General features: G+C 44.6%; 1 protein-coding gene across 8 annotated transcripts; it reads left to right on the top strand.

The window, feature by feature from the left end:
- Window positions 1–10,121: 10,121 nt before the first annotated feature.
- MFHAS1 (multifunctional ROCO family signaling regulator 1) lies at window positions 10,122–110,819 on the top strand. 8 transcript variants are annotated; one of them, XM_047090576.1, is made up of 5 exons: window positions 10,122–13,119; window positions 97,664–97,790; window positions 100,626–100,635; window positions 103,679–103,789; window positions 108,016–110,819. In XM_047090576.1, the coding sequence occupies exons 1-3, from the start codon at window positions 10,122–10,124 to the stop codon at window positions 100,630–100,632; spliced, it is 3,132 nt and encodes a 1,043-aa protein (XP_046946532.1). In that variant the 3' UTR covers window positions 100,633–100,635; window positions 103,679–103,789; window positions 108,016–110,819. The 8 variants fall into 8 exon arrangements, with proteins under 8 accessions (XP_046946532.1, XP_046946533.1, XP_046946528.1 ...); XM_047090577.1 differs by lacking the exon at window positions 103,679–103,789; XM_047090572.1 differs by lacking the exon at window positions 100,626–100,635.
- Window positions 110,820–144,179: the final 33,360 nt, after the last annotated feature.

The raw sequence follows: 144,179 nt of genomic DNA on the forward strand, positions 1-144,179 counted from the left end.
TTCTTGCTCTCTTTGCACTTTCTTCAAAGGCTGCAAGAACCGAACACACTTTCACATAGTCTCCTTTGTTTCCAGGACCATTCACTTCTCACCCCATCTGCTTTGACATAACCATTTTCTTTAATGGTCTGTAACTTGCAAACTCACTCTCAGACACAAATTTCTATGCTAAGATTCTGCTGTTTCAAAAAGAAGCCAATTCAAGGTGCTCTGGCAAAAGCAGGGGATTTATGGTAAGTCTTTAGGGCAGGGAATGTAGCCAAGACTCATGAATCCCAGGCAAGAAATCAAAATGTTGTTGGAAATTCAAGATATTATGCTCTCTCTCTTATATCTGCTGTCATTTCATGTCTGCCTTTTCCTTTCATGGTGGACTGGCTTTCCTCTCCTCCCACGTCCCTCTGATAGTCCAGAGACAGCTGCTCATGGTTTCCAGCTTAACATCTGGATCCAAGAAAGACTAACTTGCTCAGTCCTCAAGGGTAGCAGAATGTGCTGCCCCAGAATATGTCACTTGAGCAGAAGGATTATTATGAGCTGAAGGCGACTGAGAAGCAGATACAAGAAAAGCTTGTATCTCGCCTCAAAGTAGGACAGACATTTACAAGGGTATCCCTCTCTACCAGGCAGGGCAAAGGTTAATCCCTGGGGACAACTGTAGACCCTCACCAATGGGGAAAGCACTGATTTAAATGCGCATGTCAATCCCACTGCCCCTTGCTGGTCCTCCCACATCTTTCTTCTGTCTTCAGCTAAAGATGCTATATAAGCCATAGTAGTCAGCCACAGCTTTGAATTACTCCCTCTCCTCTGAGTATCTCCTGTTTATACACGAAGTATACATGTTCATAACTTCTGTTTGTTTTTCTCTTGTCAGTCTATCCTTTATTATTACAGAGGCCTCGGCCAAGAACTCGGGAGGAAACAGGGAAAATTCTTTTTCCTCCCTCACAAACTTAAACTCCTAGGAGAAAGCTCCTATAATTTTTTCCAGTTAATCTTGGGGCAAATTTTTATTTCATTTGTATACATCACGTTAAACCTGTTTTAAACGGCTTATTTTATTTTATTTTATTTTATTTTTTTAAATTTTTTTTTCAACGTTTATTTATTTTTGGGACAGAGAGAGACAGAGCATGAACGGGGAAGGGGCAGAGAGAGAGGGAGACACAGAATTGGAAACAGGCTCCAGGCTCTGAGCCATCAGCCCAGAGCCCGACGCGGGGCTCGAACTCACGGACCGCGAGATCGTGACCTGGCTGAAGTCGGACGTTTAACCGACTGCGCTACCCAGGCGCCCCTTAAACGGCTTATTTTAAAAAGCCAATGTTAAAAAAAAAAAGATGAAGAAGAATCAATTTAATATTCTGTGCTAGAAAAAAACCCAAATTCCTAATGCATAAACCTTGTCCTCTTAGTTTTGAAAATGTAAATTAAATGTCAATATGATTGTAGTCCAGAACCACAAAGACCATCAAACAGTATTATATCTTACAGAGGAAGGGAAAAGCTTCCTCAAATTGTTCTTTAACATCTGAAGAGCCACTGTCCTTTGGGAACAAAGGAACAAAACTTAGGATTCTGCTAGACTTCCTCAAATCTGCTCTGAGAATTCTGAAAAGGACAGTAGCTTCTGAAGACTGTCTTAACCAACTTAGACAAGACTGTATTTTTCCACCTAGATGAAGACAACATAGACAGAAGCTCTCTTCAGTTATCTTGTATTCAGGTACGCTGCACTGAGCCTTATGGAAATATTTATTGGATGAATAATGAAGCCATGACCGACTGTGATGCTTATATTTCGACACACCGTAGTTTCTTATATTTACATGGCATTATTCCAAGACATTTCACCATTTCATAGGATGAAGAAGTTTAGGTAGGGAATCAGGTTTTATTGTTCTGCATTACAGAAGAGGAAACAGAAACTCCTTTTGGCTACAGGAGTAATAAAACATCAGGAAGAACATAAATGGTAACTTTGGCTTTCCTGTCTTTTAATAAGTACATGGCTTTATTTAAAAAAATTTTTTTTAATCTTTATTTATTTTTGAGAGAGAGAGAGAGAGAGAGACAGACTGCAAGTGGGGGAGAAACAGAGAGAAAGGGAGACACAGAATCCGGAGCAGGCTCCAGGCTCTGAGCTGTCAGCAAAGAGCCCAACGTGGGGCTCAAACTCGCGAACCTTGAGATCATGACCTGAGCTGATGTTGGACGCGTAGCCAACTGAGCCACCCAGGTGCCCCTAAATACATGGCTTTATTATAATAATAATAAAAACTGTAGTTCTTTGGGAAGACTTCTTATTTTTTTAATGTTAATTTTTTTGAGAGAGAGAGAGAGAGAGAGACCATGCACATGAGCAGGGGAGAGGGGCAGAGAGAGAGGGAGAAAGAGAATCCCAAGCACGTTCTGCACAGTTATCGTGGAAATCAAGAGTCAGCTCCTGAACAGACTGAGCCACCTGGGCACCACAAGACTTTGTATGATCTACTTTGGTGCCATGCTGGGCTTCATGATGTGTGTTTTGTGTCACTGTAGACGTCCCCCTGGACTGTTTTCATTTTAGAAATACAATGTTTCACAAGGAGGAGGCAATATGCCTGTGCCATTTATTTGAAACTAGCAGTTAACTAAATTTGAAAATGAAATTAAATGAAAATATTTAAAAATGAATACTATTTTTTGGAGGGGCCCCTGGGCGGCTCAGTGGGTTAAGCATCTGACTCTTGATTTTCGTTCAGTTCGTGATGTCCAGGTTCACGATATCACGCCCCGAGGGGGGCTCTGTGCTGACAGCGCGGAGCCTGCTTGGGGTTCTCCAACTGCCCCCCCCCTCCCCTGCTCTCTCTCTCTCTCTCTCTCTCTCTCTCTCAAAGTAAATTTTAAAAAATGAAAAATATTTTTCAAAACTATGCAGACAGAAGCAAAGTCTTAAACCATCTGTCTCCCTGTCACCAAATCCCATGAACAAACTTACTACATTTCAGGCTAGGAACTGAAACTACTCCCAGACCTGCATAGGCTGGACACACACCATCCTCGGAGAGGGCACAGAACCTGAAACCACTCGATTGTCGCTCGGGTCTGCTGGAGCGCTGCCTCGTTCTCTCTTTCGCAAAGGGTGTACCATAGAGTGGCTCCCTGTTCCTGGCTCACCTTCAGCATTAGGTGCGAAAGGGGTGGGAGGGGGCATCCTCTCTGCTCTTCATCCTCCCTCTTCCCTCCTCCCAGTGCCAAGTGTTCTACAGTCAGCTCCATTTGCTGTAACTATTTCACAGATGTTTTTCATTTGTCTCTCTCTGGAATGATTTGCCTTCTTTTTTTCCAAAAGAGGATGTCTGCAACAGGACTTGGGCTGAGAACGAAGAGGGGTGGGGTGGGGGTTCAGGGACACCACTACTTACAGACCCCCCAGGGCAAGTGCTAGAATTCTAGGTGGCATTGTGGCCAGGCCTTTGGCCCTCAGTGAAATAGTCTAGATCCTGCAGAATATCTTCAGCTGAAAGTACTTCCAACGGATGCTAAAAATACATTGCAGTTTATTTTCCTCAGTAGGGAGCATATGTGTTCCTGTTTGACCTGGAAACACAAAGAGATCCAATGTTAAATTGAATGCCGCCCGTTCCAAGATAAATTTGTTTTCTGTAGAGCCGGGGAAAGAAAAAACAACGGACATATTGGTACAATTTTGCCTTTGCTCTCTGGGGGAGTCAGTGTCTTGAACACATTTTTTTTTTCTTTTTTTTTTTATGCTCTGTTGGTAGTTAAGTGACCACTCAGACTTCTTAGCCAATGCTGATATATGCTGGCTTGCATTCAAATCAGACGGTGAGTCCAAAGAGGGGTAAGAAAAGTTTAAGTTTTTTTTCCCCCTAAACAAAAGATGACAGATTCTTCGTACTTAATCTTAGCTTGATAATTTAGTTTTCTACCTTCTTCATTTTTTCCCCCTTATTGCTCTTCCCAAAAGACAGAATCTGAAATGCCTTCCATAGTATTATGGACACTTGTATTAAATCCTTTCTCTCCAAATAGACAAACAAGTCAAACACAGCTTATCTACAAATGGCAGACAAATTCTGTTTCCTGCTGTAACATTTAAGAACAGATGTTAAACCCATTTCTTGTAGTTTGGAGATAGTGTTTGTTTAGAGATTTCACTTGTCCAATATGGCATTCTTCAATGCTGTAAGAGCAAAGTTCAATTTCTCCAGCTGGTACCACTTCTCTATAGCTTAAAATACACAGTCGGCTGACAGTGAACAAGACCCATTCCTCTCCCCAAGAAATAGCACAGTGATTAAAACATAAGTTTTGGACTCCGCCTTCTGTGGAGTCTGGATTCCACCACCTTCATTTTCCTCCATCTGTAAAATGAGGAGAAAAGTGGACGAGGCTTTGGTGAAGATTACGTGAAGCCTTGCATGAAACGCTTACAGCACAGTGTCTGAGCACATAGACAACCTTTCATACACGTTAGTTACTATTACGAGTGATTACTCTTTGATATCTTGGTTAGTCGTGCCCAGTACCTTCCAAGATCCCCTGTGGCTAAACTGTCCTATGTCGATTCTTAAGCCGTGCTTTCTTCCTGTTTTAAAAAGATTTTATTTTTAAATAATCTCTACACCCAACACGGGGCTTGAACCTACAACCCCAAGATCAAGAGTCACGTGCTCCATCAATTGAGCCAGCGGGGCGTCCCCTTAAGGCTTTATTTCTAATCCTCTTCTGCATGACAAGCCTAAAACCTTCTTTGCCTCTTTCCTCCGGTTTTCCCTTGATATCCCCTGCTTCTATCTCCAGCAAAACCAAACCAAGAAGGGTATGGCTTGACTAAAATCACGGAGGTGAGATTTTCTCTTATTTGCCTGTAGCCAGGTCCAAAGGAGCATTTTTGTTGCTATTGTTTTTCCAAACAAAATACTAGCTGGACGTAAAATTAGAAGAAAGGAGAACGTGGGAAGACCTTCCCTCTTGTCATGATAAAGGCAGCATATACTTGGCCTCTCCAGACTTCGAGGAGAGAAGTAAATTTTCTCATGCAATGCTGTAACTCTAGGTTACCTAGATAGCCAGTTTCCATTCTCCAAAGCCAGTTCAAACCTCAAGCCCACGAATGTCCTGAAATCAGAACTGTTTTGAAAGTCTAAAGCCACTGAAGCAAGTAAAGTGATACGTTTCCGGGAAGCTGAGGGTTCTGAACTCCTGAAAGGTAAGGAGAAAGCAAGAAAAAGGGGTCTTTTGGAAGACCAAGTGTGTTAGCTAACTGTGCTAGTTTCCTAGAAATGGCCTGATTTTAGGTGCAGGATGTCTCCTATCCTGGAAAACCCCTCCGTCTTGGGCACACCGGGACATGTGGTTATCTTAGAATAAAGACTTGATTAAGCTGTGGTGGATAACATTAAAATTCAGTGGAAACGGGTACTCACATGATTTTCCAAATGTAAGCATTTTTTTAAAGATTTTTTTTTTATTATTAAGTAATCTATGCAGAAAGTGGGGCTCTAACTCATGACCCTGACATCAAGATGCACGTGCCCCTCTAACTGAGCCAGGCAGGTGCCCCCAAATCAAGGATTAAAAAAATTTTTTTTGATGTTTATTCATTTTTGAGAGAGAGAGAGAGAGAGAGAGAGAGAGAGCATGAGCGGGGGAGAGGCAGAGAAAGAAGGAGACACAGAATCCGAAGCAGGCTCCAGGCTCTGAGCTGTCAGCACAGAGCCTGACACGCGGCTCGAACCCATGAACTGTGAGATCATGACCCGAGCCGAAGTTGGACACTCCGCTGACTGAGCCACCCAGGCGCCCCAGCATTTTTAATATAACTAGAGAAACATAAACAGGAAGAACGTAATGACTAAATATTTTCATAAGAAGCTACCCATAATCGAGGCAAGTCCTAGCCGGTTTGTCCATGTGGTTGTAGCAGTGGTTCCTTTCACAGCCTTATTCTACTGGCAAACCCGATTCCTACAAGGAAATAGTCGGCCTTTGTAAGGCTCTTTTTGAAAACCCAAGACTTAACGTGACACCAAATATCCCACGGGCCAAGGAGGGAGCAAGTTTCCAAATGGAGTTGCCTAACACTATTCACAACGGGAAGCCACGGAAGAAGGGTGAGGTCACCTTTAGGGAGCGATGCTGCTGGCCCGGTGGGGATGGAAGCCAGATTACCAGGCCCAAGGAGGGAACCAGTGGAGAGGAGCCTGACCACTGGCCCCAGACCACTTATGTAAGTCATGCGACAGGGAGAAGAAGTAAAGCATTGAGATAACAGCTAGCGGGTCAGCAAGGTCAAGAGGAAAATCTGGCAAGACGGAAGAAAGTGGAGTATGTTGAAGACAGAGCAGAAGATATCAGAGACGAAGGCTTATTTGGAACTTGTTGCTGGTCTTAGTGAGGAGGGTAAGAGGAGAGTACCCCGGCCACCGGGGCCCTTTACACCATGACTGACAGCCACATCTTTCAAGGCCTCGCTTAACACGCAGCCTCCTCAAGCGTGACCTCCCTTTCCCTGGAAGCAACAACGGGTGCCCTAGGAGAGGCTACACTTTGGAAGGAAGCCCTATGCGTAGAATGCCATTGCCATCACATGGCAGCGGTTAAAATGAAATGCTTTTAGGAAAACCCTAACATGCAGGACCACCCCTAACTTTTGCAGCGCCTGGGGCAAAACAATAAACAGAGGTCCATATTCTATATGCCTAAATATCTAAATGTGCTACATTTCGCTGACAAATGTGGCATATCCACGCGCCACTCCCCCCCCATCCTAACGTGGGCTCCATCCAACACAGGGAGGGGACTGGGACTGGCACACACAGACGGCCATCCACACCCTGGAGGCGAGGGATATACACAGCAGCAACTCCTGAATGACCAGGCAGGACTGTGTCCACCTTCCCCAGCTGTTTGCACCAGGAATTTAGCGTTCTTCATACCAAAAGTGTTCTAGAAGGTTGAAGGGGCATGTCCATATTCCTCACTGGCCCATCAGAAACTTTTCCACAAGGGGTGTGTGTGGCTAGAGGAGGACCAGATGTGCCAAGGTTGGGTGCCCAACCTTGCGTGGATTTAAGAGCCATACTGGACACAATTTATTTTCCCAGAGTTTTATTTTATCATTACATTCTCCTGATTTGACTTTTTAGTTATTAGCATAATGACTCTCAAAGAGCTCTTGAAAGCAGACATTACAAGGCTTCCTACATGACTGACCGCAACAACACAGAGTAGGTGGAGGGGCTCAGAAAGGTGTATTCCTGCTGAGATTTCACACCAGGCTTTAGCGTTGCAGGGAGGGCTGAGAGGTCCCAAACAGGGCACTCTCTAGCCCTCTCAGCTCTAGTTATCAGATACAGAAAATCACAGGTTATCTCCTGACAAAGGAGAGCACGGTCTTCAAAGACATGGAAGTCTTTTTAAAATGTAAGTATAATTTTCTGATGGCTTCTAAAGGGGAACAGCTTAGGGGCCCCTGGGTGGCTCAGTCGCTTAAGCGGCTGACTACGGCTCAAGTATGATCTTAGGGTTCATGAGTTTGAGCCCTGCGTCGGGCTCTCTGTTGACAGCTCAGAGCCTGGAGTCTGCTTTGAATTTTGTGTCTCCCTCTGTCTCGGTCCCTCCACTGATCATACTCACTCTCTCTTTCTCTTTCTCTCAAAAATAAACATTAAAAAAAATGTAAAGGGGAACAGTTCAGTACAGGTCATTTAGATCTACTCCAAACCACTTTAGGACTTCAGGTTAGCCACTGAAAGTGGGGTAGGGAACTCATGCCTTCTCCAGTCTCCTTCCTGAGCCCGAGCTTCACATATGGGTTGGAAGGAGCTAAAGGTGGAGAATTTAGGGTCTGAAGAACACCGTGAAGATGATGCACCAGGGGAATCACCCACATGGGGGGTTAGCAAACCCGGCTCTGCCCTTTACCTAGCTGGCTGATTGAAAAGTTGCTTATTTGGGGCCTGTTTACTCTGCTGGAAAAAAAAAAAAAAGGTCAGTGTAGGTCATCTAGAGTGTTTCTTGGGCTGAGAGGCTGGAGGAATCCTTGGGCAATTTGATCTCCTAGGAAGTTTCTTCAGAACACAGCTCAGTTCTCCCTTCTGACTACCTACATTTCACCTGTGGTGTGGGAGAGGCCTGGCCCCAGAAGCATCTGCCAGTTACAAGATGTAGGACCAAGGCTTGATAACCATCCCTGGGGCAGATTTCCAGACTAAGATGTTCAACAGCCCTCTTTGAAGAGACAAACTATTACTACCTAGATAACTGCACCAAAGATGGGTCCGCAAATGAGAGCAACGACATGTGAAGGGAGAACAATTGGTGCGCTAAGTGGTGCATTTAAACCATGGTGCATTTAACCAATCACATTTAGTCTTGCATCTGAAAACTATTTGCTTCATTATTAACCAATTCAGAGGCCATGATGGAAGTGATATCAGATACCTAATGGGTTTTGAGGTTTTGGTAATTTTTTTTTAATGTTTATTCATTTTTTTGAGAGACAGAGACAGACCCCAGTGGGGGAGGGGGACACAGAATCCCAAGAAAGCGGGCTCCAGACTCAGGGCCATCCGCTCAAAGCCCCACGCTCCGCTCGAACCCACAAGCTGTGAAATCATAACCTGAGTCCAAGTCGGAGGCTTAACCGACTGAGCCACGGAGGCGCCCCGAGGTTTGGGTAAATTCTGAAGATATTACTTACTTACTGTAGATGTGATCTCAAGGAAACCTCCTAACAGAGGAAAAATAAACCTTAAAAACGAGCACTGGGCTGTGCATTTTGCCTGGAAACGGCTGCCATTTTCTTGAACTAACAGTAAAAGTACTGTACGATGGGGATATGGGATTTGTTTCACGGGGTCGTTGTGGGGATAAATGGGATACCCTACATGAAAAGCCCTTGCATTGCGTACCCCAGCCCCCCAGCCCCTCCCCGACTCCCCAACTCCGGCCAGGAGCCTGCTCCAAGTCTTCCCCAGGAGAGCTGAGAACGTCTGTCTCAGTCAGTCTGGCACAAAATAGGGCCTCAATAAATATTTACCAAATGAACGAACGGTTGCCTGCTTTAGTCCTTTTGTTTAGTCACACTCTCGTTCTAAGCTCTTACAACGCAACCCAGGCCCCCGAATCCCGCCAGTTCCATCACAGTGTGGATGCAGGGTCAGGGGAAGGGGAAGGGCGGTAAAGAAATGAGCAAGGGCGGCCCCCGGCCCCGACCCAGGAGGGGAGAAAAAGGAATCCTTAGAGGCGCGGGGCCAACAAAGAGCCAGACGCAGGCCAGCCCCACCGGGAAAACCCCGAAGCCCGGATCCGTAGCCAGGGCCGGCTCCCCGCGCGCGCCCGGCCGAGCGCGGTCCCCGTCCCGGGCCCGCACCCGCGGGCGCCTCCGGCCCCGCAGCCGCCGCTCGCCCAGCGGCTCCCGCCCCCGGGGCGGTGCCGGGAACACGCGGCGCCTCCGCCGGTCACGTGGGGGCCGCTCCGCCGGGCGGCGCTGCCGCTTCCCGATCGCGCCCTCCCAGCGCCGGGGACGCGGCGCTCGCGCTCCCGCCCGAGCCCGGGGAAAGCGGAGACAAGGAGGCGCCGCCGCCCCCTCCTCCCGGCTGCGCCCCGGCCCTGCGCCCGCAACATGCCGGCCGCGGAGCCGAGCGCCGCCCTCCTCCTGGAGCTCGCGGAGGCGACGACGCTGCCGGCCGCGGGGCCGCGGCTGCGAGGGTAGCGGGGCCGGAGTCGGCACCGAGGCGCCGCGAGGCGGGCAGAGCGGGAGGAGGAGCAGCAGGCATCTTCCGCGGCGCGGCGGGCGGCGGCCCTGCTGCCCCGGCGCGCCCATGGCCGGGGCGCGAGGAGAATGCGAGCTGCGCTGCCCGCCGGCCGCCGCCGCCTCCCCCCGCGCCGCGCGCTCGGCGCCCCCCGGAGCTGCTCGCGTCGCCGCCGCCGCCCCCCAGCTGCGGGCGCCCCGCCGCTGGCTGCGCTAGGACCCTCAGCCGCCGGTCGCCGAGGGCTGGTGGGAAGGGAGGGGCGAGAGGGCCCGGGAGACTGGCGCCCGCCCGGGCGCAGCGCGGCATGTAGCTGCGGGCGCCGGCGCGAGGGTGTCGGCCCGGGGCCCCGCCATGGCTGGGAAGGACAGTGGGAACCTGAAGACGGTGAGGCTGTGGCGGGACGCCGCCCTGCGCGCCAGGAAGCTGCGGAGCAACCTGCGCCAGCTCACCCTCAGCGCGGCCGGGGGCTGCCCGGGGGCCGGCGCCGAGCAGCTCGACTCCCCCGACGCCCCGCAGCTCGTGCTGCCGGCCAACATCGGGGACATTGAGGTGCTGAACCTGGGGAACAACGGCCTGGAGGAGGTGCCCGACGGGCTGGGCTCGGCGCTGGGCAGCCTGCGCGTCCTGGTCCTGCGCAGGAACCGCTTCGCCCGGCTGCCCCCGGCCGTGGCTGAGTTGGGCCACCACCTCACCGAGCTGGACGTGAGCCACAACCGCCTGACCGCCCTGGGCGCGGAGGTGGTGAGTGCCCTGCGGGAGCTGCGCAAGCTCAACCTCAGCCACAACCAGCTGCCCGCCCTGCCGGCCCAGCTGGGGGCCCTTGCCCACCTGGAGGAGCTGGACGTCAGCTTTAACCGACTGGCGCACCTGCCCGACTCCCTCTCCTGCCTCTTCCGCCTGCGCACCCTCGACGTGGACCACAACCAGCTCACCGCTTTCCCGCGGCAGCTGCTGCAGCTGGCGGCCCTGGAGGAGCTGGACGTGTCCAGCAACCGGCTGCGGGGCCTACCTGAGGATATCAGTGCCCTGCGTGCCCTCAAGATCCTCTGGCTGAGCGGGGCCGAGCTTGGCACCCTGCCCAGCGGCTTCTGCGAGCTGGCCAGCCTGGAGAGCCTCATGCTGGACAACAACGGGCTGCAGGCTCTGCCCGCCCAGTTCAGCCGCCTGCAGCGACTCAAAATGCTCAACCTCTCCTCCAACCTCTTCGAGGAGTTCCCTGCCGCGTTGCTGCCCCTGGCTGGGCTGGAGGAGCTCTACCTTAGCCGCAACCAGCTCACCTCCGTGCCATCCCTCATCTCGGGCCTGGGCCGGCTGCTCACCCTCTGGCTGGATAACAACCGGATCCGCTACCTGCCCGACTCCATTGTGGAGCTGACCGGCCTGGAGGAGCTGGTGCTGCAAGGGAACCAGATCGCAGTGCTGCCGGACAACTTTGGCCAGCTCTCGAGGGTGGGCCTGTGGAAGATCAAGGACAACCCGCTGATCCAGCCCCCCTACGAGGTCTGTATGAAGGGGATCCCCTACATCGCAGCCTACCAGAAGGAGCTGGCTCATTCACAGCCGGCCGTGCAGCCCCGCCTCAAGCTGCTTCTGATGGGCCACAAGGCTGCGGGGAAGACCCTTCTCCGCCACTGCCTCACGGAGGAGAGAGTGGACGGAAACCAAGGAGGAGGGGACAAGGAAAAGAGCTACCCGCCTGCGGCTCCTTCTGTGAGCAAAGGCATCGAGGTGACCAGCTGGACGGCCGACGCTTCGCGGGGGCTGCGGTTCATTGTGTACGACTTGGCCGGGGATGAAAGTTACGAGGTGATCCAGCCCTTCTTCCTCTCCCCAGGAGCCCTTTATGTGCTGGTGGTGAACCTGGCCACCTACGAGCCGCCCCGCTTTCCCACCACCGTGGGCTCCTTCTTGCACCGGGTGGGGGCCCGCGTGCCTCACGCCGTGGTGTGCATCGTGGGCACGCACGCAGACTTGTGTGGGGAGCGGGAGCTGGAGGAGAAGTGCCTGGACATTCACCGCCAGATCGCCCTGCAGGAGAAGCACGACGCCGAGGGGCTGAGCCGGTTGGCTCGGGTGGTGGACGAGGCCCTGGCCCGGGACTTCGAGCTGCGCTCCGCCAGCCCCCACGCAGCCTACTACGGGGTTTCCGACAAGAACCTTCGGCGGCGCAAGGCCCACTTTCAGTACCTGCTCAACCACCGGCTGCAGATCCTCTCCCCGGTGTTGCCCGTTAGCTGCAGGGACCCTCGCCAGTTACAGCGCCTTCGGGACAAACTGCTCTCGGTCGCCGAGCACAGGGAAATCTTCCCCAATTTACACAGAGTGCTGCCTCGGTCCTGGCAGGTGCTGGAGGAACTGCATTTCCAGCCGCCCCAGGCGCAACGACTGTGGCTGAGCTGGTGGGACTCCGCTCGCCTGGGCCTGCAGGCGGGGCTGACCGAGGACCGGCTGCAGAGCGCCCTTTCCTACCTGCACGAGAGCGGCAAGCTGCTCTACTTTGAGGACAGCCCAGCTCTCAAGGAGCACGTCTTCCACAACCTCACCCGCCTCATCGACATCCTCAATGTCTTCTTCCAGCGGGATCCTTCCTTGCTGCTGCACAAGCTGCTTCTGGGGACCAGCGGCGAGGGTGAGGGTGAGGGGGAAAGTTCCCCACCGGCGGCGGCGCCCACCCCGGGCCAGGAACTGCTCCGGACCACCCAGCTCCATCACTATGTGGAGGGCTTTCTGCTTCATGGGCTCCTGCCAGCCCATGTCATTCGGTTGCTGCTGAAGCCTCATGTCCAGGCCCAGCAGGACTTTCAGCTGCTGCTGGAGCTGCTGGAGAAGATGGGACTCTGTTACTGCCTCAATAAACCCAAGGGCAAGCCTTTGAATGGGTCCACGGCCTGGTACAAGTTCCCATGCTATGTGCAGAATGATGTGCCCCACGCAGAGGCCTGGATCAACGGGACCAACCTGGCCGGACAGTCTTTTGTGGCCGAGCAGCTGCAGATTGAATACAGTTTTCCCTTTACCTTCCCGCCCGGGTTGTTTGCACGCTACAGCGTCCAGATCAACAGCCACGTGGTACACAGATCGGATGGTAAACTTCAGATCTTTGCATATAGAGGGAAGGTTCCTGTGGTGGTCAGTTACAGACCTGCCAAGGGGGTCTTGCAGCCAGACACTCTGTCCATTGCCAGCCATGCCTCGTTACCAAATATATGGACGGCGTGGCAAGCCATAACCCCCTTGGTAGAGGAACTGAATGTCCTACTTCAGGAATGGCCTGGACTGCACTACACCGTGCACATTCTCTGTTCTAAGTGCCTTAAGAGAGGGTCGCCCAATCCACACGCTTTCCCAGGTAAGTGGAGAGAAAGACGTGGCTCTTCTGTGGGTAAGTGGAGAGAGGGACGTGGCTCTTCTGTGGTAATGTTTTAAGGTGCATTTTTTGAAGATGCCGGTGTTTCATTTGATCGACTGTTTGCTTAACCTCACAGGCTCTCAGGGAAAGTTTTTCAATGTGAATGCAGGGGGGTTTAGGGACGAGCAAAAGAGAAATACAGTCGCCAGTGTCATACTCTCCTAATAAAAAGACCCAGACCTCAGAAGCGGGTTCCAGGCCCACTGTTGGATTTTGGATCTCCTTTTCCCTTTTCCCAATTCAGCCTGCCTTCCATGGAAGGAATTTCAGGTGGTTGAACAGAAGATGGATAGCTTCATGCTGAGCCCTGGCTTATTGTGCATATTAGACACATCTCTACGGGGTGCTCGTGGCTTGAGATGTCATTGTCATCATCTTTGGTTTAAATTCAGCGTAATCATAAAGTAAAAATTATCGCTCACTTTTCTTGGGAAATTCTAGAGAAGAATGTTTTGTAAATGGGGTGAATGATGGTTTAGTAAAGACAAAAATTTCAGTCTGTAATGCATGACTAAGTAGTCCTGGGATCACTGTTGCCCAGCACACTCTAAGGCATGGAAGATAGATTACTGAAATCTCTGAGGGGAGTTTCCTCGGGTATTTCCTGCCAGTTTTGTGCTTTAGAGATGTCTAAAGGTTTGGTTTTTGCTAAGCGTTGGAGCTTTTTGGAAATACTTTGTGAGAGATGGAAGGGACAAAAGGCTGACAAGAGTTTTATGGGTTTTTTTTTTTCCTTTTTCTCTTTTGGGGACTGTTTTGCAATAGATGTTTTTCTGTTTTACTTTTTTAAAGCATTGTAGGTGAGTGGGAGAATTCCAGAACTGGTGGTGTGGGATTTTTTGAGCCTGGTTAATTGATACCCTGAGTCTTTAGCTGGGAATGTGTCCATTTTTCACACTGGAGCATTCTTTAAACAACTCCGGCTTTTGGGGAGCAGGTATGGTTAACAGCATTCCGGGCGTCGTAGGGACAAGCCCAGTGACAGCATCATGGCCAGTTTCCCCCCCCCCTCAGTCTCCACCCCCAGGGTACATTGAGCTGTGATGAAATGGAAGACCGCATGCCATTCTGATCTTTGTCCTAGTCTGAATGTAGCTCGTAATAGTGTCAGGAAGCAATCGGATACCAATATTTCCAAAGGTAACCTCTTCCTGCTGCCCTAGATCTAGGCTGAGTTTAATTCTTCAGCCTGAAAAAAGCCACCGTATTCAGTTACCACCAGTCAATTGAGCTGTCCATTCGGAATGATTATCTGGTGTCATGTCATTGTCTGTGACTCTTCAGTTTGTTTTATATTTGCCTTGGTGCCTTCCTCATGAAAGCAAACACTTCTTTATTGTGTTACTGGATTGAAGAAAGTGGTTACGAGTTACATAGTCACAGAGTAGCTCATTGAAGGAGCTGCCCAAAGCTGATTCATAATCCAAAGATGAAGCGTTAATAAATCTGTTCCTATCAACAAAGGGGAAGACACAGGTTATTGGACAAGCAAAGCTCCGGGCAGGGGAGTTCCAGGAAATTTGAGGAGTAAACCATGAGGCCAGAATTTTTTCTTTTTTTTCTAACCTCAGATCTCCATTTTTTATTTTTAACAGTCATAAATTCCACAAGCAAAGCACGTACCGTGTGCCAGGCTACAGAAACCGAGAGCCCATTCTTTTGCTATTGTTTTGCCTGTGCGTCTTTCAAAGGAGGCACACCTGGCTTGCGATGTAGGCCATAAGGAGAAGATGATTTTCTCAACGTAGAAAACAAATAAATGGTTAAAAATCATCGAATTGTATTATATATCGAGTAAGAGTAAATCATGAGTTGGTTTTGTGCTAGAGATTACGCATGTCTGGCTTATACATGGTCTGAGAACTAAGTTAATCTTTTTCGCTTCATTTAGGATTGTATTTCTTTGAAAAGTAGCAAAGGGCACAGAGTAGTGGAAAAAAAAATGATTATGGGTACATTCATGACATTAAGAAGACAGAGAAGTAACCGTATGGTGACAGATGTTAACTAGACTTACTGCGGCGATCATTTTGCAAGGCACGCAAACACTGAATTGTTACGTTGTTTACCTAAAACTAATACTGTGCGTTAAATACACCTCTAAGTAAATAAATGAATAAGTAAATAAAAGAAGATGGGAAGAAACCCATTTTCCTCTTTCAGATTCTTCCGTGACAGCACTCATTTGATACTATTTGTTAACAATTCTGAAAGACTTGGGAAGAGCTGAGATAATAAATAACTAGAAGGCAATGTAGGAACAGAATTATAATGTTGGGTGCTCAGTTAGGGGGCATACGGTTAAAAATATGTTTGAGCCCCTAGGTTTTATTAAAATATATTTTAACTCAGCAGTTTAATCTTTAATTAAACTTTCTTTAATCTACTGGCAGCCCCTCGAGTCTCCTTAAGAAGTCGTTTTGCATTTTAGAGAAGTTAAAACAATTTGTTACTTAGTTTTACATTCAGTTAAAGTGTCAAACTCCCCTGTAAAGTCTTAACAATTTTAGATAGGATGGTGTGAAATTGAAGGAGAATGTTTTGTGGACCGTTTGCTTGTACGTGTACGTGTGTGAGGCAATTTTAAGTGGTTAGTTTTTAAAATCAGTACTTTTTAATACAAATGACTTGATCAAAAATCTGTCAGAGGAATTTGAGACCCATCAGAATGAAGTTTAGTGGGGAAAAAAATTCATTTATTGTTTTCAGTGGTGAAAGACTGGATTTTTAATTTTTTCAACTTTAGGACATTAAGTAGTAAATTACTGTCTCCCTTGATTTAATACAGAAGAAATGTAAAGTTGCACTACGATCTCTTAAAGTTTATTTTGGCGGGGAGGGGGAGGGGGGGAGTCTGTTTTGGCCCTGTTCGTTGTCAGTAGGGCATTGCATTTTCTGGCCTGAACTGCACCAATGTCATTGACCTAGAGAGACATAATGCTGGGTTTCTCTTTTCTGATTTTAGTTTACAAAAGAAATGTGATGTTTTGGAAAATCCTCAGCCAACAACCACTTGGCTTTAAAAGTTCTAGTGAAAAAAAGATCCACTTATGTTGTTAGAGAGATTACCTATGTATCTTATTTAAGATGAAAGCATTGGGGCACCTGGGTGGCTCAGTTGAGCGTCTGACTTCACAACAGGTCACTATCTCATGGCTCCTGAGTTCGAGCCCCGCGTCGGGCTCTGTGCTGACAGCTCAGGGCCTAGAGTCTGCTTCTGATTCTGTGTCTCCCTTTCTCTATGCCCCTCTCCTGCATACGCTCTCTTTCTCTCCCTCAAAAATAAATAAACATTAAAAAAAAATTTTTTTTTAGGGGCACCTGGGTGGCGCAGTCGGTTAAGCATCCGACTTCAGCCAGGTCACGATCTCGCGGTCCGTGAGTTCGAGCCCCACGTCAGGCTCTGGGCTGATGGCTCAGAGCCTGGAGCCTGTTTCTGATTCTGTGTCTCCCTCTCTCTCTTCCCCTCCCCCGTTCATGCTCTATCTCTCTCTGTCCCAAAAATAAATAAACGTTGAAAAAAAATTTTTTTTAAATAAAAAAAAAAAATTTTTTTAATTAAAAAAGACAAAAGTGTTGAGTGACAAGAGATGCTTTTGGAAACTCGGAAGAGGTTAGATAGATCCTAAGTGTATGGTCACGTGTTTGCCCGCTCTCACCAGGTACTGATCTGCCAGAATCGGACAGCCAGGTTTCCTCCTCGTGACTTGGTGGGATGTTCTTGTCCTGGAGTGAAGTCTCTTCTTGTGGAATATTTATTCATGCTTTTGTTCTTTTCTACCAGCATGCTATCCAAGCCAGAAGCACTGACTACTCCTTCGGTTGGATGATGCATGGCACATTGAGTAAGATGTGGAAGCCAGGATATAGGTCTGAGCAAGACCCTAGTCCCTTGAGAGTCCGTGCAAGTGGTTGAGTGAACGAGGTGCATTTTTAAATTGGAAGAGTGGGCCTTCGTGAGTTGAACTTGGTGTGAATGTAGTTTTTCACTAAATATCCTGTTCTCCAAATCATTAAAGGTCCTGTGTAGGAATAATTAGGAAGCAACCCAGGGCAGGAGACAGACGTCCCACCTGGTCGTCTTTATATTTGGTCTGTCTCATTCAGGCAGTGACCTGATGCCTTTCTCCGTCTCCTGAGTGCTTTGTGCCCCTGTTCTGTTTCTTGCACACTGTATACCTCTGAGGCATCCAGCGTATTCTGCCTTGCTCTGCTGGTGTTTCTGTATGTCACAAGATCTCTTTGATTAGGTTGTCCACTTGCTTCCTCTGAGCAGGAGACCCGCCTGAGGCTTGGTGGCTTTTTGTAAGAGCCTCTCAGATGTTTGCTGAATGATTGTTTGGTCTTTTGTGAGAAATACCTTTTTTTTTCTTTGTTATTCACGTACTCTGTCAAATTCCCAGGTGGCCCCCGTAGTAGTGATCATCTTGCTTTGTCCTGTGTCCCAACTTCCCTCCTCTGCCCCACAAACGTCCCTCTGGTGTTTCCATTGTGTCTGTATTACTGGTCTTTCCCTTGAATGGGCCCTTCATTGTGACCACTGAAGCAAAGGAGAATTCTTGCCTTATTATAGCTCAGTTTTAGAGTTACTGGAATCTGAGCATGACCTAGTTGTTTGGATTGAATTAGTCATTGTTTTTAATTTCACAAAGGTTATTAAATATCTTTTTAGTTTAGCTTTATTAACATTGATGCCTCTTGGCTTTTATTTTGTGAACAGTCTTCTTTGAACTCTGGAGGGCTTTGTTTCATATAAAAATCAAAACCTTAATCATGCAGTGGGAGAAAGAAATACCATGAAAAATAGAATTCAAAGACTTGAGAGGCCTTGGGAGTATTCAGATTATTTGAAGTATTAGGTGCTTGTTCTTTAAGCCCTAGAACAGAATCTCAGGCCCATCTCTGCACAAGTAGTTTAGAATTTCCCTAGAGAAAGTATTTTTTATTCGTGAGCAGATGTTTTATGTCCTATTCCGCTGTCTGCTCATCTTACTCCCCAGTAAACCTCTTCTTTTTGTTCTTAGTCATTTACTTCATTTTAACACGCAAAAGGTCATCTTGGGGATTAGGTGAGAGAATGCGCTGAGGAAAACAGTTGTTTTCCTGTGTCTGTGGAGAAGCGAGGGAGGGGGCTTCTGTTCTATAATACAGGACAGGAGGGGTGCAGGCTGATATCGGGGTGAACATTTCTGGTTGCTTTCTCCATTCACCCATTAAGTTGCTTCTCTCCATGGAAACCTGTTTTGATTAAGGACCTGGTCATCCATCGAGTAGGATGCTGTTTTTAAAAAGCCAGGGCAGGTGCTGGCCTCCTCCCTCGCCCTCTCTTGGCTCCTGAGGCTTTGCAGTCCTGTGGCCCGGGGTGGAAAGGAGAGTGGCTCTGTGCTTCTGGGCTCTGTGGAGAGCACCCTAGTAGGGTCTGCTTGGGGCAGGCCCGGGCATCTTGTTGCTCTCCCTGGTTCAGCCGCTCTGATTGCAAAACCAGTTCCCGGTGGTTGTCAGGTTGACGTTTCTCTGGGGACTGGCTACCTTCACTGTAATGCGTTGGAATGGGGAAGCCCCATTTTGGCCTGCATTCCCTAGTTATGCTCTAGCCTCGAAGAAGCTGTCCTCTGATCCGTACTTGGCTTCTCACATCCGGGCAGCCGGTAGAACCCAGAGCAATCCGCAGGCGCTTCGGACAACCCCAGAACACGTATGATGACGTGTTTTCCGTAAAGACTCTTCCTCCCATGTAAGGTATGGCGGTACATACCATGTAAGGTATGACAGAACCATATGGCTATGGTTCTGTCCCTTCCTCTGAGCTCTGACGTTTCCTGTGATGGCACAGCACTCCCGGACAGGGCCAGGCGCAAGGCTGAGACGGTTGAAGGTGTTCAATAGAGATTGATTACTTTTCAAGAACTCCAGAAACTCTAGTGTTCCATAATCAATTCCTTGGCGAGGTGCTTTTTTGGGTTGTTTATGATGTTCTGGGTCTTAAAGTGTGTATTTTAAGGTAAACGTATACCATTTTCCTGTGTGATGTTTCCGGCACCTGTATTCCTGCCTCCTAGCTCCTACAGGAATGGGGGAGGGGTGGGCAGAGGAGCAGCTTACCGGGAGGTCAAGGTGAACAAGTGCAGGAGCCAGCTTCCGAAAGCTCTCTTCCACCCGATCTCACGTTTGCTCCCGTCGAGTCAGGGAGCCCTGCCCGCCCCCCCAAGCGGACTGTTCCCTAACTCGCTCCTTCTGACTCACCCCAGCCCCCCCTTGACATTGTCCTCTAGACAAAGTGTAGAAGGTGAGGAGAGTGCAGGTGTGGTGCTGGTCCAGGAAGGAAGATGTTTTCCGTGGTTCGTACCAGCCGTTTGCCTTCTTCCACCGGCTGTTGCCTTTTCCATTCTGGGTTAGGGGTGCGGGTTTGAGTTCCTGGAAGGCGGAAGAGCTGCTGGCTGTGACGAAGGCAGATACGTTTCCGCGTGGACTGTGCTGTGGATAAGAACTCCCAGACCCCGCTGCCCGCACGCCGGCGTGTTTGTGGAGAGGGAGGAGGAAACGTCTTTAGTTATTTTCAGTTTGGGCACGGAATGCTTGAAAACATTTTCTCGTCTTTCCTTTCTCAACATACTCTCTTAGCTGAACATTCTGATACTTCGTTTCTTAAAGAGTAAATTGGTGAAAAACCATCAGCATCCTTTTTTTCTTTAGCCTTGTATTTCCAGAAGGCAAAGAATACAAAAGGAGAAGAAGGTTCCTGAGTTTGAGCCCCGTGTGGGGCTGTCTGCAGTCAGTGCAGAGCCCGCCCTCTGTCTCCCTCTGTCTCACCCTCCCCTGCTTGTGCTTCGTGTCTCTCAAAAATAAATATTAAGAAAAAAATCCACATAACAGGAAATTAACTCCTGTTAAGTGAACAGTCCATGGCATTTAGTGCCTTCACGTTGTCGTGGCCCCCACATGGGAGGTCAAGTGCTTCCTGAGGCAAGGAGCAGGTGAGGTTGCTGGCTTCCTGGGCGAATGGACTGGAAATTCTCTTGCCAGGTTCTTTGTAGCAACTATGCTTTTAAGGCACGAATTGAGGAGAGTAGGGCCTTTTAGGCCAGGCTCTGAGATGCCACGTTGATGAACATCTAACATGGTTGCATCCGGAATCCTCTTACTTGGCGTCAGTGAGAGGAAGAAAGTAGTTCCTGGGCCTTCCGGTCTGTTCTGTGGCATTTGTGATCTCATGGGGTCTGACGATAAAGAACGCATAGAAGAGGAGCGCCCCTAAGTACCGTACAATCACGGTCTTCTGTGCAGTGCTGTTTCTCTACAGAAATTTTGAGTAGCGCTCTGGAACAATTTGCAGAACCATAGGCAGATATGAGTTAAGGAGATGGAGTAGCATGGAGACAAAAATTAGGTTATTAGCAGATTAGACGGCCAAGTGTACTGTAAGTTTATTAGCCGGATTCTGTCATTAATCACTTGAAGACCTGCTGTGTACAGAAGTCTGTACCGAAATAGGAGTTGGAGGAGAATAAAATAAGTATGTGGCCTAGGCCATGGGGAACTGAGGTGGGATTTGGGGCTTATTTATTTATTTTGAGAGAGAGAGAGTGGGGGAGGGACAGAGAGAGGGAGAGAGTGAATCCCAAGCAGGCTCCACACTGTCAGCGCAGAGCCCAACGCGGGGCTCAAACTCACAAACCGTGAGATCATGATCGGAGCCAAAACCAAGAGTCGGATGCTTAACCGACTGAGCCACCTTGGCACCCCGGTTGATACAGTTTTTGATTCTCCTGTATATGGAATCGGACTACATATGGAGAAATTCATTTGCTGGTTTGAATCATTACTGAGAAGAAGAACCTGGCTTTTGATTTTTTCCAGAAGAAAAATGTGATTGTACTGAGGAAAAAATGTCCTCATACTTTGAATTTGCTTGGCAGAGAGGAGTAGGTGGAGAGTAATGCCTGAGCCATTCTCTTCAGTTGACTTCCAGTTTGGATCACTCATTTGCAAGAAATTGCAGGCAGATCTGGAGAGGATGCTGAAAAAAGACAATGCATGGTACCCGAGGCTTTCTAAAAACTTTGAAAACAAATCTGCTTTTTTGAGGAGGAATGATGGCTCCTCATCAGGGACCTTCACATCTCTGAGTCGTTTATGGATTTGCTTCCTTTTGAGAGAGATCAAAGTGATCAGTCATTTCTGACACCAAAGATTTATGAACACCGACTCTGAAGACGGTGCAAATTAAATGGGATGCTGCTATAGTAAAAATATATGGCTGCTGCTTATAGGTTTCTTTGTTGGAGGATGCTTTGTTGAGGCGGTTTTCTGTTGTCAGCATGTTAAATGTTGAGAGAATTAAAGAGTTAATTTTCTTAGATCCTCTCCACCTTTAAAATGAAGGACTTATATTAGTACCGTGTTACAGGGGTAGCGAATTTAGGGGGAGTAGAGCAAACCTCTTTCTTTACTTTTCTTCTTCTTTTTTTTTAGGGAGAGTTTTAAAAAATAGTAATGGAGAGAGAAAATAAAATCAGAAAAATGATATTTCTTTTTTTATATAAAATTTTTTCAATGTTTATTTTTGAGAGAGAGAGAGAGAGAATGAGAGAACAAGCAGGGGAGGGGCAGAGAGAGAGGGAGACACAGAATCTGAAGCAGGCTTCAGGCTCTGAGCTGTCAGCACAGAGCCCGATGCAGGGCTCGAACCCACAAACCCTGAAATCATGACCTGAGCTGACATCGGTCGCTTAACTGACTGAGCCACCCAGGTGCCCCAGAAAAATTCTGTTTCTCCCAGGGTCTGTTGTTTGATTTAGCAACTTTTTTTGTTGTTTCAGTAAGATTTTTATTTTTCATGCCATAAAGGCTATCATTGTATTAATCATCACGCCAGACTTTCTAAGGGGACAAGGTCGGAAGCCCGTGAGATGCAGGCCCTCTCTTGAGTTCCCACCTGTTCTAGAGAGAGTGCTAAGTGCTTCTAATGGGTGATCTCATTTAATCCTCCCAGCAACCCTGGGGGGTAGGTGTTATCACTGTCCTCATGTGCTGGTGGAGAAACTGAGGCTTAGAAAGTTAGTGACTACCCCAGAGTGAGAGTGCTCTGGGGTTTCAGCCCTGACCTTCTGCTCCTACCCTCTGTCCTGCTCTGGTCCTAGGGTTAGGCTGCCGACTGCCTTCCAGTATGCACGGACCCCCCTCTTCTCCCCTCTTTCCTGGATGCCCCATCCTGTAGCACTGAGTGCTGGGCCTGTGGGGTCTGCTAATGCATGGGACCTGCCCTTGCGAAAATCAGCAGAGGTCACAGTCAGGTGCTGGGGAGAGGTGGGGTCTCAGAGAGGGGTTCCCAAAAGGACCACAGTGCAGGTGAGCGTTTAAAGGGTGATTTCCAGTTAACCACGTGAAGGAGTGGGGGAGGGTATTTCAAATTAGAATGGGATTTAAAAAGTTGGGGGTGGAGGGTGATACAGAGTTCAGCGTGCCATGCCTGGGGATGGGCATGTGTGCACGAAAGCACTTAGCCGTCTTATTAAGGAAGAGGCTTCTTTATTTAAGTCACACATATGAACTGATAAGTTTGCTGGTGACCATGGCTGGTCCAAATGTTAGAGTTTTGGAAGCATCGTTCCTATTCCATCAGGAAGGGCTGTGTTCAGAGTATGGAAGAGCTTTATGGCTGGAGAATGGCAGGGTCATTTCAAATGACTTGCTCAGACTTATAATCAAGTTGTTGCTGGGCCGACAGAACACCTGTCCTGGGGATCCACGTCTGAGCGTGCCACTGGTTACTTTCTCCAGGTCTGAGAACCGGCAGGAAAAGAGAGTTGGTTATTCTAACAACCAGATGGCCTCATGCCTCCATAATCCCTGGAAATGTATCCGAGAACACCGATTTTCCTTCCTCTTAGTCTTAACCATAACAGATTCTGCAGTAGAGGCAAATTGGGTCTGTAACACAATTAGCATTTGATTGTGGACTGAATTTCAGTATCTTACCTTTGTGTTTTTTTGGGACATCACAGGCTGAAAATACAGTTTTTATGAATTTTGCAGTAATGGAATACTGTATTCCGTGCATTTCATTTGTTTAGACACCACTCCCCACACTCTGACAGTATTTTCTCCCATGTTACATTGTAATCCTTCAACTTTCCTTGCCTCTTAATTGATCGGAATATACTCAGTTACATTTTAATTGGAATCCTAGGAAGTGCAAGATACTTTAAATGTTTGATTTATATTTTGTTCATATTTACTTTATATTTTGACTTGAAATACCTGAATTTCCTGTGGCATTAAAAATTTTTTTTTTAACATTTTATTTATTTTTGAGACAGGGAGAGACAAAGCATGAACAGAGGAGGGTCAGAGAGAGGGAGAGACACAGAATCTGAAACAGGCTCCAGGCTCTGAGCTGTCAGCACAGAGCCCGACGTGGGGCTCGAACTCACAGACCCTGAGATCATGACCTGAGCCGAAGTCGGACGCTTAACCGACTGAGCCACCTAGGCACCCCTCCTGTGGCATTTTAAAATGGAAGCCTTGCAATACAGTGGTTAGATGCAAGGGCCCTTGAGTAGATGTCTGCTTTGGAATCCCTGTTCCCCCACCAGTTAGCTGTGTGATTTGGGGCATCATTATAGTCTCTGTGTCACAGGGTGGTTCTGAGATTGGGTTAGTACATGTAAAATGCCTAAAACAATGCTTGACGTATGGCAAGAAGTCAATAGATGTTAGCTGCTGCTACTGTTTCTGCACTTATTCTAGAAAGCACAAGTCTAAACATATATTTGGAAATCTCATTAGCTGTGGATGAAATTCCCCTTTTTGGGGGGAAGGAGTGTAAGTATAGCACAATCCCTGTTCATAAACACTGTATGCTCTTTTGAACCTGCTTTTTTCCCCTTTATTAAAACATACAGATTTGAGGGGTAAAGGGGAAAAAATTCGATATTGTGACTGATATCTAATATAATTATTTAACACAAGTTACTCTCTTTTTAGTCCCCCTTCCTTTTTTTTAAGTTGATGTATTTATTTTAAGAGAGAGGGCGCATGTGCACAGGCATGCATGAGAGCTGGGTAGGGGCAGAGAGAGAGAGACAGAGGGAGAGAGAGAATCCCAAGCAGGCTCCTTACTGTCAGTGCAGAGCTCAATTCAGGCCAGTCTCACCAACCATGAGATCATGACCTGAGCCGAAACCAAGAGTCGGACGCTTAACCAACTGAGCCACCCAGGTGTCCCAGTTTTTCCCCCTTAATTTTAAATTTATTAAAATATGTAGCTGTAATCACACTGTATAAATAATTTAAATATTGTTTTTTTAACCTAAGTAAGCGGTCGTGAATATGGTTTCATATTATTGGTATCTACATGATAATTACAAATGCTTGCATAACAATACATCAAGGGGATTTTTACCTTTGTTAATTTCACCACTGGACTCTTAAGTTGTTTCAAGTTTTTGTTGTTACGAGTAATTCTCCGATGACTACATTTCGAGTAATTCTCTGATGACTGTATTTCTTTATAAAAGCTCTTTCTTATTCAGGCAGTAATCCCCAGAGTGGAATCATTGAGTCAAAGGCGAGCAATGTCTAAGGTCCAGTACATGTCACACTGCTTCCCACAAGGGGCCACAGTTCATTCTCATACCTGCTGAGGACACCAGATTGATCTCACTGTACATCCTCAGTATTGGGTATCGTCTTAAAAATGCACTAACATTTGATGGAAGACAATGTCTCACTGATGGTCAAAACTTTATTTCATGAATATGAATGTTTTCCTCTCTGAATGTTGCCTAATTGTGTTGCTTCTTTTGTGAATTGTTTAATAATATCTTTCAGCATCAGCTTAGTGGTATTTTTATTTTTCTGATTTTAATCACAGTGATTTCTTATTTCTTATAATTACAAGCTTCAATTTATATGAACTCTTTATAAACGTTAAATATAATAACCTTTTGCCATCACACATAAGGTATTTATTTTCCAGCATGTTTGCCCTTTCGAGTTTAAAAAATTTCTGATGTTTTAAATTTTATTCAGCACATGTCTTGATCACTTCCTCGTGATCAAATATAATACCATTATCATTTTTCTAAGTACAGGGAAGTAACAACAGAAGGATTCACACGGGGAACCGTAATATCTCCACCTGTATAACCTCTACTGACAATCAAAAACTAATACCTGTATATGGATGTTATGTTTAGGAGCAGAATCCCATCTCTCATAACCCTAACCCTGAGTTCTCTTGGGGTTTTCTTGGAAAATCTTCCATTTTCTTGGAAAATGTTTCTTGTGAATTCTTCCAAGAAAAAGAAAGCATATGCTTGCATATGTATATGTGTGTGTGTGTGTATAACATATATATGACATATATATGTTACATATATTTTGTATGTTCTTTTTTTAAAAATGTTTATTTTTGAGAGAGAGAGAGAGTGTGTGCAAGTGGGGGAAGGGCAGAGAAAGAGGGGGACGAAGGATCTGAAGTGATCTCTGTGCTGACGGCAGAGAGCCCAGTGAGGGGCTCCAACTCACAAACGTGAGAGCATGACCTCAGCCAAAGTTGCCATTTAACCGACTGAGCCCCTCAGGTGCCCCTGCATATATTTTGACCTGAAAAAGATAATGCTACACTCATTGTTTTGCACCTTGCATTTGGCCACCTAAAATTGTATTTTGGAAATGCTCTCATATGAGTAGTTTTAGACCTGTTGTATGTTTGTATATCAGTCATATTCTACCAATGGATGTCCTATATTGAAAAACCTTGGATTCTTTCAAGCTTGTTTTATAAATTTTATGCTAAGAAAATGCTTCAGTTTCCAGCATCTTGAGAAATACTCCTTTTTATTTCCTTCAGGGTTGGTAATCCAGCTCTGTGCTCAGAACACTGTTGAGATACAACTAGAAGACGACAAAACTCTGAGTCAGAATGGTGGGCCTCCAAAGGGGGCTTGGAAAAAAAAATAAAAAGGGCCTTGGGAGTTATAAAAGTTTAACTTTGTGATCTAAAATAAGGGCAGTCTTTTTAATGGACTGTTGTGATGCCTATTGGAATACCATTGTTTTCAGCACTATTATGCATTTCTCAGCATCACTCGTCCATTTTATTATTTTTTTTTTAAGATTTTATTTTTTAAGTTCTCTCTACATGCAACATGGGGCTCGAACTTACAACTCTGAAATCAAGAGTCTCATGCTCTGTGGGCTGGGCCAGCCAGGCAGCCCTAATTCATCCATTTTAATGTGATGGCGTGTTTAGATATAGCAATACTGACAAACCTTGCATCTCTACAAATAAATTTTCCACTGGTCAAAATAAGATAGTGGTGGCAAGAATAATGCTGTGTCCATGTGAGAAATGAATACAAACATGATTGATAATGAACTGTATTTCATTGACCCAAAACATTAGTTCTCCTTTCTTTTTTCTTTTTTTAAAGTTTATTTATTTTCGAGAGAAAGAGAGTGCAAAAGCATGTGTGAACAGGAGAGGGGCAGAGAGAGAGAGAGGGAGAGAGAGAATCCCAAGTAGGCTCCGTGCTGTCAGCGCAGAGCCTGATGCAGGGCTCAAACTCACGAACTGTGAGATCATGACCTGAGCCTAGGTCAAGAGTCCAGTGCTTAACCAACTAAGCCACCCTGGTGCCTCAAAAAACATTGCTTCTCCTGTCTACCTCCACTGTCACCTAAAGAAAAATCTGCCTGTGCCAGTGGGACAGTTTTCATTTCTGTCCTATAACTAGTCCTAGAGTTCCAGAACATTGTATTTTCTAGACCTCAGCTTGGTTGTTATGCATAGCAAGTGTACCCTGGATGTTTTATCCTGGTACAAGTAGGGGTTCAAACTTTCTTTTTCTTTTTTATTTTTTCGTTTATTTATTTTTGAGAGACAGAGCACAAGCGGGCGAGGGGCAGAGATAGGAGGAGACACAGAATCCGAAGCAGGCTCCAGGCTCTGAGCTGTCAGCACAGAGCCTGATGCGGGGCTTGAACTCGTGAGCCGTGAGATCATGACCTGAGCCGAAGTCGGATGCTTAACCGACTAAGCCACCCTGGCGCCCTGGGGTTCAAACTTTTAAGAGATGATCTGAACTGTTCACTCTTCTGTGTGTGTAATGAGTAAAGAATGGTTGGGGTCACTGGGTAGCTCAGTTGGTTGAGCATCTGACTCTGGATTTTGGCACAGGATCCCAGGGTCATGGGATCAAGCCCTGCGTCAGGCTTCCCGCTCAGTATGTAGCCTGCTTAAGATTCTCTCCCTCTCTCTCTCTCACTCTCTCTCCTCCTCCTCTGTCCCTCTCCCCCTGGTCACACACACACACACACACACACACACACACACACACACACACTCTCTGTCTCAAAAAAAAAAAAAAATGGATAACCCCAGCACAATAAAATGTGTTTAAACTGTAAAAACAGTAAAGAATTCAATCCTGTTAGGGTTGCTTTTGCATTTAAAAGATACTTAGTTGTCTGTTTTGCTTCAAGCTAACAAAACTGGCAATCATTTTCTTAGAGACAGAAAATTTTTAACAGGGCTCATTGAAGGGTTTGGTCTTTAAAATTCTCCATCTCATACTAACTGTCCCAATCCATGCAGACGGTGTGGAGAAGAGTATGCCTACCACATTTTTCTGAGCATCTTGTTAAAAAATATGTATTTGCTGGGATGCTCTTGACCTACCTTGACTGCACATTGGCCTGGCATTGCTGTGGGCTTGTTGCTCATGAATTGCATGGGGAAGAATGGAAAAGAGAGATACGAATTTTCCAGAAGACCACTGTAATGCCCAAACAGCTCAGCGGTCTGCTGAGAGCTGGGCCATTCTGTGCCCAGGGCACAGTAACACAAAAATGGGATGCAAAGCCCCCTTAGGATGCATCTGTCCCTGTCGCTAAGATTGCTCACCCCCAGATGGCTGATGAGTGGCCCAACCCTCTCTAGATAGGGGCAGGTGTTCTTTTGAGTTTATTTCTTTTATTAAAGCCTCTGTGACTACGTATGCCTTTTCCCTTCCCCAAGAAAAACATATGCGTGCCCTCTGGTTACCATGTAATATAATGTGCATTCTCCCTGATTACTACATTGTTTCCACCTTTTTTTTTTTCCTTTGGCACAGAGAAAAGGAAAATTCACTTATTTTCTGTTTGGTCCTTGTAGGAATTTGCCTTGGAGGCTGTCGGGCTAGGCTTTACTGCAGGCAGACAGTTGATCAGATCTGTGTTAGCCTCTCAGCTACTTTTTGAAAACCGTTCATGTTTCCAAGCCTTGTCTGTGTGACAATGGTGCAGCATTTAAAGCTTACCCCAATGGCAGGGGTGACTGCGTCTTGTTGATTACCAGGGCTGTTAAAAGTCTCTCGCCGAGACAAGTAAACAAAAACCAAAACAACAACCGAGTGACCGTTTCCGGACCTGCTAGGCTGCCGTGTACCTGGCCCCAGGTGTTCCCCCCCTTGCAGGCCATCCCTATGCGCAGTCCGCGAATCTTCTGATTTATTGTGCCCTTTGTGATCTGAGACACATTCGTTCATGGGGGGATTTCCCTTGAACGCAGAGCCCGCTGTAGACCAGGAGGAAGAATCAGGAATTAGAATGGGGCACATTGTTCTTTGTTAGAAAAGCATCCTGGTTCTTCATTTGTAGACAAATATTTGCTTTCGAAGAATCTGGTGCACGTCGGTGGCTTTGTTCACATCCACGCGTAAACACACGCTCCGTCGCCTCCCAAGGATGCAGACACACGCGTCACCCGGATAATACAATGCTTGGAATCTGGGTGTGCGCTACTTAAAGTACGAATAGCCTCCCACCTCTGTCTCCTCCCCCCACCCCCCTTAGCTCGTTTCTGTAACGGGACAGATCTTCACCCCAAGGAGCCTACATAGCATCCTGTGGAGGGTGACGTAGGACAAGTGTCCCATTAGCTATAGCTAGAGATGAATCCTGCCAGGCAGCTTTCTTGCATTATGCCACGGCAGCATCAGAGAGAGGGGACTTGCATCTTTCATCTTTCAAAGCCAGCAGATTAGGGAGTAAAGAAGCCTGCACCCCTGGGGAGCTGCCCTGAGCCTCAGTTTGTTCGTGGGTACACGAGGAGAAATCATCCTCACCTTCCCTTAGCATTTGTTCCTCCTCTCACAGCCTCCTTAGATGTTGTGAGGGTTGAATGGATTCATGGACACCAAGTGTCCAGGGTACTTTTGCCAGACAGTCAGTGCTTGATAAATGTTAGCCCATGATCCCCGTTCACGGTGAGGAGCACCGAGGCGGAGGGCAGCCGAGTGACTTAGCCAGACGTACACAGTATGTGTCAGGGCCCAGGCTCTCCTCCTCCAGAAAATATGCCATTTGTCACCACCCTGTACTGCCTTTCAGGAAAATGCTAGCTTTCCACCTGCCAAAAATGGGTGGTTGGTTGAATGACCAATGGAATAACGTGCAAAACGCGTGAGCGTTCAATTCCATAGTGCTGGACGACGAACATCACCTGATGCTTTGTAATGATGCGGCGTTGGGCAGGTGATGGGGAGTCAGAGGTGATGGAGGCCCTGATCCCAGGCATCTGCAGTCTGGGCAAAGCAGACAAGCAGTATACATATGACGAACAGGCCCCAGGAGCCAGAGGAGGGCTGAGGTGGGGAGCTCCCTGGAGCCAGGTGGGCGGGGCTGGATGCATGAGGACAGGTCTCCAGCAGGGCAGAGGTGGTGCTAGGGGACTTTCCGACAACCACCAAGGCCACTGGAGTGTCATAGAATAGGGGTGGGGGGAAGAAGGTCGGACAAATTATTGGAGTCTGCTCTTTTACTTAAGAGTGCACATGACATGTAAATATTTTTTTAATCTTTTTTTTTTTTTTTTTTAGAGGGAGAGACAGGGCGCAAGTGAGTGAAGGGCAGAGGGGAGGGGGGACAAGCAGGGCTCACTGGAAGCAGGGCTCAAGCTCACCCAATTGGGACTCTGACTCACAAACTGTGAGATCATGACCTGAGCCGAAGTCAGATGCTTAACTGCCTGAGCCACCCAGGCGCCTGCCATGTAAATATTTTTTAGCCTGTATACCCGATTAGCTAAAATTCGTGACAGAATTCTGGGCAGCTCAATATAAAGCTATTTTTATTTGATTTGATGATTTTTCCCCTCCCTGGGGGGAGAGGGAAATGTTCAAGGGCTAAACGGGGGTGTGTCAGGTTCACCTTTTGTAAGACCACTCAGGGCAGCATGGAAGATGGGCTTGAATGGAGTAAGAAAGGAGTTGGGGGGGGCACTCTGAGGTAAATCTAATAACAGGAAGTGATGTAGGCCCTTGGGAAGGAAGGGAACAGTCCAGGATGTTAATGAGGAGGTCTTGGGCCTCTCTGCCTGGCCCTGAGATCTTGAGATACGCCAAGTAACCTTCCTGGGCTTCTGTTTCCTGTGTGTCAGGTGGAAAGCGTATCTCCATGATTTGGATGAATGGGATGGAATAAATTTGAACCACACTGGGGCATTTGTTCTTAAAACAGAAAGCAGAAGTGATTTGATAAGATTAATTTCAACAGGACTGTTACGTGTTGCTTGCTTACTTAATTGGTTTATTAGGGTTGTTTAGCCACCCTCCTGTGACGGATACCGAGTGAATCCTAGAAGATTTATGGTCTTTGGATCATGAGTAATGTCATTTGCAGAAAACTAAAGTTCCCCATTTGTTCTTGAACTTGGACGGGTTGTGTAGGAATAAGAGACTTTATAAATATCTGGGAACCTTTTGCCACCTTAAAATATTGAAAGGATAAATGGGGCTGATGGCAGCTTGCTTCGCATCATGAATTATGTATGCAGCGTGCCCCAGGGTTCTTTATGGCCGTGCATAACGAATCACCTTTTGTTCTAGCTTATTTTTAGTGGTGGTGCTTGTCAAAGAAGAGGTCAAAGCAAACATATTACCAAGATCTGTTTGGTCCGGGATGATCGTTTTTTGCCATCCTCTTCTGTTACTGCTTTTGTCGGTGCTTTGTTTACTCTTTATCGAATAGGTCTGCAGTAGGGTGGGGTCTGGGGAGAGTGGGAGGAGAAGGCCCCGGTATTGACAGCTGAGGGTCGGGCTAATGGCAGAGCACAGAGCAGGCACACCCCTTCTGGGTTCGCTGCACTTCTAACGTGGCTCTCTTCTTGCCCCCTTCTTCCTCCTCGCCGTGCCCTCTTTTATTCAGTTTTTATTTTTTTAATAAAGAAAATATGGTATATTTATTTTGAGAGAGAGAGAGAAAGAGAACGAGCTAGTGAGTGCACATGGGAGGGGTGGAGAGAGAATCCCGAGCAGGGTCCGCACTGTCCGTGCAGAGCCCCATGCGAGGCTCGAACCCACAAACTGGGAGACTGTGACCTGACCCGAAATCAAGAGTCAGATGCTTAACCAACCGAGCCACTCAGGCGCCCCTCTCTGTGCCCTCTTTTAAATTCATCAGGGCACTGGGCCGCACCAAGATCTTAATGCTCTGTGTAAAGCAGGTTGGGCCTTAACTGCTTTTTAACCTAATAATAAATACAATAAAATGGAATAAATTATTAACACGCCCATGGTCTGTTCTCCCACTAATTTTCTCTCGACTGTAGATGCCATTAGAGAGGATGAAAAACCATGAAACACAGCAGAGAGTTAGTTAGACTGTGCTTTTTCTCCCCTTCCCCCTCTCCCCCCGCCCCCCCAGCAAAGATTTCTTTAGGAACTGAGAAGGTATCCAAGGTACTGTTTAAGTTTCACTCATGAAGTAATGATGACTAAAAGTGGAAGCCAGTTGTAACATTGTTTATTTTAGTCATTTATCACCTCTTTCTGGAGCGAAAGTGGCTCTCTACTTCATGAGGGCGGAACCTCCCAGAAACAGGTGTCATGCCTGGCCCACCTGGAATTATTTAGAAAGGGCCTACCTGTGTATTTCATTGAGGGTTGAGGAGCTATCTCCTCTCCCCTAAGAAGATCACTTGTGGGGACGATCCGAAGCAAACATCTGAATGGTTGGGAGCAGCTCCGCATTGAGGCAAAGCCCGAGGCCTCTGGTCACCCCTTGAAGTTCACATCTACGGAGGGCTGGTTCCGATGTATCAGTCAGTTCCATTTCATGGTCAGTTGAAAAATGTTGGGGCTGGTCTTCCCAGTGGTTAATTATGGTTTTAGCTTATACTAAGTTAAAAAAACAAATCCTTGCCAGAGAAATGATGGAGCTCTATTTGTCTATGTTATTAACTAAAAGATACAACCCAGCGCTCATGCAATATAGAGATGAGATAACACGTAGGGAGACGTTTGTCAGGATATTTGTTCGTTCGCTGAATCCTGTATTCACTCAGCAGAAATTCACGGTGTCCTTCCAGCAATGTAAGGGCACCAGGAAAATCCAGCAGGACGTCCTAAGAGACGTCCTTTAGGACCTTGGTCTGGAAAGGAAGATGAGGCTTATGTCCAATGGCAATAGATCTAAAGCGAATCTAGACAAAGAGCCATGGGAGTTCCGAGGAGAAAGAGAGTCCAGCTGAGCGGGTCATGGAGAAATCCACTTAGTGGTGAGAAAGGCGTGTTGGGAATACAGGAAGTTGCAAATGGTCTTTTTTCTTCTAGAGAGATCATCAGAGTCCTGGCCTTTAAACCTATTAACTAAAAAAGTACAGTAACTCATAATTTTTGAATTACTATTAGCTCATTCTCATGTAATAATTGTTTGCATGGCTTTTAAAATCCTGGGGTTAGGGGTGCCTGGGTGGCTCAGTCGGTTAAGCATCTGATTTCACTTCAGGTCTTGATCCCATGGTTTGTGAGTTCAGGCCCCACATCGGGCTCTCTACTGACAGTGTGGAGCCTGCCTGGGGTTCTCTCTCTCTCCCTCTTTCTCTGACCCTCCCACACTTATACACGTGCTTGTATGCACTCTAAGTCAATAAACTTTTTAAAAAATTTTAAAAATAAAATCCTGGGGTTAAATTAGTAATAAAAGAGGAGAGACATTAGTTATTTAAATTTTTTTTTTCTATGTGATATGTGTAAAGTACATATAGACCTCCTTTTATTTTTACGCCATTTTAGGAACCTCTGTGTTTTTTGTTGTTTTCGTTTTTGCTTGTTTTTTTTTTTTTTTTTTTTTTTTGCTCTCTTAGGAACAGCTAAAGGCATACTTTCAGCAGCGTGAGATTAATTTTTAATTTGTGCCATAAAAATGTGGGTTTTTTCTGTTGGTTTTTTTTTTAATGTTTATTTTTGAGAGAGAGAGAAAGAGCATGTGTGTATACAGGGGATGGTGGAGGGGGGAGGGGGAGGTGAGGGAGGGGCAAAGAGGAAGGGAGACAGAGGATGCTAAAAGGGCTCTGCACTGAGATCGGAGAGCCCGCTTCAGGGCTGAAACTCAGGAACCATGAGCTTATGACCTGAGCCAAAGTTGGACGCCCAACCGATTGAGCCACGCAGGTGCCCCACCTGTGCCATAAAAATGTAACAGAAAGTTTATACGGTGAAGATTTTAGGTGTCTACCTGCACTATTAGCCATTGTGATTTTAATAAAACCATAGTCTTTGTTTAATTGCATTCTCTGTTATCACAGACTTCAAGAGCTCAATTCATCTGCTTTATTACCTCGTTTCCTTCAATCTGAAGTCCTGTGTTGTTTCCCCTTCTCTGTTATATTAGCGCATGTTAGCAATATGGGAAATAGTGTGACTGTGTTATGTATAGCTGAACCGGATGCTAAAAATAGATCATACCAAGTCACCTCTCTCTCTTTGGGCTTGGTGTCACCTTCTAAATTTTTAGTTGTTTGCAAATGATGGGATTATACCTTAAAAAGGGTCTTGTGTCAGGTCTCTACCTCCCCATTCACTTCAGAAGGCTAATGATGCAAGTAAACTCATATCCAATATCATATCATGATTTTATTTTAGGATTCCTCGAGGCAGTTGCCTAGTGGGATAGTTCACAAGGCCAGAGAGATCCAAGTAGTAACATGAACATTTTCCATCACATTTATGCAGTTCTGTCTTCTGCAGAAGATACAGGAAGCAGTCAGTGTGTGTGACGAGACCGTGTAGGAGATTGGAGAAAGAGGAGGACTAGTGGCCCCTTTGTATCACTGATCCTTCTTACCGGCTCTTGAGAGTCAATCTTACTCGGTAACTGTACATTGATTCCTCTCGTAAGTCCCCGTTTATTTTTTTTTATTTTATTATTTTTTTTTTTTAAAGTTTTTTTTTTTCAACGTTTATTTATTTTTGGGACAGAGAGAGACAGAGCATGAACGGGCGAGGGGCAGAGAGAGAGGGAGACACAGAATCGGAAACAGGCTCCAGGCTCTGAGCCATCAGCCCAGAGCCCGACGCGGGGCTCGAACTCACAGACCGCGAGATCGTGACCTGGCTGAAGTCGGACGCTTAACCGACTGCGCCACCCAGGCGCCCCTCGTAAGTCCCCGTTTAAACGCCAGAGTTGTATCTTCCGCAAAAGCAGTGGTCAGTTAGGGAGAACACTTGGGGCAGGTGAAGTGGCAAGGGAAGTTTAGGTAGAGAGGCGGGGACTCCGTGGCTAAGCTTTCCCGAAATTGCCCGGCCGAGTCCGGAGAGCCCCAGCATTTGAACATCCTTGTCATCGCCCCCTTTTGAGACTGGACGGTTTGGTACTCCTGTGTGCCTGCAAGAGTGAGCAGTGGTGCGGAAGGAGGACCCCGTTCTGTAGCAGGAATAATCCCTGTCCTGATTGTTCTGTCTTCCCCAGTGAAATCATAGGGCACTGTTTTAGATGGACCAGGCTTCTGAGTCCATTCTTCTGAGCTCCTGAATTAAATTCTTCTGAGATCCTGAATGTCAAATTTGGGAACACAAAGTAGTGGGGCCAAGGGGCTGAATGGCTTATATCGGTAACTCAGTTTTTACAATACTAGCAACTTCGTAGAAGTTGTAGCCACTCACCTTGAGTAGCCTAAGAGTGGACAGTGAATGATATAAAACTGTACTCCTCAGCCACTTTCTGAAATGAAGAGAAGTCATCCAGAGAGGAGTGAATGTCATGTGTCATGTGCTGCTTTTCAGCGTGACTCTCCTCCTATAGGACTTTCTGGGCTGCGTCTGGTGAGTTAGGATAACTCCTAATCTCCCTCTCCACCTCCCTTCCCCTTTGTTAACCATTGTATCCGGGAATTTCCAGTTTTTGCCCTTTAAACTTGTTTCTTAAACTAAGTGGAGATAGGTTTTTATGAGGAAACAGTTTTCCTAATTTTCTCATTTGGAGGATGAAACTTTTTTTTATTTTAAACCTTGGTGGACCCCTAATTGATTAGTTTGGAGACTAGTAGCTAAACTGTGATTTTTTTTTAGTAGCTAAACTGTGATTCATACATAAGCCAAAGGAAATCTCAAGTAATCTTTGGGATGAGAAAATGTCAGTGCTATGTATATAACTTTATTTATTTATTATTTTTTTAATTTATATATTTATTTATAATGTTTATTTTTGAGAGAGAGAGTGTGTGTGCACGCATGGAGAAGGGGCAGAGAGAGAAGGGGACAGAGAGGATCTGAAGCAGGTTCTGCGCTGACAGCAGAGAGCTCGATGAGGGGGCTCGAACTCCCAAACTGTGAGATCATGACCAGAGTGGAAGTTGGTTGCTTAATGGACTGAGCCACCCAGGTGCCCCTGTTACATAATTTATATCTCACTTCCTACTTCTTTTCCTTTTTTCCTTCATTCTGTCTGTCTTTCTGACTGTCTTTCTTTTTTAAAAGCTAGAGACCATGGGTGAATTTAAAGGGAAAATGACTGTCAAGTGACTCCAGGTCCTAAGGCTTTTATTCTGGGATGTAGCCAGGAAAATTCATTTTATGTCATAGAGAAAATAAATTTCAAAACCATCTAGTAGAGAACTGGTACAAATTACAGGAAGGGAATAGCTAATTTCATGCATAATATGATTCTTATAAGATGATATAAATATGTTTATTTTAAGAAAAATAAATTTGAAAATGATTTACAAAACCAGTTATTTGAACTCTTCTGTACTTTGACCTGCCCGAAACACATCAAAGTTAACATGAGAGTATTTAGGGTATGCATTTGGCCCGAGGAACATTAAATATATTTTTACTTAGCAATTGTTAATAAGAAGACATTGTATCTACCAACGTGTGAGTGGGGATGGGGAGCAGAGGTGGAGAAGTGGGGTCAGGGCCATTTGTTGCACAGTTCCATTGTGTCAGTGGAAAATGTGCTCCTGGAGTTGGGCAGTGGACAGCCCTCAGGGCCGTTAGCAGCAGGCCTGTTGGGAATACAAGTGGAAGTACTTTGTTCATTGATTTATTCTTCTGCGCTTCTGGCTGGGTAGGGGTAAAGTCCAAATTGAGAGTGAACCAGCACTCAGGGAAATTAGTCTCTGAGACAAGCCAAAGGTATAGGAATCAGATGATCCAAAGAGAGGTTAGGTACTTTTTGGTAAGGTGGTCTGGAACAATCTAAGGAGTAGAGACCAGAGTCCAGGAGGTGTTAGTGGTAACAGTATAGGTGAGAGCCCGATCTCGGTAAGGTCAACTGGGTAGGAATTCTTTATGCCCCATCTAAGCAGGGAGGAGATGAAGGGCTGTGATGCCTCACTGCTACAAATGGAAGGAGCCACTGTTAGTTCAAAACAAAACAAAACAAAACAAACACAGGGGTGGTGGTGATGCAGAAGGCAATGGCATCAGCTAGAGGTCTTACGATAGGTCCATTGGGAGTGAACTATCCCATGGGGAATCATTCACAAGTTTTTAAATTATTGACAAATAGGCATTCTAAGTTGAAGGAGTTTTACTACCTGTTATCAAGGTAATCAGGACAGTATATAATCAAGACAGTATGGTATCAGTGTAGAGATGGACAAAGCACTGGAACACAGTAGACTGATATATATGGTTAATTGATGTTTGCTTGACAAAAGTACAAAAGTAATTCAGGAGGGAAAAATAATATATTCAACAGATGGTGCTGAGATAATTTCATATTCATAAAAATGAACCTCGACCCATACCTCACGCCATATACACAAATCAACTTGAAATAAATCATAAATCTAAATGTAAGGGCTAAAACTGTAAAATCTTCTGAGGAAAACATAGGAGAAACTCTTTGTAACCTTTGAATAGGCAAAGGTTTTCTTTGGTTTGGTTTGGTTTGATTTTTAGCACAAAAACTATATAAGAAAAAATTTGATGTATCGGACTTAAAATGAAAAACTTTAGGTCTTCAGAAGAACTAGTAAGAAAATGAACAGGTGATCCATAGTTCAGGAGAGAACATTTGCAAAACATATATCTGATACAAAAAGAAAAGCCTCTTACAACCCAATGCTAGTAATAAAATCCAATTAAAAACTGGGTAAGGGCACCTAGGTGGCTTGGTCAGGTTGAGCATCCAATTCTTGATTTTGGCTTAGGTCATGAACCCAGAGTGTTGGGAACGAACCCGGTGTCAGGCTCCATGCTGGGCACAGAGTCTGCTTAAGATTCTCTCTCTCTCCCTCTGCCTCTCTCCCTTGCTCATGCTCTTTCGCTAAAATTAAAAAAACAAACTGGGCAATAGATTTGAATAGACACTCTCCAAAATAGGATGTATGAATGGCCAATATGCATATTAAGAGATAGCAAAATCATTAATCATTAGGGAAAGGAAAATTAAAACCACTGGGAAATACTGCTACATACCCCCTGGAATGGCTAATATTTAAAAGACTGACTATACCGAGTGTTGGTAAGGATGTGTAACAGCTCAGGCCCTCCCCTGTGGCTGATGGGAAGGCAAAATGGCATAATCACTGTATGAAACTGTGGTTGTGTCTTAAAAAGCTAAACATCCATTTACCATATAACGCAGCAACTTCATAACTGAGTATTCACTCAAGGGAAATGAAAATATTTAAAGAAAGATTTATGTGCAAAAAGATTTAAAAAGAAAAAAAGATTTACAGCTTTTTTTCATTATGGTCAGATACTGGAAACAGCTTGTTTGGTGAACGAGTAAACAAATTCTGGGGTATTACTTAGCAATAAAAAGAAATGAACTATTAATAAAACAATCTAGGTGAATCTCAAAGCCATTGTGCTAAGTGAAGGGAGCCAAACACAAAAGAGTATATACTGTATGAGTCCATTTGTAGGAAACAGTAGAAAAGGCAGAAGGCTGCAGTGACAGAGAGCTAGTGGTGGGGGAGGGGATGTGCTCCCAGGGACCTTTTTTGGGTGATAGAAATATTCCACACCATGATTGTGGTGGAGATAACAAAAATGGATACATTTGCCAAAAACCATCAAATTCTACACTTAAAATTAATGAGTTTTATTGTATGTAAATTATACATCATTAAAACTAATTAAAAAAATAAGTTCTGATTAAAATGATCTCCTTAGATACCCAGAAACATACCTTTTGTTTTTCACGTGAACATGGTATACGCCTCGTGATCACATCCTTTGTACGTGAGTGTTTTGGTAAGTGAAACGTGTTACTGAAGGTATATCCAGATTTTCCACCTTCGCTTGTGGGATTAATTATATTAAGTTGAACCACAGGAAATTGTTGATATCTAGTAATTTTTGACCTTCAAAAGCAGCAATTTCATATCGTTCAACTAAAGAAGACATTTTGTTTGCTTTCTGATATGCTGGAAAGATTTGTGGCAGTGGTTACAGTTCAAGGCTACGTGCAGTGGTTATATTCCAAGGGTTTTCTAAGACAAGGAGCCTCAATTTTTCGTTCTGAGTTATGCATTTTATTTTATCTCGTGCTTCAATTCAGTTCAGTAGATGCTTTATGTATCTCTACCGCTTTCAGGTCCCTTTACTTGGAATTAGTAAGGGATGGCTATAAAGATGAATTTGTTGCTCCGGCCCAAAGGAATTTAGGTGATGAAATTAAAAGACAAGTGTAGACTTTGTCATAATCACAGATAAGAGACTGAAATACAGCTCTTGGTTGTCCATGTCTCCATTGTAGTAAGCAGAAGAAGGTATTTGGGTTTCCTTACTGAAGAAATAAGGGGTTGTAGATTTGAATATGTACACACACACACACACACACATATATATATATATATACGTATATATGTATATACGTACATATGCATATCATATATATATATGTATATGAACCTGAAGAAAAAAATGGAAACAAGGCCAACCATTCAGTCTGTGTGAAAACTAGAGCATTCTGCCAAGAGCAAGCCTCTCTTCACCTTTCTCAAGAGGAGTCGGTAAGGTTTGCCATTACTTAGTGGAATACCTCATGCTGACTCTTTAGTTCTTGGTTGAATGTACGGAGTCATCGTCTCACCTCAGATAATGAATGCTTAAGGAGGCATGTTTCTGGGTGTCTTTGTGGTCTTTCGTTTGGAGTGCAGATGTTGGGCAAGTGGCTGTCACTTCATCCTAAGACTAAACTTCATTGTTGACTAAGGTGGCGACAGGGGCCCCACTCAGCATCCAAGAACAACCCTGGGACATATTCTAGTGAATTCGATATAGCAGTGTGTCCAGTCTGGTAAGCTTAATACCCTGTTTTCTTAGGTTTCTAAGTGGAGACCCGTCCAAGCAAAATGGAAAAGAAGGAGCAGAACGTATGCTTTGTGTTTCCTAATTATGGTGTACTTTCTTCTCCTTCTAATAATCAAGTATTATTAGGGGGACTCAAGGGGACTGAGAGGGCAGGTGGTTATTCTTTTCATGTGGAATGGAGTTGTCCTAAACAGTTAGAGATGAGGTTGTTGACACATAGCACATAGGCTGTTGTTTTTGGACATCTGCCCCAGAAGGGAGTGTACCCACCAAATGATGTTATGTAAGTGGGATGGGTTTCCATGCTTTGTTCTGCACTCTCTTTATGGAGTCTCAGGTCTGTGTGTGTGTGTTCCTCTGAAAATAGCCTTTGCTTTTGATCAAGGATTTGCAGCTTGGAGAAGGAGTAGGCAAACCCAAACGAAGTACTTCAGTGGGTTGTTGTTTTTTTTGGTGGTATTGGGGAATAGTAGAAGAGAGGACAGGCTTTGGAGTCAGCCAAATGTGGTTTCAAATCCTACAGCCTCCTTGTAAGGTGTTACAATCCTGGGCAAATTATTTAATTCCAAGCTGCCATTTTCCTTACCTGGAAAATGGGATTAATACCAGGTGTCCCTTAAACATTGTTGAAAAATAGACACTAAGTTACTGCTAATATTCTTTTTTACTCTTTGTAAAATTATCATACAGTGAAATTGACCCTTCTAGGAATACAGTTCCATGAACTTTAACTCGTAGATAGATTTGTATAATCACCACCACAATCAGAATACAGAAAAATTCTATTATGCTCTAGTAAACTTCCCCTGCTTCCCCTTTATAATCATGCCCTCCCTCTGTCACAAAAGCTTCTTTTTGAAAAGGGTCTTGGGGTACAAATTATGCTTAGTTTACATTTGAGATCACCCCAAATTTAGGAAAATCTTCAGTTTATGATAAAAAAAAATACATATTATGTTAGGAATTACTTTTCTGGGTTGTGGCAGCAGTGTGTATGTGGGGCAATATGTCATTTTTTCCCTTTTTTTCTTCTCCCTTTCTTCCTTTCTCTGGAAATACTTATAATCCTGCACATTGGAAACGCTAAGCTGCAGAAAATCTAATTCCCAAACTACTGCATCTGCTTTGAGATTCTTTCTAATGCAGTCATACGCTGACATGAAATTTAACAAAACTGTGTTTTGTACCACATTTAACATCAGTCCTCACCAAAGTTGTAAAATATGTACTTTGTCTGTCAAATCCCTCCATCTTTTGAGGCAGTCAGAGTTCTTTGAAAGCAGGTATCTGCCCTTAGGTTCCCTGCCTTCTAGTTGAAGAGACTAAACTAAGACAAGCCTGGCTGTCTGTTATGGCTTAAGTTGTGCCCCTTCTCCCCAAGATATGTTGGCGTTAACCCCCAGTACCTCAGAATGGGACCTTATTTGGAGAGAGGGTCGTCGCAGAGGGGAACAAGTCAAAATGGGAACATTATGGTGGGTCTTTGTCCAGTATGACTAGTGTCCTGATGAAAAGGGGGAATTTGGACAAGACAGTCATCACCCGGGGAGAACGCCACGTGGAGGTGAAGGCAGAGACCAGGGAGTCGCAGGAGAAGCCAAGGCAGACCAAGGATTGCCAGCAACCGCAGAAGCTCAGCGAGGCCTGGGTCAGATTCTCTGTCATGGCCCTCAGGGTTGTAACCACCCTACCTGCACCTAGATCTCGACTTCCAGTCCCCAGAACTCTGAGGCAATCCATTTGTGGTGTTTAAGCCACCCAGTTTGTGGTATTTTATATGGCAGCCTTAGGAAGCTGACGGGCTGTCTTTAATAAAAATTATTTTTTTTTAATTTATTTATTTTGAGAGAGAGTGAGAGAATACAAGCGGGAGGAGGAACAGAGAGAAAGGGAGAGAGAGAATCCCAAGCGGGGTCTGCATCGTCAGCGGGGAGCCTGATGTGGGACTCGAACTCCCGAACCGTGAGGTCGTGGCCTGAGCCGACATTAGGAATAGGACAATTAACCGACTGAGCCACCGAGGCACCCCTAATAAAAATGACTTTTTTAAATGACAGTTTGTGTGTTGGAAGAATGGGCAAGTGGTGTTTGAGGAATTTGGAGCCCTGGTGTTGGTGGTTGCTGGTCTGTGGCTTGTGGACGTTGAGTTTCCTGCTGTTGCCGCCACTGTGTGCAGAAGCCAGCACTTATTTCACTCTTTTTTTGTTTAGACTGATTTGAACCACTACTGTCTCCTCCCCTCCTTCTTTCTCACCCCGTCTTACTCTCTTCCTCCTCCAGATTCTTCTTTTTCTCCCATGGGTGCCTAATCTGCTTCCTCCCCAGAGCCTGCTTCCTTCCTCCCACTTGGCTTGGCTCACCTGTCTTATCACTCGTGGTTGCACAGAGAAGAAGTAAAGCGAGTGATATTGTACCTTCATGGAGTCCTGTCCCCGGACAGGAGGAAATTATTGATTGGTAGGTGCTTTGGGGTGACTGCTTCCTAAGTTTTTGTTTTTATTTTCCTAGAAAATCCCCTTGATTTTCTTGAATTCTAGACAAGTCTCTACTTTGGGTTTAAAAAAAAATTTTTTTAATGTTGTATTTATTTTTGAGGCAGAGAGAGCGCATAAGCAAGGGAGGGGCAGAGAGAGAGGGAGACACAGAATCCGAAGCAGGCTCCAGGCTCCGAGCTGTCAGCACAGAGCCCGATGTGGGGCTCGAACTTTCGAACTGCAAGATCATGACCTGAGCCGAAGTCAGAGGCTCAACCGACTGAGCCACCCAGGTGCCCCACTACTTTGGGTTTTTTAAATCGCACTATTTGAAGACCTAAACTGATGGGGTACATTTGGTTAATTATTTACAGAATCCACTAAAAATTCTTTGGTCCCCCTGGGACTTCCAGAGGGTGTGGACCTTACCACCTGTACCCTGTCTTTCTCTTCCTCACCCCACTTAGACTGCGTGGACCATTACCACACGTTCACCTCCGTTGGCTCAGCCCCGCCTCCCTGCCACATGATCCTTCTAGTGTGAAGTGTTTGAACGTAGCTGAAGACGGACAACCACGCTGCATGGTTTCCCCTTAGATGTACGACATCACGTCGCTCAAGTGTCCCCCGAGGATGTCCTGCTACACCGCCCTCGTTTACCTTCTTACGCTCCGGCGGCCTGACATTTCTTACTTTCTCCTCTCCGTTAGTGTTCAGCGACCTTTGTCGCCCTGTCAGCTAACGTCTTCGTTTCTGATTTTACTGAGAAACAAGGAGTAGGACGAGAACGTCCCCATTGTCCTGACACCACATTTGCCAGCATACTTGTATCCGTGCCCATGTGGTGTCTTCGCCTTGGCTGTCCCGTGGACGAGCCACCCCTGTCCTAGCCACTTGTACTCCTGTCTCTTCCGAAGCGCTGCGTTCTTACGGTGAGTGCTCCCCGCGCTCTCGTGGTTCACTTCCCCCCCTACCTGTGTGTTCCTGGCAGCGTGTCATTAGCCCGTAACATCTCCTTCCTTAAAACAAACAACCGAAGCCTGGTTTTTTCCTGATGGTCTTCTCTTGCTGCCGTCTCCCCCCCTGGTTGAGAGTGAAGTTCCTCAGAAACGTTGTTCATCCTCTGTATTGACTTCTTTGCTTCTCGTTCTTTCCCGAAGCTCTTTCAGTCAGACTTAGTCCAGAGCTGCTCTTGTCTTGGTCTTCAGTGGTGACCGTGTGGTCAGTGGCCCGGTCCTCCTCCCACCGGACCCCACTGTTGTCCCCGCCATCTTTCTGGGGCCACTGCCTTCCCCTGGCCTCCTGTTTCTTTGCTGCTTTGAGGAACATCATGCACCCAGCTGTCTTGCCTCACCGGATGCTCTGCTCAGTCCCCTTTGCCGGACGGGCTTTCTCATCCCAGTGTCCCAGGCCGCTAGGGACATGCCTCTCCTGACACGTCTCTTCTCTCTCTGGGAAATCTGGGCCTTGTGGGCCGTACAGTCTGGCACAGCTACTCAAACCCAGATGCTGTAGCACAAAAGTAGCCATTGGCGGGGTGCCCGCGTGGCTCAGTCTGTTGAGCGTCCGACTTCGGCTCTGGTCATGATCTCGCGATTCGTGAGTTCGAGCCCGTGTCTGGCTCTGAGCTGTCAGCACAGCTTCAGATTCCGCGTCTCCCTCTCTCTCTGCCCCTCCCCTGCTTGTGCACTCTTTCTCCCTCCCTCCCTCCCTCCCTCCCTCCCTCTGTCTGTCTCTCTCTCAAAAATAATAAACATTAAAAAAAAAAAAAAGCAGCCATTATCATCGCCTACATTTGAGCCAGTGTAGCTGTGTTCCAAGAAAACTATTTTGGACTCTACTGTTTTAATTTCATGCGGTTTTTACGTGTTGAAATAGTTTTAATTTTTCTAGCCATTTCAAAAACGTGAAAACCATTCTTAACTCACATATCATACAAGAGAGGCTGTGTCCTGTTTGGCCACATTGCTGACAAGCACCCTGTATCATGAAGCAATGTCATCTGTTCCTTGGTGTTAGTATACCACACATATGCAGGTGAATGAAAAACTTGTATCTCCAGCACCAACTACCCACCTTGAGTTTCAGGCTCACACATTTAGCGAGCCTGTACCTCCACACTTGGATATCTAATAGGCATCTCATGTCTAAAATAGAGCTCTTGATTTTTTTCCCTCTCAGGACTACTTCTTTGGCTGCTGAGTGGACTAAACCTCAGTAAAAGTAGAAGGATAATGCAGCCATTCCAGATTTAGAACCACCGTGTGATGGAGAGGTCGGATGAGGACTCGGGGGCCAGACTTGGATTCAGATCCCAACTTTCGGCTCCTTGCTAACTATGTGACCTTGGGAAAGTTACCTGACCCACCCGCCCCCTCTCTTTAAATATGAAAAACACTAACTTTAAAGGGATGTGAGGATGATGAATAAATGTGCCTGACATAGGATGGGCTCAGCAGGTCATTAACAGAAACCATAGTAAAAAGCTACCTATGCATAGATTGTCAGATGAAGGAAACATTTTTTATAATCAATCTATTTGTATAACAGAATAAAGATAGCTTACCAAACTGGAGTATAAATTAGAGCAGCAGAGAATTCAGAAGGATATTCAGATAGGTAGCAAAATCTGTCAGGTTACAACTTCCATAGGTAGGGTAAGTCTGTCAACTGGACGTCTTACAAATCTCTTGCCAGTTTAGCACTATGTTGAAAAGTGTTACGGATTGAATTTTGTCCCCCTCAGAGTCCTATGTTGAAGTCCTAAGTTCTGGTACCTCAGAATGTGACCTTATTTGGAGATAGCCTTTAAAGAGGTGCTCAAGTTCAAATGAATTCATTAGATAGACTCTAATCCAACATGGCTGCTGTCCTCTTACAAAGTGGGAACTTGGAGACAGACAAGCACACGTGGAGAACACAGCCACCTATAAGCCAAGGGGAGAGGCTTGGGACAGGTTTGCCCTGACAGCCCTCAGGGGGAACCAACCTTGCAGACGCCTTGATTTTGGACTTCTGGCTTTCAGAACTGGGGGATGGTACATTCCTGTTTAAATTTATGGTCCTTTGGTACAGCAGCCCTGGTATAGGGCTCATGTAGAAGGGATCAGGAGGATTTCTGCAGCAGGACCTGACTCAGGGATCTCTGCTCACACCCCGCCGTGTTCTCTAATGCCTCTGAGTCGTGCCCACTTCCCCCTGTCACTGGGAAGGAAGAGGGGGTTCATGAATGAGAGCCACAGTTACACCTGGGGCCTCCTTCTGAGAACCCTGGCCTCCCTGGTCTCTAAGCGATCAGCTGATCCAGAGCCCGTGAGCCTGTGAATTAGAGCAGCATTACCCACAGTGTGTTGTGCGGATTAGCGATCCCAGGAGACCCTCTGGGAAAGGGTTTCTGGTCAAATTCGTTTCAGAAAATTGTGTTTTTATAGAGCTGTTTTTGAAAAGCACCAAGTATCAGAGAAAGCCTCTGAGAAGTTCTCAGAGCCTTGTTTAATGAAGCAGTTCTCAAACTTAGGTGACCGCAGAACCTGTATGCGCATGTAGTGTGTGTGCAAAACATTTGTTAACATCCCTGAGAGCTGGTGTTATGTGGGATATACTCTGAGAAATGCTGATAGATAAATCTTGGTTATATTCGTCATATAGCTTTTTTGACTCAGAATACTTTATCAGTTACGGATATTTTCACTTTTCTTATACCTATTTGGGTCTCATCCATGGCATAAACTTTTTCTCAGTTTTATTGAAGTGCAACTGACATACAATAAACTGCATATATTTCAAGTGTACAATTTGGTAAGTTTTGATGTACGTGTATATCTATGAGGTCATCACCACAATCAAGGTAATGTATGTATCACCCCAAAAGGCATAATCATTTTTAATATAGTGATCATGGTATCACATAATCTTTAAAAAAATTTTTGTTAACATTTACTCATTTTTGAGAGATGGAGAGAGAGAGAGCACAAGCAGGGGAGGGGTGGAGAGAGGGGGAGACACAGAATCCGAAGCAGGCTCCAGGCTCTGAGTTGTCAGCGTAGAGCCCAATGCGGGCTCGACCCTACAAACCACGAGATCATGACCTGGGCCAAAGTTGGACACTTAACCGACCGAGCCACCCAGGTGCCCCTCACATGATCATTTTAAGTAGCATAGACCTAGTCTGTAGCTCTAAGTCCCAATAAAATAAACAGTTTAATATTGAACCCTCTTAGCCTCCAAAACTGGTTGGCCATTTGGAATTGTCCTATATAGCAAAGGGTAATAAAAAGAGATATGAAGAAGAATACTTTGATTTGTTTACATTTAAATGACTTGGGACCATCTGTGTCTGTTTCCTTCACTATAAAAAAGCTGTATCTCTTTCATAGAGCTATTGCAAAGAGTAAATAAGATAACATGCATGAAAATGCACAACAATGCCTAGCACATTGTTGGCACCAACTAAACAATTTTCTTCCTTCCCTTCCTGGTTTCTTAGCCACCACCTTACCCCCTTCCAGTTTGCATCCAGGTGTCAGACAGATGGCTGTTGCTCTGGTTTGGATCCAAGGTTATTGGGCGTGGAGACAGAGAAATGACCCAGAGTAGTGTACGTTGGTCGTTGTGTTAGAGCATTTTTGCTTGGTGAAGCTCAGGTATTTGAATCATCTTTTTCTAGGTCTGTTTAAAAAATGTTTTACCAAGGGGCACCTGGGTGTCTCAGTCGGTTGGGCATCCGACTCTTGATTTTGGCTCAGGTCATGATCTCATGGTTTGTGAGTTTGAGCTCAGCTAAGGGCTCCGTGCTGACAATGCAGAGCCTGCTTGGGATTCTCCCTCTCCCTCTCTGCCCCTCCCCTGCAAGTGTGCACATGCCCCCCCCCCCTCAAATAAATGAATTAAAAAAAAGGTTTTACTAAAAGTTGGTGTTGGTAGATTGTTGGGTAGCAACGTGTACATATCAGTAAGTGGGGTAGGTGAGCAGAGGGAACTGGCTAGCTGTAGAGGAAAACTTGCTTTATGTTTTAGGCAATTTTTAAAATTCGTTTGTAAATGTCACCTTTTGTTATGTTAACAGAGAGTTAAAAGTCATATATGTTTATTGAATTCACAAAACAGAAGACTGATTAAATTCGAACTCATTTTTGTGAAGATTTTATTTTTGACTAATCTCTATACCTAGTGTGGGACTTGAACCCACGACCCTGACATTGAGAATCCCATGCTCCACTGACTGAGCCAGCCAGGTGTCCCTGAACTGATTTTTAATTAAAATTATTCTTAGAGTTAATTTCATTAATTTATTTAACTTGGCAGTTATTTTTACTCACTTTTGTTTGTAATTTTGTATGCATATTACTTATATGTATATATATGCTACTTATGTATATATATTATATATAAACATATATGTTTATATTTATACATTACTTATTAAATGTGGTTGGGATGACTAGACTATTTGTGTCTGAATAAGAGGAAGAAGAAAGCACCTAAGCCCGGAAAGTTCATGTGTTTACTTCAAGGCAGAAAAAGTTGGCATATTTTGGCTTGCCATGTATCTCATTATGGAGGCAGCGATCTTGAAAGGGATATTAAATTAGAAGCAAACCTGTCCTGTTTGGTTTCATTGGTTAAGCAATGAAAGTTAGATTGACTGTTTAATAGTTAAGTACTGGGGCCACATCTGGAATTAAATCTTTCACAAACTTTGTTTAAACCTTTGTTGCCTTGAATTGGTACAGTTTTCCCCCCATTTGTTCAGTGGCCTAAATTTGTTTTTGGCTTTTTACAATTCTTTTTTCTTTTCTTTCTTCTTTCTTTCTTTCTTTTCTTTTTTTTTTTTTAGAATTTGGCAGTGCTTTCCAAAATGTTTCCTTCTGCACTGCCTCCAAAACAAAATTATAAACAGGTTGACTTTTTTTTTTTTAATGCATTATGAAATAGTGTTTTTACTTTTCTGACTTGGGAAAGTGTCTGGGTTTGAGTAAGTTCTAATGCTGGGCCTTGAAAGATGAGAACATGAATATACTTTTATCGCTTCATCAGCTAGAGAATGATGTTGGCAGTTGGAAAAATGTATAAATAGAACTATGTAGCTGCGGAGTGTCCTGTGTGCACTAATAGACCCAGGAGCACCCATGGTAGGGAACCTGGCTCATAGGGTTGAAACTCATGGGCCCCATCCATTAACTCGGCAGTTTATCAAACATCATGGCGTATGTGCTGTGTGTCGTGATAGTTCGTAAGTGCTGAGGACACACAGATGAGTGGGGTGGGAACAAAAGGCCAATTTTATTTTTTGAAGTGTTGGTATTTTTAACGCTGAGACATGAGACCTTGTAAGGAAAATAATATGAAGCTAATTACCCAGTTTTAAGGTTTTGAACTATGGTCTTTGATGTGAGATATGATCTGGGTTTTCCACCAACGGACCCCAAACCTTACCTAATGCATTCAGCAGTCGTCATGGCCTCTTTTCCAAGGTCTAAGGCAATTCCAGCAGGAAATAAGTACATACCACCTATTTCTTAGCATTTTCTGCTTCTTTTTCTTTCTACCTTTCTTTTGCTTTTTCTCCTTTGATCTGGAAATCAAGGGGAAGTGAAGTAGCCCTTCAAAGAAGGTTCAGATAACTTTTAGGCTTGGGGCATTTCTGTGCCAGGCTTGCAGATGACGCCTGCCAGATCATCATAAAGGGAGAATCATGTGGGACTGAGGCAGGTCACTCCGGTACTGTCCTTGCTGGACCCGACCTGACCTGTCCACTCTGTGCTTTCCCCAACTCCCTTGGCTGCTAGGAGCCAAAAAAAAAAAAAAAAAAAAAAAAAAAGAGCTCAAGATATGAAAGGAGAGTTAGTTTTCCAAATATGGGCCCCAAATCTTACTTTCAGAGCTGTGTACATGAGTAGCATGTGGAGAATCCCTCGTTTCAACAGAGATGGTGAAGACCGTCCTCTAAATTGTATCTGAAACAGGCAAACTCTCAAACCATGCTAGCTCTCAAAGCACACAAAGTCATGAAGATTATTTGACGTTGTAAACAGCTCAGTTTGTTTTCTCATCTGTCTTTTCAAATCTGTTTTATGGACAGTATTCTTGAACTCCTATTAGATTACCTCGACATTGGCTTGCTTCAGATGCAAGTAACAGCAGTAAGCATACTGAATGTTCTTCACAGTTGTTGAGGTTCGGGGTTTACACAAGAACATGGCTTGGCGTTGGTCAAGTTCAGTTTCCTTATCCAGATGACTCTTACTGAGCACCTCCTGCGTGCAAGCCGCATCACTCTGATTTTATGTGGTTTCCTTGGATGTTATCAACACAGCCCTCTGAGTTGAGCAATTCCTAGAAGTTTCAAAAACTTCAGCCAGCTTGGGTATTGCGTCTTACGCTGTCGATAATACTCCTAAGGGGGGAATGGTGGGTGATGTCCAGGTAGGGAAGAACACTTGGAACACTTAGCAAGTTCACGAATCAGTAGTATAGAATCTGTAGAATATGGAACATTCTAGAATAAAAAAGTCCATAATACTTCTTTTTATTATGAAGGGTAGAGAATTTATGGGTGTGCTAAATTAGGATTGAATGGCTCCTTTGCCTGTGTTTCTCAAATAACCTGGTAAGCCCCTCTCATCCTCCCTCCATTGTAGCCTGGGTGGTTCTTGTTCAGATCTGGTTCTCACCAGACGGTGCAGTCCTCGGGGTCAGATGCCATGTCTCACCCATCTTTGTTCTCCCAGGATCTAGTGCAATGTTAGGGTTGCCAGATAGAGCACAGAGTGCTCAGTTAGATTTGAATTTCAGGTAAATAACAACCAATTTTTATTTTAAGTATGTCCCATGTATGCATGTATTAGTAAATTTGAATTTTATGTAAGCAACAAATCATTTTATAGTATAAATATGTCCCATGCCATATCAGATTTAATTGGTAATCCTATATTTTTATTTGCTCAATCTGGCAACCCTATATAATGTCCATTACTTAGAAACTATTTTTGGGGGGGGGGGCGCCTGGGTGGGTCAGTCAGTTAAGCGTCCAGCTTCGGCTCAGGTCATGATCTCACGGTCCGTGAGTTCGAGCCCCGCATCGGGCTCTGTGCTGACAGCTCAGAGCCTGGAGCCTGCTTCGGATTCTGTGTCTCTGCCCCTCCCCCGCTCACATTCTGTCTCTCTCTCTCTCTCTCTCAAAAATAAACATTAAAAAAAAAGAAAGAAACTATTTTTTTGAACCAGAACAGGTATAATTCTACCGTGTGACCACAACGTAGTATTCCTTCACAAGTAGTATTAGTGAGGATGGACCATTTCACCACCAACAACCAGGTAGCATTGATTATAGCAATATGTAGCGAGGACCTGAATTAATGGGTTTGCCAGTGCCTCTTGCCTTCTGTGAGCCAGGCACTCCTAATCCAAGTTTTTTATGTCCATAAGCAGCCATTCGGGGAGGTCATGCCTGTTGCCAAATGAAAGAGTTGTCTGGGATTATGGAACCCCTTCTCCCTCTCTGCTTTTGTGTTCCTCTCGTTGCAGCTCGCCAGTGCCCTGCTTCCTTCCTAAGAGGTGAGCGGGGACAGGCAGGACCAGAGATTGTCATCTGTTCAGCTAGAGGGCATCAGAGCAGGTTATGACAACCTCGGGTATTTTAAGCCTCCAGATTTTTGCAGGGTGTGTGAGTATGTATGTGTGGGTCGGTGTATATACACGTATAACTAAGCATGAGCGAATGGTGATCTCTCCGTTTTTATGGTAGGAGGAAGTGGAGCATGTAGGGATGAAGTCAGGGGCTGCAGAGCAGAGACACAGGCTGATTTAGGTAGTGGTTGCTACTGGGAATAGAATGAGGGGCTCCTGCTTCCTTTGGGTAGTATCGTTTTTTTTTAGGCCGTCCTCCCATCCACAAAGTACGACTCTGAAGTAGGTCTGCGTATAACTGTTTTTTGTGGAAATGTAAATAGTTCTGACCTTAAGTATTTGGAAGTGAGGACTCATGCCCTTCTCCCAGAATATAAATTTGACTCGGTAGGGCTAAAAACAATTACAGCCTAATGTAAGAAACTGTTCAGCAGACTTTGTTCAGATGTCAGCCAAATTAGAGCTTTGCGTGGTGGGGCACGCTCTGTTGGCTGTGCTCTATTAGGGAAAGCAAAAATAGAAAGCTTTTTCTCTAGACTTGAGAACGCAATCAATGTATGCTCATTAAGAGCATCGGTGGCACATGGCCACGGAAGTTGGAATCGCAGCTTTACCGAGGGGTGCTGGTGTCCCAAGAACACAGAATTTGCAAGGAAACGGAGTGCTCCCGTTGGTCCTGAAGCCATCGAAACAGCAGACGCTAGACCTAAAGCCTCGTGTGGTGATTTGTAAGTGGCCATGCTAACAACATGTGCAATGTGCCGGGCACTCCTGCAACCCTGACTCTGGAGAAAAGGGTGTCTGGTGGGGGGGGGCTCGCTTGGTGCTTGCCTTGAGAGGACTCTGGCGTCCCACCCCCACTTTCCGCGCCCCTGAAACTGGGCTCTGCGGAAGTGTTTTTGAGGAGCGTTCAGTCCTTCCCGGGGATGTACTTGGTGACTGGGAGTTTACACTTCAGCTTCAACTGTGCCCGGAGAAGAATAGTTTTTCTCTGTCACTAAGGCCTTACGGAGAACAGAGGACTAGGTGATTGTTCTTGAAGGCTCAAATGCCAGAAAACCTTGTTTTATGGGAGGCATTGAAGCTTCCTATTTTCCATTCACCTTAGTTTAACATTACTGCTAGTGTTATGCTCAGGTTAACGTCCTGTATTTGTTTTTATTTGCAGTGCATTCTTTAGTTAAAGTGTTACTTCGTGAATGGAAAGAGAAAAAATAAAAGCCAGGGGCAGGGGTATAACGTGGAAGAATAGGGTTTTGTTTCCAGTCCTGTTTTGCAACAGTAGATTAAGCACTTTAAACTTGCTCTTCCCTGGTTGGTGAACAAGACGCTGAAACTCCATGTCATGCCACTACATGGTGTAATGCATTTGGTTAAACTGCCAGGCAGATCCGTCATCTTGTCTACACCGCAGTTCCACTCGCAGAGTTGGAGAGGCTGTTTTGGGGCATCCAGACCTCACTTTTCAGAGCGGTCTGCACTGATCCGTGTCTTAAGCAGTTGTGTTCATATATGTCCGAAGCCCGGTGTCCTTCCCACTTGCCAGTGTACTTATTTAAATGGCAGAAACGTTGCAAATATTAAGGACCTGAAGGATACTAACCCTCAGTGTTTGGGATCAGACAACAAAATCTAATTCCTATTCATCAGACACCCAAGTCTAAGTCGTAGCACAAATGAAAAGGGCAGCTTCTTTTTGAGAGAGTTGGGAATCCTAAAAATAAGCAAAGCTTAATAAAAAGGGAAGGAAAAACGTTCTTGTCATTTTTGTAATTCATCTGGCTCTGGAATTTTCTCCCAAGCCCTTGAGGCAAATTTCCATTCATGGCCCTAGGTAAGATTCTGGATCATGAAGCCAAGAAGGTTATTCTAAAGAAAAGCTGATGGGCTGTAGGCGATTCATTGCCAGAGCGGTAAAACCATCCATGGACTTGTTGGAGTATATTTGGGACTTGCTAGAAGGGGTGGCTGGTTTGGAGAAGGAGCAAGGGCAAGTTCTGTTGACCTTACACCGGTGCTGAAGGGTTAGGTGGGTGGTTGTACGGTGTGGTGGCCTGGGAATTCAGAGTCCTCAGATATCATTTCTGTGTGTAAGCTCTGTGTCTTTGGACATTTCAGCTCTCTGGTCCTGCCATCTCGTCTTTAAAATGAGGTGCTGGATTAAGTGACCTTTAAAGTCTCTTCCAGTTTAAAAATTCTGTTATCATTTGGAAATACACTGTCAGGAAAACATCAGTGCCAAAGCCTGCCTCTCTAATAAGGGAAGTATTTTCAGGTTCTGTATCCTTGACTGTTACTTTTGCGTTTAACGTTTTATAAAAAGTGGGAAATTATTACCGTGTGTTATCACACCCATGTTGTTTGTGTTTCAGTTAATGAAAGAGAACTTTAAGTGACATTTACCAAGGGGCGTAGTTGAGAGTTTGTAAGTGCACACTAGTGTAATTGCCCCTGGGTTGAAAAGTTTACAATTTGGTTTTTCATTTTTGTAGCCTCAAACCTAGTCAAAAGTGGATGGTTCATATAAAATTATTTTCCTTAGAACAGGCACAGTATTAGCCATCACTGTTGGTCAGGGTAAAGATTTCAAGGTGTTAGGTTCAAGTATTTGACTTTCCTTTGATTTTCTAAAAGTTTCTACCTAATCCTGAGAAAGTCTACTGGCTTCATCCAAGACCTGACTGCTTTCTGTCTCAGAGTATTTAAGGAAAGTACATTTTCTCAAAATGGAATTTTCCCTGGGTCATACCAGGCAACTAGGCTTTGAGCCATAAATTATCTCCCAGGGTTTGGTTCCCTTTGAGAGAAAGGAAAAGGAGATAACTTTTGCTCTTGCTAGAAAGTAAAGCTTATCTACTCCTACCTGTTTGCAGTTTAAAGAAAGGAGTAATTCATTTATGCAAAAGCATAGGTCCCTTGACCACAATAAAGCAGCCACTTAGGCTGCACGTTTTGTGTCCGAGAGACACAGAATGTATTTTCAGGCTACAGGAGGCTCTTTTGGTGCCAGATTCAGACTGAGTTCTAAGGGAAGGTAGAAATGTGTGACTGAGTAAATACCTTTATATTAATGGTACATTCTTCTCACTAACATGAGTAAGTATATGTATATGTATGCACACACACATATATATATACTGTATACACACACACACACACGTGTGTGTGTGTGTGTATATATATATTGCTGATATATAACAATATATAGTGTAACCATTATATATATGTTATATATATGTTACTATATATTATATCGCTATATAGTAATATATCTTACTATTTTTATATTACTTGGTCATTATAGTTATAGATGTATAGTATATATATGTATATATACTTTGTCATATATAGTTAATATATGTTATTATATGTTATATTGCTATATATCTTACGATTTTTATATCACTTGGTCATTATAGTTCTATATATTACGGATATAGAAGATATACACACAGATGTGTGTATATATACACCTACACATGTACATACATGGCTGCGTGAGTGAAGGCTTGAAAGTCAGTGACCTGTTAACTCTGTCGCTGCAGTACTACTATCCTTTACTGTGTACCTTTACCCTTGATATGTGGGGGGAAATGGTGAGTGTACTCAGTCAGCAATTTAGAGGGAAGTAAGTTTAATGGATGTTTGGAATCGTGGGTAAATCGCCTTCCCACTTTCAGGAAAAACAAAAAAAAGTTGTTGTATTTAACCACTCTTTTCCAAGCCACTTTTGTGTGTGGAAGCCGACATCACCCTGTGTTGGACAAAAGTAGTTCTGTGGACATTTAATTCTTTGTGGTAAGTGGCCTGTGGGCTGGTGGCTTGCTATAGTACTCTCTGTTTTTCTATTGTTTAGTGTTTTTCTTTTTTTTTTATTGAAAGTACTCCTAACGTAAGGACAAAAGGCTTTTTCAGTTTTGTCTGGGATGTTTTACTTACTGTTTTAAAAATGACTGTCCAGCTCTGTTACTGGTCAGAGGGCTCGCCTTGATCTCCTCCAGTATTTTAATATTTCAGTTCCGAGTTTAATGATGAGGGGGTTTCGAGTTCCCCGTGGGTTCTGTTTGCCGATATACTCGTGTCTCTTTATGTTAACGGCTTTCCCTTTTATCCTTTGCTTGAGCTAGAGAAGGAAATGAAACTGGATGACTTACTTTTAAGCCTGACTGGCTCTTGAGAAAATGGAGAGGAGAGTCACTCCCTCAAAACGGCTAACAGGTTGAGCTGCGTGTAAATTGGCGTCATCATCCTCTCTTTGAAGAACAGGAAGGATGCTGTTACGATAAATGTGCTGGAAATCATTAAGGATGAGAGGACGGTAGGACACAAGTGGCCACTCCAAGCCGTTTGCTGTCAGGTGGGACACCGGGTGGGCCCAGGTGAAAGACAGACAAGTGAAGGGATTAGCCACGGCCACCTGGGCCTCCCTTCTGCGAAACAGCAGACCCAGGGGGTGTTTCCGAGTGGTCCAGGTATACAGGCGTCTTCTCTCCCCTTTTATAAGCGGGACGGAGGAAAACACGCCAACCTAGGGGGGGTATTTGTGTATCTGTTTGTGCCTGCTTACGTCATACCAAACATGCTCCCCTCTCGGTGTCTTGGAGATTCTTTTCTTAAGCATGAATGTGGCAGGAAATCGAGGCCATTCAGCCCTATGGGTGACACCACGTATTGACTATACTGAGCAGAATAATTTGACTTTAGATGGCTGCTATTTGAAGTGGTTGAGAATGAAAACATCCCATTCGCCATTTACGATAAGGCAGAATTTTAGTCGATCCATGTACTCTGAAGGTCTAGAATGTGCAGGGAATTTGCCGTAAAATTGTTTCATACGCATGCAGTGGGGCGTCTTCATTCAGGGAGTTAGTTCACGACAATTGCAAATATGGATTGTTTTCATTCCTTAGTATATAACCATTAGCTTTCTTACCAACAATGAATTTATATTCTATTTCTACCTTTTTCCTATTTCTACCTTTTAAGAACATCCTTTCTACTTCTGAGAATCTTTATCTCTCAACACATTGCTAACCAGTTTATTGGAAACAGAAACCCCCAACCCTGTGTCTGTCCCTTCCAGGGACAATAAAATACGTTTATTGTCAATGCATGAAAGTGAAACAAGATACCAATCACTTGTAATCTCACCAACTCTGTGAGAGTTGAAAGGCCAGTGGTAGGTTTTGAGCCAAGGAAATTTTAAATGAAATATTTTTAAAAGACCCCGGACGGTGTATGGGGATAGGTTAGGGTGGGTGCAGGGAGATGACTTAGGACCCTTGCAGGAGTCCAGGCAAGAAACGATGGTACCTTAGACTGGGTACTGGCAGAGGCACTGGAGACATACAGTCACATTCTGGCTCTGTTTGGAAGACAGACCAAAAGGGTTTGCTGATGGGTTGGCTTTGGGTTATGAGAGAAAGAAGTATAGAGAGACCAAGGTTTGGGGCCTGAACAACCAGGATGATGGAGTTGCCATTCATCAAGGTGGGAAAGACGGGGAGAAGGGGAAATCCTGAGGGGAAAAAATAGAAAGTTAAGTATGGAACCTATTTTTTATTTTTACTATGATCGTTATGAAAAGCTGTTATTGTCTCATTGAATCTTCCCAAAGCCTTTCCATAGCCATAACTGTGCTTTTATTAATAAGTCTTGGGGCAACACTAAGCTTAAGCTATGGAAACATTAAGTCAAGGAATATGGCACCTGGGTGGCTCAGTTGTTAAGTGTCCGACTTTGGCTCAGGTCATGGTCTCACGGTTTATGGGTTCGGGCCCCGCATTGGGCTCTGTGCTGATGGTTCAGCGCCTGGAGCCTGCTTTTCAGATTCTGTATCTCCCTCTGTCTCTGCCCCTCCCCTGCTTGTGTGCACGGTCTCTCTCTCTCTCTCAAAAATAAATAAACACTAAAAAAATTTTTTTAATGAAAAAAAAAAAGGAAAGAAAAATTGGGGGTAAAGATCAGAAAAGGCCAGTTAGGAGAAAGCATCCCCAGGAGCGTGACATGAACACCAGCAAGAGGGTCTTATAAAAGGCAATTTAATGAAACTATAGGCTTCTAATTGAGAACCTTTTCCCAGACAGCCTCACAGATGATATTTATGATCTTTGGTTCCTGCATCTGGCTCTAACTGCATGTGCGCCAGGTTTGGACTTTGCCACTGATATGCTGTGTGATGGAGCTGATACTCCTAAAGAGGAATATGGATTTTCTGATACGTCATAGATAGGTCAATTGCAGTCTTGTCAGTGTTGATTGATATTGATTTTCACTGTGAAAGTGGCTCTGCTCTTTCCTTCCATCCCTCTGTCCTTCTCCTTCCTTCCTTCTCATTCCTTTCTTCCTTCCTTCCTTCCATCCTTCCTTCTTTCCTTTCTTCCTTCCTTCCTTCCATCCTTCCTTCTTTCCTTTCTTCCTTCCTTCCTTCCATCCTTCCTTCTTTCCTTCCTTCCTTCCTTCCTTCCTCCTTCCTTCCTTCCTTCCTTCCTTCCTTTCTTCCTTCCTGCCTGCCTTCCTTCCTTCCTTCCTTCCTCCTTCCTACCTTCCTTCCTCCTTCCTTCCTTCCCCTTCCTTTCTTCCCCTCCCTCGCTTCCTTCCTTCCTCCCTTCCTTCCTTCCTTCCCAAACTGTTTCCAACTTTTATGCAGACTAGCGTAGAAACTTCCATTATTTGTTCAGCTGATTGCATCTGCACAGTTTTGAAGCAGAGTGTAAAAAAAAAATCCAGGAACACCAGGGAGGTTCAGTCGGTTAAGCATCTAACTCTTGATTTCAGCGTAGGTCATGATCTCCCAGGCCTGGGAACCTAGTCCTGTGTGGGGCTTTGTGCTGGGAATGGAACCTGCTTGGGACTCTCTCTCCTTCTCCCCCTTTCCTTCCCCTGTGCTCACTCTCTCTTGCTGTCTCTCAAAAAATAAATGAATAAAAAATAAGAAGTAAAGAAAAAAGAAAACATCCATTTTATTGTCTTTGCATGCAGATAAAAGCCGGCCAGTTTAAATCTCTATCCGTAGCTTTAAGGGAAAAAGAACATATCCGCATCCAACACACGGAAGGAGGTTAGACCTTAGTCCATTTTTAATGCCCTCTTATTCCTCCTCTTTTAACTGAAATGGGTTCTCATTTCCTTCCTTTTTCATCTTTTGTTCATAACTTCATCCAAGAGTTGCTTTGTTCTACTGATAATATTTGGGCCTTCTTTTAAAAATAAAGCAACGACCTAAGTGGCCAGTATTAGAACTTAAATTTGTTAATTTCGCAACGTTTATGGAGCACTCCTATGTGCCAGGCACTGTTTGAAGGGCTGGGGACGCAGCAGTGACCGTCAATATCCCTGCAGCCTGGGAGTTGAAAATCTAGTTGGGAGTGTGTGTGTAGGGGGCAGTAGTCCAGGTTGCAAATATATGACTTTGTTTTGACTACGTAGAGAGCCACGGCATAGAGAGTGATGGCAGTGCATGGGATTATCCAAGAAGGGGCCTCTGCAACCAAGACCTGACCTCGCGTAGCCCCTGGCTTATGGCCAGATGGTGGACAGAAACCAGCCCTGCCTCTGCAAAATGCAAGCATCTTAATTGTATAGTTTTAGATCTTTTCAGATAAGAAACTGGTGTAAGAGTCATGCTAATTTTAAACAATGACAGGAGTGATGTATATGCCCATGCATATTTTATTTGTATTTTTGTAAAGAAACCTGGTTAAGCGTGAATAGAGTCACATTTTGAAGAAGGCTTAACTGTTTCCCAAAGTGAACAAATAACACATTTGAAGTCTGCATCTGGTAAGCACATCTGTGGGTTATTGTTTCCATTTTTACAAAAAGTAGGAACGTTGGGACTGTGATTAGATGACTTAGAATCTTATCAGTTTTAGGGCTGAAATGGAGGCACTTTCGGGGCCTGTCTAGTTTGATTTCTCTCATTTCCCTGAATGACTACCCTGATGGCAGACCGACGCTCTGCCCGACTCTCTCCCCTTCGATCGTGGAAGGGCCGACACTGTAATCAGGATCCTCCTCCCATCTCTCACACTCTTCTTTTAAAAAAAAATTTTTTTTTTAAAGTTTATTTTTGAGAGAGAGAGAGAGAGAGAGAGAGAGACAGAGCATGAGCAGGGGAGGGGTAGAAAGAGAGCGAGGGAGACACAGAGCCTGAAACAGGCTCCAGGCTCTGAGATGTCAGCATAGAGCCCAATGCAGGGCTCGAACTCGGGAATGGCGAGATCATGACCTGAGCCGAAGTCAGATGCTCAACTGACTGAGCCACCCAGACGCCCCTCTCTCATGCTCTTCTAAATGATGAGAATCTGTGACTCCATGTCTTTCAGCGTGACACCCATACGGTCAGAGTCTCAGAGAAGAGTCGATGTTTAATTCTATTAAATTGACCCCGCCGTTGTTTATAAAATATGTTTCTGCTATTTATATGTTGTCTTTTTAAGCAAATAACTCCACCCCCAGAAAATGATAAAAAAGATAATTCTCCAGTTTCCGTCTTTCCGTTTTTGGTTTGTTATCACTGACATTAGTGTAAAAGCTAAATTTAAGATTAGTGCCAGTCTTTTGTCTTCCAGCCTGTAGGATGTGGCTGAATTTCCTAGTGTTTGTGGGGACGGGGGCACAGGGTGAAGTGTGGGGGAGAAGTGACTGTGCTGTGCCCTCCCCTCCCCCCTCTTCCTGTTCCTGGCCTTGGGCATCCACCTCTCTCTCTCTCTCTCTCTCTCTCTCTCTCTCTCTCTCTCACGGACCCCTCTCTTTCTCACTTTCTTGCATGTACACCAGATGCCTGCTTCCTTGTTTTCATATTGGTTAAAGCCATACCAGTCTGTGAGTGAAGGTTGCCAGAACACAAGAGAGAAAACTGAGAGACAATATGGAATGTCATGTGCATCCTTGTGTCTCGAAGTGCCAGTTGGGAAGAGATTCGAGGCAGCATCACGGGATTTCTCTGAGACAGTGCAGGTGGTGACCAGGAGTCAGGCGGTGCCCCTCCGCCTTGAACATGATACACGTCAGGTGGGCATCGCGTTCAAATGCATGATGCTGATCCAGGAGGTCTGGGGCGAGGCCCGAGGCGCCGCATTCCCCCCCAGCCCCCGGCTACTCCAGGTACCGCTGGTCCAGACCACACTTGTGGGCGTGCTATATGGTAAGGGTTTGTCCGATCTTCGCAAGTCGTTTTAAAGGTGAATTACATACTGTGTCATGAGGTAGTGTAGTGTCTAAATCAGTTCTCTGAAATTCCAGTCTCTCCACACAGTACGGAGGGCTGGTTCTTCCCGGGGCTTCCCTTTAAAACCTCCGGTCGATGGGGCGGGCGCCTGGGCGACTTCGGCTCAGGTCACCATCTCGTGGTTCCTGAGTTCGAGCCCCGCGTCGGGCTCTGTGCTGACGGCTCAGAGCCTGGAACCTGCTTCCGATTCTGTGTCTCCCTCTCGCTCTGCCCCTCCTGCGCTCATGCTTTGTCTGTCAAAAATGAATAAACGTTAAAAAAAATTTTTAAAAAGATAACCAACCTCCAGTCCATTACTTGGATCAGGTTATTAAAAAGGGAAAGCCTGTTTACACCCAACCTCTCACGTTGCTTTCTTTCACCGTAGAATCAGGCCCTGATTATTTTTAACTGCCTGCCTTGCTGAGACTGAGGAGGCATTTTTATTTCTAGTACCAAGACGGAACACATACCCCCCTTTCTTTAAACTCAGGAAATCTTACATAAAGTTGCCAAAATGGGATGGCGTATTTCCCAAAATTATGCAGCAACATAAGGGGTGACATATTCTGGGATTCGAGTAGTAAGATCAGAGCCTTTTTTTTTTTTTTTTTTTTTTTTTTTTTGGTATGTTCAACACATAGCAAATACAGGGTGGTGTGGTATAATTGAGGTCAGGGAGACTTTGTGGCGCAACGAAGAACAGGGAATAGGGGGCTTCGTATTCTTGTTCAGTCTCTGTAGCTTAGAGTGAGGTCCTCAAACGGTTTGGGCCTTAGTATTGTCATTTCTAAAATCAGGGTCCTCTGGTTGACTGTTGACGAGGTCTCCTCCAGCTCACCTTGCTTCTGGCATTAAGTGTACCTCCCTGTGGGAAGGGAGCTGGGGTTTTTTGTTTTATTTTTTAAGTTTACTTATTTTGAGAGAGTGCGCACAAGTGGGGAAGGGGCAGAGGGAGAGGGAGAGAGAATCCCAAGCAGGCTCCGCACTGTCAGTGCTGAGCCCGATGTGGGGCTTGGTTTCAGGAATGGTGAGATCATTACCTGAGCTGAAGTCAGATGCTTAACCAACTGAGCCACCCAGGCGCCCCAGGGGAGGTAGTGTTTTATATGTGCTGGTTTCATTCCCATAAAACAACAGAAAGAAATTTATTCATATGGTCTCCCATCAGTATTTTTAGCAAGTATCCTTAAGGAGATTGCATACAGGGCCCCTGGGTGGCTCAGTGGGTTGAGCGGCCGACTTTGGCACAGGTCACGATCTCACAGCTCACGAGTTCGAGCCCCACGTCAGGCTCTGTGCTGACAGCTCGGAGCCTAGAGCCTGTTTCGGATTCTGTGTCTCCCTCTCTCTCTGCTCCTAACCCACTTGCATTCTGTCTCTGTCCCTCTCAAAAATAAATAAACATTAAAAAAAATTGTAAAAAAAAGAGATATTGCATATATAGTTCGATGTTTATTAGGGAGCTTTGCTTTGTAATTGTCCTTCATTTTATTATTATTTTTTTAGTTATTTAGGATTAAATGAAGATATTTAAAATATTACATATAATTAAGCTGTTAACGTCTAGGTTACACACAATGTAACCTTGACTAAAACCAACCCAATGGGAGAATATACTTTTGTGTAAGAAGTGGATTATTTTATACAAAGAAAAAACTGAGGGTTACTGGAGGAGGGGGGATGTGTTAAATGGGTGATGGGCTTTGAGGAGGGCACTTTTCAAGATGAGCACTGGGTGTCATATGTAAGAGATGAATCATTGGGTTCTATTCCTGAAGCCAAAATTACACTGTATGATAACTAACTTGAATTAAAAAAAAAAAAAGGATTATTTCACAAAAGGATTTATAACAGGATATGTATAAACAATAAGTTCCTTTAGGAATTTTTTAAGTGTTACCTTTTATACCATCTTTTTAGGAACACACTTGTAACACAAAGGAAGGCGTATCACTAAAGTAGACTTCCGGGCAGATAGAATTATGGTAGAAAGGCAGCGATGTGGGATTTCGGAAGCAGGGGTTCTAAGAACCAGTAGCATCCAACTCATGGAATTGTCCCTTGAGGAGAAATGATCATCCAATCAAAAAGATTATGCCTTAAAGCAGCTGGAGGACACTGCTCTCGTGTGGAGTGTGATATGTCCAGTGGTGGTATTGTGACCGGTGATTTCGTGGCTGCCTAGTCCTTGAGATTTGGACAGGGTAGTGCAGATGGTAATAAGCCATCTTGTTACATCCCTGGAGTTTCCCTGATAACAGGGGCATTGGGACAGTTTTGACGGATAACAATCTTTTGCAAACATTGAGTTACGGTGTCCAAATTTGTAAGTTCTCTTTTCCGTGTACTAGAACGAATCATATACTAGAATGCATCCAGACGCTGATGGGTCTCTGCCAAACCTTTTCCCCCCTCCAATTATTATGCTCATTTTGAGTCAATATCAAAACTCTGGAAATACTCATCTGGGACAGATCAGGTCAAGACATTGAAGATCCTGGATCTTCTACTGTCATTTATTTCTTAGAAACAGTTGGATTCAACGAGGTGATAGTTATTCTGTGGGCTCATGTTACAAGTGTATCTTGAGACTATTCCATCAATATGTGTAATCAATAATGTGTTAAATTGTCTGAACCAAACTGATAAGAAAAAATAATATTACCTCAGATTGAGAAAGTCTCAATGGTCTTAAGAGTTTGTTCACATGCAGTCATCAGATTTGCAGAGCAAGCTTGTCACATGAGGAGGGCATAGATTGGGTCAGCATAAGGAAAGTGAGGCTCAACGCAAGGGAATACTTGCCCAAGGTCCCTTAGCTCATAATCTGGAGAGGTGGGACCAGAACTAGGATATGTGATTTCTAGTTCAGTGTTCTCTCTGATACCATGTGTGACGGCTAATTTTATGTGTCTACTTGACTGGGCCAAGGGATGTCCAGATATCAGATTAAACATAACCTCTGGGTGTGTTCTTGAGGGGGTTTCTAGAAGAGATTAGCATTTGACTTGGTGAACTGAGTAAAGCAGGTGGCCCTCCCTAATGTGGGTAGACATAACCCCTTCCATCCACATCCTGCATAGAACAAAAAGGTGGAGAAAGTGGGTATTTGCTCTCTGCCTGACTGTTGAGCTCTAGGACATCAGTCTTCTCCTGCCCTGGGTGATCCTCATCCTCAGACCTTCAGAGGTGGATTAGAACCCATACCATTGGCTCTCAGCTCTCAGGCCTTTGAGCTGCACCACCAGCTTTCCTGGGGTCTCCATCTTGCAGACAGCAGATCATGAGAATTCTCAGCCTCCATAATTAAAATCTCATTTTTTATATATAACCTCCTCTTCCCCGTCCCCATTATTGGGCCTGTTTCTCTGGAGAACCCTGACTACCACACCATATTAAAAGGGACAGTCTGAGGGCACCTGGGTGGCTCAGTCAGTTAAGTGTCCGACTCTTGGTTTCAGCTCAGGTCATGATCTCACGGTTTCGTGAATTCGAGCCCCACGTTGGGCTCCACACTGGCAGTGTGGAGCCTGCTTGGGATTTTCTCTCTCTTCCTCTCTCTTTGCCCCTCCCCCACTCATGCTCCCTTCCTCTCTCTCTCAGAAGAAATAAATAGACTTTAAAAAATCAAAAACAAAGGGTCAGCTGGGTGGCTCAGTCTGTTAAACATCTGACTTTGGCTCAGGTCATGATCTCACAGTTCGTGGGTTCAAGCCCCCCTTTCGGGCTCTGTGCTGACAGCTCAGAGCCCGGAGTCTGCTTTGGATTCTGTGTCTCCCTCTCTGTCTCTTCCTCCTCTGCTCATGCTCTGTCTCTGTCTGTCTCTCAAAAATAAATAAACGTTAAAAAAATTTTTTTAATAAAATTTTTTTAAAAAAGGGACAGTCTCGCTCTTTATGATAATAGCTTTTAAATGTACAGCACTTTACAGTTTGACAGGGCTTTTACATAGATACCACCTTTTCTTCACAAGCTGAACAATAATGTTATCTTTAAATTACTCATGTTGAATGAGGCATGAGAAGAAATAATTGTATTTACTTTTCTCTTTCTCGGTTAATTTTTGCATCACATCTTCTAAACTTAAAATCCTTATTTCATTTTATTTTCTCTTTCTCCAGGCTTGATTTTCTTGAAAAGAAAAACTGGAACAGTAATTACTGTCCAGAACAAGTAGCTCCTGTAGGAAATGAGTTTATTGATCTCATAAAATTCCATGCTTTACTTTGTCAATATTATTCTCATTTCTTAGTAGCATTTATCTTTTAAAGTAGCAGCGTGTAACTGAGTTAACGTCTCTCTTTAACATGCATGCAGTTAAGCCTCAAACAAGTCCTGTGTGTATCATAATGTATTTCTTTGCTTAATTTTTATTGTGTTGAACCACAGAAAGAGAAGATCCCTAAAATGATGAAATGATGGATACTCAGGAAGGGAAAAGAGAACGTTGAGGATATTATACGGAATTTTGTGTGTGAGGTTTGTCAGAAAGAGTAGGGTATGGAGGGAATAAAGACAGACTTTCTGCTTTGCTTTGTTTTTTGTTTTGCTTTGGTTTTTAAATTTATTTTTATTTGAAAGCCCAATAAGATAACTAAACAAACAATTTCTTTATGTGTAACTTACATAAAATAAAATGCATCATTTTAAATTTACTGTTCGCGGGGCACCTGGGTGGCTCTGTCAGTTAAGCGTCCGACTTTGGCTCAAGTCATGATCTCACGGTTCGTGAGGTTGAACCCTGGCGTCGGGCTCTGTGCTGACAGCTCAGAGCCTGGAGCCTGCTTCAGATTCTGTGTCTCCCTCTCTCTGGCCCTCCCCCGCTCACGCTCTCTCTCTCTCTCTCTCTCAAAAATAAGTAACCATTAAAATCTATTAATTAATTAACTTACTGTTCGATGAATTGTGGCAAATGCATACACATGTATCATCACTGCTACACGCAAGATTACACAGACTCCTGAACATTCCTTTCTGCCCCTTTCCAGTCAGTTCTTTCTTGTTAGTCTCACCTACCACCAGTGTGCTCTCTGTTACTTATACAGTAGGTTTGCATTTTCTAAAGTTTCATATAAATGGAATCACAAAGGATTGTCTTTTACCTGGCCTTTTTACTCAGTGTAATGTTTCTGAGCTTCATCCATGTTGTGGCATATGTCAGCAGTTTGTCCTTTCAGTGCTGAGTGCATTCCATTTAGGACTCTACTACGGTGAGTTTATTCAGTCACCTGCTGATAGACATTGACGTTGTTCTCACGTTTGGGTTATTATGAGTAAAGCTGTTGTGAGCATTCATATACAAGTCTGTGTGCTGTGGACGTGTTTTGTTTTTGTTTTTTTAACATTTATTTATTAGCGAGAGACAGAGAGAGACAGAGCATGAGCATGGGAGGGGCAGAGAGAGGCAGAGACACAGAATCCGAGGCAGGCTCCAGGCTCTGAGTTGTCAGCACAGAGCCCGACAGGGGGCTCGAACTCACAGACCTTGAGATCATGACCTGAGCTGAAGCCAGAGGCTCAACCAGCTGAGCCACCCAGGCACCCTGGACATAGGTTTTCATTTCTGTTGGGTAAGCACCTAGGAGTGGAATCGCTAGGTCACATAGTATGTGTTTACCTTATTATAAGAAATTGTCAAACTTGTTTCCAAAGTGCTTGCACAATTTTATTTCCCTACAAGTAATATATGAGCGTGCCAGCTACATTGGGGTATTATCTTTATTTTTATCCATTCTAGTGGACATGTGATTTTAATTTGCATTTTCCTGATGACTAGTGTTGAGCATCTTTTTATATTATTGGCTATTCACATGTCTTCTCTTGTGAAGTATCCACTAAAATCTTTTGCATTTTTTGGGGGGCACCTGGGTAGCTCAGTCGGTTGAGCGTCCAACTTCAGCTCAGGTCATGATCTCACGGTCCGTGAGTTCGAGCCCCCCGTCGGGCTCTGTGCTGACAACTCAGAGCCTGGAGCCTGCTTCAGATTCTGTGTCTCCCTCTCTCTCTCTGCCCCTCTCCCCTCATGATCTGTCTCTCTCTCTCTCTCTCTCTCTCTCTCTCTCTCTCTCTCTCTCTGTCAAAAATAAATAAACATTAAAAAAAAAACCTTTGCATATTTTCTATTGTTGTGTGTGTTCTTATTGAATTCTAAGGGTTCTTTATATATTATGGAGGCAAGTCCATTCCCGCATTAGTTTTTTCCCCATTTTTTGTTGTGGTAAAATACACATAACATAATATTTATAAACTTAGCCATTTTTAAATGCACATTCATATTATGGTACAGCCATCACTACCATGCATCTGCGGAACTTCATCTTGCAAAACTGTACCCGTTAAATAACAACTCCCTATTCTCCCTGCTCTCCAGCCCCCAGGCAACCACCATTCAACTCCCTGTCTGTATGAATTTGATTTCTCTAGGTACCTCATATAAAGGGAATCATACAATATTTACCCGGCAAATTTATTTCATTTCGTATAACGTCCTCGAGGTTCATGCCTGTTGCAGCATGTATCAGATTTTCCTTTCTCTGTAAGACTGCGTAGTATTCCAGTGTATGTGAACACCTCATTTTGCTTATCGTTACTCTCGGTGGATGCTTGAGTTGCTTCTCTGTTATAGCTATTGTGAATAATGCTGCTATGACTGTGGGTATAGAAATATCACTTGGAGACCCTGCTTTCAATTATTTTGGGTATTTGGGGTATATTGCCAGACCATCTCTTAATTCTGTGTTTCATTATTAAAGGAACCGCCGTACCATTTTCCATAGCAGCTATACTATACTTACATTCCCATCAACAGTGTATATCCTCCTTAACACTTATTATTTTCTGGGGGGTTTTTTGATAGTAGCCATCACAATGGGTACGAGGTGGTATCTCAATGTGGTTTTTTGATTTGCGTTTCTCTAATGATTAGTGATGTTGAGCATCTTTTCATGTGCTTATTGGCTATTTATATATCTTCTTTGGAGAAAATCAAGCATTGCCTCATTGCTTTTAAAAACCTTTTGTCCTAAAAGCCTAGTAGGATAATGTATTTGGCCGTCTGTTTCAAGAAGAGCTTGTCCACCTTGGCAGAACATTTATATCATCATTTAAAAACTACACTGACATGAACATCTAGTTGCTGATTACATATGACCATAGTTCATATTGCTAAATGAGTATTTGTAGACATGGAACTTAGTTATGTTTTGTCACAGTCACAGGATCACTATTTCCCCATTACTTTCCCTAACACAGTTAAACATTTACAAAAATACCTAAAATGTTTTTCCATAGAACTATGTTTTGGTTTCTGTATTAAGAGAGAAAGTGAGGTTCACACACATGTAAAGAGCCAGTTTAAAATTAACAATGAGATGACTATTACTGTGGACAGAAAAGAGAAAAGAAGAAAGGTTGGTTCACTTACAGAAAAATGATGAAATTCAGAGAGGAAGAAGGAATAAGATTTTTCAGACCCATGTAAGGCAGAGGGGGGGCAAAAGAGAGCTATCTCCACTTCATTGCTGTCTCCTAAATTAATAGGTTTTTTTGTTTGTTTTTATGATACCTTGCCAGTGATTGGTAATGAATAATGTCCCCAGGACAGAGTTGTTACCCACAACAAAAATAAAGAGTATCTAAAGAATCAAAATGAAATATACTAAGTATTTCATCAGATCACACTAAATAATTCAGAATACAGTCATCAATATGCTTCAATATCCTGTTGTTCGACTTGACATTTTCCAGGATTGTACTTAATGGAAATGCCAACCCACTAGACCTCTGTTTGAATTCAAGACACTGTGTGTGACTGAATTTTCTGGATTAACTAACTGTAAATGGCTATTTTTGTGTAATAAAATAAAAAACACTGAAAAATGTTAAATATTAAAAAAAAAAGGCCCTTAAGACCTCAAGTTCATGGATATATGGATCCATCACCCAGAAAGTGCTTAAAATGGAGAGCTAGGTACTTTTTCTAAAAAGTGTAGAGCCTGAAATTTGCATTTAAAATAGGAAACTTGTCTCCTCAATCACCGCCTGCATGTCATTGCTTGGTTGTGTTTACAAAGAAATCTTTGCTTTCCGTGTTTGGTTTTCTCCTGTCTTGCCTAGTATATGATGTTTTAGGTCAGATACATCCTAGATCAGGGTTCAGCAAACTTTTATGTAAAGGGTAAGTTGAATGTTTTTAGCTTTGTAAGCCATACAGTCTCTGGCAACTACCCAACTCTGCTCTTGTAGCGGTCGGAAAGCAGTTTACCATCTTGGAAAGAAGCCATGGATAATATGTAAAGGACTGGCGATAAAACTTTATTTATAAGAGCAGGCAGCGGGCCCTCTTCTGCTGATACCTGTTCTCTCAGGGGGCCATGCAAAGTTTAATCTGAACACGTGGTTAATGAGAGCCGTCTCCACATGTTGACCCTCTATATGATATTACTGGGGCCCCAGGAATTCTTAGAGATTTTAATTTTAATTTGAAGCCTTACTCAGTGACTAGAATCCAGAGGGAGTAAGAGAGAAAAGCTTTATAAATATTTATAAATGCTAAAAATTAAATTGCTGAAATAAAAATTGATTCTCATAAAAAGATAATTGCACAGCAAGTTCCAGTTTCGGTTTGATTTCCTTGTGGAAACATCTTCATTGTGAGGAAAATCAAGAGATTAATGAACAAATGTTTCCCAAGCGTGAGGTGGTGCTTGGCCAGGTTCTGAGGGTGACTGGCTGCCAGGGTGACGTCACAGCCCCTGCGCTGAGCACTTACCATCCTGGGAAGGCAATCAAGGCCCCTGAGAGAGGTTATTTTTGTGAATGTGTGTTTTTAACTTTTTGAGGGCATTTTATTTTAAAATGAACTTTTTTGCAGTATAATTTGCATACAGTAAAAACATACCTCTTTTAAGTACATGACAAATTCCATGAGTTTTGATATGCAAGCATCGTCTCCATCAAGATAGGGAACATTTCCACCTCCCCAAAAGGTGCCTCAACCCTCTCCCTCACCACACCCCAGACAACCATTGATCTGCTTTCTGTCCCTGTATTAGGATTGCCTGTTCTAGAATTCCTATAAATGGAATGTACTCTCTTGTGTGTGGCTCAGAGATTACTAGACTTTCTTGGTTCATAAGACCCTTTGAGGGTAATTTTTTTCATGGTGAGCCAAAAGGAGTAACTGACAGTTCAATTAAGTCGAGAGAACTCAGTAGGATGGAACTGCATGGTGTTCAGTTGTTGCACTGCTTCTGTCATAAATTTGAAACATCCAGTGGCCAACTGTGAGTTCGCTATGGTGCCCTGGGTTGACTTAGCACACCGTTTGAGAACCACAGATCTAGCTTCTTTTACTCAGTTTTTGGGATTTATTCGTGTTGTTAGATGTGTTAGTAGTTTGTCCCTTCTTTATTTTATCTTTCTGAGTGCTGTTCCACTTTAGGAACTACCACAGTATATCCATTCACTTGATGGGGCGGGGCGGGGGGGCATTTGGGTTTTTCCATTTTTTGGCTGTTATGACAAGGACATATAAGCATTCAAGTGTAAGTCCTTGTGTAGGCCATATGCTCTCATCTTTCTAAGATTAGAAGTATTGGGTCACATAATAACCCATGTCTGACTTTATCAGAAACTGTCAAACTTTTCCAAAGTGATCTTACCATTATACTCCTACTAACAGTGCATGAAAAGTACATTTGCTTCCGTTCTCATCAATACTTGGTATTGTGAATTTTTTAAATTTTAGCCATTCTACTACCGGCTATGTTGTGTATCTTAGTATGACTTCAACTTGCATTTCGCTGATGACTAATGGTGCATATCTTTGCATATGCTTATTTGCAGGTGTGTGTGTGTGTGTGTGTGTGTGTGAAGGATCTGTTCACATCTTTGCCTATGTTTTAATGGGGTTGCTTGTCTTATTATTGAGTGACAAGAGTTCTAATATAGTGTGGAGGCAAGTCTTTTGCCACAGTTGGTGGCTTGCCTTTTCATTTCCTTACCCTAGTGTCCTTTGAAGAGCAATATTTTAAAATTTCACCTTATCAATTTTTTTTTTCTGATGAGTAATTTTTTTTTTCGTTTTGCTTGCTTAGGATTAAGAAAATTTTCACCTAAATTTTCCTCTAGAAAGAAATAAAATATTTTAATGTCATAGCGTTGACTTTCACATGTGAGTGTATGTTCCATTTCAGGTTATGTTTCTTGCATGCCATGAGATCGGGGTTGAGGTTTTTTTCCATACAGATACCCAGTTGTTTCAGTATAATTTGTTGGAAAAACTGTGCTTTCCCTTTTGAATTAACTAGACTCTTTGTCAAAAATCGGTTGACTATGAATGTTTGTCTGTTTCTGAACTCTTGTTCTGTCCCATTGGTATATCTGTTCACATTATCTTGACCATTGTAGCTTTATGATAAATTTTGAAATCAGGCACTGTGATGGAGAAGGTTGTGTTTTTAAGTTCAATTTCTTTTATCCAACCATTTTTTTTCAAATGTATTTTCAGTAACTACTAAAAACTGAATATTTGGGTATTAGGCTGACTTTTTTTTTTTTTTTTAGTGTCTTATTTATTTTTGAGAGAGAGAGCATGAATTGGGGAGGGGCAGACGGAGAGGGACAGAGGATCCAAAGTGGGCTCTGTGCTGATAGCAGCGAGCCCAATGCAGGGCTCAAACTCATAAACCGTGAGATCATGACCAGAGCTGAGGTCAAATGCCTAACAGACTGAGCCGCCCAGGTGCCCCCTAGGCTGACTTTCAAAACAAAGAAAGTATACTTTGTATCAGAAAGTACTGATCATAAAGGACAAGTGATCTTGTTTCAGTGCCAGCTTTGATGACCTTGGGACTCAGTTTCCTTGCCTGTCAAATGATAAGATTGGTGAGGATAGTCCTCACCAATGTCCTGTTGGAATCTAATAACCTATAATTTTACACGGATCATAAGCCATTTTCTCTTTAACTTGTACACTGTGCTGGGATTCAAGTTTTAAAATAGCCCAGCAGAAGTAATACTGAAAACCAAAGGGCTTAATGAAAACAGTACCTGACACTTAATAATACCTTTGTGCCCTTTTCGTGGAAATGCATCGGGAAAATCTTGATGCACAACTGGACTCTATTTTAGGAGCTTTTATGATTTTTCCCTGCTTCGGCCTAAATTTTAGCTTGGTGTTTCAACCATGTAACTATAAGTTTTTAACTTAGTTAATGGCTCCACGGGCCAGAGGCTGTGGGTCTGCCTCTCATATCAGAGTCCATGAACACATCTCAGGATTGGAGAGAAATAGAGGTCACATAGCTCCCTGTTCTTCAGAGCATGGTCCTTGGACCAGCAGCTTTGGTCACCTGGGAACTCATTGGAAATGCAGAATCTCAGGCCGTATCCCAAACCTACTGAATCCGGCATGCACAAATGTGTGTACTAAAAGTCGAGGAGCTCTGCTCAAGTTGGACAGTAAGAATCTTCTCCATGGCCTTGCCACCAGACCATCTGGCCTCTAGACACCTGTGAGGGTAACCTCACAGAGGCAATCTGTTCCCTTTGTGGATAATTCTGTTCCAGTTTCTATATCTATATATTTGGCTGTTATGAAAAGGCCATATAAGCATTCAAGTGTAAGTCCTTGTGTAGGCCATATGTTCTCATCTTATATATATCTCATCAATATATAATATATATATATATATTATATATTGATCTGAAATCTGTCTTCTTATACCTCCTGGTGTACCTCGAAGTCATCCGTAGGTACTGCCGATGTGCCAGGCACTGCAAATACAGAGATAAAAAGACACGGTCTCCTTTTTCGAAGAGCTCCCTTCTACTGTAGAAATGGTAATGTCCATGAATGGCCAGTAGTCCAGTGTGATAGACTCAGTGAAGATCATGGATACGGTGCTGAAGTCGCACAAAGGAGGGAGTGGTTGATTCTGTCAGGATCAGGGTGTCGGGCAAGGACTCGGGGTGAAGGTGCAGCCAGTTGTGTGGGTTGAGTTGGAGTGAGCTAAACATGGGGAAGGGGTTCTGGAGGGACAGAGGTGCGATATTTTAGCCAGAGAGAGGAGCTTTGCAGAGGCCATGGAAAAGAAATGCTAGCTGAAAAATGGGAGAACCCATTGACATGGGGGCAGGGAACACTCTCAACCTGTCTTTGACAGTCCAAAGGAAAGATGAGGAAGGACTGAACTAGGGGCAAGCAGCTAGGTCTTGGCCCCTGGGGCCATGATGGATCTGCCTCAGAAAGCCAAAGAACAAATTCTTTCCCCTACATTCTTCGCTTTTGTTCAACAGCTGGTTATTACAGGCCAATTATTTCTAGAGACTTTGCTCAGCTTTGAGGGTACAGATAAAGAAGGTATGGGCCTTGCCTCCCAGCCCCGAGTTTCACGGTTTAGTGGGCAGTGGACATCTTAAGTAGTTCCTTCTTCATGTGATACTGTTTTAAATGTCTTTCTTTACTGTTTGCTTTCTTCCTCATAGAAATGATCTAGTCAATATTCTCCTGGAAGGGTAGTGTCCAGAACAGAATTAAGTGTTTCAATTAATGTAGAATACCTGAGCAATATAGAATGGGGCCTAGGCCATTACCTTCTTTCTATTAAGATGGCCTAAGATACAGACCTGCTTCTTTGAAGGTCACCTGCAATCACTTTAATTTTTTAACAACCATGAATCAAAGCTACTCAAAAAATTCCAAAGGGGACTCGACGTGTCTTTGCTTCCGTGTTTGCTTCCCATTCTGTATTTGATGCTTTTAATTTCATGCATCTAATTATAGGCTCTAACTATATTCCTAATAGCCCTTATCTTACTATACGTATCCTGTTGGTCTAGCCTTTTGAGTTTGTTTTTTTTAATCTCTGGTTTCATCCTGTTGATTCATTCTTTTGGTTATTAGCTAACTGAATGATGTATGCACTCCCTGGTAGTATATTTTCACGAGCATTATTGAGAGGCCCATGAGGGCAGGACCTGTGTCTGAGTCCTATCAGCCGTCGCCTGCTTTGCACTGTGCCTCTAGGTGTGAGCAAGGTGGCATTTCTGATCAGTGGGGGAAGCAAACTATCACTGCATGGTGTTAAGGACAGCTGGATACCTATTGGAAAAAGAGAAAGCTGGAGTCCTGCCTCATTCTTTAGATAAGACATGTAAACATACGTTACAGATAGCTCAAAGATTTACACTTTAGTAACAAAGTCATAAAGGCTATTAGAAGGAACATGAGGGGCGCCTGGGTGGCTCAATTGGTTAAACGTCCAACTTCAGCTCAGGTCGTGATCTCATGGTTTGGGAGTTTGAGCCCCATGTCAGGCTCTGGGCTGACAGTGCAGAGCCTGCTTGGAATTCTGTCTCCCTCTTCCTGCCCCTCCCCTGCTTGCTCTCTCTTTCTCTCTCAAAATAAATAAACATTAAAAAAAAAAGGAGCAAAAACAGTACATATTCAATATATCTTGGAGTAGAGACTGAAGACTTTTCCCCCCACTAAGCAGGTCACAGAACACAGAAGCTATAAAGGAAAAGACCGACTTTCCAAAAAGGAAAATTTCATGTGAATGTTAAAAGGTTCTGTTTGGCAAGAATTCCATAAATGAAGTCAAATGACAAATAATGTCCTTGGGAAAATAACTGGCATGTATGTCAGAGAGCTAATTCTTTTCACATGGAAAGAATTCTTAAAAATCAATAACGAAAAGATGGACAATGAGGAGGTTGAACTGAAATTGACAGAAGTAAGCATATTAAAACATACTAATCCTTACTCTGTTTAGAAGCTCAGTTTAAAATCACAAGATCTCATGTTTCTACCTATCAGATGCCCATGAGGAAGTTTAGTAATACTCATTATAGCGATGATACAGGGAAACAGGCAGACATATCGTTGATGAGTATTTTTAAAGATCATTTGTACAATACCTGTCAGAATTTAAAAGGTCATTATCCTTAGACTCAGGAATTCTGCTTCTGACCCTGTAAATATTTTCCAGTGAGTGTGCAGAAATAGCTACATAGATATTTGTTGTAACAGTGTGTGGAATAGGAAAAAAAGGAAAGCAAATTGTGTGTCCGTCAGGAGGCATGCAGTGGAGTGCTATGCAGTGATTAAAAATGTTGCACCGCTCAATGTCTTGATTGTGAAAGAGTCCAGATATTAAGTGAAAAAAAAAATCAGTGTGTACAGTCTGATATCATAAATGCTTTCTAGAAAAGATGTATGTCGGTCAGGAAGGTATTAGCTACAAATAATAAAAAGCCCCAGTGGGCATGTTTCTCTCGCACAACAAGAAGCCTGCAAAAGTCGGCAGTTGTACAGGGTCCCAACTACACCACCCGTGCCTTAGGCATGCTCTGTCATTCTTCGCTGTGTTCCTAATTGTGTGGGCCTCTGTCCTCATATTTTCCTTCCCCTTAGTCCTAGCAAGATGGCTGTGCCCTACCAAGCCTCACATCTGGATTTCCAGGTAGGAAAAAGGCATCGGGAGAAAAGTAGGAGGAAGGGATAGCCCCTGTTAAAAGCCAGAGTGTTTCCAGAAATACTCAGCAGACTTCTGCTTACGTTTCGCTGGTTAGAAGTGTCCCCTGGCTCCCTAGACCTTTAAAGGAATCTGTGAAGGCAAGAATTTTAGCGGGGTGCACGTTTTCTCCTCCCGTGTAATGCAGGATTCTGTGAATATGGAAGAAGAAGGGAAGGAATATCAGGTAGATAGCTGGAAGGCACTTGAGAAGTGGATAACAGTGCAGCCTTCCTCGACTTACAGTGGGGTTATGTCCTGACAGACCCATCGTATGTCCCGATAAACCATATCATAAGCTGAAAATGCATTTAATACGTTAACCTACCGAACATGACAGCTTAAACGTGCTCAGAACACTTACATTAGCCTCCCGTGGGACAGAATCATCTAACCCAATGCCTGTTTTATAATCAGGTGCTGGATACCTCGTGCAGTTGACTACTAAAAGCGAAAAACAGTGGATGTGTGGGTACAGAATGGTTGTTCAAGCGTATCGGTTGTTTACTCTGATCGCGCGGCTGACTGGGAGCTGCCGCTCACTGCCATGGCCCAGCGTCCCCAGAAAGGGTCACACTGCATGCCACCAGTCTGGGGAAAGTTCCAAATTCAAACTTCCAAGTATGGTCTCCAACCAGATGCATATCACTTTCACACCACTGGAAGTGTGGGGTCGTCTGCACTTACCTCTGTGGAACCGACCGGCAATCGGGAGGAAGAGGGACATTTATTTTTCACTTTATATTGTTATTTCCCACTGGGGATTTTTTTTTGAGGGGGGCGGGTCTCCTTGAATGTATTCTGTACCCAACAGTAGGATGAAACGGTTCCCATAAATAAGGGGCATAAGCCCTTCTTCATGAGCCTGGTCTATAATAGGGGGGAGGACAGAGGGGGCCTGAATAGGCATCCTTTCAAGAGACCATGGGCAGGGGACTTGGATCCATGGGCACCAGAGTGTGAGCAGGAGGCTGCCCAGGGCTGGTGGCCGATGATGCTGGGCCGGGCGGGCTGGGGAGGGGTCAGGAGCTGGCCTGGATCCTCTCCATATAGCTGTGCAGCTCTTGGGGTCCTTCAGTCCCATGTCCTCACTTACCCAGTGGATGTCGTCCTCGCCTGCCACCAGGATGGACCGCATGGCAGGGGCTCTCAGGGCCTCTTCAGACAGCTGGGCTCGGGGGGCGGGGGGGAACTGGCACAAACGTCACAAACTCCATGCGCTCCCGCCGCCAGCGGCTTCCTTCCGGCTGGGACTCCGGGAGCTGGTGGCATCCCCAGCAGGTGCCTGGGTCAGGGTCAAGGCCCGGGACTTTTCTTTCTTTTGTTTGTTTGTTTGTTTTTAACAATGAATATGTGCTAAATGTAAAGGAAGGAAGTCGATAGGAAGTTGACATCAGTCCATTATCAGAACCCCTTGGGGACAGCTGTCCAGTCAGTTGGTATCTTGGACTCTCTCTAGGTTGGAGCCTCCTCAAGTCATGTACAGGTTATAATTTATACAATCTCCAGGAACTGAAGAAGGGGATTAAGAGTCCACCTCTTTGGTCACAAAAGAAACCTGGCATTTTGAAGAGGTTCTTATGGGCTGAATGTGACACCCCCCCCCCCCCCCCCCCGCATGTGGAAGTCCTAGCTGCCAGCACCACAGCACCACAGCACCCTTTAGAGATAGGGTCTTTAAAGAGGGATTAAAATTAAATGAGGTCATGAGGGAGGGCCCTAACCCAATGTGACTGGTGTCCTCACGAGGAGAGGAGATTAGGACCCAGACGCACTGAGAGGGAAGACCCCGTGAGGACGCAGGGAGGAGAGGGCCATCTGCAAGCCCAGGAGAGAAGCCTCAGAAGAAACCAGTCCCGATGACTCTTCGTGTCAGACTTCAGCCTCCAGCATTGTGAGAAAATGTGTTTCTGCTCTTTAAGCTGCCAAGCCTGTGATACTTTGTTCCGGCAGGCTGGCAAACTTACACATTCTTCTATCCCTTCAAACTTTCGCGGAGATCGACTTCTGTGTTTTGCAGAATCGACTTCTGTGTTTTGCAGAATCTCCAGGATAGTTGAGACGGCACTAGGTTCAGCTACCCCCTGCCTTCCTTTCCCCGGTGAAAGCTGGTCCCCAGAGAGTCTAGCCTGGGAACATGGAAATACTGAATGTGGGCTAGGGCAGATCCCTGACGGGCCTTTCTCCAGGACATCTTTGCTGCAAATGCCTCATTCCCAGGCTCCTTGGAGCCCTGTCTCCGGCTTGCTTGCCCATTCTCTGATCTGTTTTCTTTCCTTGAAAGTCAGGACTGATGGATGATCTGGCCTCTGATTGCTAAATCCATCTGGACCACAAACAGGCTTGCCTCTTAGAGACGATCTGCACCTGGGCAGCTGGTGAGACTTGGGAGTGGGATCCTGTATTCTATGAGTTGCCTTAAAATACGTATCGGCAAGAATTATATTCCCCTTCTGATGGAGCAGGAAAGGGTGTGTGTGTGTGTGTGTGTGTGTGTGTGTGTGTGTGTGGTGGTAGGGGGGATCCTTTGTACTTGAAGCCCGCTGCTTTTGGGGTTTGTGTGACTCCAGTTTAGCAATCTGTCCAAGCCAGAGCTCGGCCTCGGCCAGGGCTCTGAAATGGCCTGCAGTGATCCAGTTTATGGGAGGCTTGAACTTTTCTGGGGCCCATTTTGCCCGTCCCAGTGGGTGATGACTGCAGGGACGCTCCTGCCCCTGGTTAGGAGGGAGCCAGGCCTGCATTTCCCACAGACGTCGGTTGACTGAGGGGCGCAGAGGTTGGCCTCTGCGTTCTGGAGCCTGCTGAGCCCCTGGAGAGGGAGCCCTCGTTTGTGAGGTTTGCCTGTCTGCTTACCTGTTTCTTCTGAGGAAGTATACGGCATGCGTGGGAGGGGGCGGCCTCGCTGCTCAGCAGGTGGACGTCGCGGATGGGCTGGTGTCCGAGCAGAGAGCTGTACAGATGGAAGTATTTAGGTCTGGCTAAATGCACGGAACTGCAAGCTCCTGGAAGGTACTGTTGTTTCCTGCTAAATGGGGAATGAGAAGCACTTTTCTTTCTATAGAAAACTAAATTTCACTCTTTTTTGTGCGGTTTACCATTGGTTTTTTTCACACCAGGGAGATTTGCCACGATAGAGAAGAGTAACAGACCTTTCATATGAGCACTTGAACTCGTACATTATACACAGGGTGGCTGAGTCCTTTGAAGCCCAGGGAGACAGATGCATCTCGGAGTAGAGGGCTTTCCTGGCCATATCATTTCTCTTTTTCGGAGCCCTGGCTGCTCCCCGTGCTGAGCGTGAGACTGAGCTCGCGGACAGCACCCTTCTCGCTACCGGTGGGATGCGGTACCTTGTAACCAAGCATGACGGGCACAGAGTAGGGAAGCAGTGAGAGGGTGGCTGGGGGAGCCCAGGCCGTGTTTATTTGGCCTATTTAACAGATTGTTCTACTTCATGCTCAATTTGCGAGGAGTCTAACTTGAGAAACCTAGAAAATTCAGTAGAAAATATATTTTCACAGTATTTTTAAGCTGGAACACACTATTTTAAGCTGAACAGACCCTGGGGATAAACCAGTTCAGCCTCTTCCTTTTGCAGCTAAAGGACTGGGGCCCCCGAAGAGTCAGGGATTGTCAGGAACTTGCAGGGAGTTAGTGCAGCCCTGGGATTAGAACCCACGTCTCCATGCCCAGCCCTCGCCCTTTCCTTTCCAGCTGCAATGCTCCCTGGGCTTTTGCAAAGCATTTTCCTAGACACAGAGAAATACCTCGTTGCTCGTAAAGCCGAGGCTTCGAAAGCTGTTCTTATAGTAACTTATTAGAGGTATGTAATTAGTTGCAAATAATAGCTTATAGTTACTAAAGAAATGTTTATGCTCAGTAAAAGCCGTTTATTAATTATCATGTTCTAGTCAGAGCTCATGAGTTAACTTAAGGGAAGAAGAACATGATTGTATGAAGAATAGAGCCATCCTCACAATCCAAAGAAAGGAAACAGAGTCCAGGCTTTCCTTACGTGATTTGGAGCTTGGGACCGGTCCGTGTCGCTCTGCCCCTTTGCCCCCGTCTCTCTCTGAGTCCCACATCCTCTGTCTCATGACACCCATGTCCTGTTTGTCCATCACTGGCTCCCATCTCCATTGCCCTGACTTGGTCCCCTGGCCCCTCCTTGCCCCCCCCGCCCCCCCCCCCCCGTCTCCCGGCTTGGTTTCTGTCCCATCTTCTGTCCCTCCGTCTCCATAAGGACTTGCCCCATTTTTTTCTCCCCTCAGACCAGCTTCCTCTGCAGCTTGCCCAGATGCAGACGACCGCCCCAACCTCGCTCCGCTTCAGTCCCTAATTCTGTCACCCCAATTCCCAGTTCCCCACGGAGCCATCCGATCTACCTACTTCAGCGTTGCTCGCCAGGCTGCAAGTTGCTACCATACTTCAGGACTGGCTGCCTGTGGCCAGCCCTGGTCTGGGGCCAGGGGCCTGGGGGGCCTCGGGAGCCCCCAGGAAATGCAGCCAGCCCCGTGCTAGACACCCATGGGTATGATCTCATTCAGTCCTCACAGCAGCCTTATGAGGCGTGCTGTGTCGTCTCGCAGGGGCATGTGGAAACTCAGGCTCAGTGCCCTCAAAGGCATTTCCAAGGGACCCACTGCTAGGGGGTAGTCCGGCTGGGAGCCGGCCTCCATGGTCAGCGCCCCACCACCCTAATCCTCGTCCTCCTCCTGGGCTCTTCTGGAGCTAAGCCGCGCATTCCCGATAAGTCAACGTGCTCTGATGCCAAGTAGACCCAGTTGGCTTTTGCACACGTTTAGAAGTCACTATTAAGCCTCCTGGGTCTGTTAGTAGACTTGGCATTAATAGGATTTTAGGAAAACCTTGCTGGAGACCCTGCATGGTACCTACTAACATCGTCACACGCTTGGGGTCCGAGGAGGATTTCTTTGATCCAGGTCAAGTCCTTGTAGAAACACCAGAGTGAGATTTTAACACCACGAGCTGGTTGTAGGGATTTTAAAAAGCACCCCCCACCTCCCTTAAAGAACCTGTGAAACGCTGGCAGAGATCGGACTTTGATTCATCAGTGGAGACCGGCTGGTGTTTTCATAGCCCCTGGTGTCAGTAAAGATCGGCTACGGACAGAAGACCTGGAGCATAGCTGGGAGGGAGGGGATCATCTGGGCACCATCCTCCTAGCTGAACAAAGCTCGTGAGCACTGCCTTGCACTCCGTGAAATTTGCCGCGATGAAACCTAAGAACCGAGAAATGGAGGGTGGAAATGGGCCTAGTGGCAAGTGACCCTGCGTTTCCACTCCCTCCTCGTTGTCGGACCTCCTGCCACAGGGCCTCTGAGGCCCTGTAAACTCCGCACAGAAGCCGCTAATCCTCAGCCTTTCGTTCTCGCTCCAGCCCGCAGCTGCTGCCCGTCACCCCGCGGCCAGGCCAGGCCAGGCCAGGCAGGGAGCCGCTCAGACCTCAGCGGGGAGACCCAGATACCCTTCCCTTCCCGCTCTCTGCTCCCTCGTCTCTGCTGGCTTTTAAAGGAAGAGGGGTAGGGAAGGACGCTGGAGCTAGAAGCCTCTGCTTGCTGGAGAGCTCTTCGCTGTCACTTGTGCTATTTTCTCTTAAATGTGTGATTTGGGTTTGTGAAAAGCTTCCAGTGGCTTCTCCTTTTAGATCATTTAATAGCATGATGCACATGGCACCTCCAGGGAAGTGGCACACTTCATACTTGGCCAGAGCCCACGTTTCGCGGACTGGCCAGCTGGCTGCAGTTGGCCGCAGGGCACGCCTGACTCTGAGATGCCCCGAGAGCAGGAGCCGGTCCCAGAAAGAGAGGGAGAGGGCTTGGGGGGGGACTTCAGGGTGGCAATGTGGGCACGCAGACTCACCCTCCAAGGGCGCAGGAGACTGTCTAGGAAATGGGTTGGGGGGGGAGCGGTGGCAGAAAGCAACTAAACAAAGAGACCCCATTAAAAATTATTTTGTGACCTGAGTCCATTTATATAAAATTGTGTGAGTGCGGGCAGGGAGGGCCGAGGGCCAAGGAAGAGAAAAAGGTTGACACTAGATGAATCAAGAAACTGGGAGCAAATATAGTTCCCATCCTGGCACAACTGTCAGATAATATGCAGTCGGATGAAAGAAAAGAATGTTGCACTTGTACATATGGTAAGATTCTGCCTGATAGAAATCAACCAAAACATCCCGGGTGTGTAAATATGCATTATCGCTACGTTCGAGCCGAGCAGGGAGAGAGGTAAGGAAGACAACCTGGGTACTTGGGAAGGAGTAAAGGGAGGAAAGTGATTATAACCTTTCCTTTACACATTTTATGTTAATTATTAAAACCAGCACATGTTAACTTTTTTATAATTAAAACATAAATGTAAAGAAATCTTTTTTAGGGGCGCCTGGGTGGCTCAGTCGGTTGGGCTTCCGACTTCGGCTCAGGTCACGATCTCACGGTCCGTGAGTTCGAGCCCCGCGTCAGGCTCTGGGCTGACAGCTCAGAGCCTGGAGCCTGTTTCGGATTCTGTGTCTCCCTCTCTCTCTGACCCTCCCCTGCTCATGTTCTGTCTCTCTCTGTCTCAAAATAAATAAATGTTAAAAAAATAAAAATAAAAAAAAAGAAATCTTTTTTAAAAAACAAGAAAGCCATTCTAGAGAGAAAAGGGGAAACAATTATACTGGTATAGATTGTTTTAAGTTTATTTGTTTTATTTTAAATATTTAATATAAATATCACTTTAAATATATTTTAGAGGGGCGCCTGGGTGGCTCAGTCGGTTGAGCATCCGACTTCGGCTCAGGTCACGATCTCACGGTTCATGAGTGCGAGCCCCGCGTCGGGCCCTGGGCTGATGGCTCAGAGCCTGGGGCCTGCTTCCGATTCTGTGTCTCCCTCTCTCTCTGCCCCTCCCCCATTCATGCTCTGTCTCTCTCTGTCTCAAAAATAAATAAACATTAAAAAAAAATTAAATAGGGGCGCCTGGGTGGCGCAGTCGGTTAAGCGTCCGACTTCAGCCAGGTCACGATCTCGCGGTCTGTGAGTTCGAGCCCCGCGTCAGGCTCTGGGCTGATGGCTCAGAGCCTGGAGCCTGTTTCCGATTCTGTGTCTCCCTCTCTCTCTGCCCCTCCCCCGTTCATGCTCTGTCTCTCTCTGTCCCAAAAATAAATAAATGTTGAAAAAAAAATTAAAAAAAAAAATTAAATATATTTTAGAGTAATATCTACGCCCAACACGGGGCTCAAACTCACAACCCGGAGATCAAGAGTCGATCAGCTTGTACCAACTGAGCCAGTCAGGCGCCACTTAAGTTTTATGTTTAACAGATAGTCTATGTGAGTGGTAGACACCTTTCAAAAGGTGCCAAATACTGTATGGGGAAAAGAAAGTCTTCTCTCTTGTCCATGGCCATCCATTGCCCCCGCTGGAGACAAGCAGGATTTCTGGGTGTCATTGCAGAGATGCTCTGTGTTTTTACCAATATATGTTTGCATGTATAAACAGGAGAAGGGAGAAGTCTACCCGTCCCCCTCAATGGTAGCAGAATAGAAGCACTGCTTTGGGTCTTTTTGGTTGTTTTTTTTAAGTTAAAAATTCTCTCTGGATGTATTGATATGTCAGGAGCTGTCTGGTTCTCTTTTTTATATTACTGATGTAAGCTGCATTTATCTAACCAGGCTTCAACAACCATTTGAGTTGTTTCAGTCTTTTACATTAGAAACGATAACGAAGAAGTCCTTGCGACTCTGTCCTTTGACATTTGTCAAATGATAGCCACAGAAAAAGTACCTGGGGGGGTACTCTGGAGATTTCTCTCCAAAGAAGAGGCACAAATTTACTCTCCTTTTAGAAATGTGCAAAAGCGCTAGATGCTCTTTAGCAGACATGTGCTGCCTGGGAGGCGGGATATAAGATAATGGTAGCAACAGGGACTTCAGGGACAGGGATAGAAAAGTCAGGCCTTTTCAATTGCTCATCAGTAAACACATCTCTTTTCAGAAGTTATTTTTGCATCAGCCTTGGTTTTTATGTTTCAGATTGGCAAGGATACGAGGAAGAAATGAACATTTAGTGAGCTGCTACGATGTGCCGAGAATAGGGTTAGGTCAATTTAATTCTTGAGGTGTATGTTTGGCATTTATTATCCCTAGTTCACAGATGATACGATGAGGCTCAGAGAGGCTAGATAACTTCCCCAGGGTCACACGGTGGACAAGTGGCCTTCAGACTTTGCCAGAGTATTCATCCCATTTTGATCCTTCTCCCCTCTCTCTTGGAAAAATTAGCAATCTCTGTCGCTCTTGTGTTGGAGAAAATCTGGGGATGCATTAAGCAATGAACTAGGTATAGAAGACTGATGTCACCTGTGTGATGTCACCTGTGTGATACTGCTTGTGCCTCAGGAATCCCTTTTAATAGGGGTCTGTGGGGGGAGAGGACAGAGTTTGCTGTTGGATTATGTGGATTGTCCTTAACCTACTAAGGGCTGTGTTCCAAAAATTCTTTTTTGTCTGCTGACTCTAAAGGGAAAGGCATGGCCCTGAAGGGGCGATACTCCGAATACTGGTTTGGCTTTGGCTAGACCACAAAGCCCATCTAACCTACAAAGTTATGGAAGAGCATTGGTGGCCATAGGTCTTGGCACTCTGGGTCCATAGTGGAAAGTATGGGTGAGGCTGTGTGGATAGATATGGGCTAGAGCCACAGTGAGGACAAAGATAGGAAAAGGTAAGACCTCCCACATCTGTGGACTGGGATGGGCTTCAGGATCATGGCTGCAAGGAGGCTGAGAGGCTGGGGCCAAGGACACAGGTCGGGAGGAGGCTTGCTTAGGCGGAATTGTTAAAAGCATCACTGCTAAGAGGCATGGGGCCATGTGTTTTTGAAAGTCAAATGTTTGTAGGTTGTCAACTGCCTATGCTTTTTGGTTCAAATGGCTTTATGAGGCTGGTAACCTCTGATACAAATTTGGCTTCAATTAAAGAGTTTGGGTATAATTTGGTATAATTTCTCAGCCCAAGAAATAAAGGAGATTTTTCCTCCCATAAAAAGCAGGGCAAATTTTATCACAGATGATAGAGATTATTATGGTCACTTTTCCAGGTGTAATTTCCAGTCTAAGTGGAGGGAAGGTGATGCTCTTTTGAGCTAATTTTGTGAGTCCGTCACTGGATTACTCTGTGCTTCAAGACTGAAAGGAGCCAGTGTCCTCCCCCTTAGCCTTGTCTTCTTCTAGAAGTTTGGTGGAATAGTGTTGGAGGAACTAAAGTGTATGTCTCACTTGTATGTAATAATACCTTAAGTTTCTTCATTTAATTTGAGAGAGAGGGAGAGAGCATGAGCAGGAGAGGGGCAGAGGGAGGGAGAGAGAATCCCAAGCAGGCTCCACACTATGAGCGCAGGGCCTGATGCGGGGCTCAGACTCACAAATCGTGAGATCGTGACTTGAGCCAAAATCAAGAGTCGGATGCTCAGCCGACTGAGCCACGCATGCGCCCCAGTACTCTTAACCTTGCAATAGGCAGAGAGTAGTTTCCAGAAGAGGAAGAGGAGAAGAAAGAAAGCAAGTTTCCATGTCTCTAGGTGATTAGAGGTGAGTGGGTATATTACCCCTTGACTTACTTTATATTCCAGCTCTAGCACGTGTGTCCTGTAGAAGCCGTCCTTGGTGCTTTCCATATTATTGCTACTTCTTGGAAGTTTAAAACTATCAATGATCTTTAACTACTTTGTCCCACTAATTTAATGGTCATTTGTAGGTAACATCACCTACCAATTATTATTAGATATTAGATAGTATCTAGTTTTTTAAATTTTTAATGTTTTTTATTTATTAAAAAACTTTTTTAATGTTTATTGATTTTTGAGAGAATGTGAGTGGGGTAGGGGCAGAGAGAGAGACAGAATCTGAAGCAGCCCCCAGGCTCCAAGCCGTTAGCACAGAGCCCAACGCAGGGCTTGAACCCACAAGCTGTGAGATCATGACCTGAGCCAAAGTCAGTCGCTCAACCAACTGAGCCACCCAAGTGCCCCATGTTTTTTATTTATTTTTGAGAGAGAGACAGAGACAGAGTGCAAGCAGGGGAAAGGCAGAGAGAGAGAGGGAAACAGGGATTCTGAAGCAGGCTTCAGGCTCTGAGCTGTCAGCACAGAGCCTGACGCGGGACTCGAACTCACAGACTGCAAGATCATGATCTGAGCTGAAGTCAGATGCTTAACCAACTGAGCCACCCAAGTGCCCCTAGTATCTAGTATTTTTAATATTAGAACTTCCTACAGGATTGAGTAGAGCTTCAGCTTGAATTCATCTAACAATGTACTTTTTTCTCTTACAAATAGTACAGTGAGGCACCAGGGAAATAATCGTAAATACAAGCTGGAAAAAGAATCTTGGCCAAAAGATACATGCGTATATGGCATTTCTGCCTTCTGTGCATTTGATCTGAGAGCCTTGATTCTTCAGCATGAAACTAATGGGATATGGTAAATGAAATTTGTCCTCCCCAGACTCTGTCAAGCACTTCATTTTCTTGGGTAGGATGCTCATGCCCTCACACCAATTGGAGTTTCTTGGTGATAGCTTAGGTTTTTGATTAATTGTAGGGTTTGGCTTTATTTTGTTTGTTTGTTTGTTTGTTTGAAAGACTTTTTTTTAATGTTTATTTATTTTTGAGACAGAGAGACAGAGTGTGAGCTGGGAAAGGGGCAGAGAGAGAATCCGAAGCAGGCTCCAGGCTCCAAGCTGTCATCTCAGAGCCCAATGTGGGGCTCAAACTCACAAGCTGTGAGATCATGACCTGAGCCAAAGTCAGACGCTTAAATGACTGAGCTACCCAGGCACCGCTAAAGACATTTTATAATGTTTTTAAGAGAGAGAGAGAGACAGAGCATGAGTGGGGGAGGGACAGAGAGAGGGGGACACACAGAACCCAAGCTGTCAGCACAGAACCTGACACGGGGCTCAAACCCAGGAACCGTGAGATCATGACTTGAGCTGAAGTCGAACACTTACCCGACTGAGCCACCCAGGTGCCCCTAATTTTGTTTGTTTTTAGTTGAGATATAGTTGGGATATAACTGGAATAGAGTAAAATGCATAATTTGAAAGCGTGTAGTTCAGTAAGTTTTGATATGTAGCTACCCATAAAATCATCACCACAATCAAGATAACGAGCAAATCTGTTTCCCTCAAACATTTCCTCTTTCCTCTTCTCACCCAGTCTCTTACTGTCCCCCACCTCACCCCAGGCAACCACGATCTCTGTCACTATAGTTTAGCTTGCATTTTCTAGAGTTTTGTTTCGCCGAGTCGTACAATATGTGCTCGCGTTTGTTCTGGCTTCACTGACTTCAGCAGGTACTTGTGGATTCATCCATGTGGCATACGTCCACGGGTTCCTTCCTTTTTCTTGCTGACTAGTATTCCATCCTGTGGATACACCATGAGTCTTATCTGCTCACCGCAGTGACAGACTGTATTGACCCTCGCACCCGAAAACAAAACAAACCAACAAAATATATAAAATGGTGACTTTCAAGACCCTGAGCATTAGGCAACAAAGGACAAGGATCCTGAGAGATGGGAAACCAAGGAAGTGAGCCCCATAGCTGCCCCAGCTGAGTACCCTCAGCTGCAGTGCAGGGAGCGACACTGAGGCGGCCTGGCAGATTCCCTGCATTACGGAGAGTGAGGTAACTAGAGTTTGCAGGATAGAAGACTGGAGAAGAGGGAGCAAGAACTCCAGCGATGTGGAGAACCCGGCGGGGTGCTGATCAGCGCACAGGTGTGAGGAAACCACAAGCCCAGGGACAGAAGGGAGGCGCTGAGATCTTTAAGTTAAATTTTATTTTTTTTTAAATCTTTATTTTTGAGAGAGAGAGAGAGCGAGCGAGTGCGGGAGGAACATTGGAGAGAGGGAGATATAGAGTCCAAAGCAGGCTCCAGGCTCCGAGCTGGCAGCACAGAGCCTGATACGGGGCTTGAACTCACAGACCGTGAGATCATGACCTGAGCCGAAGCCGGACACTTAACCGACTGAACCACCCAGGGGGAGGCGCTGAGATATTACTGCAGCTGTAGTCTCCCCTTCCCCACATCCGGAGCATTAAATAATTTGTGGTATCTCTGCTTCCCCGTGCCCCCCCCAACCCTCACTCCTACTACTCTCAAAATAACCCATTTTCAGCTACAGTTCAGCAGAGGGCATTTTTAGCTACACTTACAGGTTTCCCTAAAGAGTCTCTGAACGATGCAATCCTTAAAGTTTAAAAAATATTTTAAGACGTTGGCATTAGAATCTCCCCAAATGGATTTTGACTTTGTGATGGCTTTCTCTTCAGTTTGAAAAAGACGACAGAACCAAGTACGACGGAGAAGCAGGCTGACTTCCCGCAGCACTTCTGGTTGTCGCACCCGGCAGCATCGTGCGGGAGGTTAGGAAACCTGCCCTCACTGGGCATCTGGGTACCCTTTGGAAGAAGAGGGTGCAGACTTTGGCCCTAACGGCCTGACTGTGTGCTGACCAGTGTCAGATTTGGAACCACAGACCTGAGGGACCTGGAGAGGCTGCCTTGGATATGCCCTCCATCTGTGGATTCAGCAATTGGCTGATTCAGTTGTTCACCATGTACCGAGGGCCTGCTGTGTGCCGGGCACTGTTCTGGTTGCTTGGGATCCAACAGTGAGCAAGGGAAGTCCCCGCGCTTGTGGTGCTTACATGGGGCCAGTGGAGTCAAGAGTTTGATTGTGGACATGTCAGCATCCAGGTGACAGTGCTTCATAGGTAGTTGCATCTTGGTCCAATGTATCAGTGAAAACTCAAGACAGGGGAAATGGAGGCCATGGCAAGGCAAGTGGCCTCGTCAAGTGATGGGCTCCGCACAGATCGAGCTGCTCCGAGAATTGGTTCCTTCGAGGCGCTACCCTTTCCCCAGGTGAAGCTAGTCCTGTTTGGCGATGCGACACTTTCTAATGGGTTTAATGGCGTCAGGATTGCGTTCTTTTCTTTGTCTAACTGTATTTAGGCTTCAGTTTGGAAGCCAGCTACATCTGTTTCAAGACGAGATGCCATTGAAATATAAGGAGTTCATTCTTGTTCTTAATGACCCCTTTTGAGAGGCTAGGCCAACGAGTTCTGGGTTTCCATTGTTGGTGCCATACTTCCCAGATCATCATGGATGCTCGTTGCTTGTTTACAGTGGCCCCAGGTCCAGTCTGCATCTCCTGGGAATGAGACTCGGGCAGGGGGAGTAGGTAAAGTGAAGCTCATGTTGAATGAGGACCCCAGCTACAGTAGGCTCTCCTATGGTGTTTGTTTATGCGGGTGGGAGATCCCCACCGTGTGCAGAAGAAACAAGCTGGACCGTCTCAGGGCTCCTTCCAGCCTTAAGTTTGTGGGCTTCTCTGGTCTCCCAGGCCCCTGCAGGGGCTCCTCGGCTCCCCGCACCTAGCCTGACAGTCACTCCTTTTCCCTCCGAGAAAAATGTGTTTGCAGAAATCTTCTCATCTTCCCTGTTAGGAGACCGGCTAATGTACGACTTCTGATCAGCCTAGTATTTCCGAATCAGGTCGATTTTGATAAGGCTGTTGGGCCAGTGTTTTAAATTTCAGGCCAGGTAGGGGCGCCTGGGCCACTCAGTCGGTCAAGCGTCCGGCTTCAGCTCAGATCATGATCTCGTGGTTCATGAGTTCGAGCCCCCGCATCGGGCTCTGTGCCTGGAGCCTGCTTCCGATTCTGTGTCTCCCTCTCTCTCTGCCCCTCCCCCGCTCACACTCTGTCTCTCTTTCTCTCTCAAAACATAAATAAGCATTAAAAAAAATTAAAGTTCAGGTCAGGCCATAAAAGTTCCTCCCATTTTCAGTTGGATGGAAAGCTACGGTTGGAGAGAGACAGTTTTAGTCAGAACGCTTCCATGTGTCCGCGTGAACTTCTCCGAGCCTGGAACCGTTTCCAGTAAGAAGTAGGTGACAGGCTCTCCAAATAAAGAGTAACCTTTTGAAAGCACTTCAGTCCAGCGGCAGGGGCTTTTTATAATCCTCACTTGCATTTTGAGAGTGGGAAGGCCGAGCTGGGTTCGGGCTCAGCTTCTTCCCCCGCCACCTTCCCCCCCACACACTTTGATCTGTGAAGGATGTCTAATCCTGAGCCAAGTCTGTTGGAACTTTATCCAGAGCAGGAAAAAGGGAAATATTTTTCCTTTCTTGGGTGGATTTGTATTTCTATAAACCCTTAGCAATGAAAATGGAGCCAAGTGACAGGCCCGTGCGTCTGAGAGGCAAGTTGTTGAGTCAGTGACAGAAGGGGAAGGGGCAGTGCATCTTTCTGCCCCCGGCCAGCTTTGGTTTGGGTTAGACCCTGGCCGACCTTCTAAGGGTCACTGAGGACAGGACAGTGTTAAGTCCACATGAGCATTTTCCGGGGGCCATTTCTGCTGAGCCAGAAGCCAACCAGTCAACTTCGGATCATAACTCTGGTGGGATATTCGTTACGTATGTAGTGGGTTCATTTGCTTCGCGTTTGTTGTTGCTGCTACGAGAGTAGTGTTGTGGAGGGCCTTAGCTGGCCTCTGTGAGTCACTTCAACTCTGGAAGCTTTCTTTACCTTCTCACATTATTGATTTACTCGCACGAATTTGTTGGCACTCATTGGACCAGCCCTTGGTACTTCTTATGGGTGCGAGTTTTTAAAATGTGCTGACATTGGGGCGCCTGGGTGGCTCATTCGGTTGAGCATCCAACTCTTGGTTCTGGCTCAAGTCATGATCTCATGCTTTGTGAGATAGAGCCTTGCATCAGGCTCTGTGCTGACAGCAGGGAGCCTGCTTGGGATTCTGTCTCTCCCTCTCTCCCTGCCCCTCGCCCGCTTACGCTCATGCGCGCGCGTGCCCTCTCTCTCTCTCTCAAAATAAATAAATAAACTTTACAACAAATAATAAAATAAAATGTGCTTGCCATTGGTATGAAATGCTTTCCTGTCAGAAAACCACCTCATCTAAGGTTCAAGTAGTGCCTCATAGTTCTACGTTTCTAGGATGAACGGTGGTTTATTTTTAGACATTCAAGAGAAATCTTGTATATAATCTAAAGGCAAGATATCTTGTTTTGGTGTCATTGTAATTTGTGTGTTATCTGGGCTAATGTGGGACTGATGGAGACTTTGAGATCAGAAAGGGTGAAGAACTTTGATATAATCATTTCTTTTGCTAGTGTTCACTCTTTTAGATACAAAGGCCTTCCTGGTAGGCTCCTGAACATACTGCACCTTCCCTGGAATCATTTCTCGTCCGTGTTAATAAATGCCACCCCAGCCAGGTTCACCTGCTGTCCTGGATGTTTATTCCGGCTCCCAGGAATATTTATGTGGTGTCTGTTGGAACCTCACACTTAAAGGTGGAAGCCTCATGAAGTTTCATTCTGGTATCTTGTCCCAGTGCTGTGATGAACGCCCGGGGAAGGCAACTCTGGCGATTCAGAGACCCTGAAACTTTTCAGCAGGTGGGGAGTCTAGATAGAGGAGCGGCCTGAGGGGGGAGGGGATGGGGCTCTTACTCCATTGGCGGTGATGGAGATAGGGTGCCGTAGGAAAGGGGACTTGAGCGAGCCAAGCGTGAGGCAGTGGTAAGAGAGTATGGTACCAAGGATTGGATGTGTGCGAATAAAAAACCAAAAAAGGTAAACAGACATGAAGAAAAGGAAGTAGGAATTGTAATGTGAAGGAAGTGACAAAACTCAGGTGGCGCTTTGAAAAGAAATTGTGTTGGCAGTTTTCCCTCGGTTGAACTCTGGTCGAATGCTCTGGAAAGGGGCGCTGTGCTCTTAGGTCACAACTCTTCTGATCTAGAAGAGACCTGAGTCATTATCCACCAGGGAGGGGCGGGATGCAGCTCTTCTCGGCCTGGCACGCCTGAGGTATTCAGTCACTTCCGTCTGTCCCTCAACCAACCAAGCAAACAAAGCTTTATGTGATTAGTAAGCAGACATTACTATGAGGACAGTCATCCTCTCTTAGGAACTGGGCTAAACAAGGAGAAGCCGAGCTCGTTCACTCCAGGTGGAGCATCTTCCATAAAAGGAATATGAAAGGTGTCCGTCATCTGTGCCCAGGGGGGCGGGTCCCCCTTGGCTTGGCTTCCACTACTCATCAGGAGAGTCTGAGGACTTCACAGGTGAGAATCGTTGTGTGAGTCATAGAGGAATCAAGCGCGTGACCTTTGTTTTTCCTCTTGCCTCTAACTGTCACCACCGCCAGCCACCACCTTGGAGGACGTTGGAAGTTGAGGCCAAATGTTGACACTGAATTTGTCTAGCGCAGCCTGAGAGCAGGCCATGACGACTCACTGACGATAGGTCCTGAGTCGCACCTCTAGTTCAAGGGCATCTCCATGACCCCAGTTGGCCTGCTTCTGTTTGGCTTAGAGAGTGTACTCTTACGGATAAGGCTTTGTAAACTGTCCCCAAAGCCTCGCGGCACAGAAGGGCATGTGGGCGGTTTTCTTTTTTCTTTTTTTGAAGAAGTCTCAGCTTTCAGAGTCAAAACTGGTCTTGGGAATGCAACAAATGGCTGGAGACGGCAATGTCTTTACATTGCTAAATCGCCCAGAACTCAGTAGATGCCTACAATTTGAAGAATTGAAGGGCTGTATAGTGAAAATGAAAATACAGTTCTACAAGAAGTTCATAATTTCTGATGGTGTGAGTTTTTGCAGCTGCCTTTGGAATGCGTGCCTTAGGATGCATCCGGCTATTAAGCGGTCCTATCGTGGACTCGTTTCCAAGAGGAACTAATTGAGCCAAAAGCAGACTCTGCTCACAGGAAGAAAGCAGCATCCCTGCAGTTTAGGAGACCAGTCTGAGTCCCGGAACTCTCTACAAGTACGTGTGGCCGAGTGCTGGACAGTATCTGTAGGCATCCCAGCTGACTTCCAGTGACCCAGCGGGAAGATTCCTGCCCAGTCTCCGGGTACCCCAGCTGGTTTCCTGGCAAGTTCAGTAGCAGCTCCCTGGGCACCTTCCAGAGAGTCTTGACGGTGTCTCAGCTGGTGTTCCCGTAAATTCGGCCGCACCCACGGGAGTAACTGTCCAAGGACTCCAGCCAGTGCCCCATCCAGTGAGTTTGACAGCATGTTCCACCCACCTCCAGACAGCTTCCCAGGCAATTTTGTCCTCGCCCAGAGGATGGGTCCCTGCCGGCTGGCTTCGGCTAAGAGTGGGCGGGTCTGGCCTGGGGCAACCCCTCCGGGGGTCTGCACTATTCCCTATCCTGAGAAAGGTGATTCCCAGTGATGGGCACACTTCTGGCCCAGCTCTGTCTCTGCTCTTTACAAAGACGTGCCCCACTCCCTCCTGCATGTCACTTTCTCTCCCCCTAAAAAGTTATAATTCACAATCAAAGGGCTGAGAACAAAGCTACTTAACAAAAGGGAATTTCTTTTAAAGTTGAGATTACCAAAACGTACAACCTGATCTCTTTATTTCATTTCTTCTGAGCGGTGGCCAACCAGGAGCCACCCAGCTGTGGTCCTGTGGGGGAGGGGGGGGTGCGGGCATGGGGGGGTCCTCCTCTGAAATGGCAGCCAAGCGTACAGATGGTTATGTTGGAACCAGCAGATATCGGGGGGGTCTCTTCTGCCTTTTCTCACACCCTTAGGTGTGTACGGTGGCGTGTTTTTAAATTGAGCGTTTTAACGTCGGATGTTTACTTCTGCCGTGTATATACTTTCTGGGCTTTATTTTGTCTTAAGACAGGGTGTCCTGTTATCTCTATCCGGCCTTCCTCTTCCACATGAAGTAATCAGGGTGTAGTTCTCTGGTCTTTGCTGCCTGATACCTCGATGGGCTTGGAAAGTGGGGGACTTCCTGCTCACTGGTTTCAGAGGACGCTGCCTTTGCCCAGGGGAGATGTGGGAAACAGTATTCACGGATCTCAACATAGCTACGTCCAGAGTCACATTTAATTGAAGTACAACAGTAGACTTTGGGGTGGGGAGAGCAAGGGGGTGAATTTTAGAATATTAGAGCGAAAGAGGTCCCGAAGACATCTAGAGAGTTCCTTACCTAATAGAACCTATATACTTGTTTCTTTTACTGTCTAGACCACTTTGGCTGTTTTGAGGGATGTTCGTAATTTAGATCTTCATTCTGGATCAGGGAAGTGGCTTTTATTTGCACTAAAAAGAAATGTAAGGGGCTTTTAATATTGCGATTTGACTCATCAGTATGACACATTTGTCGTATTCTGTGTAAAGTGCTTAATGCTTGAGAATTCTGATGCTTTGCAGAAAAAGATGAAAAAGTTCCTTCCACTTCTGTTGATTTTCTTTTAAAAAAAAAAAAAAACATAATAAAACTTAGCGTTCTGTTCTTCCACAGGGGGGAAAACGGTTGATGTGGCAGCTTTTTAATGCCAGAAATCTTGAGCCGGAGTAATTAAGGACAGTTTTTCATAACTTTAACGGGCACAAGGAGACTGGGCAGTGGCCTAAAACAGCTTCAGTGAATGCAGTGTTCTGTTCTTCGGGCCAAAGTTCTGCTTTTTCAGGAAGACTGACTGCATTGTGTGCCGCACGTGAACGGACCATCTCCAACCGTACAGAAAGCACTAGCATTCGAAACTGGCATTCCCCTTCGGTGTGCGGCCGGCATGCTTTCGCCTCGTTTTCTTACTGACTCGAACATAAAATAAGTAAATAAATAACCCCAGGACCATTTAAATCTCGAGGGACCGCTTTCCCTCTGAATTCATCTGTGTTCTTGGTCAGTTGATGTTTCTAATTAGAATGTAGCTCTAAGTGGACACTGACTCACAGAAATGTCAGTCTCATAATTTGTAACGACTACAGAGAATCCCGTCTTACTGGTGTGTCGGAGTTTTTAATCATTTCCCCAGTGTTGGACTTTTGAGAGGGTTACCAGGTTTTCACTGTTTTATAAATAGTGTTGCTATGAGCAATCATTGTATAATTTTTGTCAGAGAGAAAGGCCTACTTCCTGGAAGCAAGTTCCTGAAAATGGAAATATAACAGGTCACGTGTGTATTTATCCTTACTTCACCACCGGCACATTTTCTGTAAATGTAGCTTTTTTTTTTTTTTTTTTTTTCAGCTTCCACCAGCTTTGGGATTTGTCTTTTTTACTGGCTTTTGCTAGTGATGACAGACGTGTCATAGATCTAACATTTTTTCATTTGAAGTTTTCAAATTTCTGGTGACGCAGTATTTTGCAGGTAAATCATTTACGGTCTAATCCTGGTGTACGGCTTTACCGTAGAGAATGTGGGTACGATCACATATTCGCATGAATTCTTTATATAGTTGGAAAAGTAAGCTTCTCAAAAAAATCTCATCAGTATGTCATAGTGTCAAGAACTTACCGGATGCCGGACACAACATTTAACACTTTCTGTGTTATCTACTTTAGTCATCACGATGTCCTTGCCTCGGGACAGTATTACATGGTGGTTAAGAGTGAAGTCAGATAGTCCTGGGTCCAAATTTCGGCTTCGCCACTTCCTCCTTGTTGGCGAATACCTAACCGCTCTGAGCCTCCCTCGCCACCTCTGTATATAATGAGGACAGGATTGTAGGTACTTCATAGTGTTGTCATGAGGACTAAGTGACACGATACAATGACAGCCTAAGCGCATAATAAGTGCTCAATAAATGTTAGCTGCTACTGCGATCACCATTTTTTCTTCTGTGGTTGCTGTATGTCATTTACCTTGATGTATATAACAGCATGCTGGTAACGTGGAGTCCTGGATAATCGATGTGATGGGTCTTCTGAGACCGTGTTCTCTGCTCTTGGAGGTCTTTTGGAGTCCTGCAAATCAGTATTCTTCTGTCCTTCTCATTGTCCTTCTAACATTTCATAACTTTCCTCGGGGGGCCCTAACATACAGGGCTACAGTTCCTTTTATGCACATGTGACTTTCTCAGATGCTGGGACCCTCCATATGAAAGGCCTTGACTTAGACTCCGGTATCCCCTGTGTCTCCTCACACACAGTAAGATCTCCCTATTTAGATACTGAGTGGCTGTTGCTTTTTCTAATGTTTATTTATTTTTTGTGAGAGAGGGACAATACATGAATGGGGGACAGGCAGAGAGAGAGAGAGGGAGAGACACAGAATCCAAAGCAGGCTCCAGGTTCCGAGCTGTCAGCACAGAGCCCGACGCGGGGCTCGAACTCACCAACTGCGAGATCATGACCTGAGCCGAAGCCGGACGCTTAACTGACTGAGCCACGCAGGCACACTGGCTAATATTTTAGCTTGAAAATCAAGTTTGTGTGCAAGAAACTTGAGATGACCAGCTTCTGTTTTAGTAGATAACACATATTATGAACCACTTTTGTATTTGTGATCATGTTTTTTGAGAGGAAAAGGCTGTTTTCCTCATTTTCTGAATCTAACGACAGGGCACATTCCTTCCGTCCTAAGAATCCCGGCACCTTGCAGGAGCCTGTTGGAGGGCGGGGACCTGCGGGAGGTTGTGAACGGTGCAGCTTGGCTGCTGGGTTTTCTGCAGCCTCGAGTGGAGTTTTCACACCTGGGAGGCTTCTTGGCGCCTGCAGCTTTCATGCCCCCCCTGCGGCTGGCAGTGCTGCTGAGGGTAGGGCCTCCACGAAACCGTTACCTAGCTCAGTAGGATACTGGGAATCTGGGGTAGGGGGCACTAAAGCTGTCAGTTTAATAAAAATTCATAACGGGTGCCTAACGGTCTACTGCAAATAATTGCAACCCTGGCAAACGGGTCCACTCCCCCAAAACCAGCTGTGATCCCGCGCTCGGGCGGCTGCAGGAGGCCTGTGGGCATTCTGCCCACCAGGAGAGCGTTCCCAGGGGAAACCATGGAAGCTGAGTGTGTCCAGGCCTTGGGGGTGATCCTGGGGACAGAAAGCGCAGAGTAGAAATGTCAGGTAAGGAAGCAGGTGACAGGGGGCTTAGAACCAGGGTCGCAGACCTCCTCCCGTCTCCCCGGGGATGCACAGCTCTCCATGACACTTGGAACAGACCCGCCAGACTCAGAGGGTTTCTGACTTAGAAGGTCGCGTTTGGACCAAATGACTTCCAACTTTCCGTCCAGCTCTAACGTGCTACACCACTTTGGTTCGTGTTATGGCCTTGGTAGCATTTTAGTGTTTACATTTTTAACTTGCATTTTTATGTTTTGGAACCTTTCCTTAGTTGGTGTCAGAGTATGGCTTTGATACCCATGTATCCGTGGTACAGCTAATCATGTGAAATTACCTTTTGCAGTCGTTGGGTGTTTATGGTAGTTTGGCTAAGGAACTTCAAATTACATTCAGTTCATATTGTCCAAAGCCACAGAAAAATGCTCGAAGCAGGAAACGAATGTCTTATCACAAAACTGCAAATATGTCAACGCTTAGTTCATTATGTAAGAAGAGTGTTTTTAGATTGCTCCTTTAGAAGAGACGTGTTCTGGCGTAAAGAAGCAGTTCCCGCTTTGGGAGGTCTTGGACGGTCGTGGCAAAGAGTAAGCATCCCAGAGATGGCTTCCCAAGGTCACATTCCAAGCCTGCCACTCGCCTGCCCTTGACTCGGGGTACGCCACATAACCTCCCTGACCTCGTTTGTAAAGTGAGGATGACCCTCCTAGAGACATCGCACAGACGAAATGAGAGGTACATTTAAAGCTCTCGGTTCACTGCTGGCACGTGGGCGTGCCTCACCAGTGTGAGAGTTCCGCTGAAGGTGAGGCATTTCAAAATATGGTATTTTGACGCCAAGGACTTTCTAATCATCCCTTATTGGCTTAACTTTGGGTTCATTAGAATTTTTTCTAATTTTAAATTTATTTTTATTTCTCGAGAGAGGTGGAGGGAGAGTGCATGCAAGCAGGGGAGCGGCAGGGGGAGAAGGAGGGAGAGAATTTTTTTTTTACACTTTATTTTTGAGGGACAGAGAGAGAGCGTGAGCAGGGGAGGGGCAGAGAGAGGGGGAGACACAGAATCTGAAGCAGGCTCCGGGCTCTGAGCCGTCAGCACAGAGCCTGACGCGGGGCTCGAACTCACGAACTGTGAGATCACGACCTGAGCTGAAGTGGGAGGCTTAACTGACAGAGCCACCCAGGCGCCCCTGGGGCCCTGAGAATTTTCAAATCAGTTCTACTAAGTGATGGCTGCCAAAGGGCTGATGTTTATTTTCAGTAGCATCTTTCCCCAGTTGGCAAACGTTTTGTGTCCTTGGTTTGGTCTGTTTACTTTCTAGGTTTACATAGGGGGATTTAGGCAGTAGCAAGTGCTGTCCTCAGCTAGAAGCTAGTTACTGAATTTTCTCTGAGCGACAGCACAGTGCCAGCCATGAGAACAGAGAGAGGGCAGGGTGCTGCCGGTAAGTAGACGAGGTGGAGGGGAAAGTAAGGAATGGAAGTCCTCACTGCTCTTTGGGATTTAACGGTCTAGTTGTAGAGAGATGAGATCCGGGCGTGCAGAGGACGCAGATTTCCTCTGGGTGTTGTGGTAATGCATTAAGTTAACTGTCTGTTTTTACTAGACCCCATTAGTCATAACATAGTCTTATGCTGGTGCTTTCAAATCCCCACACAGACCTACCCAGGATATCCTCTTGCCAGTGTGAAGCTGGGCTGTTTACCTAGATAACACCTTTGGTCGGCTGCGTGTCGAGATCATTTCTGTAGGGCTTTGTTGAAGGGCTGCTACGGTCTGTCCGAATCCCATCTGCCCCAAATGCTAATTATGAACACCTCCTTGGCAGCTTCTCCGGGCCCTAGGGATCCGCACTCAATTTGCCACAACATCTAGATAAAGACCTCCGGAGTCAGTCCATGAAAAGGAAGGTGAGGAAAATAGTGGCAGATGCTGTCTTTGTCTGGAAGGATGGCCTCTTCGCCACAGCCATTAGAACGTTCTCCATGGTGATGCAGATGAGAATGTAGGCGGCGGGCAGGGAGCAGGGCCGGTTTGCGATTCCGGGCGCATATCTGTTCTCTTGAGTCCGTTGTCTGTAGACAACTCACTACCTGCCCTCCTCCCGGCTTCCGCAGTCCCCGGGTGCTGCATTCCTCTGTGGAATGGTCCCATTATGAAGGCACACCTCATTAACGCATTTTCTCTCTCCTCCTGCAGGGGAGTTGCTGAGTCAGCCCAGACCAGAAGGAGTGGCCGAGATCATTTGCCCGAAGAACGGCAGCGAGCGAGTGAATGTTGCCTTGGTTTACCCACCTACACCGACTGTGATCAGCCCCTGTTCCAAGTGAGTTCCAAACACGGTAGCCCCGGTCGCTCACTCCCCATCCTGCTCTGGTAGGTGTGATACAAAGGGCCGAGTGAAAGTGCCTTCCAGCAAACTTTGGATGCTCTCCCAAGGCAGACCTAGGTATCTGGGTGACAGAGGCACCATGGCTTATGTAGCAAACTAGGAATTTTTATTTTTTATTGTTTATTGTTTATGATTTCTTTTTTTTTTTTTTTTTACTTTTGCTGATTAAAAGTGAGAGCATTTGAAAAAAAAGCATTTTTTAACAGCTTTATCGAGCTGTCATTTCATAGGCAATACGGTTCACTCATTTAAGGTATGTAGCTGGTTTTTAGTAGATTTGCAGGTATATACATCCAAAAAGAACATTTTTTTTTATGGAAAGTGAGCGCCCACTAAGTAAGAAAAGCCTACAGCAAATCCATGGTAGACAATTTTTTTCTGTAGGTCTCTGATTCTCAGCCCTTCATAATCATGGCTGTGCAGATTGCCCCCACCGTCCCCCAAACAGCCTGAAACACAGAGAATGTACACGTGTGAACTTTTAGATAGTTGACTTGGCATTACAGATCGAACTCCTCCTGTTTTGGGTTTTTGTTTAGTTCTTTTTGTAGTGTTAAGAACCACAGGCCACTTTTAAAGTGTGATAAAATCCCTTTCCGCTGCAAATCTTGCAAAGGAGCAGGGCACAGTCTTCTTGGAGATGCTCCGGGAGACAGCAGCGACGTGGCTTGTAGGGCAAAGCATTCATGTGGCAAGCTTGAGTTTTTCTTCCGAGCTGACCCCATAGAATTTTGTTTTCACAGATGAGCTTTTTATAGGGAGGTTCTGCAGTTTGCATCTGAAAATGGTGGCCTGTCCACCTCACCTTGAGAGACTCGTTATGGGGTGGGTTCCACAAGAGCCCCGCGAGGTAGGAGCTCAGGCCTCAGCCCGGAAGTGTCCGTTTGCCTGACTTTCGCGTGTTGTCTGCAGAGCGAGGTGTTCAGTGGGTGCTCATTCCTTAGCGGCTGCAGTAGAAGGGTGCTTTGTCCAAACCAAGTGACTCATTAGAACATCCCTAATTCATCTCTGCTGGAAGATGTCACCAAACACCCACGGGAAACTCTTATCTAATGCTGTGTATTCAGAATGCTATTTTAGCTAACACACACATGGACTAACTCCTCACGCACGGGGCCCGTAGGACATTGGGAAATTGTGAAGCACTTCTTACGATTACATAGTAGCTTCATACTAACCAGAGCACCCCTTGTCCCTGTCTGTTGTATGAATATATCAAACACAAATGTGATTGTTCTTTGGTGGACGTTGGCCCCTTTCTTTCAGAAACACAGTGGGGAGAGGATGAGGGGGGCTTACAGAAGTAGCAGGGGGTGAAGGAAACCGTTGCACTGGCGTAGGTTTTCCTGAGCAAGCACAGACGTTAACCTCTTGTTTCGCCATAGCCGCGTGGCGTTTAATAGGCGAGATAGAGGTAGAAGTTAAAGTATCAGTTTGCACAAGAAACCACAGTGGCAGCCAGCCAGCTTTATCGGTGCTTTCCCATGGGCTTCTCGTTGTGCTGCCACAGAAAGACATTTATACCAGCCTGGAAAAAAAAAAAAAAAACCACTATCACCTCCTCTGTCTCTCACACGTTATTATACTTAAATTGAATAAGCAGCTTTAAGGTCTTGGATAATCAGAGCCGCGTAGCCTCAGACATCTAGTTGCTGGAGAGAATACCTTTAGGGACTGAACTGCTTTTGACCTAGCTATGTGAATAGTTTTATTTCAAAATGGATTTTTTGTTTTGTTTTGTTTTAAAGCCTCATACAATGAACAGCGGGTTTGGAGTGTAAGTCTCAATTCTAAATGAAGGAATATCCATGAAAACAAACAGACGCTCAGGTCCGGCCCTACCCAGTGGAGGTCTGATTTATGTCGATGACTGTGTATTGAAAGCAGGAGATTTGGGGGACTGAGGAGGAAAGCCGTCACAGGTGGTGGTTATTATGTAGTCACAGCTTGGGTCTGAACCTGACGATTAAACTTGGGGGTGCCAACAGGCAGTAGAAATTAGGAGTCTGGACCACTGCACTGGCTTTGCAACTCTAGGCCAGTTAACTTTTTAGCAAGGCATAGTAGAGTGATTTTTTACTTCTCTATCATCCCATTAAAATGCAGGTGGGTGGTTGAGATCCATCTTTCTTAATCGGGCATATGTATGTGAATTTCCAGAGGGAAGGGCCAGGCACTAGACTTTGGAAAAAACGATAGTCCCCCTGATGATTCTAATGTGCGTATGCTGGACTTTATGATCTCTGGGCCCCCCTCCATGACTCTAAGTGTGGGCTCCCCGGCCAGTGGGCTTTTATCTTTGTCTATAGAGCCTGTCTCTGGTCAGCAACCGATTGTCAGCACCAAGGCAAAGCTGACCCGTGTGCTACATGGATCAGTAACTTATTGTTCAAATCAGGAAAGGATTGAGGTTGACAGGAGGGCTCTTAATAATTATTCCAGGACAGCAGGCCAGCCAGTAAACTCTTCAAGGCGTACAAGAATTATCACCCTACTCCTATGTCATTGATCTAGATCTCATGGTGGTTTTTTGAAAAGACAGTCCAAGCTCTTTAACCAGCTTACTCCTCTCCTTTACAGGTCAAATCAGAGACTTGTCATTTAACTGCCTGCCTTTGACCATGTGTAAAATAATGGTGCTGCCATGCGCTTTATAAAGAAAAACCATCGATGACTGTTATTTAACTGGATCTTCCTTATAAATTCCAAGTTTTTCTATTTCTCATTTAAAAATTTTTCTGTGTTTTATTTCCCTATGGGGAGAGACAGAGAATAAAGAGTAAGTAGTGATTTTTTTTTTAAGACGATTTACTTTCATCCATTGTTTTGGTGACTGGTGGTTGGGGTCCCTACCAGCTTTCCATTGGGAAAAGGTCGCATGAAAGAAATGCCTCTACTGTACCTCTCCCTCCAAGGGGATACTGAGGAGCTGAGTGGCTTCTTGTCTTTGCTGATGATCAGATAGAAATATGAGTCCTCTCCATACTGTGGCTCTTCTGGGCTGATTTTCAAGGATATTTGCTTTTGAGATGAGGTGAAGACTCACCTAGTGACACATTTGCTAGGTCGCTCTGAAAACTTCTGACCTCCTTAAGGATGTGGATTCTGTCTGATACACTTTTTAAATAATTCAGTGATTATTGACATTTATTATGTGGTTCAGAGCCATCACCACTATCGAATTTTAGAACATGTTCATCACTCCTAAAGAAACCTGTGCCCTCTGGTGTCTAATACAACACATATAGTTCCGGGCAGGCAAGAAATTTTTTCGTGCTGCTTTCGGAATGGCTTTGCTGCTTAGTGTGTTGGTATTAAGCAGATTTGTGAGTTTCAAAGAAATTCTCATCACGTGTTATTCTTGGCCTCGTTCAGTCTAAAGGCAGTGAATTGACTAGCACCCCCGCCCCCAATGCCAGCCCCCCATTTATTGGACAGTAGAGAAGTGGGGCTGCTTGCAGGGAGACCTGCCTCCTTCAGACCTTTTTTCTCTCTCTCTTTCTTTTTCTTCCTTCCTTCCTTCCTTCCTTCCTTCCTTCCTTCCTTCAGTATAGGAGGCAATGTTTTAAAACACAAACTTATTTTGTAGAGAAGCTTTGGGTTCACGACAAAATTGAGCAGAAGGTACAGAGAGATCCCACATCCCTCCTGCCCCACTCTGCACAGCTTCCCTCCACCAGAGCGGCACATTTGTGGTACTAGATGGGCCCAAGGTCCCACAGTTTACTTCATCGTCACTCAAGGTCCACAGTTTACTTCCGGGTCCACTCTTGGTGCTGCACGTTCCATGGGTTTCTGTGTCCGCCATTGTAGTATGAAAGGCAGTATTTCCATTGCCCTAAAGGTCCTCTTCCTCCTTCTCTTTATTTATTCCTCAGTCCCCGCCTCCTCCTTAACCCCCGGCAACCGTTGACCTTTTCTCTTCAGCTTCAGTGAAGTATAAGCGACAAATAAAATCGTACGATGGCTAAAGTGTTCATCGTGGTGATGTGATATATGATGCATTGTGAGATCTTCTCACCACCTCGCTAATCACCCCGTCCGCCACTTCCCATCCCTTTCCGCCAGAAATTCTGGTCGGCCGGACTGACCCCTAGGCATTAAAGGGATACTGAGTCTTGGACATTATGAGTCGTTAAAGGCAGAGTCCTACTTTCAGTGGGAACAGAAAGGAGAAAGTAGATTCATTGTTTTATTTTTGAAAACTTTATCTGTGAATTCCTGTCTTTGCCCTGCTGCTCTGTACATTGAGACACTTAAAATTCCAGTTCAGAAGGGAGTGTGAACTTCTTGAAGCGAATGGCAGCTCACTGTTTGCTTTTAATTTTAGGTACCCTGTACGATGTTCCTCTTTCTCATTTCCAAAGAGGTTTAGAGGAACCCAGCCCCCACCAAGTATATACTCAGATAAACTGCTAGATAACCCAGTTTATCTACTGCTTTTCATTAAATAAGTTCTTTTAATGTTTTTTTAAAAAAATTTTTTTAACGTTTATTTATTTTTGAGACAGAGACAGACAGAGCATGAACAGAGGAGGGGCAGAGAGAGAGGGAGACACAGAATCTGAAACAGGCTCCAGGCTCTGAGCTGTCAGCACAGAGCCCGACGCGGGGCTCGAACTCACGGATTGTGAGATCATGACCCGAGCCGAAGTCGGATGCTTAACCGACCAAGCCACCCAGGCGCCCCTAATGTTTATTTATTTTTGAGAGAGAGAGAGAGAGAGAGACAGACAGGACATGAGCAGGGGAGGGGCAGAGAGAGGGGGAGACACAGAATCCCAAGCAGGATCCAGGCTCTGAGCTGTCAGCACAGAGCCCCGCATGGGCTCGAACCCACCAACCGTGAGATCATGACCTGAGCCAAAGTCGGATGCTTAACCAACTGAGCTGCCCAGCCGCCCCTCTACTGATTTTCATTTAAAAGACAGGATCCAATAGGTTAGCATCTAGAAATGTGTTACCTGAAGGCATACTGAAATGCAACCGACATTCTTCCATGTGGTTTCCTAATGGACAGACCCTGGAACATACAGGACATGGGAATATGTCATTTTTATTTCCTGACAGTTGCCGTTTCTCTTGTGGTGGTTCCGTGTCTGTCTGCACTTCATGTGGAATGGTGGCAATGAAAAGGGAAGCAGATTCTGATTTGGGCAGGTCATGTGTTACAGAATTGGAAAATATGGGCCGGTTTGAAAGTTGTCAAGCTAAGCTTTCTCCTTTTCCAGAAAGTGCGACTAATGATAAAAAGGGCCGAGACACTGCATCTCAGAACTACCTCTTACACTTGGGTTATTGTATATATACACGTTTGTAAGTAGTCCCAAGGATACAGTGATTGCTTCGCATGAGAATTTGGCAGTTACATTGTTACCACACAGGGATTTTTAAGACCAATTGAAATAGCCCTTTATAAAAAGTAGCATGAAGACACTGTCGCCTTTATCTCATCAGATAAACGGGCAAAGTAGGTTTAATTACACTCAGGTTCGTTAGTATGGACCTGATAATTTCTTTTTACAAGAGCAACGGAGCAGCACAAACTTGGCTTTAGAACGATGGGGGATTTTTCAGTGACCACAGGATTGTGAAACACGGAGGGTGGGGATGGTATGGTATTTCAGAAGGAAAGGAAGCGGAATGTGGAGGTGGCCTGTGGGGTGTATCATGCTGATTTGTGTTGATTTGCTTTGTTTTTTGTAAGGAGTGAGACCGCTCATTGCCTCGCTCCTTTCACAGGCAAGGGGGAATAGTGTCTTTTGATTATTTAGTGCCCCATCAGCCACACTGATACTAGAATTTGTTCCCTCTCTGCTTAGGTATCTCCATACTTTCTTGGAAAATTAAGTGGAAAAGATAGTGCTTCTTTCCCTTATGTCATCATTTTTACTGTACCCAATCTGTGACTTTAGGAGCACCAAGTTTTAAGGGTAAGTCTCCGGGAAGCAGAGAGGGTTTCTTGAATTAGGGACTTCCTAAGGACTTGAGAGTTTAGGGGAAAACGGGGGTGGGGTGGGCTTTGGCATGAAGAGATCTCTTCATATATAGAGCAGGGCATTTTAAGGTTACAAATCTTTTGCTTATTCAGAATCAAGACAACATTGAGAATTAAGAATCAGGAAACTGCTTGATTCTTTGGCCTAACTTACTATGATATTGCGTATGTTAGTAATCTCAGTTCCTTGCTGGAAGAAAGAAGGCATTTTATTTTTAAGATTACCTTTATTATTTTTATTTTTAGAGACAGAGAAAGAGCATGCATGCGCGAGCAGGGTAGGGGCAGAGGGAGAGAGCGAGAGAATCCTAAGGAGGTTCCAGGCTCTTGGGGAGCCTGATGCGGGGCTCGATCCCATGACCCTGGGATCATCACCTGAACTGAAATCAAGAGTTGGGTGCTCAGCCGCCTCAGCCACCCAGGCGCCCCAAAAAAAGTCGTTTAAAAAAATGTAATATGCACGAATGTAACATCACGAAAAGCTCGAGCGGATGGACACAGCAAATAGCTTCTTAAAAGTAGTGTTTGCCTTTATTTTCTCAAGGCAGTTTGGGCGCTGGAGTTACACCGCCCGAGTGTGAATCTTTGCCATCTGTTGGTGCCGTGGCTGTAGAGCTCTGTCAGAAGCGGATCCCAGAAGCGGTTGTCTTGTGGGGTTGTCATGAGCATTTAGAGAGGCCATTGCTGGGGAGGCCAGGTAGCATCATTCCTTCCACAGAGCAAACAGCGCTCAATAAACTCGGTTGCTGCTTTTTCCACTAGGAATATTAGTGGTGTGCACCATGGGTGGCATATCAAGGTAATCATAAAAAAAAAACTTCAAAAGGCAGATATAGATACTAGAATAAAATGTGCTCACCGACTTGCCTAGCAACATTTACTTATTTAAAAAAAATTTTAATGTTTATTTTTGAGAGAGAGAAAGTGCAAGTGGGGGAGGGGCAGAGAGCGAGGGAGACACAGAATCCGAAGCAGGCTCCAGGCTCCGAGCTGTCCACACAGGGCCCGACGCAGGGCCCGAACCCACGAACGGTGAGATCATGACCTGAGCCGAAGTGGGGCGCTCAACCGACTGAGCCACCCAGGCGCCCCAACATTTAGTTTATTAACTGAGGTGCCTGCCCAGGGAGGGTGCACGTTTGTGCTGGACAGGTGGTGGCAGGGGGGCTGGCCTGCCTTGCCAAGTAACCAGGGAAGATCCGTTTACAAGGCCACCTGGAGTGTCCTGGCCCCGTCCTCAGGGGGGAAAGTGGGGATGAGTGGTATCATTTCTTTCATATTATAATCACAAACGCCTGCAGTGCCAGATGAACAAAACGCCCCAACGCACTGGCTCACTGGCCCCTCACCGCCCTGTAAGTCACACAGGCCAGGGGTCTCTGGACTCCAGACTAGGCCACGTGCGGACAGTCACAGTCACCGAGTGACGCGCCTCGGCCTGAAACCCACTCCATGGCTCCCAGTTCAGTGCTGTGTTCACACAAGCTCTTACTTACGCATTTGTCTTAGAATGTAGTATCGTAACAGAGCCTTGCACATACGGTAAGGCCAACAGATCAGGAAGTGACTGCCACTGAAAAAGACAGCTTAGGACTCACAGGGCCCTAGAGGAGGGTGTATGCTGCGCCATGGGGGGTGGGGGGGGGACGGAAACGAGGCACAGAGAGGGGACTGTGCCCAAGAGTGTGAGTTTGCCGAGGGCGGGTGCTGGCTGGGCTCCACGGGCCTGAGTGGCTCGGGCGGGCCTCGGGGCACAGGGAGGGTCCCTGGTTGCCTGGCACATGGCCCTGGAGTGAGGGGGGCAGATAGAGGGTGGCCCGCAGTGTCGGAGCCTGATAAAGGCGGTGGCTGAGAGGTGTGGGCTCCGGATAGCGGGTGGGTACTGAGAAGCGCGCTCACGTCGGTGTTGTTTAGGGTCTCTAGGAACCTGCTAGTGCGGGGGGAGGGGGGGCCTCCAGGGGCAGCAAGGGCCCGGATGTCGAAGAATCCCAATACAGAAAATAAAAGACCTGATTAATTGATTAATACAACATGGTAGAGCCTCAGTTTCAGCCTGAGCTTCTAAATACCTGGACTGTGTGTGCTGTGTTCCAGGAAGAGCAGGTGCAGAACCCCGAGAGGATTCTGGGTCTGAGCCCCCACGCTGTCCTTTCCCCCAGCGCCCCACGGCAGCTCCCTTGGGTGTCCCGCGGGCTCTAGGCTTCACTGGTGTGAGTTACTGTCTTGTCCCTCAACGCTCCTCGTCGGTCTGCTTCCCGCCTCGGGGAGTGGCGTTGCTTCGCTCCCGTCCGCCGAGCCAGGGGCTGCGGCTGCAGACACACAGCCTTCCCGAGACCTGTTCTCCCATCTTATCAGTGTATCTTGACACGAGTAAATTTGGCCACACAACCGTCTCTTTGGCCCTTCCTTTCCTCTAGATGCACCTGTCCCTGCCAAGATACCTGTGACTGAGTCTCAACTGGCCTCCGTCCCTCTAATGTCTTTTTTTTTCCCCTACGAACCAATATTATCTTTCAACGTCGGACCCTCGCCACTTCTGTGTTTAAAAGCCACAAGTGGGGGCGCCTGGGTGGTGCAGTCGGTTAAGCGTCCGACTTCAGCCAGGTCACGATCTCGCGGTCTGTGAGTTCGAGCCCCGTGTCGGGCTCTGGGCTGATGGCTCAGAGCCTGGAGCCTGTTTCCGATTCTGTGTCTCCCTCTCTCTCTGCCCCTCCCCCGTTCATGCTCTGTCTCTCTCTGTCCCAAAAATAAATAAACGTTGAAAAAAAAAATAAAAAAATAAAAGCCACAAGTGGCTTCCTGGTGATTATAGGCTCTGGGTGCCCTTGCTTCGACATCCTTGTGCTTCTGTCTTACATGTGGCTCAGGGGAACAGACAGCCAGACACAACTGTCTGCATTTCCGAAGGCTTGTTGGGTTCCGTGAGGAAGACATTTTCATCCCTCTCACAAACCCAGAACTCGAACCACCGAAGTTAACTGTGGGGTGGAGATGGGAGTTTTCACACTGCCATCCTCTTTACGTTAGATTTATTTTCTTATTACTCGAATTTGAGGCAGTTGTCAAAACTTTCTCTACTGGGAAGTTTGCTATATATTAGGCCTTCAAAAAGTCTTCGTGGCTGATGCCGTAGAAACATGAAGCTATCCCCAGGGCTCCGAACATCCCAACCTGGCTTTTAGTGTCAAGCACGCTGTGGAGTCAAGTAACCCTTGCTAAAGGCTGGCTCTCTCGCACCCTGGTGTGTTCCCTCCAGAAGTTATTTAACCTCTGGGAACCTTCGTTTCCTTCTTGGTGAATGTAGAGTAGGATGGAGCTTACCCCATAGCCGTGTTATGAGTTGAGGATTAATCCAGTAATGCACTGCAGTGAGTGGGTGTAATTCCTGATGTGTAGTAAGTTGTTAGTAAATGGAAGGTGCGTTTTTTTGGTAATGTTACTAATATTTTACAAAGTTTCTGTGAAATCAAGCACCATTGAGAGATGGGGGGTGGGATGGAGGGACTGCATGTCATTATAGGAAAGGTGACATAAGGGATGAGGACCTTTGACCTCTTTCTCTCTAATCATTTTGTCTGAATTGAATGCCACTCTGTTTAATTAGGTGGCGATACAGGAGTTTATTTTATATTCATCCAACTCCAGCTTTTAGTTTGACAGCCTTGCCTGCATGTAACATTGCAAGTGAAATCATGCCTTTTAAGGCCAGTTAGACATCCTAAAAGTTCTCTTTTCAGTATATATTCCTATTCCTAGAGGGCTATTTAGCTCGCGCGCGCGCGTGTGTGTGTGTGTGTGTGTGTCCTAAAAGGACTCAGTGCTGTGGTTAGTGTTTGGGGTTCTTGATTATAAATCTCATTCGGCTGTGAAATTACAATGGCTTAGGTGGTTATTACTAATTCGTATAGTTCCTCATTATGCCTAAACTTAATGTCACAACCAGAAGTGTCCGACCAGCTTTCTAGTGAAAAGACGCTTTTCTTTGTAGGATCCTTAGTTGCCTGACACTCACATTTTTATAAGGAATTCTAGAAGTAAAAATTAAAATTGGTGCAAAAAAAAAACCCAATTCATAGTTTTGCTTCCTGTTCTTAGAATTGAGAATATCCTTCTCTGTCACCTTTTGTCATGTCTGTGCTTTCTTCTCCTCTACCCGTATAGGAAGAACGTTGGTGAAAAGCACAGAAACCAATGACTTCTATGGCTATGGAATTTCCGTGGAGAAAAGAGAGCATCAGAACTCACCTGGACCATCATTCGTACCCGGCAAACCCTCCACACTCCCACGCACGTTCCGTGAACTTGAGTAATAACTGTCCAGGGTGCTTGCAGAGGAGGGAGCGCACCTGGCCTGTAGATGAGGTGGGGGAGGGGCGGGGGAGGATGGGGGTGGGGGGGGGGAAGAACATGGAGCAAATGTTTTACAACCTGAACCTCAGAACTGTGATCCTCCAAGGAGAGCGCTACTTGAAGAAAAGATAAAAAAAAGTCGAATGGCTTCTCAGGGATTTTGTTTTCTGTGCACATATAAGCCATAGTTGCAGTACAGGTGGCCGTGTTTTGAGCACTCAGATTTCAGTTCTGTTAAATGTGAAAGAAGGATCGACTGACCGTTCATTGCTGTTCCGTAACTAGTGTAAAATATGTATATGTTTATCTTTATTTTTATAATATGCAAATACATTTAAATTTATACAGTTCGAAGCTTCTAGCGTTAGTTAACACTGGGTGCAATATTTCTGCATGAGGACTGTGCCAAGATGGGGCTGGTTTCTTATTTTAGCAAAAGGCCTTTCTGTTCATTCTTTCATCTTTAGTCCTTCTGAGATTTTAAAAAACCCATCTGTCTGCCCATGGATTAAGTGCTGGTTCGCAGAGGTTGTGATAATCAGCAAGAACCTTACCTGTATTTCAGGCAGTGTCTCCTCCCCTTCTTTTAAATAAAGGTCCCTGTCTGCAAGCCTGTTCCTTGGGCAGGCTGGTGGGATTCTTGTTTCTCTTTGCCCACATTTCCAGTGGTGCTGGGCAGAATGTTCCTTGCTCCCAGCTTCCTGTTGACATTACATTCTCACTAGATGATATGCTAATGGATTCTTCAGGGGCAGAGGACAGAGGGGTCATGGAAGCCTGGTGGTAGGATTCTTCAGGGGAGGGGGACAGAGGGGTCAAGGAGTCCATGGAAAATCTGAGTCTTTCAATAGCTTAAGATAATCAGGAGTCAGTTGTGAATGGTGCAAAGAGCTTTGCTAATGAGTACTTCTCTCTCTCTCTCTCTCTCTAGAACAGAGTCTGTGAAATTTAGCAGAGCACTTAGAAAGCCCTTCACATCTGGCGGTCAGACCTTGAGATAGTGAGCTCCCTAACTGGAGAGCATAGTCCCGCATTGGTTATTTATAAATACAGAGCCTCTGATTGGATGGTCTGCTGCCAAGAACTAGTAAAACCATTGTTTTAAAATCTCCACCAAGTAAAACGTGAAAAGCAAAGCAAATTGCTCTCATCTACTCCTAATTGGGGCCAAACAGTATCTGCTGCAATAGTAACACGTTCTTTGAAGAGTATAAAGGACTCTGTTTACAGCTGCCTCCTCTGTGTGTTGATGGAAAAATGTGTAAGACAAACTGTTTTCTCACCAGTGTAAGGCATGAAAAGTGAGTCAGCTGGTATTATTCTTTTACTTCTTTTATAAAGTATTGACTTTTGGAATGCCACTATACAAAGTCTCAACACATTTTTTAAAAGAAACAAGAAAAGCAGCTGCATTGTGAAAAATCTTAAGTTGAGTTTTGTAGATTTTGTGCCCCAGGAGTTGACTTTACTAACTCCAGAACCTCAGTGAAACGAGTATGATTTGTCATGATCATAAAATCAAATGGGATCAGACGATTTCTTCATTTTTTGATACTTGAATACGACACCTCAATCTTGAGATTTCGTTTTCTTTTAGAACACAGTCACGAGATTACCTGCTTAATCCTTTGGTCACAGTTCTCTGTGTGCGTGCGTGCGTGTGTGTAAACTGAATGGTAACATTTAATTGCTTTATGGACCATTGAATTGTTGGGCATAGGAGTTTTGTAATTGGCACGAGACAGTTCCTAAACTGTCAAATTAACTGACTTTGACCAGTCTTTTTTTGCAAGGACACTTAAGGATGTGACTTCGGGCTAACTCCCCAGGGGACCATATTAAGTGAAAAAAAAAAAAATGCTCCTTTGGGTGACATACCCTGCAAGGTGTTTATCATAATTATGAACATAAATGCCCACATTCTTAATATCTGCTATTTTTTGACAAGTGATGTTTTGTGCTGTCATCTGAACCCTAGAGAAGCAGTGTAAGAAGAAATCTTGGTGTCACATGTGTTTCGGCAAAAAGGTCGTCATGATTGAGGGTCATGTGACCAAAAGAAGCTCCAGAAAAGCTTAAGAACTTGCTTCAGGGTGGGGGGGGAGGGTTGGAGATACAGAAAACACTCTGCTCTACTGGAATTTTCAGTGTCTGTGCAGGAAATTCCGTTTTCTCTTTCCATACCTGGGAAGGCTCGGCCAGCCGAGGTGGACGGGCAGTTCACAAAGCACAAGGGGGAGTCTTTCCAGACCAAGTAGCCCTCGCCTGGCAAACATACGCCCTTCAAGTCTGTTATGGTTTCTATTCTTGCAACCAATGGTATCAAAACCGCTTCCTGGAATTGTAAAAGTGCTGCCAGAATAAATGTTTTTCCCCCTTCCAAGAAAAAAAATGACAGTGCTCATATTTGACATTTGTGCGTTGGACTCTTTTGAATGAATAAAAAGGAAAGGGTTTGGTATAACTCCTGATGGGGTGTGTGTTCTTTTTCATGCCACAGTTTGTAAATTGTCATTGTGGTTTCCCACTTAATTGTCGTGACTGGGCAGAAATTAAAAAAAAAAAAAATTGAAGAAAGTTCAATAAAAATACAAAGAAATGGTTAAGCAATTATATTTCCGGAGTTTAGTTATTTTTGTTTTTGATTTCTTTACTTTCAATTATAGAAATACGATTCGTAGTTTTAGTTCGTAGGTCACTTCTGAGCTGTGGGAGATGGATGATGCCAGCCCGGTGGGGGGGTGTGGAGACCCCACAAGGAAGACTGAAGGGTCCCTGGTTAAAACCCTGCCTCTCTTCAGACTAGAGATTCAATTCTTGAATATCAGCTCTCACTTCAATCAGACCCTTTTTCAGTGATCTGCGATACTCTTAAACTTCTGAGTCTGTGACACGGTTGGCAAATCCCCTTTCCCTGAGCTTTTTTTTCAAGGGTTCTTAGCAGAAGTCTTTGCCACCACCTTGTAAATATTGGCCCGGGCGCCAAGAGGGGTCTGTACTCACAGGACCTGCAGGTACTGGGTCCGAGGCTCTATTCTCCCTATGGAAAAAAAAAAAAAAAAGTTGATAAGGGGAAAAAAGAATGTGGGTGCTACTCGCAAAATCAACACCCTCCGGGAGGGACCGGGAGCAGGAAAACCCTCCCTGAGGCCCAGGGCAGAAAGGCCCCTTGACCCGGTGCTTCCTGAGAAAGCAGGTGACGCCTCTAGGGGCCCCGGGCTCCAAGTGCCTCTGCGGAAGAGCTGAAACCATGCTGTGGCTATCAGAAGTTTCTTTTTTTAATGTTGATTTGTTTTTGAGAGAGAGAGAGAGAGAGAGAAACAGAGCACGAGCAGGGGAGGAGCAGAGAGACAGGGAGACACAGAATCCGAAGAAGGCTCCAGGCTCCGAGCTGTCCGCACAGAGCCTGACTCAGGGCTCGAACCCACTGACCGCGAGGTCATGACCTGTGCCAAGGTCGGATGCTTAACCGAGCCACCCAGGCACCCCCAGAATTTTCTAAAGGATAGCGAAGCAGGCCGTGTGCTCCCTGCAGATAGGCCTGCCCCGGCAATGTGTCCAGGCCCATGGAGTCCTCCCTAGTGCTCCCTCTCCTGTTGAAGAGCATACAAGGAGCAGAAGTCCTCATTTGGAGCCTAGTTTTATATTATTTTTTTTTAACCAAGAAACTCAGAGTTCTTTAAACTTGCTGAGCAGGTCACCGATCAGCAGGTGTCAGTGGTGACAGCTACTGCACATGATTTATCGCCCAGCTCATAACCTCTCAAGGCTGTTTGTGAGCTTTTTGAAGTCGATTCCAGGTTTGCTCTGACTACCGGTGCGGCTGCTCAAGCGTTGGATCCAAAAGCCCAGGGTTTCCCTTGTCCACGCCTCTGGCGCCCAGTGGTCCTGGCAACAAGGAAGGGCCTCACCTCCTAGAACTTGACTCTCTTGCACCGAGTAGGGAGGGGACACAGAGTTGCTGGAAGAGGTTTTATTGAGCAGAGGAGCCTTGGAAGTTACCTGGGTTAGAAGGCGTAAGAAAATTCACCTGGCAGCAGAAACCCTATTTGAATATTTCAGCTCAAGGGAAGCAGTGCCTTTTTCATGTGCATATACGAGAAATATCTTTGAATGAAATGATTCCATTCTGACTCTGAGATTAGTTGAGAGTTTTCTCAAACGGCTCCATGAAACTGTTGTATCTCCTGAGATGCTAACTCGTGCTCCTCTGTAAAGGAGTCCTGAGCTTTTAGTAAGTGTGAGAAATGCCGCATTAAATAAAGCAGCACAGTTTTTGCCGCAGGCCTCTGAGAAGCTCTTGGATGCCACTGCAAACTGTGAGTGGCCCAGAGGGGAACGGACCTCCATGCAGCGTTTCTCCGCGTTGAGTGTGGAAGGAGGCCCTTCCCGAGTCGTCTGCAGATGCCCTCGGGGACCGGGTTTTCCAGGGTATGGGGCGTGTGGTGCCAGTGCTATTGGGCGCGGGTGTGGTTGCTTCTTTGCTGCCTTTTATGTTCGTAGGAGGCAGGGTAGTGTTTTGCTAGAAAACTGGTATTTCTTCAATTTGAAGTTGAAAGTAAGTTTTGCTGCATCTGGAATGTTTCAGTGCAGCTAGAGTTTTCATAGGAACACAACTGAAATTTGAATGAGAAAGTTGGTTAGATGTGTGAAAACTTGAATTAGTTTTTGCAGAAGACCCTTATAGATACAACATTTTTTCTCTCTGGATATTTTACTGAAGCCAGACCGAAAAAGGAATCCCGTTTTCACTCATCAGAAACAAAAGCAGAATCTCCATAACCGATCTGGGATCCATAGAACAGAACACATCCCTTGGATTTATATTATAGTCAGTACTTGAGGAACCAAATCATGGCATGAAATTAAGTTGGGTACAGGCCACATGCCCAGTGTGTGCTGAGGGATACGTGTAATTAATGCCTGGCAAACCAGTGATCCGTTCACTCTTTTCTTTCCTACTCCAGAGAGTATGCCAGGATGGTGGGTGAGCAAGACTTCCAGAATGACAGGGTAAGGAGCTCAGTGTAAATTCTCCCTAGCAAAACAAAATAGGGAGAATTGTTTAAAAAACAAAACAAAACAAAAACAAACAAAAAAACACAGTCATTTAAAATCCCCAGAAATCATCCTAAGGACATACAGCAAATGGAGACATATCCATTCAAGAAAGTCTACTAAATACAAAATCAGCCAGGGCCTGTGACCTTTAAGCCATGACCTTCCTGACCACACCCCCCGCCCCCACAGCTCCATGTTCCAGAAGTGGTACCCTAGGCCCTCTACTTTGGGCAGATGTGGCCCAGAAGATGGAGATTCTCTCTCCCCTCAACTCCCCATTGGGGGCTGCGGTTTCTCCTTGGGAGAGGCAGGCTACCTGCATTTCTCATCCTCCTCAGCCCTCTGTTCCAGAAGCTCTGTTCCAGGCAAGAGGAGCCGGGAGGACGAGGGCCACCTCCTGCTTGCAGGCGAAGCTCTACCGCAGGCAGGGCAGAAAAGGATCCTGAGGCCTCAGTGGTCCCTGCCCCTCCTCACCCCCAGGAGAGGCAAGCGAGGAAGACTGCTTCCTCCTCCCTCAGTGCCGACTTGAAGAGCAGGGGTGACATGGTCAGGAGAAGTGGATCCCACCCTCAGTGCAGACTCGCAGGGGTTTGTCCAGAGTAAAGGCAGGCCATAAGGATGAAGGCCCCCACAGCTCTGCCCAAGGAGACCGACTTTATTTGGAACAGGGCCCGGGGAAAGGCATGTCTCAGGATGTTGGCAAAACCAGGGGATATCTTGGAGGCCAGTAGCTCCAGGATCCAAGGGAAACAGAGCAGCTAATGGAACCAGGGAAAGAGCCAAGAAGAGAACTCCTGGGATCACAGTCAATTCTGGGGGTGCTCTAGGCTGCACCCACTCAGGAGTCATCAGATCAGGACATGGGGCAGACTCCAAAGCGTCCTCCAGGCACTCACAGCCCCATCACCACAGGGCAGAAGCCTCACTGGCTCAAGGGGCTCCAACATAACCTCTGAGCAAACACCGACTCAATGAGCTACTCTGGCTAAGGGGCTACTCCTACAAAGGCAGGCTTGCAACTAAAACCACACTTATTCCTGGGAACCGAGAAGACTGTGCAAGTCCAAGACTGAGCTCTCTCAGGAGTGATCAGAGAGGAACTCCTTGCTACTAGTCCCTGGCTGAAAGTGGAGCCCAAAATGTAAATTCCCTGAAGTGTGATAGCAACCTACAAGCTACGCACACACGTCCAAAAGTACAGGGTGGACATCTAATGGCTGGAGTGGGCTAAAGCACAACTTTTGACCAGCAAGGGACTTATGCAGAACCAGGGGCAGCCCCTATGTTGCTGGGCTAAAAGATAAAAACTAGGGAGGAAATGTGAGCAGGGATATCAAAGAGCCCCAGTAAAGGAAACTACGTAGGTGATGGTAAAAACTGTGTGATTGCGTATGCCTTCTTTCTTCTCTTAACTGATTTAAAACAATCGGACAAAACAATATGTATATAAGAGAATGTACACGAAAGTAATATATTCAACAATATAAGCACAAAGGAAGCAAGCGGAACTAAACTGCAATGGAGTAAGGAATTGACATCACATGGTAATTGAAATCGAAAGGAAGAAAGGAATGAAATTTACCAAAAGGTAAATAAGAAAGTTATTATAACAAATGTTATGGTATATACTTCCTCTTCTTTCTTCCCTCAGCTTCTTTAAAAATATTTGGGGCGCCTGGGTGGCGCAGTCGGTTGGGCGTCCGACTTCAGCCAGGTCGCGATCTCGCGGTCCGTGGGTTCGAGCCCCGCATCGGGCTCTGGGCTGATGGCCCAGAGCCTGGAGCCTGTTTCCGATTCTGTGTCTCCCTCTCTCTCTGCCCCTCCCCCGTTCATGCTCTGTCTCGCTCTGTCCCAAAAATAAATAAAAAACGTTGAAAAAAAAAATTAAAAAAAAAAAATATTACATAAAGCAGGTGTGCCTGGGCGGCTCAGTCAGTTAAGTGTCCGACTTCAGCTCCGGTCACGACCTCATGGTTTGTGAGTTCGACACCCGTGTGGGGCTCCGTGCTGACAGCTCAGAGCCTGGGGCCTGCTTCCGATTCTGTGTCTCCCTCTCTCTCTGCCCCTCCCCTGCTTGTACTCTCTCTCAACAATAAATAGATGTTTAAAAAAAATTCTTTTAAAGACAAAGGAAAACGATAACCCAATTTTAAGATGGGCAGAGGATTTGAATGGACCTTTCCCCAAAGAATACATACAAGTGGTCAATAAGCACATAAGATACTCAAAGTCATCAGCTCTGAGGGAAATGCAAGGCCAAACCTGGGTGAGATACCACTTTGCTCCCACTGTGATGGCTACAAAAAAAGAAAGTAATAAGTGTTGACAAGGATGTGGAGAAATTGGAACTCTCTACATTGCTGGTAAAACGGTGAAGACACTTAGGCAAATGGTTTGGCAGTGTTTCAGAATTTCAAACATACAGTTACCTATGACTGGGCAATTCCACTCCCGTGCTCCAAGTTTATACCAAAGAGAAATAAAAGCACACCTCCATCCAAAAACTTGTCAACAAATGTTTATGGCAGAACAATTCATCAGAGCCAAAAAGTAGAAACAATCCAAATAGACATCTACTGATGAATGGATGACTAAAATGTGGTTTATCTACAGAATTGAAACACTATTTGGCAATACAAGGAAATTAAGTGCCAATGCATGCTATCACTTGGAGGAATGTTAAAAAAGCCAATCCTAGGAGATTACACATTGTATGATTCCATTTATATGAAATATCCAGTACAAGCATATATTGTGGTTGCTTGGGGCTGGATGGAGGAGAGTAGGGAATGACTACTAATAGGGTAATGGGTTTCTCTTAGGGCATTGTAGTAGTCAGGGTATCCAGAGAAACAGAGCCAATAACATCTATTGGAAAGGGATTAATGATATAAAATAGGCTCCCACGATTCTGGAGGCTGCCAAGTCCAAAATCTGTAGAACTGATGTCTCCGTGTGAAGGCCATCTGTCAGGAGAATTCTCTCTTACTCAGGGGAGGGTGAACCTTTTGTTCTCCTCTGACCTTCAACTGATTAGATGAGGCCCACTCATAGGGGGCAATCTGCTGAGGGCCAAGGATTCCATGAGAACGATTCAGAGAACAAAGGGAGTGATGGAGCCAAATTGAGAATGGAGTGATGAGGTTTTCAAGTGAAATAAAGGAAAATATTTTAGGGCAAAGAGTTGTTAGACTGCTGGCCAGCATCAGGGTAGAGTCTGAGGATGTGAAAAGATAGGGAGCCAGCAGGCTATGCCCTGATAAAAGCCTTCCACAACATGGCGCCTACTGAATACAGTTCAGATTCCTTGGTCAATTGGCATAAACCTAACTCAGCTCTATTTCTGCCACAGGTGTGCTTAAGACTGTCAGAGCAACCGCACCCAATTCTAAGGGAGACACTTTGCCCACAGCTCGTGCTAGCCCTCTGCCAGTCCAGCATGGCTGGTTGAAGTAAGCATGGGCATCTGGTGGCCATGTATGCAAAAATCGTCCGGGCCAGCACGTTTCCTGCTCTTAGCATTAGACACGCAGGGACCAAGCCAACCAACAACAGGAGCAGGGGGAATGTCATGACGTGGAAAGAGGGATCAGAGTGGCGATTGTGACCACTTCCATACTGCAGTAAAGATGGAGCAGAGACTTGGCTGAAGCAGAAGAAGCTGGCTGGAAGAGAGGAGAGCTGACCAATGCAGGAAAGCATTCCAGAGACCACACCTGCTGTGAGTGAGTCTGCAGACAGTCCCTGGTCCCTAGAGTTGCCTCCATCGTTCCAGTCCAACTATGTTATCAAAATGAACCACCCATTGCTAGAGGTAACTTGAATGGATCTCTGCGTGTGCACCAAAAATACCCGGCTGGAGCAGGACCTCTTTCCGTTACCAGCCACTCATTACACACTAAGTGCCGTTTGGCACGCTGGAGATTCAGCACTACTTGAGGCAGACTGGGCCTCTGCAGAGACCTGTTTCTCTTGTGGTCAGAGTAACGTTCACGACTCACACTGAATTCCTTACCCCCAACCCCATGCCCTGCACTTGCACTCCCCTGGCCATGTGCTTGGACTACCCGTGTTCAGAGTGGGTTCTCGTCACAGAATTCCCTTCACCTGCTAAATGCTACCCTTTGCTTGTAGCCTTCTGGCAGCTCTCAAGCAAAATTCATCTCCTTCTTTCTGGTACTACGTAGCGCTTCTGTAGCCATCGTGGCACTCCTGCCATTCTGCCTGGAGTTAAAGTTGTTTATATGCCCATCTCATCTTCAGGAACTTGAACTCCTTGAGATCAGGAAACAGGCCAGAGTCCTCCTCCCCTAGGGCCTATGACTGAACCTTCCACACGAGATCCCTTCAATGCATATTAGTTCAACTGAATCAAATTCAACCTACGAGGAACTAAGGAGGGAGAAAGTGAGGAGGACATTCACCCTTTTCCCTCATTCCCAGCTTCTACATCCAAGCATATGGTCACAAAATGGTGGCATGTATCTGAAGACTTGTCCAGCTGCCTTCCTACAAATCCAAATCCTCACTAGCTCAGACAAGCTTGTTATTTTATTTTATTTTTTTTTAGCTTTGGCACGTGGTCACTATCGCCTAGCTCTGAAGAAGGCATGGTGAAATATTTCCGAGTGCTTTGAACTGGCAAACCCGTGTTTATACAATTACACAAAAACGAGCTAATGTGATGGCCTTGCTGAGGTTTAATGATGTTGAGGTCAGGAAATTACAGTCCCCTGACTACATGTCTCACTGCAGATTGGTTTGTATCTCATCGGAAAAGAATCTCGAGTTGGAGCTATTCCTTCATGCATAGGGGGCTTGCTATAAATAAGGGGCTAGAGGAATGAATTCTTAAGTGCATTTTATTTCATCCTGAGAGACACAGATGAAGATAAGTGGATGACTGTCAGCTTCCGGGCTGCACCAGAAAATTTCACTAACTATTTGCAGGTGGCAGCAACACAAATAATAAGGGATGTCTTCTCACGAGTCCGGGCTCCTCTCTCAATCCGTTCTGCCAGGCCCCACTGACATTGCCAAGACACAATGGACATGGGCCAGAGATGCAGCCAATGTAGGGCCAGAAAGTGCACTTAGCCTGCAATCAAAAGACCTAGTTAAAGACCCAGAGAGCCACTAACTAGCCATGGGATCTTGGACACATCTCTGACTTCATGAGATTGCTCATCGGTATACTCGATAATTGCTTAAGGTCCCTTTCACAGTTTATATCTGTACCAGTTATATCTATACCAGGTCATTACACTATTGTCCCACATGATGACCTTGACTCACCAACATTTGGGTCATTGTTCTAATTATACTGAACGACACACATGTCCTGACCTGGGTCTCCTTGTGACTAAGTCTGCGTCTGTCCTACAGTGGGATTTGGCTGGGCTGTGACACGTTTCCTCTTACCCATGCATGATATTAAAGAAGCAGCCTCTAGGACTTCTGTCTCCTCAGCAGCAGGGTCTAACAGTTACTGAACCAATTCATGTGGTCACTGGCCTTTGAGGAATTTATCATAGTGTTATTTTTAAATTCAAGTGAAAAGAACTAAATGTTCAAGTTCTTAAGTGGAGAGGTTGGATGAGTGATACATTTTCTGTGCAAGGGTGATCTCTTGTAAAACTTCAACACAGTTAAAGAAAAACAGTACATCTAGCTGCACTAGAAATGTTTAGACCCAGGGACGCCTCTAGCATGTTGTTCTTGAAACCCGTGTTTTTGAAAAGGGACTGACCAGGCTATAATGTGAGGCATTTCTGAGGCCAAACTCCCCAGATGAAATCTAAAACAGACTTGTGTCAGGGTGCCTGGGTAGCTCAGTTGGTTATGCTTCTGAATCTTGATTATGGCTAAGGTCGTGATCTTAGGGTCGTGAGATCAAGCCCCACATGAGGCTCTGTGCTGACAGTGCAAACAGAGCCTGCTTGGAATTCTCTCTCTCCTTCTCTCTTTGCCCCTCCCTCCCTCTTTCTCTGACTCTCTCTCTCAAAATTAATAAACAAACTTAAAAAAAAATAAAACAGGAGTGCCTGTGTGGCTTAGTCAGTTAAGCATCTGACTTTGGCTCAGGTCATGATCTCACAGCTTGAGGGTTCAGGCCCCACATCGGGCTCTGTGCTGACAGCTCAGAGCCTGGATCCTGCTTCAGATTCTGGGCCGCCCTCTCTCTCTTTGCCCTTCCTCCACTCGTGCTCTTTCTCTCTCTCAAAAATAAACATTAAAAAACAAATAAATAAAAATAAAACAGACTTGTGTTGCATTGTTAGGATTGTAAAATGAAGATGCTAAGAGGGACCATGTCAGTAAATCCACCTTAGATTTGACATCTTGTGCCACCTGGTGCTGTGAACATTCCCACACAGTGCACCTTTCGTGTTTGCCTCTTTTGTGCTCAAACACTGAGGCCATGACAGTGGAAGTTGGACCATTCTGGAAAACAATGAGGAATAGCTATCAAAGCCATCAATGTCTAAATTTCATCCCACTCTCAGGAATCTATCCCAACTTCACAGAAATATGGACAAAGCTACATATATAAGAATGTTTAGCAAAAATTTAAAGCAACAGTCATCCAAATCAGTAAAGAAGAAGTAAAATTTTCACGGTTTTCAGGTGACATAATGCTTTATATAGGAAAGCCTGAAAGACTCCACCCAAAAACTGCTAGAACTGGTAAGCGAATTCAGTAAGGTTGAAGCATACAAAATCAATTGACAGACTTCTGTTGTATTTCATTACACCAATAATGAAGCAGCAGAAAAGGAAATTACAAAAACAATCCCATTTACAACTGCACCCAAAAGAATAAGAAACCTAGGAATACACTGAACCAAAGAGGTGAAAGGTGTACTCTGAAAACTAGGAAGCACTGATGAGAGAAATTGAGTAAGACACAAAAAATGGGAAGACATTCCATGTTCATGGGTTGGAAGAACAAATGTTGTTAAAATGTCTGTACTACCCAAAGCAGTTTACAGATTTAATGCAATTCCTTTCAAAATACCAACAGCATTTTCCATAAAGCTAAAACAAACAGTCCAAAAATGTAGATGAACCACGAAAGACCCTGAATAGCCAAAGCAATTTTGAAAACGAAAAACGAAGCCGAAGGTATCACAATTTCAGACTTCAAGTTATATTACAAAGCTGTAGTGCTCAAAACAGTATGGTACTGTCACAAAAATAGACACATAGACCAATAGAACAGAATAGAAAATCCATAAATAAACCCACGATTATATGGCCAATTAATCTTTGACAAAGCAGGAAAGAATATGTAATGGGAAAAAGATAATCTCTTCAACAAAACATGTTAGGAAAACTGAACGGCAACATGCAAAAGAATGAAACTGGACCACTTTCTTATGCCATATACAAAAATAAATTCAACATGGATTAAAGACCTAAATGTGAGACATGAAACCATAAAAATTCTAGAAGAGAGTACCATCAGTAACTTCTCTGACATTGACCATAGCAACTTTTTTCTAGATGGGTCCCCTGAGGCAAGGCTAACAAAAGCAAATATAAACTACTGAGACTACATCAAAATAAAAAGTATCTGTACAGCGAAGGAAACAAAACTGAAAGGTAACCTATGGAATGGAAGAAGAAATTTGCAAATAGCCTATCCAATAAAGAGTTAGTATCCAAAATATATAAAGAACTTATAAAACTCAACACCCAAAAAACAAGTAACCCAATTAAAAATGGGAAGAAGACATGAACAGACATTTCTCCAAATAAGACATGCATATGGGCAACAGACACATGAAAAGATGCTCAACAGGGAAATACAAATCAAAACCACAATGAGATATCATTTCGCACCTGTCAGAATGGCTAACATCAGCAACACAAGAAACAAGCGTTGGCGAGGATATAGAGAAACAGGAACCCTCTTGCACTGTTGGTAAAAATGCAAACTGGTGTAGCCACTGTGAAAAACAGTGTGGAAGTTCCTCCAAAAGAAAAAAATAGAACTGCACCATGATCCAGCAATCAGACTACTGGATATTCACCCAAAGAAACAAAAACACTAATTCAAAGGGTAACATGTACCCCTATGTTTAAAGCAGCATTATTTACAACAGCCAAATTATGGAAGCAGCCCAAATCTCCATTGACTGATGAACAGATAAAGTAGATGTTTTATACACACCACCCATACACAAACACACACACACACACACACACACACACACAGGAATATTATTCAGCCATCGAATGAATGAAATCTTGTCATTTGCAAAGACATGGATGGAGCTCAAGAATATAATAATGGTAAGTGAAATAAGTAAGTCAGAGAAAGACAAATACCATATGATTTCACTCATATGTGGAATTTAAGAAACAAACAAATGAGCAAAGGGGAAAAAAGAAAGACAAATCAAGAAACAGACTCTTAACTACAGAGAAAAAAATGGTTACCAGAGGGGAGGTGGGTGGAAGGATTGATGAAATAGGTGATGGGGATTAAGGGGTACACTTGTATGATGAGCACCAGGTGATTTTTTTTTTAACGACAATTTAAGGGGCATCTGACTGGCTCAATCAGTTAAGCGTCCGATTCTTGGTTTAAGCTCAGTCATGATCTCATGGTTCATGGGATCAAGCCCAGAGTTGGGCTCCATGCTGACAGTGTGGAGGCTGCTTGAGAGTCTCTCTCTCCCTCTGCCTCTGCCCCTCCTCCACTCACATGAGCTTTCTCGCTCCTCAAAATAAACAAACAAACTTTAAAATAAACTTGAAAATTTTAAAGTAACCATGGGGAAAGGATTCAGGAGAGTATATGATGGGAAATGGCATTAAAAATATGTTCTGAATGTTTTATAACATACAAAAATTTTTGCTATAATTTTCAGTGAAAAAAAATGAGGTTGCAAGTTTTACAGAAAATAGTTTTTCAATGCTCATTAAGATAAATGCACAGACAAAAAGCTGAAAGACAAAATGCCAAGAGGGATTACATGAGATTTGGGAGGACAGGTGATTGTCTTTCCTCTTTCACACTTCGCTTTGCAAGTTACCCACAATACGTTTGCGTTGAAATTGCAGTATTACAAAACATCAGTGAGTGTCCCTTAGATGACCACCACCCTTATCTGAGATTGCCTTGTCTCCCCATTCATCACCACCACACTTTTCCCCCCACAGATACACTGATAATGAGAAGATCAAAGCCACAGAACTCACTTCTGTTGGTGAGGATCCCAAGGGTCCCAGCCCATATAGATGGGTTTAGTGGAGAGTTCCAGGATGGGTGGGTGGGGGCAACTACCTATTTTCAAATGATTATCTTGAAGACAAAAGGAAGAAACACAGCAAGATGAGCATTTATGGATGACTGCTTGGTTCTGAAATCCTAAGCGTTACCCAAGCGCCAGAAGAGAGCTGAATGATGCCAACACAACCCCATCGTCCAGGAAAGCCCAGGTGATCACACTTTTTCTTGGAACAGACTTCTCATTCGGTGAAAGCCTGGGACTCTAAGAAGCTTCCAGCATTTTGCCCATTACATTAACTCATCCTTTAAAAAGTCAGAGTGGTGCTAAGGAAAATCAGAGAGCAGATTCAAGCCTTGGGCCTTTGGGCCACATCTAGCACAGGGGCTTTCCCGGAAGGTCGTCTAATCCTGGATGTGCTTTGTACACTACATGCCACAGGAGGTAATCACATATGAAAAGCTGGTGCTAATCACAGAGGAGAAGGTTATAGAACATATACAGGTTTTAAAATTCATACATAAAGACACACACAGAGTCTGGAGGGAGATCCCCCAGGGTATTCACATTTTTGAATGATGGAATTATTGGTGACGTGATTTTCTCTGTGATGCTGTTCTGTATTTTCCAATATTTCTGAGTGAGCATGTGTTGCATTCCAGTATAAAGAAAAGATTTATTTTTATTTTTATTTTTAATATTATAATTGGGGGATAAGTATAATGGTACATAGAAAAGACTCAGAAGGAGGTGGAGTAAGAGATACATTCGTATTTTCTTTTTTATACTTTCTTTGCATTTTCTAATTGTTTGGCAATGAAACTGCATTCCATTTCCCATTAGAAAAAAAAAAAGGACATTTACTTAAATGAGTCCTAGATGGCTTCTAGAGAAATGTTTATTTTCACAGCTAGATGTCTTTTATTTCTCCAGTAGGGGAGGGATTTTTCTCAGCCATTCATGGGCTGTGCTTCTTTAGAGATCCACCTTGAGTCTGATGCTGTCAAAAGTATTTACCAAGCAGTTATTAAATAGTTAAGACTGTGCAGGAGACCCTTTGCTTTATTCATTCTTTCAACAAACATATTTGCTATTCTGTACTTTAAAGGCATTGGTAAAAACATTTGTCTCTGCCCCTAAAGCACTTTCTGTCTTGAGAATAGAGATGAGTTAACATACAATTACAGAAGAGCAAGCCGGTCCTTCAAATTTAGTAAGCTCAGAATCTCCTGGAGGGCTTCTTCTACCTAGACTGCTGGGCTCCACCGGAAGGCTTTCTGATTCAGTCGGCATATCCCAACTTAGGCTGGTGCTGCTGGCCTGGGTCCCATCTTTGGAGAACCATTGTATTATAACTGATGGAGAGAGAGAGAGGAGCCTACCCCCCACCCCCAGTTGTCTCCATCAGATGGTGTGTTTCTGCTGAATGGTGTGAAAGTGGGGGAGGAGGTGGGGGGAGGAGGTGGGGGGAGGAGGTGGGGGGAGGATTGGCCCACAAGGCAGGATTTGCAATCAGTCCACAGGATCCCTGAAGCCTTAAGAGGTAGGTCTCTCGGTCACCATTCCTCCTCTTTGAGGCCCTGCGACAGCCATGAACTCTTTCCCTGCTCCTTTCTGGGACAGAATTCTCCCAACTCCACTTCTCTTCTACCTCCTCTTAAAACTTTCTGTACACACCAAAGAAATCTGAAGTCCCACCCTCTCCCAAATGGACGGGCCCCCACCCTGGAGGTGGCTACCAATTGGCCTTAAAATAAAAAGGAATCCATATTGTTAAAACGTTTCCGAGGCCATGCTACAGACTGAATGTTTGTTCTCCCCCAAAATTCATATGTTGAAATCTAACCCCCTCTGTGATAGTATTAGGTGGTGGGGTCTTAGAGAGGTGATTAGGCTATGAGGGTAGAGCCCTCCTGTATGGGATTGTGCCCTTATAAAAAAGTCCTCAGAGAGCTCCCTTGCCCCTCTGCCCTGCGAAGGCTCAGCAAGATGGCCATCTAAGGACCAGGAAGCAGGCTAAAAGAGCGGACCTACGCGGGCCGATTCCATCTTGTTCTGTGTCCTCCACCTTGAGTGACTAGGTCCCGGAAAATCGCAGAAACCTCAGACCACGCCTCCTCCCCTTGAGTAACCTCCAGCTCACCTGTTCAAACTTCCTGATCAAACACACCCTGCCACCTGCCTAACAGGACTCAGACCCTTCCCCAGCCAATCAGCGGAGGCCACGACCCTTCCCCAGCCAATCGGCTGAGGCCACAGTCATTACCTTACCAACTGCCCCTAGACCCCTATAAAATCTTTGTGCTTTTGAAACTCGCTCTCTCTCTCCAGTATCTCACCGCTGCGTAGGTGCAGGTAGGGAATTGAGCTCGAGCTAGCTCGAATAAAGGCTCTTTGCTATTGCATCGGACTCGGCTCGCTGGTGGCCTTTGGGGATCCCGAATTCTGGACATAACAAGGCTTTTATCAGACAACGAATCTACCAGCACTTTTATCTGGGACGTCTAAGCCTCCAGTCTGTGCTCTTTTGTTATAGCAGATCCAACGGAGTTAGACATACCGGTAGACACACAAGGAAACTGACTGCACCCCTGGTGAGACAGACCACCAAAATACAAGCCCTTCAAGAAGGCTTCACTGGTGATATTAGCATGGTGAGGCTCTGCAGAGACTCTTCCAAACGTTTGTGTATGTTTTCCTGGGAGGGAAGAAAAAACAATATCCACAAGGCTGGAAATGCTAATGAAGCTGGCCACGTTAAGTGGAATCCTTGCTAAGGATGCAATGTCTCTATTTTGTGACTGCTTTATAAGTGCATAATGTAGCCAACGGTTTATCCATGCCTGTGATCATAAAGTGTTATAAAGATTTCCTACAGTATTAAAATAGTAGTCTACTTACAAAGCACTTTCTGGATGAAAGTCAAAAAGATCACTGTTCCCTGGATAGAAGTTCAGCTATATACAGACTAAAAGCCAAACAGAAATGGCATAAGCTTAATTGTTTCCACCCACGAATATTGTATTTGTTCAGCTGTGTCAGAGTTTAAATGTACCAGGACAACTATCTCGTTAAAAGGATTCATAGAGGGGCACCTGGGTGGCTCAGCTGGTTAAGTGTCTGACTTTGGCTTAGGTCATGATCTCACAGCTTGTGGGTTTGAGCCCCGCATCAGGCTCTGTGCTGACAGCTCAGAGCCTGAAGCCTGCTTCAGATTCTGTGTCTCCCTCTCTCTCTGCCCCTTCCCTGCTCGTGCTGTCTCAAAAATAAATAAAACATTAAAAAAAATCAAAATGCTTATCATGTATGTAAGAACTGACCAGCTCCATAAGTAAGACATAAGCTAATGTTCTCTATATGTAAAACAATGATGAGGTGAAAATTACTAAACCTATTTTACCGATAGGACAACTGGGACAGTATGAATAGAAATCCTGGGTTTTTTTAATGGGCATTTATTCTTTTTTTTTAAATTTTTTTTTCAATGTTTTTTTTATTTATTTTTGGGACAGAGAGAGACAGAGCATGAACGGGGGAGGGGCAGAGAGAGAGGGAGACACAGAATCGGAAACAGGCTCCAGGCTCCGAGCCATCAGCCCAGAGCCTGACGCGGGGCTCGAACTCACAGACCGCGAGATCGTGACCTGGCTGAAGTCGGACGCTTAACCGACTGCGCCACCCAGGCGCCCCTATTCTTTAGAAATATCACCAAAATGATCTTAAGAAATATGTTATACTACTCGTGAGGGGGGAAAAAAGCTAGATTTTTTTTTTTTCTTAGCATACACCTGAGTAAATTCCAGAGGGAAATGAGGAGATTAAGTGTAAAAATTGAAATTAAACACTTTAGGAAAATAGAGTGAATTGACTTCAGAATATGGTTCGATTTTCTAATAAGGGCCATGAAGGAAATCACATTTGATTACATGCATCTTTTAAAGACTCTTTCCATCTAAAAATATCTTAGACAAAATAAGAAAGTAAAAGACAAATTTAAAGAAATATTTGCAACATACATGAATGAAGATATGGCATATTATGAAAAGAAATCTTGGGGCATCTGGGTGGCTCAGTCAGTTGAACGTCTGACTCTTGATTTCGGTTCAGGTCATAACCTCACAGTTTGTGAGATCGAGCCCCATGTTGGGCTTTGCACTATCAGCTTGAAATTCCCTCTCTCCCTCTCTCTGCCCCTCCCCCGCTCATGTGTGCCTACTTAAAAATTAAACTTTAACAAAATGGTCAAGAATCTATACAATTCATAAAAGAAGAAATACAAGTCACAGGCATACATGTGAAAATGTTGAACTGCATTATTAATGCAATGCACTTTAGAACAAACTTAGATTGTTTTGGTATTTGTAAAAAACAAAGATTTTTAAAGGTGCAAAGTTGCTGTTAATGACTATGGAGAGGTGGTTATACACATCTACTCTGTAAAGCAGAAGATGGCAGGGAATTGGCAGTTAAGTAAGTATTAAGGGCCTTTGAAGTACCTGCTATCTTTTTTCTTCTGGTCTACTTGACCTGATATCTTTCGTGTTTACAATTTTAAGGAGGTATAATTAGCATACAATAAACTGCACATATTTAAAGGACATAATTTGATATGCTTGACATACACATACACTCATGAAACTATCATCATTTGAGAAAATGTCCCCCAAATGTTTCTATGTAATATCTATTCCCTTTATAACCTGTTATAATCTATTTCTTTATAGCCTAGTGCGCTTTTCACTTCCATCCACAAGGAACCATTGCTGTGCTTGCTGTCAATATAGATTAATTATATTTTCAAGAATTTTATATAAATTACATAATACATTACATCATCTTTTTTTTTCTTTTGGTCTCTATTTTTTCATTCAACGTAACGATGGTGAGATTTATCCATGTTGTTGCATGCATGTAACTTGTTCCTTTTAATTGCTGAGTAGTATTCCATGGGGTGGGTTTACCATCATTTATTTATTGAGTCACCTGCCAACTGACATAACATCGTCCATTATATTTTTCTACACATTTATTCTAAGGAAATAATCATAGACATGTTCAAAGATTTATATATAAGGATATATATAAAGATAAAAATTATTTTTATTATATATTTTATATATATATTGTATATTATATATTGTATATATATATTGTATATTATAGCATTACTTAGATTATCAAAAAAGTAGAAGCTACCTATCTGTCCAACAATAAAAGATGAATCAAGCAATTATAATCAATCCCTCAAAGAAAGTGCAGCATTTTAAATCTAGATTTTCAAATAATTTTTATCAACACAAGAAAGTCTTCATATATGTTAGCTTTTTTAAAAGGGCACAAAATCTATTATCTGAATTTTTAAAAAATCAAATCATATGAAGTACTAGAAGAAAGAAGGAGAGGGGTGCCTGGGTGGCTCAGTTGGTTATGCCTTTGACTTTGGCTCAGGTCATGACCTTACTGATCGTGGGTTCAAACTCTGCGTCGGGCTCTGTGCTGACAGCTCAGGGCCTGGAGCCTGTTTCAGATTCTGTGTCTCCCTTTCTCTCTGCCACTTCCCCACTCGCACTCTGTCTCTCTCTCTCTTTCTCTCTCAAAAATAAATAAACCTTAAATAAAAAATTTAGAAGAAAGCAGGAGTGAAATCTATTATACTATGTATATAAGGAAAGGTTTTCTAAGACTCAAAGGAAAAAATTTAAAAATATGAAAAAAATCTTTTGATAAAAATAAAATCTTTTGCCAAAAACAATGAACAAAATCAAAATATACCCGATAAACTGGGAGAAAATATTTGCAACATTTATCACAGATTAAGGAATAATGTCCCCCAATATATTAAGAACTGTTTAAAATTAAGGGAAAGAAGACCAAAAACTAGATAGGAAAAAAGGCAAAAGATCATTAATTTTAAAAAAATCCCAAACAGCCTAAACACGTGAAAAATATTCAACTCCACTCGTAATTAGGGAAATTCAAATTACAACTTCACTGAAATGCCATTTCTCACCTACCGGATTGGCGAAAATTAAGAAGTATGACAACAAACTCAATTCAAGACGCTGTGGGAAATAGGCAAGCTCATGCACTGCAGGTGGGAATAGGAAACCCATACAGTGCCTTGGAGGGGTTTCTGGCAATATCTAGTAACTACATTATCTATTTAAAACTACCTTTTGACCCAGCAATTCCATTTCTAAGAATTTATCCTGCAGTGGCGCCTGGGTGCCTCAGTCAGTTAAGCCACAGACTCTTGGTTTCTGCTTAGGTCATGACTTTATACGGTTTGTGAGTTCCAGCCTCCTGTCGTGCTCTGTGCTGACAGCTCACAGCCTGCTTGGGTTTCTCTCTCTCCCTCCCTCTCTCTGCTTGCCCCCCCCCCGCCCCACTCTCTCTCTTTCTTTCTCAAAATAAATAAACTTAAAACAAATTTTAAAAATGAAGTAAAATACACTTAAAAAGAATTTATCCTCCAGATGAACTCCAGCAGAATTAAAATACATATGCACAAGGTTAGGCACTACAGCATTGTTTAAAATATTAGAAACAACCCAAGTGCCTGCATACAAGAGGGGTTGAATATACCATGATATATGCACACAATAGAGCTGTAAAAAAGAAAAGAAAAGAAAAAAAAAGAATGAAGATCTCACAATGGACTGCGGAGTAATTTTCAGAATATGCTATTAAATGAAAAAGCTGTGCGCAAAGGAGTATCTATATTTTACTACCTTTTGTGTAACAAAGACGTGGAGAAATAAGAAAATATTCATTTTATCTGTTTATTGGTGCAAAGATAAATAAATAAGAAAAATAATTTTAAAAATAATAAAAAGATTAAAAAATCCTATGATTCAATGGAAGGATAGACCGGAAATAAATGAGATTGGTTACCTTTCAGGGTAGATGGGTGAAATAGAGTAGAACGGATGAGGAGAGTGACACTTTTGAGTAAGCTTTTTGTATAGTTTTGACTTTTAGAACCATGTTTATTCTTCACATACTCAAAGAGGAAATAAATAAGCACATTGATAAATAGGTCAATTTGGCTATGGGATAAAAGTTGCAAATAGAACGTAAGCAGACATAGATAATCCTAATGCTATTTGAAATAAGTGATAACCCGGGGCGCCTGGGTGGCTGAGTCCATTAAACGTCTGTCTGTTGATATCAGTTCAGGTCATGATCTTACAGTTCGTGAGTTTGAGCCCCACATCTGGCTCCGCGCTGACAGCACAGGGCCTGCTTGGGATCCTCTCTCTCTCTCTCTCTCTCTCTCTCTCTCTCTCTGATCCTCCCCCACTCATTCTCTCTCCCTCTCTCTCTCTCAAAATAAATAAATGAAACATTAAAAATAAAATAAAATAAATAACAACCCTACAAAAAGGGAGCATAGGAAATCAATTAAGTAATTTTTAAAGACAGTGATTTGATTTTATACCCGCAAGCTAAAGACGAAAACTACTGACTAGTTAGGAGTCCCCGCCACCATCCCCCTCCCCTGCCCAGAGTGGTATATGTTAGCAATTCTGAAACTATGTTATGGAGGCTCTTAGGTTGAACAAATAATGGGATCCAGGTTTTTCACCATCAGGGAATAAAGTTACAAATACATGAAGGGAGAAGGCTAGAATGTACCCTGTAAAGTAGTATTGGATTTGGAGGTGTTAACATAAACACGGTTATTAAATATACAGATTTGGAAATGAACATGAATCTCAGGACCCAAACATATTCCTGTTTGCCAAGATGTCTGTCAACAATGACACCTTAGGAGCAACAAACACATTCAGTGCCCGTATCTGGGTTTTAAACGTCATTCTCCACTAACAGGACCTAGAATACTTTGCAAACTGGCTGATTCTAGGGCTGGACCTTCTTACTGTGCAGATAAGCGAGGACGTAGTCAAAGGATGTTGGGCACATGTCAAGAAGACATGGCAGCCAGACTGAGGGGCTCCCAATGACCAAGTCTGAGACAATATAAGCATCAAAATAAATAAAGACTAAAATGAGAATCCATGAGTACTGATCCTGAATAAATAGGTGAATAAAGGAGGAGGAGGAAAAGCATTTCCTTATAGTAGAATGTAAATTAATAAGTGAAGAGAGACGGAATTAGAGAATTATCAACATTTATAAGCACCATAATGATAATCGATTCCGGCAACAATCGGCCAGGATGGTAACAATAGCAAGTAAAACAAATGCAAGGTTAGCAGGATATTTACATGGTATTAAAAGTCATCTCTCCACAAGACAGTTTTTAATTACAAAGGGGAAAATAGTACCCTTTACAGTAACATGTTGGCAGACCCCATCCTTAACTGGCATATCAAACTTGACATCTCCAGTAATATGTTAACCCTGCACACGTGCCTCCGATCTGATGTCCTGAGAACAAACACTGTCTCACTTCTGTGGCATTCCTGCTGAAGTAAGTATGGATCTAATTATGAAGAAACATCGATAAACTCCAAACTCTCTTACGAGCTAACTGGCCTGTACTCCTCAAAAATGTCCAGGAAGAAAATCTTGAAGAGCCAGCAAGAAAGGCTGAAGAATTGTCCAGATTAGACCCCAGAGAGACTAAATTCTATTAGTCATGTTGGACTGGACTGCATTTTTCCCCCTTCTGCTAAAAGAGCAATAAGGAGGCAATTAGTGAAATTCAATGGTGAATTCTGAGGATTAAATAATATGAGAGCATCACTGTTAATTTTCTGATTTTGTTAAGACTGTATGGGTATATATAAGACTGGTCTTGTTTTTAGGAAATATGGCATAAGTATTGAGAGGACAGGGGACATCAGTTTGCAATTTTCCATCTGATGGTTCAGAAAAATGCAACACAAAAGGGGGGTGGACACAGAAGACAGATATAATAAAATGTTAATATCTGGCGATTCTGGGTGAAGAGAATATTGGAATTTTTATACTACTTTTGCAAAATTTCTGTAAGCCTGAAACCATTTCAAAATAAGTGGTAGAAATAATAAGGGGGGAAAATATATCTTTCTCCTTTCCTCCCTCCCTCCCTCACCTTCTTCCCTGCCTCCCGCCTTCCTTCTCTTTCTCTCTCTCTCTCCCCACACAAACACATAGGAACATGTCTGAAAAAAATGTTGTAAGAGTGTTTATATCTAGATGGTTGGATGTTACATTTAAAATTAATCTTCTTGCAGAGAAAACAAGAGTGAAAATAAACAAACGGGACTACATCGATCTAAAAAACTTCTGACCAGAAGATACCATCAACAAAATGAAAAGACAACCTACTGAATGGGAGAAAATATTCACAAATTATATATCTGATAAGGGGTTAATACTCCAAAATATATGAAGAATTCATACAACTCAATAGTGAAAAACAAGCAGACTGGTTTAAAAATGGGCAGAGGACCTGAACAGACATTTTCCCAAAGAAGACACATGCCTGGCCAACACATACACGAAAAGATAACCAACATCATTCATCATCAGGGAAATGCAAATCCAAACACAGCGAGAGATCACCTCACACCTGGTAGAATGGCTATTACCAAAAAGACAAGAAGGGACAAATAGTGGCGAAGATGTGGAGAACAGGCAACTCTTGTGCACTGTTGGTGGGAATGTGAATTGGTGCAGCCACTGTAAGAAAACAGTATGGAGTTTCCTCAAAACATGAAAAATAGAACTGACATATGATCTAGCCATTCTACTTCTGGGTATTTATCCAAAGGGAATGAAAACACTAACTCAAAATGGTATCTGCCTATGTTCATTGCAGTATTATTTATAATAGTCAAGACACAGAAGCAACCTAAGTATCCACTGATAGACGAGTGGATAAATAAAATATGGTGTGTGTGTATATGTGTGTATGTGTATATATATGGTATATATGTGTATTTGTGTATATATATACATGTATATGTATATGTATATATATACATATATATGTATAATATATATACATATATATGTATATGCATATATATATACACCACAATAGAATATTATACACACACACACACACACGAATATTATTTCGCCTTAAAGGGGAAGGAAAACCTGCTATTCGTGGATGGACCTTGAGGGCATCATGCTAAGTGAAATAAGTCAGAGAAAGAAAAATACTATATGTTTTCACTTACATGTGGAATTTGAAAAGAACTGAACCTATAGAAACAGAGAGCAAAATAGTGGTTGCCAGGGGGTGGGTGAAATGGGAACATCTTGGTCAGAGCTCACAAACCTCTGCTTATAAGGTAAGTAAGTTCTGGCCGTGGAATGTAGAGCATGGTTACTATACTTAGCGATAGTCCACGGTACACTTGAAAATTGCTAAGACAGTAGATCTTGTATGTTCTCACCATAACAACAACAACAAAGGCAATTGTGTGAGATGAATGGTGTGCTAACAAACCTAAGTGTGGTAAACATTTTACAGTCTATACTTGTGTCAGATCATCATGTTGTACACCTTAAACTTACAGGATGTTGTATGTCAACTATATCTCAATAAAGCTGGGGGAAAGAAAAGAAAATCAATCTCCTTTATGCTTTTATATTTTGAACATATTCAATCATGGGCATGTATCTATTTTTGGAACATAATGTATATTTGAAAATTTAAAAAGCGCGATCAAGGGCTGTGACTGTTGATGTCATGATGGCACCTTGTCAGTTCAGCTGTCTTGGCCAGATCACTACTCTCCTCGTACATGGTTACACCCATCTGGGCCCTCCCAGCAGCTGTGGTCGTGCCAAAATAGTTCTGAATGGGACTGTGACAGTAAGACAGCTGTAGTCTCAAATGACTTAGAATGTCACATGTTTGTCCCCTGAGGCCACGAGTATATCATGTAACAGAAGGAATTCCGAGAATGGCAACGCGCATACTCTGGTGCAGAAACACCCTGTCATTTTCTGGTGGCCTACGGGTCCCAGAGTGATGAACTTGGACTATGTCCACGTGGTTAAAGTGTCATTGATTTTTTTTTTAGCACGAATTGTTATTTATTACAGATTTGCAGAACATGCCCTCTTAATTTTTGTGTGTCTTGGAAAAGTATTCTTTTTCCTTTAGTTACAGTTTTAAAAATAAACCTCAAAGCAGCGTTTCTCACAATGTTGGGCATAAATAACAGAGAGCCAGTAAATACTAGTTTGATTAGCTAACTAGTGTTAGCCAAGCGTCAGGTGTGAGGGACAGGCGTGAGTAGAGGGCTCTGCAATCCGGGTTTTAAAGTCTGGATTATGCAATCGATTTGACAGTTTCTGACCCATTTACGTAACAGCTTTCTGGTGTCTGCAACTGGGAGGTGACTCTGGTGGGTCACTGAGTTTTCCTCTGCAGCAAAGTGTTAAGACTTCAGGATCTCAGAGGGCAGGTGGCACTCCCACATTCGCCACAACTTCTGGAAAGGGCTTTCGCAGCTAATATGCAAGCAGACATCCTAAATTTTATATCACTCAAAAATCCAGTCCTAACTGATCAAACTCTTCATATCGCAAAGCTGGGTCTTTTATTTAGTTTGTAATTTTGGAAAGAGAGTCACATGTCTAATTGTTCTAAATTCTTCTCATTCCTTTCTGTCATTAGGAGAGAGTATTCCCTAAATTTATTCTCAGAGGCTGCGGCCATTCAAACATGGAGAAAAATTCTTAACCCCTCATTAGAGGAATTTGACATGGAGTTTCTATGACCCAAATTTCTGTGTAACCTCTCTGTTTGACTCCAACAATTTAAAATACACTCTTGGGTTAAATGGCATGCTCTCTGGGAAAACCCAACTGAGTTTCTGATATTTACAAAATATTTAAGAAATCAGGATAAAAGCCTGTACAACTAAACCCTGGACGTTTAAATTTTACTTCTGAAATAAGGGAAGGTATGATAGGACACATGTATTATTCTGTACTGAAATTTGGCATTGTGTTTAGTCTCTTTCCAGAAAATGAATTTAAATCATGATGGGAAATAAAATGTAAAAATGTAGCAAGCCTTAGGATTTTACAATTCAAGTGTGTTTCTGTTGTTTGGGTCATTAATTTTTTCGTGGGTGTTAATTCATCATCACCTTTTAGCAATAGCAAGAGCCAGTCAGTACATGCAGCTAATTAAGGTGGCTTCTATACATACGAATTCATGGAATCCTTACAATGACTTTATGAAGTAGGTACTATTATACATAAATAGACACTGAGAGTCGAGAGCTGAAGGTATACTGCTAATAAGTGGCAGAGAACAGATTCAAAGCCTGAATCCTGACTACAGAATACAAGTTTTTAGCTACTGCATTTTGCTGTGTCTGAATTATTATCAGAGGCAAATTGGAATGCCAAATTCCTTTCCCTCTGCCTCCAGGCACAATTTATGTGTCATTTCCCCTTTTCCTTGCACACTGGTATCTGGCTAATGTTTAACAACCGGCCCTCTGAAGAGCTGGTCTGTAGCATTTGCCAATTTCCAGGGCCAATTTCCAAGTGGCCAATTTCCAATGACCAGCCTGATGTCACTGAACATGGAGTTGGGAAAAGACATGAAGTAGCACCCATTATATAGTATTTATATCATGTAGACGTGCACCCCATTAGATAGTGTTTGTATCCTAGAGCTACAATAGATGTATATAACCTCAAGGGCACAGAAAATAGTAACATGTAATAAAAGAATTAGGAAACAGTAAAAATGTTGAGTGTTTATTACCTTAGCTTAAATACAATGTAGTTAATTGTAAATTTATAAAATCTAATTCTCATTTTAGAATTTAGCAATTGGCTTTCAAGAATCCGTTCTATCAGATAATATATTTTATGGAACTACTTAGGGTAAAATTGGAAGAAGGATGAAAGTAAGGTATTGGGTTACAGTCTCAATGGTGTCTGACTCTGAGCACTCCCCCAGACAAATTTCCGTTTCCAAGACTTTCTTTTCTTTTGGGGAGAACAGCCAAGGAATGGGTTTGCCTTCTACCGCTGAGATTTTTGGAGTTCTGCTCCGCCACCTGGTGGTTACAATGCGCAATTGCTATTTTCCCCCGTGCTGTCTTGCACTCTTTGCACTCTGGGCTCTTCTTGACTGACTTTCCTTACCCACCAGCATTTTCAGCCATTAATTAGACTTCCAATGGGTAACTTGACTCTCTTAGCTTACAATATCCTACATGAAGGCCTTTAAGATAAATTCTCAGACGTTGGGCTGAAGGGCACTTGACTAACAAATTAGCAGGTTTTTTGTCCTTCACTGAGATTGCCGGTTGAGTAGTGGAGAGTATTGCCAGGCTTGGCTTAGAAATATTAATCAGAATAGTTAATGTTTTGACAAATACCCCAAAGTTCTTGTCACTATTTTCTAGAAGGATTACAGGGTCCTCAGCAAATAGGTGTTCACGCATTCCACTTTGCTAGCTCACAGTTCCAAAAACTAAAGGCACGGCCCTATCCTTCATCCCATTATCCTGCTATTTCCATCAAGGACCTTGTCTCAGTACATTATTTTATTTTATTTTAAATGTTTATTTATTTATTTTGGAGAGAGACAGAGTGTGAGCGGGAGAGGGGCAGAGAGAGACACACACACACACACACACACACACACACACACACCCACACAGAATCTGAAGCAGGCTCTAGGCTCTGAGCTGTCAGCACAGAGCCCCATGCGGGGCTTGAACCCCCAGACTGTGAGATCCTGACCTGAGCCAAAATCAGATGCTTAGCTGACTGAGTCACCCAGGTGTCCCATGATTTTAATATAATAGAAAACATATGTCAATGAGAAAAAATGAAATATGGCCTTTTGTAGCAACGTGGATGGAACTGGAGAGTGTGATGCTAAGTGAAATAAGCCATACAGAGAAAGACAGATACCATATGGTTTCACTCTTATGTGGATCCTGAGAAACTTAACAGGAACCCATGGGGGAGGGGAAGGAAAGAAAAAAAAAAAAAAAGGACGTTAGAGTGGGAGAGAGCCAAAGCATAAGAGACTGTTAAAAACTGAGAACAAACTGAGGGTTGATGGGGGGTGGGAGGGAGGGGCGGGTGGGTGATGGGTATTGAGGAGGGCACCTTTTGGGATGAGCACTGGGTGTTGTATGGAAACCAATTTGTCAATAAACTTCATATAAAAAACAAAAAAAAAAAAAAAGAAAACATATGTCATCAGATAGAGATGATCGGAGGCTACCTTTTGGTCGTGACCATCCCATCTTGGATCTCTTTAGTGTATGCAGTTAAGCACCAACCTTATTTGGGGAAGGGGTGTCCCAACCATTCTTTCCATCTTCTTCATGTTTGCATTTTCCACTTAGTATTAATTCATTAATACAGCAAACATCTCTTGAGCATAAACATGTGCCAGCCCCTCGGCTGGGAGAGGTGGATGTAGAGAAGACACAGACCCTGCCCTGAGGACTCACCAGGCTTGTGGTGGAGGCAAAGCAGGGATGTGGGAGCACTGGGCAAAGCAGGATCTGTGGTTGCTAACGACAAGAGCAGAAGGTTCAAAGCAGAGGGTTGGGGCGGGCTTCCCGGAGGAGCGTGAAAACTGACGTTGAAGTCTGTGTCAAATCCCGACAGAGAATATAGGGAAAGGCGAACGGAGGGATGAGATCACAGACTGGGGGAATTTTCAGCAGACCCACAGCGCATGTTGGCTGGAGTCAGAACAACATGTTCATGAGGCACAAGTAATGAGCGATGACGCTAGAAAGTAGGCGGGGGACAGATCTTGATGGTCTTGATTGCTGTGCAGGAAACGTGGACTTCATCCAGGTGGTAATCAAACATTAGGTAACCTTTCAATGTTTTTAAGCAAAGAAGTAAGAGAGTCAGATCCACGATTCAAGAGTTATCTGTCCAAGCTGTGTGGGCTTTGGGTGCCAAATGTGGGCTTCTTCTCCACCTACGCACACAGGGCATCCAAGCTCCTCACCTGATAAAGAGAAGGACTTGGACGTTTTTAACAAGAGATGAAGAATCTTGCTCACTACTCTTGCCACTTCTGGAAAGCTCTGTTTCATGGAATGAACAACTTTTCACTCATAAAAGAGGGGGAAAAGCTAATTTGGGCAAAAGGGAAACAAGGTACTAAAAAAGAAAAAGCTTCCCAATTAAAAAAGGAGGACGAGGAGGAGGCAGAGGAGAGGGGAGGGGAGATGGGAAGAGAAGAATCAGAGATGGACCCATGGGCAGGACGGGCTCCTGACAGCCCCAGTGAGAGATGGCTGGACCTGAACTAGGGCAGTAGGAGTGGATAAAGGAAGTTTGTTGAAGGAGAATTGATGGGTTTTATTGCTGTGGAGTTTGGGGAATTAAACAAATTTCAGGGAGCATTTCTAGGAAGTGAATTGGTGCAACATCACAAAAGACTTAAATGTTCCTACCTATTAACCTAGTAATTTTACTTCTAGGAGTTTAATCTCAAAGTAATCACAGGTGAGCATCAGATGTGCGTTATCATGTGCTTATCACAGTATTCATAGAGCAGAAGAAATCAGAGGATATATATGAATTTTGATAGATCCGGAAAAAGAGATAAATATCAGGTTATGTTTCTCAAGAATACTTAATGACACGGTTAAGTGCTTTTTGATAGATACAATCATGTTAAAAAAAATCAGGCTTCACAGCGTATGGTATGATTCCAATTTTGTAAAAACAAAACCAACCCCCCACCCCCCAAAAAAAACCTGTCTATATGTACAGAAAAAAAAGAAAGAAAAGCAAGAAAATATTAACTGTGACTATTTCCGAATGATAAGATTGTGGATTGATTCTTCTTTATACTTTGACTGGGCTTTCCAAAATTACGTACAATTAACCTATATTATTCTAATAAACAAAAAAGTAATAACTTTAAAATAAAATAAAATATAAAATAAAGTAATAAATATAAATAAAGTAATAAAATATAGAAAGGAAATAATCAAACCTTTGGCCTAAGTTACTTGCAGAAAGTCTTGTCAAATATTTACATTTGAGGGGCGTCTGGCTGGCTCAGTTGGAAAAGCGTGTGATTCTTGATCTCAGGGTTGTGAGTTCGAGCTCACGTGGGGTGTAGAGATTACTTAAATAAATACTGCTTAAAAATATTTATTTTTTTAATGTTTATTTATTTACTTTTGAGAGAGAGACAGCAGCAGAAGAGCAGAGGGAGGGAATCCCACGTAGGTTCTGCACTGTCAGCACAGAGCCCGATGGAGGGGGTGCTTGGACCCAGCAACTGTGAGATCATGACCTGAGCTGAAGTCAGATGCTCAACTAAGCCACCCAAGCGCCCCTTAAAAAATACTTAGATTTAGGTTTGAATATAGTTTATTACAAAAACATATACAATGACTTTTTCAAAGTTTTATTATTTATTTATTTTGAGAGAGAGAGAGTGTGAGCAGTAGAGGCACAGAGAGAGAGGGCGACAGAGAATCCTAAGCAGGCTCCATACTAGCAGTGCAGAGCCCGACTTGGGGCTCAATCCCACAAACTGTGAGATCATGACCTGAGCCAAAATCAAGAGTCAGTCGCTCAATGGACTGAGCCACCCGGATGCCCCCAGACACTGACTTAGAAAAAAAAAAAATGATGTAAAAATTCAGGATCAATAAAAAAAGAATATCCCTTTTTTAAATTATGAAGTTCAACGGAGTTGGTGTGATTAAACTTTATTTTTTTTTTAATTTTTTTTTTCAACGTTTATTTATTTTTGGGACAGAGAGAGACAGAGCATGAACGGGGGAGGGGCAGAGAGAGAGGGAGACACAGAATCTGAAACAGGCTCCAGGCTCTGAGCCATCAGCCCAGAGCCCGACACGGGGCTGAACTCACCGACCGCGAGATGGTGACCTGGCTGAAGTCGGACGCTTAACCGACTGCGCCACCCAGGCGCCCCTGATTAAACTTTAAATTAACTTATGAGCTTCAGGTAGTTAGGGCAAAAAGAAAAAAACAGAGTCAGCACATTTTCATTGCAATGTGTTGCATCTCATACCAGACCAGCAAGGGAAATAACTATATTTCTAAGCACTGCTTTCTAAATTACATTCCTTAATGAGGCTTATAATGTAGGAGACTGGGTGATAGAGACTTCAATGTGCACTATGACAATGTAATAAACTGACTTAATAGTGTGACTTATGCAAATCCTAAGACATAGGATGAAATTCAGTAAAGGCGGCCGTAGGCAAAAGATATAGCTAAGGATATACCCTCTGATGCTTCAGCAAGATGCGAAATAATAGATTGCCGAGAGAATATTTCTGCCGCTTTACTGTGCTTAAGAAACACAGGGCTCGCTCCTTAAATAAAAACAGCTTCCTAGGTCTCTCTTCCTAAAGACTCCAGTTCAGTTGACCTGGAGCGGAGTCTAGAAATCCTTACATTAAACATAATAAATAAACACCCAGGCCATATCGGAGGCAGGTGATCCAGGAAGCTTATTTGGAGACGAATAGACCCTAGGGAGGGAAGGGGATTGTTGCCAAGCCCTTTGTGCACCTTGCCTAACTAGCGCTTCTCTTAGCAGCCTGTACTCTTAGCAAGATCCTCTAGCACCAGGGTTCCGAATCAGTAGTCTTCAAACAGAGGTATAGATAGCTCTGAGCTTGCACGGGAACTTTACAAGAGTTTCTTGCAAGACGTCTTCAGACACTTGTTTACAGATAAGTCGCTTCCCTTTGTGCTAAAATTCTTCCCTTTGTCTAAAATTAAAGGTGTGACGCCACCAGGGGGCGCCTCTTCCCAACACGCCCTGCCCTTCCCACCCGCTCTGCTTCCACACCCCGCCCACCCCCAAGCCCATTCTGCCCTGCAGCGCAAAAGCCTCTGCGGTAACTAGCAAAAGAACAGTTTTATATATTGGTGTCTGCTGGACTGTAATGTCAGGGTAACAAGTGCTTTTGCAAGTCAGGAGCAGAATGAAAGAGCTGATTTGTCAGCTGACAGAAGATTGGAAATGAAGATATGATCGATGAGGGTGCAGTTCCTGGTGTAGAGGAATCGTTGCAGAGGAATTTTAAGAGGTGGATGTAACAACACAGCGACCATTTCCACTTATTTACTTATGTCAATGACCTTTCTCTTCGTTTCAGTCTTTTTTTTTTTTTTACAGGAAGTTAGCAATAAAAGAGCCCCATTCACGTAATGAAATGATGTACTTCTAATGCGTCTTCACTTCTTATGCTGTAAGAAGTGTTTATTTATTTACTTTTGAGAGAGAGACATATTTATCACAATTTGAAAGATCCTGAAAGATGTTGCTTTGATTAAAATTATGTACCACTAGTTGTAAAGGTAATCAATCCAAAGGAAGAAAATTGTAACAGAGTTCTATGATGATTGGAAACAAACAAAAAAAAATTCAAATTTCTATTGAGATACATATGCCTTTGCGGCCAAGAAATATGAAGCATGGCTGAAAAAAAAGAGTTCCGAGCTTAAAAAAGTGTTGCCAGAGGAGACGATTCTGGTAGAAATGAAATGGAGACAAGGAGGAAAAGAAATAATGTCAAATGTCTTACTGTGAAAGGAGCTCATGCATATTTAAAATGGATTGTGGTGGTTATTAAATCTCCAGACTGTTTGGATTCTGTTGAATATATTAGAAGGACTGATAGTTTTGTTTCTAAATGTCAGCATTTACAAATACATCAGAAATGACATCTTTTGTAGTGATTTAAGTGTGATGAAGAAGTCTCTATATCCGCTTAACCATGTGCAAGGTGTGTAGTTTTTTTTACCAATTCTGTTTTACAAGTAAAAGTTTGACGTCATTCTTCATTTTTGAGAGAGAGAGAAAGAGAGAGCAGGGTAGGGGCAGAGAGAAGGAGAGAGAGAGAATCTTCAGCAGGCTCCCCACCCAACACAGAGCCTGATGTGGGGCTTGATCTCACAACCCTGAGATCATGAACTGAGCAGAAATCAAAAGTCAGACGCTTAACTGACTGACCCACCCAGGCACCCCTTGAGGTCACTGTTTGAATGATGCACGCTGCCATAGAGTCTCTCTATGTGAGGGGGCTTGGCTACAGCCTGAGAGTGAGTGGGGCATGTGTTGAAAAGCTGCATTTATTTGCATAAGCATTTTGTTTTTATACTGCACAGTACAGATCATCAAAAAATAGCAAAGCTTTCTAATAGCTGCTTTTATTCTTTAAAAAAAAAAGTTTTTTAACGTTTATTTTTGAGAGAGAGAGAGAGACAGAGTGTGGGCAGGGGAGGGGTGGAGAGAGAGGGAGACACAGAATCTGAAGCAGGCTCCAGGCTCCGAGCTGTCAGCACAGAGCCCGATGTGGAGCTCAAACCCACAAACTGTGAGATGAACCTGAGCTGAAGTCGAACACTTAACAGACTGAGCCACCCAGGCGCCCCTAGCTGCTTTTATTCTCATTCACGTCGTAAACAAATGGTTGAAAAAGCATCAGTTGTCCATATCCTGAGAATAGCATTCATGTTTTTATTGTGGATTTGCGGGCACTGGAAATTGAGGAGCGGTGCTATGGGAATTTTTCTCATGAACCTTCTATGGACTTATTCCAGCAAGTGAACATATGCTTGATGGGGCTCGAAGCCTTCTCACTATATCCAGGAGCCTGCTTGGGATTCTCTCTCTCTCTCTCTCTCTCTCTCTCTCTCTCTGCCTCTCCCCTGCTCATGCTAAGTAAACTTTTAAAAATTCTGATTTTATTTTTTTAATTTTTTAACATTTATTTATTTTGAGACAGAGACAGCATGAACAGGGGAGGGTCAGAGAAAGAGGGAGACACAGAATCTGAAACAGGCTCCAGGCTCTGAGCTGTCAGCACAGAGCCCGACGCGGGGCTCACGGACCGTGAGATCATGACCTGAGCCGAAGTCGGACGCTTAACCAACTGAGCCACCCAGGCACCCCTAAAAATTCTGATTTTAAATAGTTTGTTAGGTTTTCAATTCTTCTCACACTCCTTCCTCTGCTTTGTGAAGGCCATGTCCTTATTTTTTCAATTTCTGAATTCCTTTTGGTTTGAAACATGCACCCAAGAGGGCAGTACATGCTAGCAGATGGGATCGTACTGCCCCACCGTTTCTCAGAATTATGCCTCACCATAAGCTGAAAAGATGCGAGGCACATCGGATTTTACTGGAAAATGGTATTAACCGGTACCGTAATAGAAGCTGAACGCTTTAAAAAGTCCTCTGGTTCTCCCCCCGCACCCCAGTGTGCCTCCTTTACTTCCCACATGGAGCGCTTCACTTCTGGTCACCAAATGTGTGGGTCCTTTCCCCCCACACGAAGCACACACCAGCTGGGCATCCGACGATTTAACTCAGTTCTAACACCACCTGCCAGGAAACAGTGTCAGACCCCACAGGCTAATGCTGACTGCCTCCTCCGTCAGACGCCAATCACGGGGAGCAGGCCCCCATACTCGCAACTTCTGTCTAACTTAGCTACAAATTGGAGGTTCCCATGACCCCCTTCTCAGGTCCGATTAATTTGCCAAAGCAGTGCCCAGAGCTCAGGGAAACGCTTGCTTCTGCTCACCAGGTTATTGAAGGATATGATTAAGGACACAGACGGACGCCCAAATGAAGAGATACATAGAATGGTGTCTGGAAGGGTCCCGGGCGCAAGAACCCCTGTCTCCATGGAGTTGGGGTCACCCTCCCAGTAGGTGGATGTGTTTACCGACCTGGAAGCTCCTTGCAACTCATACTTTTGGGATGTTTACGGAAACTTCATCGCACAAGCATAATTAATCACTCACTGAGCTTTCAGCCAGTCTCCTTCCTCAAGAGAATGGGGGGCGGGGCTGACAATCCCAAGCATCTAATCAGGGCTCCGTCTTTCTGGTGACCAGCCCCCAGCCAGGAGCCATTAGAACAAAGACACTCCCTTCATCCGGGAAGTCACGAGGGTTTCAGGACCTTTGTACCAGAAACCAGGGGCAGAGACCAATATATGTTTTCTATTATCTCGCGGGGACTTAAAGTCCTAACTGACCAAAACTTCATGGAAACAAGTATGCCCCGTTGTATTTGGTAAGATATTCAACATCTTTGCATAGCACATTAAAAAAAAAAAACAAAACAGCTTGCTCTGTGGTCAGTGAAAGCCATGATTACAGGACAAATGATTTCTGATTGTGCCCAGCAGTGTGCGAGAGCCACAGTGCCAAGGGCTTCCTCTGCTCTGCCTGATGCCTGTGGGCTGCAGAGCCTTCAGCCAGTACTGAAAAAGCAATAGAGCCAAATCAGAAGAGCACAAAATGAAGGAACCACAAGAAAAACTTATCTGGAATTTCCACGACTCAAAGGCAGTCCCCGTGAAAACTTTATCCTATTTTCTTCTAGTCTATTCTTCCATAGTTTTGACTGACTATCTGAGACCGTGGACCATATGGATGTGTGATGGTGGTCTCAAGTCCACACCGTTTGAGAACCAGCCGGGGAACGGATGGAATCAGAGCAGGGGCAGATGGTGGGCAGCTAGGCCTCCTGGGGCAACGGAGAGAAGCAGGCGGAGCCGTTACCGAGGGCCCTCTAGGGACGGCCTCTACCTGCGGCCTGGAACGGGACGCAGCCTCCCTATGGAGCCAGGGTAGGAACAAGGGAAGATCAATGTTGATACGTATTTCTTCAAATGGAAGCACATAGATTACCAGTGCGTATTTATGACAGGTTGGTGATGCTAACCTCTGTGTGAGACGG

The sequence above is a fragment of the Lynx rufus genome, unplaced genomic scaffold (assembly GCF_022079265.1).
Source record: "Lynx rufus isolate CCGP_SWC_20201006 ecotype Redwood Valley unplaced genomic scaffold, mLynRuf1.p SCAF_3, whole genome shotgun sequence".
NCBI classification, from domain to species: domain Eukaryota; kingdom Metazoa; phylum Chordata; class Mammalia; order Carnivora; family Felidae; genus Lynx; species Lynx rufus.

Excerpts from the sequence above, each read along its gene's own strand:
- MFHAS1 (XM_047090571.1), top strand. The coding sequence starts at position 10,122 with ATGGCTGGGAAGGACAGTGGGAACCTGAAGACGGTGAGGCTGTGGCGG. Across the intron at positions 13,120-97,663 it reads CAATCCACACGCTTTCCCAG|GGGAGTTGCTGAGTCAGCCC; the intron begins GTAAGTGGAGAG and ends CTCCTCCTGCAG. Across the intron at positions 97,791-108,015 it reads GTGATCAGCCCCTGTTCCAA|GAAGAACGTTGGTGAAAAGC; the intron begins GTGAGTTCCAAA and ends CTACCCGTATAG.